The 141,634-nt window shown below is 43.4% G+C and overlaps 10 protein-coding genes and 1 pseudogene across 16 annotated transcripts in view; 4 read left to right on the top strand and 7 right to left on the bottom strand.

Annotated features, from left to right (window-relative positions):
* Window positions 1-13,063: 13,063 nt before the first annotated feature.
* pitx1 (paired-like homeodomain 1) lies at window positions 13,064-25,954 on the top strand. 2 transcript variants are annotated; one of them, XM_076750571.1, is made up of 5 exons: window positions 13,102-13,201; window positions 14,179-14,233; window positions 19,223-19,372; window positions 20,601-20,803; window positions 24,630-25,265. In XM_076750571.1, the coding sequence occupies exons 2-5, from the start codon at window positions 14,188-14,190 to the stop codon at window positions 25,176-25,178; spliced, it is 948 nt and encodes a 315-aa protein (XP_076606686.1). In that variant the 5' UTR covers window positions 13,102-13,201; window positions 14,179-14,187; the 3' UTR covers window positions 25,179-25,265. The 2 variants fall into 2 exon arrangements, with proteins under 2 accessions (XP_076606687.1, XP_076606686.1); XM_076750572.1 differs by lacking the exon at window positions 19,223-19,372 and having other exon boundaries at window positions 13,064-13,201; window positions 24,630-25,954.
* A 14,202-nt stretch (window positions 25,955-40,156) lies between these two features.
* LOC143333327 (pterin-4-alpha-carbinolamine dehydratase 2) lies at window positions 40,157-55,189 on the bottom strand. The gene is made up of 4 exons (XM_076751391.1): window positions 54,975-55,189; window positions 53,859-53,990; window positions 42,662-42,742; window positions 40,157-40,354 (listed from the first exon to the last, which is right to left on the bottom strand). Exons 1-4 carry the CDS (start codon window positions 55,086-55,088, stop codon window positions 40,259-40,261), a joined length of 423 nt encoding a protein of 140 aa, XP_076607506.1. The 5' UTR covers window positions 55,089-55,189; the 3' UTR covers window positions 40,157-40,258.
* Window positions 55,190-55,573: 384 nt separating this feature from the next.
* Window positions 55,574-58,268, bottom strand: txndc15 (thioredoxin domain containing 15). The gene is made up of 6 exons (XM_076750619.1): window positions 58,075-58,268; window positions 57,285-57,604; window positions 56,932-57,078; window positions 56,621-56,784; window positions 56,032-56,162; window positions 55,574-55,941 (listed from the first exon to the last, which is right to left on the bottom strand). The coding sequence occupies exons 1-6, from the start codon at window positions 58,166-58,168 to the stop codon at window positions 55,745-55,747; spliced, it is 1,053 nt and encodes a 350-aa protein (XP_076606734.1). The 5' UTR covers window positions 58,169-58,268; the 3' UTR covers window positions 55,574-55,744.
* A 373-nt stretch (window positions 58,269-58,641) lies between these two features.
* Window positions 58,642-60,004, top strand: LOC143332509 (E3 ubiquitin/ISG15 ligase TRIM25-like). Its single transcript, XM_076750053.1, has one exon. It carries the CDS (start codon window positions 58,657-58,659, stop codon window positions 60,001-60,003), a length of 1,347 nt encoding a protein of 448 aa, XP_076606168.1. The 5' UTR covers window positions 58,642-58,656; the 3' UTR covers window position 60,004.
* Window positions 60,005-60,109: 105 nt separating this feature from the next.
* Window positions 60,110-60,634, top strand: LOC143332511 (stonustoxin subunit alpha-like; annotated as a pseudogene).
* A 972-nt stretch (window positions 60,635-61,606) lies between these two features.
* Window positions 61,607-68,762, bottom strand: c15h5orf24 (chromosome 15 C5orf24 homolog). 3 transcript variants are annotated; one of them, XM_076750054.1, is made up of 2 exons: window positions 68,507-68,762; window positions 61,607-66,993 (listed from the first exon to the last, which is right to left on the bottom strand). In XM_076750054.1, exon 2 carries the CDS (start codon window positions 66,988-66,990, stop codon window positions 66,370-66,372), a length of 621 nt encoding a protein of 206 aa, XP_076606169.1. In that variant the 5' UTR covers window positions 66,991-66,993; window positions 68,507-68,762; the 3' UTR covers window positions 61,607-66,369. The 3 variants fall into 3 exon arrangements, with proteins under 3 accessions (XP_076606169.1, XP_076606170.1, XP_076606171.1); XM_076750055.1 differs by having other exon boundaries at window positions 61,607-66,996; window positions 68,507-68,759; XM_076750056.1 differs by lacking the exon at window positions 68,507-68,762 and adding an exon at window positions 68,111-68,468.
* Window positions 68,763-69,112: 350 nt separating this feature from the next.
* ddx46 (DEAD (Asp-Glu-Ala-Asp) box polypeptide 46) lies at window positions 69,113-78,944 on the bottom strand. Of its 2 annotated transcripts, none has more exons than XM_076750550.1 (23): window positions 78,828-78,944; window positions 78,389-78,559; window positions 77,907-78,029; window positions 77,519-77,606; window positions 77,255-77,423; window positions 76,791-77,032; window positions 76,587-76,697; window positions 76,208-76,373; window positions 75,799-75,919; window positions 75,317-75,492; window positions 74,881-75,002; window positions 73,942-74,020; window positions 72,749-72,831; window positions 72,454-72,618; window positions 72,107-72,269; window positions 71,684-71,877; window positions 71,417-71,554; window positions 71,099-71,248; window positions 70,684-70,911; window positions 70,365-70,583; window positions 69,927-70,071; window positions 69,740-69,813; window positions 69,113-69,567 (listed from the first exon to the last, which is right to left on the bottom strand). In XM_076750550.1, exons 1-23 carry the CDS (start codon window positions 78,842-78,844, stop codon window positions 69,520-69,522), a joined length of 3,192 nt encoding a protein of 1,063 aa, XP_076606665.1. In that variant the 5' UTR covers window positions 78,845-78,944; the 3' UTR covers window positions 69,113-69,519. The 2 variants fall into 2 exon arrangements, with proteins under 2 accessions (XP_076606665.1, XP_076606666.1); XM_076750551.1 differs by having other exon boundaries at window positions 78,810-78,932.
* Window positions 78,945-79,769: 825 nt separating this feature from the next.
* On the bottom strand, window positions 79,770-85,139 carry camlg (calcium modulating ligand). Its single transcript, XM_076751065.1, has 4 exons — window positions 84,840-85,139; window positions 83,826-84,289; window positions 83,618-83,683; window positions 79,770-82,844 (listed from the first exon to the last, which is right to left on the bottom strand). Exons 1-4 carry the CDS (start codon window positions 84,988-84,990, stop codon window positions 82,653-82,655), a joined length of 873 nt encoding a protein of 290 aa, XP_076607180.1. The 5' UTR covers window positions 84,991-85,139; the 3' UTR covers window positions 79,770-82,652.
* Window positions 85,140-88,467: 3,328 nt separating this feature from the next.
* On the bottom strand, window positions 88,468-106,540 carry sec24a (SEC24 homolog A, COPII coat complex component). 2 transcript variants are annotated; one of them, XM_076750584.1, is made up of 24 exons: window positions 106,104-106,540; window positions 102,905-103,510; window positions 100,053-100,217; window positions 99,171-99,248; window positions 98,494-98,556; window positions 97,823-97,989; window positions 97,492-97,679; window positions 96,895-96,997; window positions 96,227-96,353; window positions 95,553-95,662; window positions 95,268-95,380; window positions 94,953-95,071; window positions 94,622-94,677; window positions 94,112-94,318; window positions 93,723-93,846; window positions 93,067-93,225; window positions 92,709-92,882; window positions 92,512-92,622; window positions 91,217-91,392; window positions 90,908-91,045; window positions 90,589-90,693; window positions 89,538-89,630; window positions 89,225-89,328; window positions 88,468-88,921 (listed from the first exon to the last, which is right to left on the bottom strand). In XM_076750584.1, exons 1-24 carry the CDS (start codon window positions 106,162-106,164, stop codon window positions 88,807-88,809), a joined length of 3,462 nt encoding a protein of 1,153 aa, XP_076606699.1. In that variant the 5' UTR covers window positions 106,165-106,540; the 3' UTR covers window positions 88,468-88,806. The 2 variants fall into 2 exon arrangements, with proteins under 2 accessions (XP_076606699.1, XP_076606700.1); XM_076750585.1 differs by lacking the exon at window positions 99,171-99,248.
* A 434-nt stretch (window positions 106,541-106,974) lies between these two features.
* On the top strand, window positions 106,975-117,498 carry sar1b (secretion associated, Ras related GTPase 1B). Its single transcript, XM_076750894.1, has 7 exons — window positions 106,975-107,161; window positions 111,424-111,499; window positions 113,853-113,972; window positions 114,244-114,309; window positions 114,614-114,717; window positions 115,388-115,519; window positions 115,793-117,498. Exons 2-7 carry the CDS (start codon window positions 111,442-111,444, stop codon window positions 115,907-115,909), a joined length of 597 nt encoding a protein of 198 aa, XP_076607009.1. The 5' UTR covers window positions 106,975-107,161; window positions 111,424-111,441; the 3' UTR covers window positions 115,910-117,498.
* A 19,900-nt stretch (window positions 117,499-137,398) lies between these two features.
* The window catches only part of jade2 (jade family PHD finger 2), a 174,578-nt gene continuing 170,342 nt past the window's right edge, over window positions 137,399-141,634 (bottom strand). For both annotated transcript variants that reach the window (XM_076751124.1, XM_076751123.1), the window contains one exon: window positions 137,399-141,634. This exon is cut by the window's right edge and continues 7,355 nt beyond it. The gene's annotated coding sequence lies outside the window, so the exon portion shown is untranslated.

Genomic DNA, 141,634 nt, shown 5'->3' on the forward strand with positions numbered 1-141,634 from the left:
CAGCAGCTTCACTCTAAAAATAGCAGCATGACAGTTTCACACTGATCAAATCTGCATTATTTTTTATTAAGTTTTTAATAAAACTTGGTAAACATTGGCTGTTTGTCAGTTTTGGCGTAGAAAATAAACTGTATCATGATAACTAAGAAATTTTGGTGGAATGTGTGTGTAATTCTCCCTCACACACAGCTATCTTAAGTACACAAAGAGGCACACACATGCACACACACACACACACACACACACACACACACACACACACACACTGAAGCAGCAAATCCCAGCCAACTTCAGCCTTTCCAAACAATTCAAAACATTTGGGAATAAAGTCTTGCAGCGTAAGACAAGAGTCTAACAAAAGCTACCCACACCTGCTTTATCACTGGAGTGTGTTTCGAGTGTTTCCCTCCAACTAAACATTGAGAACATTCTGAACAGCAGATGTCAGATGTGACAGAGGAGGAGGAGGAGGAGGAGGAATGAAGAGGAAGGAACAAAAAACAGACAACAAAAAAACAAATGAGGAGTGCAAAGAAAGGAGAAGCTCGATGATCAGGGATGTAGTGGAGGGTAAACATAGGTTACCTTCGGTTTATGCACCTTTTTCTTGACAGTAAGACTGCTTACTTTACCCTTAGGTGTAATTATAGACCTTATCAAAACACCTTTTTATTTGGGCAAGAGCTATTTTACTTAAAGGTATACTATTAGAAATAAATAAGTTCTTCTTCCAATAAATTCAAATGTTTATTCGTGAGCAATAAACATTACAAACTCTTTTATTGAGACAACACTGCTTGGCCTCTCGTGGCTTCTTGGTGGCTAATGTCAGCAAACTTTAAGATAGATATTATCGTATAATTGTCATTATTGAGTCTGTCTGCTGACTTCAGGACGCTTCTCTTTTTACCATCACAAGACGTCCTGCAAATGAATCGACAAGGTGTGTTGTTTGCTCCCTGAAATATGGAACAGTTTTAGAGGGCAGAGACAAACAATGCCCTCCTGTCAGTAGGGGTGTTAGGGTCTGGACAAACTAATTTAAACTTAATTTGAAGGACCTCCCAATTACCTGAGAAGTCTGGTTGAACTGTAGTTAGCGGGCAGTTTAGAAAAAAACCAACTGAATTTTTAAGTTGATTCTGTATTGCACTGGAAGCCTTTTCATGACTTTTCTGAGACAAACTCACAATAGAGAAAACAACATAAGTGAATGCATTAAAGTAGACTTTCAGCTATGCAGTATTTGGACAGTGACTGTCAGTGTTTTAGTGCTATAGTTTCTGGAAAATAGTAATTAGTTCCATTTACTTCCTTGATTACAAAGTAACTGAATTATTTTACTGATTACTTCCAGCAAAAAGTAACGCATTACTGTGATAAGTTGCGTTTTAGTTGAAGGTTTCCTTGCGCCCGTTTTGCATTGCTGCATATTTGCTGTGCAGGTAGTCGGACACAGTTTTCCTTGCCATTTGCCCTGGTCTTCAGCAGCCAGCTTAGTGCAGGCTTAGAATGACTGATGTTCACAGTGAGTGGAAGCTCTGAGTCAGGTAAGCCAGTATCTCCACGTGAAGAAACTTGACATGTCCGCCATCATCACACATGTCCAAACATAATCAGGCAGTGTAGACCTCTTTAGATCTGTGCAGGTGGCCAAAATTAATTATTTACCTGGATTCAGAGAAAATAAGAAAGTAACAAGCCTTTCAGTAATTTAGTTATTTCAAGGATGATGTATTAAAGTAATGCTTAGTAATGCATTCGTCCCAACATCGGTGATCACCAACAAGACGTCACTTTTAACTGCAAACTACATCATGAGATCAGACTGACGGAGGAGGAGCAGTAAAGACAGAAGAGTTGAGGGCTGAACGCTGATACACGAGAAGCCATGTGAAGCTGTCTGCGTGAGCTGCTGTGGGAAAACACGCTTTCCTGACTGAGGATAACCAGAGTCCCCTCGGTTCATCCTCCTCCTCCTCCTCAACTCCTCTTTAACCAGGCCTGCTCAGTCAGGCTACTGTGTGTGTGTGTGTGTGTATACCTGTGTTAATCCATACCTGTGTCTGCGTGTCTGGCTCAGCATGGGAAAGAATGAAGAAGAGAAAATAGAAGCAGGAAACACGTAGCTCCCTCTAACATTAAGAGCTGAAATTTATAGAAGCTGCTCATAAACGACATTTGGGCTTAAGAGCAAGTCTTTTCTGATCTGATCTTATGGTGCGTCAAAACGGATTTTAACATTTAAAACCACGTCCAGTGTGTGAAAAGATGTTGCTCATCCATTTTTGGTGTTGGTTTCAGTGGAGTGTAACAGAAGAAAACCTTGTTTTCTGACTTCTTTTTGCTCTGGACTAAAATAAACATCTGGCAGAAATGCAGTCATAGATCAAACATTTTTGCTGCCTGTTTTGTAAATCATAGCTGTTATCAGGTTAGTGCTAAATCTTTATGCATAGTTTCATCCTTGAAGGTGCAGTGCTCACATTCAAAACACTTTACAAAGAGAGACGCCTTACTTTCACAGAGCAGAGGCTCAGTATTTAAGAGATTTTGATTGATGAACTTGAAAGAAAAGGTTTTATTTCTCCACAAATATGTTGCTGCTTTAAGAAGTCTTCAGAAGAAGCTCCAGGCCTCTGAGCTCTTTTATTGGCCTCGCTAATGACACAGAGTTTGTGCGACTTTTTTTTATTTTATTTTTTTTTTATCAGAAGCCAGAACGTGAGAAGGAGCTAAAGTGCTTCTTGCTAAAGACTCTGAGGTACAGCTTTAGAGCAGCAGATACCGTTTTATCTGACAATCAAGATAAAACTGCCAGGGTGAGTTCACCGCTCCGGCTTTTCCCACTCTCCATTCCCATACCTGGATCATGTGGAATTCCCAGAGAAGGGCAGTAAATTGTCCGGCCGGGCGACGCTGTCCTCTCCCTCCTGAATACCTTTCACTCTGAGAAAAAGAGACAAGCGAGGAGGCATGTTGAGTTTCACCTACGTGTCCTTTCTGAAAAACACATACATCACTTTTTTTTTTTTTTTTTAAGGGAGGATGTGAGCCTGAGTGTGTGTGCATGTAAATACTGTATGTGCTTGACAACAGTCAGTCCATGACTTTCTCAGGTCCAACAACTTCCCAGATGAAGTGAAAAGGGAGCACGGTGCTTTGTGAGAAACGAAATATGCGGTTGACCTTTTGTTGACGGACAAACACGGCTGAGGTTCCTGAACAAATATGTAGAGGAGGCTCGTTCAACCTCGGTGGTTTCTCTTGATCAATATGTGAAGCTTGCTTGACGCAGAGAAGTTCAAATCTCGCCAAGAACACGTCACCTCAATAGATGCTGCTTTGATGTATTAACCTCTCAGAAAGAAATGAGGTCCACACGTGGTTTTATAAAGTGACGCCGTGGTCAGTTCAGGGTGTGTTGTCAACTCTCGGAAAGCTGAGGTATAAGTCAATGCGTCATATGTGTTCGTTGCTGGATGTGAGACCCACATTTGAGCCCATAAAAGTCTGGAAGTTTAACCTGAGAGTGTCTCGGGTTTTTCCATCTTCATAACTCAAGTAACAATCCAGCAAACCTGTAAAAAGCGAGACATCTAACAAGACGCACATTGCACATTTAAGTACAAACATTTTGTCTATCAGTCAAAACCACAAAAGTCCTGAGGCCTCCATCAGTGTCCTTCCACTTAAAGGAATAGTTCAGTATTTTGGGAAACACGCTCATTCGCGATGATGACAAGACTCCAGGAAGTCACTGCATCCGGCCAAGAAATAGTCCAGCAGATAACCACTGAGGAAATCTGTTTTTGTACGGATTAAACACACATGATATAATGTGTTATTTAGAGGTGCTGGTAGGTGGACTTTTTCACCTTTAGGCAGAGCTGTTCATGCTAAGCTAACTGTCTCCTGACTGTAGTTTCATATTTATGGGAGTCTAATGTCGCTCTCTCCTTCCCTTCCACTGAATAAATGTGGCTAAATCTGGTCGGACGTGCTAATCTGTCTACACCGTTGGGAATGAGGCATCACTGGAAAAGGAGTTGTCAGTTAATTTCATTTGAACAAATTTGCTGTGACCAGAGGATTTGCTACTTTGAGGTTTCACATCAAGTTTAGGGTACTTTGACAAATTTGCACCGTCAAAGAACAGCAAACTGTCTTGACATTTGGAGAAGACCCCCGGGCGGACAGAGAACGCATTGGAGAGATTATATATCCCATCTGGCCTGGTAACACCTCAGGATCCCCCCAGGAGCTGGAGGACATGGCCGGGAGAAGAACACCTGGGTTACCTGGCTTACCCTCCTTTGACTACGACTAGACTCGAATAAAGAGCAGAAAATGAATGGATGGATGGATGGATGGACCTCTGAGGGGGTCTCACTCTAGAACCAGAAATGGTTGAAGCTACTCTCCTAGCTTACTACATTTTACACAGTTCTTCTCTTGCAAAGTCAAAATCATGATACCAAAGGCCTTTAAAATGGTTTGTCATCAGCTGTGACATAATGTTGAGCAGCCAGTATGAACCATGTGTCTCTTACATGTGCTTTGCTTTCCATTGTTGACTTGATTCATCAACTGTAATTAATTTTGCCAGACAGCCAGCTAGCTTTAGGTACCTCCTATTTTGCGACACGTGACAGAAATTCACTCGGTCGCTTTCCGGTGTGGCCATCAGAGGAAGTACAAGGGTAATATGAAGCCGTAGAAACGAGCCAATCGTAATTTCTCCGCGGTTTGCGTAGCTTGAACAACCTATTTTTACTCATCGTTCCTGCACAGCCACCACAGGCACCTGCAGAACAGGTACCACAATAACTCAGTTCAGAAAATCAACATAAAGCCCGTAGCCGGCATATAGCCAAGTGAGTGAATGAGCTGAAAACTGCAGTGATAGATACCGTGTGTGAGTGCATGTGCTTTGAGGACATACAGCTGTACGAGTGAGTCCGTGCACTTGTACACGGGAGTGTGTTTATAAGTGTTTACACTCTCCGGGTTCAAGCCTTTGCTCGGCCTGGTTCCACAGAGCAGGCAGGTACACTGACAGGCAGGGAGGCCGTGGCAGCTTCTTAATGATTGCTCCCTCCTTTTTGTTTCTCTTTTGACAGCCCTTCGCTCTTGTGTGACGGCCCACACCGCCGCCCCGGCCTGCTTACCTTTTCAGGGCTCCTGAAGCGAGACTACTAATGCGCTTGCTGCTCTCCTCGCTGGCTCGCCGCCTCGCCCCGAGCTCCAAACTCCCGTGACAGCGCAGGACGCTCACTTTGTCTGCCGTGTTTGTCCAAAAATTGTTTCAATATGTATTTTTGGGAATGGTAATGTTTGCTTAATAAATCTTTGTGTCAGGGGAGCACAAAGAGAGCTATAGGTCGAAACCTGGGCGGGTCGGATTGGACACTCTCTCTCTCTCTCTCTTTTCCTCGTTTACTCTCCACTCTACTTTCCATTCTCTGTCTCTGCCAGGTTGTTTTTCCAGCCTGCTGTCAGTAGGTTTATATACACATGTATCAGGCCCAGTGCAGCGCCTTCCCCCGAGTAACCTTTGGCAGTTCTCATGCCCTAAGTTCTGCTGCCTTCGCGTGCCCAGTTAGAGCAAGGTGCTGAGAATCTGCACAGATATGCATCGGCTACAGAGAGCATCCACACAACACGACCCCGACCTGTGGACCCAATATTAGTGGTGGCCATGCACCAAAAAATCCAATTATCAAGCTATGTGCTGAGTAGGCTGCACTCCTCAACACTACCTCAAGTACTGTACTTAAGAACAAATTTGAGGGATTTTACTTCAATATTTCCATTTTATGCAACTTTATACTTCTACTTCACTACATCTAAGAGGGAAATACTGCACCTTTTATTCCATTACTGCATTTGTCTAACTGCTTTAGTTACTTTTCCGATTACAATTTTTCATACACGTCCTGCCCGGTCGAAACCCATGCTTCTCCAAATTTGGTGATTTTGAAAGTTTCTGATAAACTGAAGATTGAAGTTTTCCTACATGGCTTGAGAAAATTCTTCTTCTTCAGCTTAATACATTATTGAAAAGCCTGTTGGATTAGCTGGAAAATGCATCGTCTACAGCAGTATAATGCAACATGCTCATTAGCGCTGCAGTAATATTAATGCAGAAACATGAGATATAATAGAGAAGACTGATAGGGACCTTAGATATTTAAGGTTTTGAATGCAGGACTTATATTGGAGTGTTGTCACAATGTGGTATTTGTACTATTACTTAAAAGTAAAGGATCTGAATTCTTCATCCACCACTGCTCCTCCGGTACAATGTCATTATATTTAAAATGATCTCTTATGGGAACACTTCATACAAAGGCCAAAAGGATTTTTACAGACACTCTGGGCAGCCCTGGTGAAGCTGGGGGGGGGGGGGGGGTAATGCACCTTAAATGATGGAAAATTGGATGTACTCTCTTCTCTCCGCTCAAAAACGAGGAAGTGTAGGAGCAACAACTGACACAGGCCAGAAAACAGAACAAGTACAAGATCCTCACTGGCAGTGATGTGCAGAAAGTCACCATGACCTCCAGCACCAATAAACATCATTCAGTTCTGCTGAAATAAGCTTTAACACATGTCACTGCGAGCGTTTTGTTCTAGCTGATGCTATGTGTTAGAAACTCCATTTAAATGAGAATCTGTGGACATGAGGTGAAAGTCTCACCAACCAACCAGTCCTCCAGCCTAAAGGACACAACAGGACGTTTGTAACCGCCTTCCAAGACTGATCTGCTGCCCCCTCTGGCAGGATGATGCAGTTCGTCATTAAATATAACGCCAGTAGCCAGTTAGCTTAGCTCAGACTGCAAACTGTGGCAAATAGCCAGCTTGCCTCTGCCCAAAGGTATCAAATGCACCTATTGCACATTTGAACTGATCACTAATTAAACACATTTGCTCTTTAACTGCACAAAAACATTAGCGTTAAAACATTCTGCTTTTCAATAGCCCTTCACATAACCACCTGCTAAACAGCCAGCTGTCCATCAACAAAATATATGTTAATCGGTGAGCTTTAGAGGCGCCGGTCGGCAGAATTTGCTGCCTTTGGACAGAGCCAGACTAGCTGTTCCCCTTCATTTCCAGTCTATATGCTAAGCTAAGCTGCTGGCTGCAGCCTTATGTTTAACACAGGGACGTGACAGTGGTGTTGATCTTCTCATCTAACTTCCTGCTAGAAAGTAAATAAGCATATTTCAGACAAAGTCAAACTATTTCTTCAAGGCTCAAGAAAAGAAGGTTGAGGTTTCTCTAAAGTTGTTTTTGTTGTGTACAAAATGGATTTAATCTGTCAAAAGATAATCAATAGTTGTGTCTGGTAAAGAAATCCGTCTAGTTTACTGTTTGCGCTGCTTAAAGATCACTTAAATCACCCAAATGTGAAGAACCGCACGGCCAGTCGATTCCCTTTGTTGCAAGCCGACATTCTGCTGTAATCAGAGCAGCCACATGACCTCGTGGTTTTCATTGTCCCTCGCTGGTGACAGAAGCAGACAGAGGGGAAGAAGGGGGCGGACAGTTTGCCTCGATGAGCCAGAGGCTGGATTGAAAGCGGGGAAGCAGGGGAGGAGAGAGTGTAGTGATCTTAGCGGGACGGAGAAGGCAACGCTATCCCAAACACAGCAGAGTGCTTTAAGCCTCCGCCATAAATCTCCGAGCTCGCCGAGCCACGGCCAAGCTTGTTCAGTGCTGTGTGCCGCTCCAGAGGCCAGAATCCAGATGTTGGAGAGGGACTGTAAATAAAACAATCTATCAAAACCGAAGAAAAGAAAAAGGGAAAAAATGGAAGCTTTTTCAGAGGACTTGTTTTCATGCAACTGATATTGGAAATCTGTTTTAAGCGATTATCAATGAGGTTGAGTGGGATATACAGAACCAACCAGACACACACACACACATCATGTCCAATACAAACTCCCTCAGTAAGTGAAATCAGTACTTTAATCCCATTTGGGACAACAGATATTATAGCAGCATCATGCGCTCCATGTAGCTCAAGGTGTTTCTGAATACAAAACAGGCCTGTTCCTCTGGATTAGTTTTTATCATTTATAGATGCAGGTGGATTGAAGGGATAAACAGATATGGAAACCTCATTGTGGAATAAATATCCGCGGCTTAAAATCTTAGTGCGCCGAGCATGGTGATGGTTTATTGTTTAAGACCTCTGCCTCTGGACATGAAGTCCTGCTGGCCTGAATCCTGGCGGACCTATTTGTCTCCTGTGTCCCTGCTGCTGTTGTGTCTTTCGCAGCTTTCTGTTGGCTTGATAAACAAAACAAGACGAAGGAAACGGGCGACTCAGATTCACACAAAACTGTTTGATATTCAAGAGCTTGAGTTTCCATGTTGTCCCACAGAGGAAGCGGAGTACTGGGGGATTCACAGATCAACTGAAGGACCTCAAGTCACACTCCGAAGCGCTCGTCCACACGATGTTAGACATTTTCCTCTTCGCACTGGTTTAAGCTGATCTCACCGGGTGTTTACAGTTTAAGGATTTCTGGGTATTGAGGTTCACGGTTTTCAAACAGTTACCTGTTGCTGCCATTTGGAGCCGCCACCGTGCACAAGACCCTGCTGCAGCTTTGGTTATCGATCCAACAATCAATACGTTATTATTCTCCCTTTAAGCTCAGGCATGTAGTTTTCTGAGAGTCGTTGTTGGAGTTTTTCCTCTACCTGATGTCCCTCAAACAAGGAAGAGGAAACTGCGTTTTAAATTACGTTTGGTCTTGGATTCCGTGTTTATTAGCCAAAGAACGTGGCTAAATTACAAAGCACATGACTGATCCCATTAAACTCCAACATTGTTTTTGTGAAGAAAACCACATCAGATGGAAATATTCTCCGTCTCATGGGCATCATTTTATACACATTTGTCCCCCAAATTGATCCTGAGGTATTTGGCATCTTCTGGAGCTTTTTGTGTCTCTGCTAGAGTTTTAAATAAAGTCTAAAACTCCATTTTGATAAATGGGTTTGCAGTGTTGAAGAAAAAATAATGTGAATATCTGAAATAATGAAATATTTCAGGATTTCAGTACATGCTGCGTTTTCACACCATCAGTAATGAGATGTGAAGTTTGTTAAGTGACGCTTGACTGTGCTGCATCATTTTAAAATAATTGAATCAAGCCTTGAGTTCAAAAGAGCTCAGCCTCCAAACATCAGCATCCGTGATCAACAGGAGACATTTTGTGCAGAGTTGTTACAATCTGGAACACCAGATGATGACTTTATATTTATCACTCGCCTGGTTTTTACTTATTAAGCCAAAAGGAGGTGATGGAGAGATGTTTTTGTAAGCACTGCCAGTTTTGGTGGTCGGCCATTTAAACGTTCTACCAAAAGGAAATATCACTTTAGCCAGCATTAGCTCGATGCTCAGATGAAAAACTGGAAGCTGGCCGTCCGCTTCTCATCAGCACTAAGCCAAAGAGGCCCGCCGAGTTTGGATAAAGTGGAAAAAAGGGCTGATGCCTCCTCTTGAAATGATGATCTATGCACCAGACCTGTTTATGCTGGTAATCTCCGAGCCCCGCGCAATCAAAACATCACTAATTTCACTGCCGATTGGAAACTGTGACATCTGCGTTTTCAACACACTTCAAGTGGGAATGCTTCAAAGAAAAAAAGCAACTGGGAAGCATCCATTCCTCATAATAACCCCAGTGATGAGAGGGTGACTTCATCCTCACATGTTTTGAAGCATAGATATCCATAGTGGAAAGTGCATGCAGTAAATATCATGGTAGCTCGCAGTCTAACGGTCTTGTGTATCTGCCTTTGGGTGTTTGGCTTGTTGACATGCAGGCGGACTCTCCAGCTCTGCTCCTAGTTATAGACCAATGGCTGCAACGTTACCAAAAGGCTTTCCATCCTGCCGGGCTGCCCAGCATCAAGCTCCCAAAACCCTCCTGATTGATTCTACAGTCTGGACGACTCCTCTGCTCCTCACTCACTCAGCGGAAACGGGCCTTACACACTAATGCCACCAGCTGGGAGCCGCTGGTTGAGGGGCTACAGTGCAGAGAAAGACCAGCAAGTCCTCTTTTCTTTAGACCAGATTAAAACAGCTGATTCTGCTGTGAGCCCGATTCAGAAAGAAACCACATGACCCTGCAAGTGTGTGCGTAAAATGTAACACACACAGACACACACGCTTAACACATCCACCCTCCTCCAAGTGTCAAACCCTTCTCCTGACAGGGTGTGAGCTTGTTTTCCACCTTTCCACCGTGTGCATCAGCCCTTCTCTTATTCAGGAATAACTATTTACGCTGCAGGGGTGACCATCAGACAGGCCCTGGCCACAGACACACACCTCCCCCCCCTTCACACACACTCCAAACGGGCTAAATAATCCCTCCACCTATTTGCACAGGAGAGATGAGGCCACGGCCTCACCTTCAGGGCACTACTTAACTCCTCGAGTCACTCGTTGAGTAATCACAGCATTCTCCTACCTGCCTGCCTACTGCCTAATTATAGAGAGTGTGTGTGAGTGTGTGTGAAAGACTCATCATTTAGCAATGCAGGCCTCACATAGACATGCTGATATTGCCTGTCATTACAGTTTCGTGGATACAGTTGCATGCTCAGGCGCTGGGGTCAGTGTTGCAGCCTAATTGGAGTCACAAGAAAACACTGCTATTGTGGCGCCAATCAAGCAAGAGGACACGTTTTAAGGCGTGAGGCGACTTTGTAACTAATTTTATATGTTCAACTTCTAGGTGCTACAAGCGAGTTTTAGCTCTTTATTATTGTCGTCTAGCAGCATTTAGGCAAACTGATCTCTATTTTGACATAAAAATCAAACAAGAGCCATTCCTGGATGAAGAAATCTAAACTTAGTCCAAACTGCTTGTCTGGATTTTCTGCACGATTCAGACCTGACTATTATCACCTCACTGCATCTAACCTGTGTGTGCAGCACAATACTAACCCGTCCATTCTGATGCAGGAGTAGCCTGCTGTGCTCCTGGGAAAAAAGAAAAAAAAATGAAAAAAGCTGACGTGAGGAGAGAGCCTCTGGTGTCTCCCAGAGGCACCATGGGAAGGAGGCCTGTCCGTGTCCTGGAGGGAGGCCCGCAGCTCCCCTTTAATCCCTCCAGGATCCCTCTCTCAGAGCCGGGCTTTGCTTCGTGCGCAGCTCTTGGCCGAGTTAAAAAGGAAAGTGTAAGGGTGGGACAAATTTCACACTTTCTCCCATGTTTCGGGCCAAAAGAAGGAGCTTGTAAAGCAAGTATGTGGAGCTGGAAATATTCTTTGCCACACAGACGCTGTGGTGGTTCAGCGGTGGGACCGGCTGTGCGTGGGCTGCACATTTTGGCCGTGGACGTTTGAAATCCAGCCCGAGTGTGTGTTTTTGTGTCAGTTCAAAGATCAATTCTGCAAAGAGGATGCTGATAAGGAAATGCATGAAAAAAAACAAGCACGCGTGATGACTTTTCAGATAATGTATATGTGAGATAAATTATTTTAAAGATGTTATTGTTGACGTTTTATTTTCACTTTCATGTTTTTATCTATGAAAAGTCTTAATCAGTGATCCAGTCCGCCCACGGTTTACGGTCTAAATCTAGTCTAATCTTAGTCTCGGCTACTTGTATCCCACTGTTACTTTGCCTTTTCAGACCTTTTGTGTGTTAATGCAGCCGTGCTGTAACGCTGAAGACTTGACCTGAATAATCTGTTTATTTGCTTTGGTTAAAGGGGAAATAAAAGTGTTTTGTCTCCGTCGTTTTCGTCGTGTTTTGCGTCTTTGTCTCCCGCTGCGCTGCAGCAGCTGAAGGACCCGCGAAGGCCTGAATGTTCCCACCTGAGCATCTTTAGATGTTCGGAAAATATCCATTATCTTCAAGCTCATTTTATTAAAAAAGGGGAGAAAAAATGCAAAGACTCGAATTAAGCCTTTTTGTCTCAGCATTTAAGCCACAGAACAAATAAAGTATTGGCACAATTAAAATATTCTGATTCGTGTAAAACCAACAGCAGAACAAAAACCGCTTAAACCTGCGAGTAAATATTAGGATATGAACAATAGATCGTTAAAATAATAATCCGTTAACAAAGGCTGAAATGTCCTGTTCAATCAGCTAATTATGGACAAGACAAACACTCATGGTGCCCGCACCCAAACACACTGAAGACGGCCTGCTGTAAATTAGGCCATTTATAGAAACGAGCCGCCGCAGATGAATCAGGGAAACACTGAGATGAAAGTAAAGCGTCCAGAAATAATTGAATTTTAAAAAAAACGCGACAGAACCTGGAAGCTCGTGCGGTCAACTGAGTTAAACCCGTTGGATGTTTTTGATCTTTGTTAAATAAATATCTCAAATTAAAATATCAGACGTAGGTGTTTCCTTCCTCTACGTGGCTGAGACGGCGGACCAAAACTCAGAGGGAATTATTATTTTTCTATCCGAAGTTTGGTTTCAGACAACATGCGTGAGTTTACAGAAAAGCGGATCTCTCACAAATGATGAGCTCATAAAAAATATTAAGCCTCGACTTTTCACACTGAAACTGTTTTTCTTCTCTGCGGCTGTCAGAGAGGGAAGTATGAGCAGGGACTCACACCGAGGGGAAAAACGAATAAAACGGTTTTATTATTATTATTTATCTGTAATATTACCATGAATTATTTTAAAGTATGATTGTACTTTAATTCCACGTTCACTGCTTGTTGCGCACACCTCGGGGTTGAGAAGGATGAGGATGAAAATACATTTCAAGGTGAAGGTCAGAAACAGAGTGAGGGTACGTTGTGGGATGAAGGTAATGAGGATGAAGATGAGGGTGACGTCAGGTGAGGGTGACAAAGTTGTGGAATTCGATCAGGATTAAAAACTGATGGAGACGAGGCTGAAGGTGCAGGAGGATAGAGAGGATGACAGCGGGGGAGGTGGGAGAGGGTGGCGGAGGAAGATGGGGGGGTGTTGCGGTGTAGTGACGTCACCGCGAGGCGTGCTGCAGATCGCTGGTGAAGAAAACCAAGGCAGCGCCGCGGAGACGCAACCAAAGCGCTGATTACCGCGGACGCAGCGTTTACGCGCAGCCGACGCACAAAGTGGATTTACTGAACACCTGCATGGGGAAACTCTGAGGGCTTTATTCCTTTTTTCTGTTTTCTGCCTCTGCTGGGAACCAACTGGTGAGTGAAAAACACACATCTTGTCTGTCAGGTCGCTGAATTTCAGCTCAGGGAATCGGTCAGAAGGTTGGCTGGCATCCGGCTCTTAGCCGTGGTCACACACGAGTCCGTGTTTAAAATGATTGAGATTAAATGGTGACTATCGCTGGCTACAGAGCGAGCTGTCGGCTTGTTGGGGTCAGAGAAGCTGGAGTGACCGCAGAGAGGCCAGAGATGGAACTTTACGCACAGCAATAATATCTGGAGTTTAACAGCAGCAGCGTCTATAGGAGAATATCATCAGCAAGAATAAAGTCAGCGCTATTCAGAGTGTGTTTGAGCATCATTGTCAGGTACAGCCTCCTGCCTGCTGTAACATTTCCAGCGAAATTCTGTCTTCATCTCTGACTGACGTCTTAAAATGAACCGAAAATAACGTGAAGGCACCGCTGAAGGACAGAGAGCTGAGGGAAGATTTACTGAGGGCAGAGAAGCAGCAAAGTGATTCCTGTAGATAAGAGGAGCCGTGTGTGTGTGTGTGTGTGTGTGTGTGTGTGTGTGTGTGTGTGTGTGTGTGTGTCTCAGGTCAAAGGTAAACTTAATGTTGGGTTAGGGATGTTACTGAGGGCCCAAAACCTGAACATTTGCGTGGAAAAGTTTGATTTTAAAATTAAGCGACGGTTTAAGTGTGAAGGTGTTGGTGAAAAGTTTTAGTTTGCTGCTGAGTAAATGTATTGTTTTGTTTGGGCTGCATATAAGAAATATTTATTTTTTAATTTTCTAAAAATAAAAGTGTTTAAGAATTCACGCAAAAATTATTTAACATGAAGTTTCCTGTGGTGTGGCAACGTTGTATTATTATTTATCAGTAAAAAAAAAAAAAAAAAAAAATAGACTGTAAATCTGAGACTGCTTAAAGAGGAAAATAAATGTATTTTTAAGTTTTTAATATGGAGGGAAAAATTCTTCTGATGCAGCTTTCTTCTTCTGTTTTTCAGGCAACTGGAATGGAACTGAACCTGTCGAAGAATGGGATTTCTTGTGGGGATCCAGGTATGACTCGGTCTCTGCTCGCTTAAATATCCTGACTTTTAAATGGTTTGGTACAAACTAGAAACTATCATGCAAAGCAAAATGATGCTGCAGTCCTAAATGCTGGTTGCACCTCTCTGTTTCAGAGCTCCTCGCAGCAGACAGGCTGTGCGTGTTCACAGCCATCTGCTTTTTCGTTTTAAGACGCAATATGTTTCCTATGTGGTGAATTAATGCGCATGGCATTTTAAATGCCGATATGCGGATCTATCAGATAATGAAATGCAAATGGCAGCGTGCGGGGGAAATGAAAGCAGGCAAACATTTTCAACAATGTAGCTGAGTTTTACTTCCACATAGTAATCCGTTTTATTTTGTGCGTCTGGTTTCTGATCATAATCATTTCCTGGTGAGCTGTTCTGCATTTGAAAAACAGAAAATATGTTGGGAAAACATCAAGCGGGATTGACAGCAGAGAAACTAAAAGTTTTATTCAGAGGAGAAAAATTTTTCCGAAAGCAGAAGTTTAGATTATTTCTTATAACACTGAATAAAAGTGGAAGTTTTCTGTAAATTGGGATTTAACCACAAACCAAAGAAAGAGCGCAAAATGGAGACGTGGAATTTGGGGAAATCTTGGTGGTAGTGAGACATTTAAATGACAGCCGCGCACGTGAGGCGGAGACCGGTTGTGTACTTAAATCTAATTTTCTCTCAGGAAATAATCTTTTATAATAGTAAAGCAGCTTCGACTTAAAGGTCAGACGCTGGACATCACGGCACAAATTGGAAACAGAATTATTCGAGAGGCAAACGGGCTGAAAGAGGTTCGGACCGCTGAGTGGATGTTTGCATTTGTCCTGTGGGAGGAAGCTCAGGCCAAATGAGACTTCATTAGAGCTGTGGTGGCATCTGTGAGGCTAATAGACACAACTGTCTTCTTGTTGCTTTTTTTATAAGAAGCTCGTGTGATTCATTACCGTCAAAAACTCCTTTGTGTATGTGTGTGTGTGATATATGTGTATTTTTAAGGAGTAATTCCACCTCGACTCAAGTTATCAGCCTTTTGATTTTTCTTTGAAGTAAACGGCTGCTGGGCTGAGTAAACACACAGGATGATGTCTGTGTGCGCGTCAGGAAAAATACATGTTGTAACGCATTGATAGATTTTTCTTGTGTTTCCGTCTGATGGTCATTAGAGGTTGTTTTGTTTACACCTGTGTCCCCTCTGTCAGGTTGTTTGTTGGTTGTCAGGCTCCAGGCCAAACAGGCCTTGGACCAAGCAGGGAGACCATCACCAAGGAAATAATCAGCTCTGTCCTTCTCCAGTTACCCACCGTGTCCAGTTACACCTCCACCGCTGGTCCTGTCTTTGAATCTGCTCGCCAGCTTTAATTTTCTATGTGCTTTGTTTTTGGCCCCGCTCGGCTTTGTTTGGTTATCTTACAGTTGAGAGAGAGAAAAAACACCAAGACTGTACTTTTATGTGTGTTTGGCGTGTGATTAACGGAGTTCGCGGAGTTTATTTTCACTTCTTGGAGGAAAAATATGAGTGTTTGCATTGCCACTGGCCTTTAACCTGTCCTGCCGGATGGAAAGGCTTTTTAACTCATCCATCACACGCAAGTGCCCTCCAGAGCAGAGGAGGAGCAGGGCGCGGGCAGAGATGCAGTCTGAGGAGGCTGGGTATTTAGATTACCCCCATCTATCAGCCTGTAATATCTGCTGGAGGACAGAATCACAGGAACTCCTCTGTGGAAAATCTCCATGTGCTGTAAATCCTTTAATATTCCACTGGGGATTTCAAGGGTCGGGGGGTTTATCGTGGTTTTTTATTTACAGTAGAGCTGCTGTAATAATCATACAATGCACTTTTTTAGGCTACACTGCCTTATTGCTCCTAAAATCCCCGCGCTCACCCACCGAGAGCCGTATACACTTCACGGATACACAATGTACCCACTAACCCTAAACATACCCCAGTTTCACGACCTGCATAGTGAAGACCACCTGCTGACACAATCGGGTGACCAGGTCCTCGAGGTCACTTCCGCACAGCGCTCCTCCGCTTTGGTCACGCACTGCAGCTGAATTTGTTCTGTTTTCTGCGCCAAATCTCTTCGAAACCATTTTTACGCACTTTGCTGTAGCTCAGGGCGCGAGTAATCAGATGGAGGTGGTAGTTCTCCTGCCCAAGGGCGCTCCAGTAGGCTATATGTGAGGGTCGAACTCGTTTCAGGCCTGTGAGTTCACACAACAGGCCACCGTGACGCATGTTGGAGGATTGTCTAATAGTGACATAATTCTGCTATAAAAATCAAAATCGCCGAATTGGTTTAATTATCCTGATTTCTTGCCCTCTTCGAGCCCCTCTCTCAGAAGGCGTTGTGTGCACAGAGGAACTAAACAAACAGAGATGGGGAAAAGCCAAGCGATGGGCGAGAACTTGCACAATTCTTTTGAAAAGGCCTTCAGGGGAGTTTTCCGGTCGGACGGGGATCTCATGTCAGAAGTTGCTGTCATACAATGGCCGAAAATGCTCGAGACTGGCGCCGGTGACAGTCCGAGTCTCAGACGGTGAGGCCTGAGCCCGGTGCGCATCTACCTGACACATGTGGGCTCCAGGCCGAGCCACAGCAAGCCGGCGGGTCACCTGGTCTCATATTGCAGGAGAGACGTGAAGCTAACAGTCTGCAGTCAAAGAAATGTTTAATTTGACGGTTGTTGTTTTGTTTGTTTGTTTTGCGTTTGGCACTTGGTTTTAATCTATGCGTAATTGCGCAGAAAAGAAAATATCTGTCCTTCTTGTCTCTTTAGTCACTCAGGGCTGATTTTCCACACGAGGTTAGTTTTGTCGTTGTGTTTGGACAGTTTGACTTTTCTGGCACAAAAAAAAAAAAAAAAAAAAAACAACAAAAAAAAACAAGTACAAGAAAAATGTTCTCACGAGTTTCTTACTCTGTCAAATGTTAGCCTTACTTTGACTAAAATCCGATTTTAATGCATATACTGGAGACGCAATACATTGATATGTCCGAATAAAGCCTATGCTCTGCGAGAAACTACACACAAATTAAATGACCGCTCTTATTGGTCTGAAATGAAAACAAAACCCAACCCCTGACTTCCCAAGATGCACCACGTCTACTTAAACCCAATAAGGCCTCACCTGACGCCCTCCAGACTTCAGGCTAATTGAAATTAACAAGTTTGGCCTCCGAGTTTTGTGACCACCAGGCGCCGCTGCGTTTTCTAACAGAAAGGTTTGTAAAATATTCTCATCTGCCTGCAGCTGCTGCATCACTGCACGTTTTACTGCATGTTTCACTCCACTGCAGCACACAAGCAAATTAACATCTGGACGGAGCTCCACACAGACATGCATGTTCAGATGGTTAGTTTACAGTTAACTTGAAGTGCGCCGTGAGTCAGTGCAAACCCTGTGCACGCGTGACAGGGATGACAGATTATAATCCGACCAGAAAACACCCTGAGATTATCTGATTCCAAATTCACTTCGAGCTCTTTCACACCTTTATCTAAATTACACCAAAGGAGTGTTTGAAGAGGGTTTGGATTCCAAACTGTCTGAATGCTTCCAGTCTCCACTGTTAAAACACATGAAGCGAAATGCCATAACCGCGCGCCTGCAAATGGTCACCACCGGCAGCCGTTGTGCGTCAGTGCCAACAGAACTAACTACAAGGCAGATGTGTCACCAGTAACCGTGTTCACGTTATCTGTAATCAGATCATTTAACAGTCAGACATGAGGGGATTTGTGCTGAAAGGTTGGGATCCGACTGTCTCGTCACACCACTGACTGCATGTTGTTGAAGTTTAGAAAAACTTTTTTTTGTTTGTTTTATTAGTTTTTACAGAAATTTGATTATAAACCGATGGTTGATTGGGAAACTTTGATATTATTAGTCGAACTCAGCCAGGTGTTGGCCCTGCAGTCCAGGTAGAGCGTGTGTGAAGTTATGAGCGCTCTGACCCGCCAGGCTTTTATGAGTCCTGATTGTTTATTTGTGTGAAACTGTGAGCTGATAGAGCGACCTGTCACTCATGCGCACAATAATCTTCATATCATCGTGCACTTTTCCTACTGAGGAAACAGTAACTGGGCAGGCCCGTGTTAGAAGGCAAATGTTTATCCAGCTCAGTACATATCCGAGATATACATTGTGTGGAGGGAGTGTGTGTATAAGCGCACCCAGGTGCGTTGCACTGGACACATTTCAAACATGCCTGCACGAATGAAAGACCCATTTTACTCCTAACGAGCAAAGCCTCGCGTTGCGCGCTCCCGACAAGTGAAAAAAAAGAGAATGAACGCTGCAAAAAATGTCCAGGTGAAGCATGCAGTCTGATAGCGAGCCTCTAAGTCTATCAACAAGTGAGCAAACATATATTCACTTGGGACTTTTGAATCGTCTGTTTTGTTCAGATTAGGTCGCTTTGTAAGTCTCCACTTTACAACTTGAATGAAGACATTTTGCTGATTTGAGCAAAGGTTTAATGAATTACTGGCACTTTTTTCCACTTGTTTTAACTCGGCTTCAGACCACTTAGGGTGGATGTTTTCTTGCAGCGGGCAGGCTTAGTGGGTGGGACTCGTTCATTTTGGGGAGGTTAAACGCAGCAAATGGGTGGGTCTCTTGTGTGGGTTGGAGAGTCGGAGCCTTGTCCGTGTCACAGCGGGCAGAAGCTTTTCCCTGCAGCGGAGAGAAGGAGAGCGCACTGGGCTGTCATTGGTGTAGTGGTGGGAAAGGGTGCTGTGTGTGCTGTGTGTGATTTTCTTTTTTTTTTTTTTTTTTCATCCAAGTAGTTTTTTTCCCCCTTTTCTCGTGGAAGAACAAAACAGTGGTGGGAATTCTCCCTGCACGGTCCATCCTCTCATGTCGTGGTGTGTGTCTGACAGCGGGTGGATTTTTTAGCTGTTGAGGAAAGCTCTGTGCACCCCCAGGATTCACCCCGTTTCCTCTTTGTGCGCATCCTTCTCTTCAAGGTGGGATGAATTTGGACAGAATCGCAGAGGCAGTGAGAGCACCGCCGCCCCGCGATGTGGCCCCCGCGTTTCATTTACCGAGAACTTCCAACAGCAGTCGAGACACTTTAGAGAACTCAAGCAGCGAGTCTTCAGACACAGAGTTGGCAGGTACACCGTCAGAGTGCTTTTAGCAACTCGATTCCTTCTTCTGAGTGCAATAACAGTTTATTTTACGTCTCCACAAGCACGTTTATGGTGGGCTGTCACAGAGGCATCCCGGCGGCTTAACGCTACGGGAAAAGGTTTAGGGTTATTTTACTTAAACTGCATGTCCGAGTGTTTGCTTACGCTCACTGCAACGATCATTTATTTCCGTGTATTACGGTGCAACACGCACATGGATAAAATGCATAAAAAACTATTTGCAGTAAAAGTTAGTTTCGTCTGTTTATGCTCTGCAGTCGAACTTGCAGAAATACAATCGTGCAGGGAAAATAGTTCAGTTTTGGTGCAGTTACACCCCTTTTTTGTTTATTGCGCTGCCTTAACCAAAAGCTTGGCAGGATCCCGAGGTCTGTCAGGGAAAAATGTGCAGAACAGCCTGGCCTGCTGTCAGTGAATGCATTAAAACAAACTATAAATATTGGGCCCGTCCTCCAATATAAACTGAAAGCCAGAAGGTCTGTATTAACAATTCTCGGAGAAGCTTTTTGTTCCTCATCTTTGCCACATATTTTATGTAATTTTTTTTTTAAGAAAATCCGAGGCTCCCTCCTCTCTCTGACACGGGAGAAATAGCAAATTTCTATGAATGTCATTTCCTTTGTTGAAACTGTTTATGGGATTTGAATTAAAAATGATGTTGTGGCTTTAAGTTTTAAGTTGATTTTTCTTTCTGGTAAACATCAAGAGACTATTGCCGTTTTTGTCATTAACCTTTGCACGTGTTGACCCTTCAGTTTAATGAGGCAATCTTGTTAGGACACGAACACAAGATAGCAGTTGGGAGATAAGGGTGGGCAGACCTCGTCGTAAAGAAAGTAACATTGATCTGTCAACGTAAAGCGAGGCACGTCTAAGTGTGTTTGAAAGAATCGATACTAAACTCAGACATGTTTGTAAATATTTGTCTTTAATCTGTCACTTCTCTGAGGCTTATTTTTCGTGGTCAACTTACAATTTATAGTTTTGGCTTTGCTTATTTCATGCTGACAGTCCTTTTCTGTAATATTTCACTTAAAGCTTTTTTGTTTTTGCACGTTGGTGCACTTAATTTCAGTCTGAAACGTTTGACCGTTTTGGTGCAAATGCTAACTAATGTTTCTAATTTACATGATATTCAAAGTACCCTACAATTGTAGCATACAGTAATTTCAGGCCGATTTATGATCCACAGAAAAGGAGAGGAGTACTGAACACAGGAGCGATGACGGGAACGCGGATGATCCCAAGAAGAAGAAGCAGCGGCGGCAGCGGACTCATTTCACCAGCCAGCAGCTGCAGGAGCTGGAAGCCACTTTCCAGAGGAACCGGTATCCGGACATGAGCACCAGGGAGGAAATCGCCGTGTGGACCAACCTGACTGAGGCCAGAGTCCGGGTAAGAAGCAGAGTGCAGACCGCCGGCTGTGCGTAAAGTGTGCGTAATGCGTGCGTAAAGACGATTTGACAAATAAAACACAGAACTCTTGGGTGGTTCTGTTGGGTGAGAGACTTCTTAACCAATTATTATTCAGTAAATTAAATAAATCCAGCACACGAGAACAAAATAATGACAATTTAAGCGAAATACCCTGAAATATATAATTAAGAAAATTAACAAGAAAAAGTTCAATATTAAAAATAGTAATTAAAAAAGTAAAATTTGCTATCCGAGTCACTGTGATGCTGTGATACGTTCGCTGGATCCACATGATTCATGTTCTCACTAACATTTTGATGTAAATCTGACCACTGATTTGCTTAAACTGAGACATTTTAATAAGACACTGCCGGTAAGTGGCCTCCTCTGAGGATGTCAACAGAGCTGACTCCCAGCATTTAAATTTCATATCAGCTCATTACAGCATCAACTGTAGTATTATATGTGGCGCTGAGGTCTATACGGTGTCGCTTTTCTCTGAACCACTATGTCCTGTGCTTGTACTGAATGGAAGAGTGAAAATCCAGCCTTTTGACGGAGGTCATGTAAATTACTTCAGTGACTTTAAACGACTCAGTCAATTAGAAACTAAATGTGAGATATAATTCTGAGACACCCGCTGACAAAAACTGGGACGTTTTCAAAGTGTAGCGTTAACAGATATTCAGTTGCAGTCATCCCTGACTGTCAGCTACGGTGTGTCCAAAAAGCAAGTCTTTCATTATTTAAACACGTGCGTAATTCTCACCACCGCGCGCATTTCTGACAGGCGCAGGACTCAAACCGCGCGTTTTAAAACACGTTCATGTCCACATATTTCACGTTGGAAGTTGGGCAGAAATGAGAGCTGTCTTTAACTATTCGGATCTGTTGGAAATGACATCCAATTTTAAGGGTGTATCCGCGCTGCTAATGGAGCCAATGGGGGATTTGTCTTTTGATGACATCATTACCAGTCTGGCCCCTTATTTGTCCCCGTGGAGGAGACTGTTGATGCAGCCAAATCTACCTGGAGCCCTGCAATGAATATGAACAGCATGTGGTTATTTTTATTCAGGGATGATGCTTCAGCATCAGGACGATACACTCAACAGCATGGGGAAAAATGATATTTTAACAATATTTAACGATATTTGAATTCTTATAACAGGGGCATTTAAAGTAGAAAATAATTGACTTAGTAAGTTGCGTTTTATTCTAGTTGAATAAAAAAATGGATTGATCGCTCCTCGCTGTATTTAAACAAGTATTCAAGCTTGCAGCTTTTTTCTCTGCACGAAAACTGTGGATGCAAGAAACGCGTTAAACACAAAACAATTGCAGTTGGTTTTCATTTTGAGCAACTGGCGCCTGGCGGCCCGTCCTTGCAAAATCCACCGTCTCAAATTGCATAAAAAATGCATGCAGCTATTTAAAGTGCGCGGGGGGAACGAAGCAAAAAAAAAAAAAAAAAAAAAAAAAAAAAAGTCTCAGAACAAGTTTGGAGTGCTGGGTTTTCATCTCTGGAGCCAAGGAGGGTGAATTTCAAACAGTGCAGCCTTTTATTTTGGCCAAATAAAAAGAAAACATTGTAAAGAGCGTGGCCCGACACAGCTCGGCCTGCGCGTTTCTGATCCCTATCGGAGCATTTAATTAAATGTTTTGACATTTTAAAGCGTTTGGACTTGACCTTTGAAGGCCATCCGTGTTTAATCAAGCTTGACAGATAATATAATGACACTGAATGATACTTCACCATACCACATATACCGCCATCGTTTAATTAGCTCTAATGAGATTTTGTTTTTGCTCGTTAACATGACATCAAAACCCAAAGTATATATATAGGCTGTGTTTTTTATTTCTCTATTTATTTTCGCTGGGCACAGGAAGCCGAAGCCTCTCGAGCCGAGGCGGCGCTGCGAAATGCAGCGTTTCCTCCGCGGCTCTCTGTCACATCGCTCATGTCTTTGTGGACAATTTGTCCGCAGCACCCTGTTCCCTGCTCGGCTTTAAATAGCCTCCGCGGGGCCCGTCTCTTGAGACCACTTGTAAACTGTTTCTACTAGGAATTAAAAATGACTCGCAGAGTGCCGACGAACGGATATTTTGTCAGGTTTCGATAAGGCTTGAGGATTTCCAGAGGCCCGTTTTCTGATTCATTTACAGTCACGCGCTGTGTGTTTGAGTCATGTCGTAAACTACTTGGTTTTATTTTGGAGAGCCTTGACTAAACACACACACACACACACACACACACACACACACACACACACACACACACACACACACACAGCAGAACTAAGTTTAATTTCATCGTCAGACATGAAGTAATAATTAAAATAAATACTACAATAGACTTCAACACATCCTTGGGCTCTGGGCTTCAGCTTAAGTCCAAATACATTTATGTTGGGCCGTTACAATTGTTTGGTTTGAATTGTGTTTGTGTCATTTATGTTTTTAATCTTAAGAAATGATATGATTCGTTCACATGTTCTTTAAATTATAACATAGGAATTAAAGTTCAGAATATTTCAGTATTCAATATACAAATATTTTAGGACGAAATTTCTCACACGGAATATTTAACAGTAAAAAAAAATAAATAAATAAAAAGTTGGTTATTCAATTGTGTTTCTATCCCCTCGCACAGCTCTTTTAACACTTGGCGCAAATAACTCAGCACAGGTCGGAATAAATGTGGCTTAAAGAGTAAGTCTTTAATAAAAAGCCAACATGCGCAAACACAAAGCAGCAGTTTGGATTTAAGAGGCTGTCGGCGGTTCACCCTCCAGATTTCAAATTTGAAGATTTTGAGTAAATTAAAGGGACTTATCATTGGATGAATATGAAGTTTAACTCTGCGCAGTGCTGGACTCTAATGCCGCTGCTCCTCTAATTTAAATTCGGGATCCGGAGCAGCAAACAGGTCTGATGGTGAGGATTTGAGTCGGGAGAGACAATTAGGAGCAAGTCCGCTTTGATGTGTTCACTGAGGAAAGAAGAAAAGCGCCATGACAGCTTTAATACAAACCCCCAGTCAAGAAGAGCTTGGGAACTGAAAAACTGGGGCTGAATTTCACTTGGAAAAAGTGTCATTTTCTATTTTCACAAAGGTACAAAGTGATTTTTGTGACCATGCATAAATAAATTTATAGAGCTCAACTGAAAGCTTTGACCACGAGGCAAACAAGCCTTTGTGTGCCTTTTCCTCAAATGATCATAACTGAAAATAGTGTGTAGTCCTTTTCGCTGTGTTTACGGACTGTTGTAAACAAATCTTTAGACATCTGAGAACATTAAACACATTCTGTATTAAAGATCTGTCGAAGTGAGACTGCAGCTTCAAATTTGGAATTTCGTTGTAGTGTCTTTATAAAGAGAAATTACACTGTGCAGATCATTCATTTGGATTTTTGTTTTTAGATTTTTTTTTTTTTTTCTTCAGTGTGATCTGTTGCCAAAATACCAACACGCCCTGAAGGCAGCAGTGCAAAGGTGCCCCCAAAAATGCACAGGAATATTATTGCACCATAACTCACTAAAACTAGTACAGTTAATGGAAAGTTGGATTTTACTGCAGTTTATCCTGCCAGTCTGTGATAGTGACACATACATGAGGCATTTGGAGATTCTGGAGTATTACGCATGCATGTGTTTGCTTAGTTTTATGGCTAAATAAAAAATAAAATAAAATCAGGAAGCTACAGAAAATCATTTTTAGTCACTGAGGGCCGCCGTGGTGACTCTGCTCGAACACTTGCTGTTACTGTCCGCAGCACTAACCGTGTGTCTCCTCCAGGTGTGGTTCAAAAACCGCCGGGCTAAGTGGAGGAAGCGGGAGCGGAATCAGCAGATGGACCTGTGTAAGAACAGCTACCTGCCGCAGTTCAGCGGCCTCATGCAGCCTTACGACGACATGTACCCGGCTTACACCTACAACAACTGGACCAACAAGGGCCTCACCCCGGCGCCGCTGTCTACCAAGAACTTCACCTTCTTTAACTCCATGAGCCCCCTCACCTCGCAGTCCATGTTCTCTGCGCCCAACTCCATCTCCTCCATGACCATGGCCTCCGGGATGGGCCACTCGGCCGTGCCGGGCATGCCCACCCCGGGCCTCAACAACATCAGCAACCTGAACGGGATCGGCACGTCCGGCATCAACTCGGCCATGTCGTCGTCCGCGTGTCCGTACGGGCCCCCCGGCTCTCCGTACAGCGTTTACCGGGACACATGCAACTCCAGCCTGGCCACCCTCAGACTGAAATCCAAACAGCATCCGACCTTTGGATACAGCGGCCTGCAGAGCCCCGGCTCCAGTCTGAACGCCTGTCAGTACAACAGCTGACGGGCCAAAAGCGCTAAATAAAAGTCTATGTGAGAGACGGACACGGTGTCAGAGCTTAGAGGCTACCTGCGGATGGGAAAAAAAAAATCAAAGACAACTAAACTGGATTAGTTGCAGTCATTTTTTAAAAAAAAGAAAAAATGGATTATGCGGGTTTTATGTGTTTACCAATGAACTTGCACAGCAATTGAAATGTCCAGGGTTTTTTTTTTTTTAATCATGAAGACGTGTTACATTGCTGCATTGTACATATATAAATGTAAATATATACAGGCCTAACATATAAAAACAGACGGTGGGATTTTTTTTTTTTTCCTTTTTGTGCTTGCTTGGCTTGCTTTTGAAGACTTTCTGGGGGGTTTTCTCGACCAAAACCAGGATCTGCAAGAAAATTAATCAAAGTGTCGAGCATATCACGAGTCCAGACTCCAAAAAAAAAAAAAAAAAAAAAAAAAACAAAGAGAAAAAAAAATCTAGCCTACATTGTACATATTTTATACTGCTTCTGTGTGCTTTCTATTTACCGTCTATGCAGGACACCACCGGCCCGGTTGACGCCTCCCGTTCAGTGACTCTCCTTTGAAATGTTTTTCATCTTGTTTGAAATAGAAAAAGCCCGCATGTTTAACCCGAGTGCAACGTGTTTTGTACGATAATGTAAGACTTTGCAGAAGTTCATTAGCCTAAACTGTATACAGCAGGTGATTTCAAAGTCACTCATGTGTTTATGGTAACATGTTTGTTTGAATAAACTCCAGGAAAAAGAGGTTTATTTCAAGCATGTTTCAGAGGAGTCTTTGTTTAACGAGACGAGCCGATTTTCTCTCCCAAAGAGGAGCAGAATAAATACGCTGGCAACATATCGACAGCCTATTGATCCGCTCACTTTAAAAGGATTATCTCAGGAGCATGAAGATTTTTAAGGATTAATGGGACTAGCCAGTAGTTATCTGGGCTTTAACCATGATATTTGTTTTGTTTTTTTTGTTTGTTTTTTTTTTTCTTTTAATTTTGAAGCTTATTCCCGCATTATTTTAAATTTCTTTATTGCACATCAAATTACACTCTGTCTGTGGAGGGAAATAAATTCAGAGTTTATACGCATCTTGCAAACTTCCAGAGCTTAATATCCAAATATCGAGGATCATTGTCTAAAGCCTTGCTTAATATTATGGGCCGTTAGTATTTGGTGAGTTTCATAATTACCGTATTTCACCGCTCGCTGCAGATAATAGTCCTACATGTGCTTCTGGTGTGTTTTATTTTCAATACACGTGTCCAAATAGATTTTTTGATTATTATCACTTCGCTCTCATGACACTATAATAAGACAGAAGATTAATGTGGAGTCAGTCAGGCTGAGGTTTGGCAGCCGCACCTCTCCGGGCCTACCTGACTGCTTTGAATGAGCACGCTGAGCGTCAGTTTCAGATTATTTTACCTGCAGCTTTCGCAACAATCACAGGATTTTAAAAGTCTTACATGCGAACTGAAGTCATTTTTTATAGGATGCAGAAATGTGCAACTCTGAAACTGACTCGAGTGCGTCCTAAATGCGCCTCCAACACCGTTTTTGTGCCCACGAATTCAGTCAATACCATATCTTGTTTTTTGACACCTGCAGAAATCTCCATATCTATATTACTCACCGTCGGGCTGATATTAGCGCGCAGCACAAATGGAGCAGCGATGATTGTGTGCTTTAACTGATAGTGCTGTGTGAAGGGATGATGTTGGGATTAGGAGGCAGCACTCAAAGCAGCGAATGAAAAGCTGGTAATGACTAATAAAAGAGCTTATGACGGCTGGAGAATTATTACGGGAGTTATTTAGAGCTACAGTGTCACAAGTCAACACATTCTAATGGAAACCAGTGTCTACAGCCCGGATGGTGTGTTCACTTTAATATGAACACAGTGTCTGCGCAGTTGGGTCCTTAATCATTGCCATTTTTATTTTCTACACTAATATTCCTCTATCCTGTTCCTCTATAAGTTTGTTAAAAGTGAGTTTCTTGACATTATGGTGCTATTTTGTATTAGACCTCCTTTAATAATTGTCCTGTAAAAAAATATTCCATAAGATTCTCTGACACTCAAAAGTCTCTTTGCCTTAAGCGTCTTCTTGGTAATTATAGAAGCTTTGTAATATTTCATCTTAACAATCAGAAGTGAGTTTACATTGAGTGTAAGGCGTCTTTTTTGGAAAAAGTAGAGAATAATTACTGTGACCTGGAGCATGTCTGACAAAAAGTGAGCTTATCTGGAAGTCATGGTGGCTTTTTGGGAATTATTCACCACCTCTACAATGTTCCAATAATATATTGTGTTTCTGTCTTTTTTGGAAAAATTCTCCTTGTACTGCTTCACTCTAACATTTAGTGTGCCTGACATTTTAAAGTGAATTTATCTTGGCCATCAGGTGCTTTTTTTTGCTGAATTTATTTCCCATAACGGCTGTAATGTTTTGCTTTAATGTGTAGTGAGGCTGACGCTTAAAAGCGAGTTTGTTGACTTTGTCGTCCCTTTTTGAAAAGTTAATAGTGGCTCTGTAATATTCCTGTGTGTCTGACACTGAAACCAGAGTTCTGTTGACCTTATGGTGGCTCTGTGGTAATTATCTGCCTACAGTATCTCAATAATATTCCTATAATATTTCATTTTGACATGTATGTGATACTAAAGAGAGTTTATGCTCAGCTTAGGGTGCCTTTTTGGAAAATTAATAGCTTTATAATATCCTTTTAATATTTTAACCTTTAATATTTAGACACAAAAATGAAGTTTCTTGACATTCGAGTGTGTTGTGTATTTATCAAAGTGCATCTGTAGTATTCCTGTGGTATTTTACCTGGACATGCAGTGAATATACTCACGTGGCCTTTAAGGCTCTGATGATAGTTTTATATATTTTCATGTAACCTCTGCAGACACACCGCTGTTTCCCCTCCTGTCTCTGTCACAGGCTCACTGAAGCTCTCGTGTCGTCGAGGTTCGCCATTCATAACAAGTCACAACAGCAGCGCGCGCGCCTTCAAATTCTTTCCTTGGGCGCGCCCGCGTGCGCGGAGGGGCAGAGCGTTTACTCAGGGCGGGCATGCGCACTGGCTGTAATTGCGACTATCCGCTTTGAATTGGCAATGTTTGACGAGAGGACAAAGCGCACTCGAGGCTCCTAGTGATTGGTAACAAAAACAAAGCGCGTTTTGCTGTCGTAAATGTCACCTATAATCCCGCTTTCCAGTTATAAACGAGACCGCGCGGCGCCGTGAACGCGCCTGAACCTGGAGGGCAAAGTTCAACATGCTGCTTTACAGCCGGTAAATATTTGAACGAGTGTTTGTCCCAACCTCTCCTGAATTATTAGACACACGACGAAGGAACAGAATAAGATGCTTAAACAGGAAGTGTTACATGTAACCACGTGTTTGTGGGTTCAAGAGTGCGTGTCAGGACTGCTGCTCTCACATAGAAATGACTTAATCTAACACACAATGATAGGTGAGTGAGAGAGAGAGATTGTGTGCGTGTGCGCGCGCATGAGAGAGAAAGAGTTTAACTTCACGTGTACAGAGTGTAAAAAAAAGAGAAAGGACGAGAACAAATTAGACAAATTAATGAAGAGCTGTTTGATTAAGAAAAAGAGGCCAAACACTCCTTTGCTCTGTGAAGATCTGCTGCTGTTTTCTGACATTTGATTGGGGGAAAAAATGAATGAAATAATGAACAGATTAATTATGAATGAAAATAACTGCTCACAGCTTCAGGTGACAACATCAAGAGGAGGGCTGCAGCCGAACTGGGCTCCTTCACCTCTGACCATCACAGCATGAAGAGGAAATTCACACATTTTCTAATTGTTGCATAAGAAGAACTCAATCAGCAAACTTTTAAATTCTAATAATTATTAACTAATAATAATTCATTTTGTATTTTTTTTTAATTGGCTTTCCATTTTAGTATTTGTCTGTGCTCCTCTTGGCCACATCGGTGCACTGAAGCGAGTCTGAAATCAACCAGAATAAATGCTGGCATTGCACGTTTCTGAACACCAGATACGCTGAAACTTCTTCACATTCAAACTTTGTTTCTTTACGTTTCAGTTTTCTGTTGTTTCTCCGCTGTAGTTAAGGTCTGCTTAGGTTTAGGCAGAAAACCACTCGGTTAGGAAAAGATCATATTTTTGGCTTCAAACACCCGGTTTTGTCACCACAAACACATCCTGAACACCAGTCCTAGCTGTCACACCACAACCATACACTCCCTCTCGCAGTGAAAAACTCAACTCATAGTACTGTAATCTGAACAACATCACTTTGATAGAAACGTGGATATGAAACGCACAATTTCGACATATTTTTACTTTGCAGAAATGTACAATGCCAACATTTTATTCAGGTGACTGGACTGCTGAATTACCAGCCAGGCAAAGCAGGAAACAGTGTGCATGTCAGTTCATTCCTGAGGGAAACTGTTGTACAGCAGTGTGGGAGAGTGCAATTATAAAATATTTATGATAAATATATACAAAATCCAAAATATACACAATGCCAAAAATATAAACAAGGTTAATAGTAAGGACCATAACTTGTGCCTTGTTATCAAAAAAATCTGGTCTCAAGAACTTTATTGTGCCAATTTTCCTCAATAAAGTTGTTTTCAATTAATTAAATTACAGCAAACAGACTCAGAAAAACACGCTCCACATGTAACCAATGAGGTGGTCTCGGGTCAAATAATGACGCTGCCAGGAGGGTTTTAGGTGTTGGGGGTCAACGGGGGCCCAAGAGGTTAACGCAGCCATGCCTGAGGTTATACTGTAGTGCTGAGCAGTAAAGAAACCAAGAGGCCAGAGGAAAATAGCATTTGCAGATATTCTTAATGATTGCATAAAGGTGGCAGCACCCGCCCTTCTTTTTTCAAAAATTAAAAGATGTCTTCACAATGGTGATACAGCAATTAGCCGCAATTATATATTTAATGCTGTCTGAATTGAGCAAATACCGTCATGACGTAACAAAAGGCAGACACGTCTGTTAGATCGCATACACCTCTGTGACGGATATCTGAATCGTCTCCACAACCCCGCCCATCTGGTGTACCCTCATTAACGAAACAAGCACCGCTAAAACCGAGACCTTCCCTCAGCTATGAACGCAATGCAGCTCAGCTTCTGGTAGTTTTCTGCTGCTGCCACCAGGTCCCTGCAGCACCTCATCCGATCCCTGAAACCTGCACTGCAGCTGCTGCATCCTATAAACACACCAAGTCCCTGTTTGGATCCAAACCTGTAGTTTATGCAGAAGCACTACCTTGACTCTATAATATAACAATGCTGACCCTGTAATCAAACAATAGCTGCAGGGGTCTATTAGGACATGGCAGCACCAGCCTTCATGTCTCTTAATGGGAGTGACCTTATCTTGTGAGGCAGCTGCTGCACCCCAAAAACAAGTCAGCAGCCCACACAAATCAGGTACACAGAGTGCGCTTTCCTATACGGGCGACTAGTTTTCTGCAGCACATCATAAGTAATGAGCATTATGAATGTGTTTCCAGTCTTCCAGGAAGTCATTAGTTTGCATTAGTCTTCATGTGGTATGAAAATACATTTACAAATGCCTGAAACATGCACAGGATCCATCACAATGAACATCTTGTCTGCCTTTATTAGCAGCAAGGCTATTGTGCTGTAACGCAGCGACCATCCAATGCATCGATAAATGCAGACATTGTCATGGATGACTCATTTATAAAGTTATTTTAAGTGAGATTCACGTCTCTGCAGGCTGATTCTGGTCACATACTAAAAATCGATCAAAAGCAATGGCTGCTTGAAGTGGAGGAAAAGCGCATTCAGTCCAAAAAACTTTGGCATGCTTTGAAAAATATGGCCGACAGTGATTTAAAATGTAAATCAAGTGCAGTAAATGTGCAGCGTACGTTACGGTCCGATACAGCTGCACAGTATTTTCCTCGAGGACAAAACCGCTTTTTCACAATTACTACATGGAGGATTTTCAACTGTTACAGAGAACAAAACGCCTTCGCAAGAAAGTGAACCAACAGGCTGAATCCTGAATTGCTGCTCACATTTGATTGCTTTTGGATTACTGTTGCCATGAAACTCACAACATCACAAACAGTAACTCAAGATGCTGCATGTTTTGCTTTTGTTTGTTTCGAACACTTTGGGTTATCGTATGTCCTCTTTTTTTTTTTTTTTTTTTTTTTCCAGGTTTCAGTGAACAGAGGCGCCTTCAAAGCACACGCCGTTAAGTCGCCGGTTGGCCTTCTGTCTCGTGTTGTAAGTTAACCACGGTTCAGCCAGACAGCCATGGGTTATAAACAGGTGAGTGTCACAAGACTGACCAATTCTGAATTAAATGTTGAAATGTAAGCTCCATCTACCACAAGTCATATACACATCCGAGGGAGAGGTGCACGTACTAAAGAAACTAAAGCCAGAATGTACATTTAGGCTGCAGCTTCCAAGATTATGACTTGATCGCTGTATGGCCAAAAGTCTGTGGACACTTCTGTCCATACATTTGTTTGCCTGTTTTACATATTTCGGGCTAGGCGAGTTAGTTCTGGACATCTTTCTGCAACACCACACAACAACAGTCTGGAGGATACTTTTTCAACATGACAATACCCCTCTGCACAAAGCCATGTCTAAAAAGAAACCATTTTTCCAGTTTGGTGTGGAGGAACTTCCAGCCAGGTTCCAGATTCTTGTGGAAAGACTTCCCAGAGGAGGGGAAATGATCCCAGCGGAACATTAATGACTGTGGTTTTGGAATGGGACGTTCATTAATCACATATGGCTGTAATGTTTGGATGTGCACGCACTTTCTTCAGTTTTGGCCATTTAGCATGTGTAATATTGATGATATTTTAGAGAAGCCCCCACCTGGATGGCTTATTTCTTAATAACCTGCATGTACATGAAGGATGCATTGCAATTAAGTGGTACCATTTTCTTTGCTGCACCATTTTGGCTGAGTGAAACGAACAATAAAAACCTTTGAGCATCATGTTGACGTTATAAACAACCATTTCTTAAATACTTTACACTCAGTAGCCAGTTTATTAGGTACACCTGGCTAAAACAAATGCAGTCTAATTCAACAGCGCTGTTATAAATCCTCATTATGAAGGTTCAGTTTTTGTTCAAACTGCATTACACAAAGAGGTACTACTCTTACTGACATAAATAGGCTGGACAAAATAATAGAAACACCTGTCAAACACTTTGTTTTTGATAGTATAAGTGATAATTTCATATGAATATGTCTATTGACGGTCTATCATTTTTGATAACCCTTTAAACAAAGTCACTGTGTGCAAGCTTTTACATAAGCTGTTGTAAAACAGCTGGTGTTGCTGCCACTGACATCTTTCCCAGGCAACACCCTATCAATGCTGCAAATGAGATTATTAATTTTACCTGTTCATCCACAGCAACAGAACTTCCCATGTCCGCTTTCATGAATTTCACTTGGCTGGGTCTCATGTCCCCGATCACTCTGGCATGTGTGTGATCCGTGTCTGCTGGACACCGTCAGACAATCTCAAACCTTAGAGTCTCGCCGTGGTTGTGTCCCAATCCTGTGAACACACATTAGTGGTTTTAGTAGTAGTCTTTGATTTCTGGATTTATAAACAGTAGGTGAGTGTGATCGAACACTGAACTGACTGTGGCTCTAAAACTATGGCTGTCCTGTCTTGCAGATGATTTCACACCAGGCTCCATTTAAAAATCAGGGAATTTATGGTCACCAATCTGACTGGGAGACACACTTCACTAACAGTTCAGTTAGAAAATTTGTTGTGTAACCTTCTCATTTACAGGATATTTCAGCATTACTATCATTTGATATCACATGATACGCACAGGCCGAGCCGGTTTTAACTTTGCTGAGGTTAGCATTTTGCTACAATAGCACACAACCGGAAATGGACCAGGCCATTATTGGGCCTTATGCTAATGGATAACCAGTGTTATTTTAGCATTAAGCCAGCATCTACTTTAGCAACTGTTACTATAACACATTTCGAGTTAGTGGGATGAGAAGACTTGTGACTGTTTTATTGTAGACAAGCAGTGATAGAGATTCATTTCATGATGTTACAGTACAAGCTTATGTTTGTTTGTGTGACATACAAAGTTGGTATGAAAGTATGAAAGTGTATGGCTAGTTTGCTAAATACTGTTTGATAGTAAGCTAAGCGCTGCTAACATACTTACAATATCAAACCACTGTCTTACCTTAGTTACTAATCTTCTTTGTGGTCCACAGGCAAAAGGATCTGCCCACCATCTCATTGCTATTTACACTTCCTGGTTCTACCATGTTTGAATAAAGGAAGGGGGACCTATGCTTGTTTTTGATTAAAGGTGTTTTTCTGAATGTGGTGGTTACATGAACGTCTGGCACTGTAATTCCTTGAAGGGTGGTGAAAAAAAACAGCATATAATATATTCATATTGTAAATATCTATGTTGCTAAATTGTCTGCTTCTATGTGTGTTTATGGTGAGCTCCCCTTCCAGTGGTGCAGTCCACTCCAATTAGGTTTTTGGAGGGAAAACAAGTGGTGGTTGTGTGAGGTGCTGGAGGATTGTGTCATACTCCAGCCCAGCAGGTGGCGGTATCTATAAAATGGTTTGCCAACTGCCAATATCAAGAAGAAGATGATGTTGTCACAGTTTTTGTCATCATTTACAATCATTATCATGGTTTATGAAGTCTTTGAAAACGTTTTTAATTGAATAAAGGCAGTTTCTATGTCTTATTGCTCTGTGCCATAGACAATTGCACTGGGTGACATTTTCTTTCATTATCAGAAATTGGTGTAGAACTCTAAATGCGTATTAATCCACAGCTTAAGACAGTTCCCAACAAATGTATTATTTATTCCACGTTGGGTGATGTTAGCATTAACATCTAGAGTCCAGCTGCTTCAAGAAATTACCTTCTTTAACTGAAAGTATATATGTGTGATTTTGTCTTTTATCAAGGAATTTGTTGACAATGAGTAAAATACAGAATATAAAAGTACGAAATATAAGAGCATTAAACAGGCGTGATGCTTTTCAGTGTTTCTACTGAACTCGACCTGCCACAGTGAGTCGAGTATTCCTTCACTGACGCACAGTCAAAGAAGGCGTATTTTTACATTAAAAAACAAAGTTAGTACGTGGACTCAATTCCTACAGCGTGACCGGAAAGTATTTAAAAGACAAACAGCAAGTTGGATGAGGAAGCTCACGGTAACCCTCAGTCTTTCCAACAAAAAGTCCTTGAACGAGACACCAACACTCAAAATGTTCCTGGATAGCAGCATCAGCCAAATCCCTCAAACAGCCCAATGGTTGCCCATTTTACTTCCATCCTCCTCCTAGATTTCGCTGCATTTTGTACTTCAACAGTATAACCTAAGTCTGATGAGCTTTGTTTATCTCCATCCAAAGAAATGTGCTGTCTTTATTAATATATTTGAATTTAATCAGCCTAAAGTCAAACTAATGATTCTAACATTAACTGCTAATAACAAGTCAGCATCTACGCTGCGCTGCAAAGAGAAACACTTTGATTCATGGAGCTGAAGATTTATTACAAAATATTGGATCACACAGTCTAAAGAGCATTTGACCAACAACTGCATGCTGTTGCAAGCCAAAGTACAACAGCATGAATTACCATAATTATATGTGTCCTGAGAAAATGATGTAATTACTGCCAAGGCTCTGTCTCAGTACCGCAGTAATTCTGACAAAGCTGACACATGACAGTCATTTAGGGATTAGTGACCGTGCTGAGTCGAACTGTAGTGACTTCACAGCCAAGTGTGTGTGTGTGCGTGTGTGTGTGTGTGTGTGTGTGTGTGTGTGTGCGTGTGCGTGTGTGTGCGTGTGACTGTGTGTGACTGTGCTTAAAACACGCCAAAGAGAGCTGTGGGTGGCAGAGTGAAGAATGAAGTCTACTGTACGGAGGATCTGCTTCAACACTTTATTTATTTTAAAGGAAGCCAATTATCTGACATTTTAATTCATCAACACTCCTCGGCACCAGTGGTGTGTACAGTTACTGTACTCTCATGGGCAAAGATAAAAAAAAAAAACACTAAAGTCCAGAGCTTTACTGTTGTTCTCTTTGAAACACTCACTTCTTGGGAGTTGACATAAGGAATTCTGGGAGATGTAGGAAATGGGTATGACAAAAGTGCGTATACTAAAAGAGTAATACAACCTTTTATGGTGGTGAAAAGTATGTTGACATGTATATTTTATTGTGTTTTGATGGCCCTGTTGCTCTGTTGGTTGGTGGCTCCACCTCTTCAGTCCAAACTGAATAATCTTATTGCCTTTCTATGGTTTGTCATGAAATCTTGCACATACGTTCATGGTGCTCAGAGGTTTTTTTGATCCTCTGACTTTTCCTTTAGTGCAACCATGAGGCTGACATTTTAATTTTGTCTGAAACTTTAGTTTTTAACCAAATATTTGTAAAACTGATGACATGACTAATGATCCCATCAGCAGCAGCAGCTGTACTTTTAGTGCAAATTAATGTTAGCATGTTAAGGCTAAGATGGTGACAGGGTTAGGTTTTTGTGAGGGTTAGGTTTAAACAACGTACCTGTGTATCATCAGCATGATGTTAGCATTTAGCTCATAGCACTGCTGGCCTATGAACAGCCTTACAAAGCTGCTAGCGTGGCTGTGGGCTCTTAACATCGTACAGTATATGCATTTCGATCTGTTCCTTAGTAGGCTAAAAATAAAAAAAATAAAAAAAATTGACTCAATTTTGCACCACAAAACAGCTATAACATGAAATCAGATATCACATATTGATCCTTCCCAGTGAAAATCATGTAACTCCAAATTTGGTGATGCAAACAGAATAATTAAACTTCCCTTTATGGGCTGGTGAAAGTCTCTTTGCCTACTTCTTATGTTATATAAACCATTTAAATTCCTACTGGCCTACTTTAAAAATGCATTGTCACAAAGCTAAAAACTGTTTTTCTTAGCTCATGAAAATCTGTCCATTATAATGGATGTCTGTATTAGGGAGCCTCTCTGTTGCTGATACTTTACTTCACTCTGGAATCAGCATGACAGCAATTACAGTGATCCCTCATATCCCAGAGAAAATGTGTTTTCCTTTTCACAAAAAAAAAAGACGACTGACAACTTGTCTTTTAAATGGAAGAAGACAGCGTGAAACTGCCATTTATCAGCAAAAACAGACAACAATATGTTTCTGTTCACACAGATGAGAACAGCCAGCAATTGTCCAGTAGTTACTGCAGCACCACATGGGAAATGTACATACGGGGCGCATTTGATCAAATAACAAATGCCATACAAATGTCTTTGCAAATGTTAAGCTCCTGGTTGCTTTTTGGCATCAAGCGCACACTGTGATTACTATCAGCACTGTGTCTGCACTGAATCCCACAACAGACAAGCCCACATGCTAAACACTGGCCTGTGCACTCCCCCTGGAGACTCCAAAAGCAGACTTAAGTCAAGATTGACTTTCTATGACCTTGTTATCTTTATTTGGCAGTATCAGATTGCAACTACTGGTCCGCCAACCCCATCCGCCACATGGCGGGGGAGTGAAACAGCGATTCACACACTAGAGGAGAAATATGGGCCGTTATCACGCACAGCAGCTACTTGGAAAAAGCCCAGAAAGCCTCTCTCCTGCTCGCCGCTTCTTCTCTCACTCCATCTCCTTCTTTCCCCTTCTGTCGTTCTCGGTCAGTCACCAGACATTTATGCAAGGGAGAATTATTATTTTTCCATCTCAAGGTCTGCACAAAAAAAGGCATCCCCCACCTGGCCCGTCCCACTCATCTATTCTCAACTCTACCCCTTTCCACTCTCTGTTTCTCCCCCTTAACTGCCCTCCCCACGTTTTCGGCCTCTTCTTTCTTCCTCATTCTTTCCCCTGTCTGTCTGCCTCCCTCTGGTTCTCATGGGTGTGTGTGTGTGTGTGTGTGTGTGTGTGTGTGTGTGCAGGCTGCACTGCTGGCGGTGCAGAATTAGTAGGTGAAGCTGAAAACGGATTAAGGAGCCAGAATCCAGGGAGTTCACTAATGGGAGGGCTGGCTTGGCTGCCTGCTGCTTCTGTCCATCAGCTGAGGCCAATTATCTGAAGGGGCCACATCTGGCCTGGTCTGGCCCGGCTCGGCCTTGTAGGAACGGCTGTCTGGTCACTTAAAAAGTTCCCTCCTCCTCCTCCTGCTCCTCCTCCTCCTCCTCCTCTGCAGAACGAAGATGATGGTGGCCGAGCAGTTAGAGAGGCTTGTAAGGCTGAAATGATTGGCCAGTTAATCAATTAGTTGACTTCCAGAAATTAATTAATCAACAACCATCTTCATTTATTTGTTTATTAAAGCTGCATTTGGTGAGATGTTCACAAATACACCTGAGCATTTACTGAATGTAGAGAGAATAGTGTGTCATTCTCTCTCATGATCCAGTAGATTCAATCTTTTTGAGACATGCACCAAAGAGCACAATGAGAGCAGATGGGTCCAAATGTCATGCAAAATGTGAGGTGTAGTATAAAGAGCGAGAAAGTGCACAGGAGGGGAAGGTTAGGGTTGATGGATGAAACCAAAAGTCAATGATGACTTGTTTTAACGTTAACAATCCAAAGTGAGATATATGCAGTATATACGCAGAACAAATACTTCGAACTTTGATACTTTAACTGCATGCAAATTTTATTTAATTCAATTTAAGTAGGATTTTGAATGCAAGACTTTGACTCTAGTAAAGGATCAGAGGACTTCCTCCACCGCAGCCGATGTGGTTCCCACACACATCCCACAAGCATCAAAGGAGGAGCTGCTGCAGATGAAGGTGTTGTCGTGCTGGTGTGTCCTCCAAGACAATACAAACAACATACAGAGTACAGTCCACAGAGGAAGGTGGTTTCTGTGAGTAACATTAAGAAGACTAGAAATGTCTCATTGTTTCCAGCCTTCCAGTTGTCTTCCTGAACAAAAAGCTGCGTGGGTCAGTGTTTTGTGCAATTTAATACACAACAGATGCAACAGATCTCTAATTTTGGTCACAACTTGACATACAGATGAATGAACAGAGGGTTAAGAGAGTCCAAATCATGTCTGCAATATGATATACGTCTAGCTTATAACTTATAGCATGTGCTTTAGCCTCACCAGCTTGTGTGTGGCCCTGGATGGCCTTCACGGTAAAAAGGGAAACAATGTGAGAATTTGACAAATTGTTTAATCTAATGTAATTGCAGCTGGTCGATAGCCCTTAAGATTCAAGTTACCATGTTAGTCAAGGCCTACATGTAACGGGAAGCCTGAGCTTCAGGAGCAGCATCCAGCTGTAGGTAAGGCATGTTTGTTTTATTATTATTATAAGTGCAGGTAATTTCAGTGTTTTCACAATGCTTTGGTGAATTGTAGTATTTTGATCTGTGAGGCCTCTTATCAGAATCATCAGAGTGAGGATGAGATGTCAGAGAGGCCTTTCTCTTTTGCAAGGACCAGGCAGCTTGTATTAACTGTAATGACCTTGCTTGCTCGGCATCTGATTGCTGTTTCTTATAAGCTTTCTCTTGCCAAAATTTTTATACTGTACTTTAGCTAAAAAAACAAAACAAAAAAAAAAGTAAACTAAAAGGTCGCTGCTAGGCCTCCTCATCTATGCCCTTCATTCCATCAGTTTTTGTCTGACTTTGATGTAACATCGGACTATTTCTTGGATTGGTGCAGTTACTTCCTGGAGTCTCTGCTGGTTGTCTCATGGTGAAAAGACGGCAAAGAAACAGTCCAACACGTAACATCAGTAAAACCAAAACGTCATTCTCACACTTATTGTGCAGATTAAACAGATGAAGATACGATGTGTTAATTAGAGGTGCTGGTAGGAGGATTTTGCGAGCTTCAGACAGAACCAAGCTAGCCGTTTTCCCCCGTTTCCTGTGTTTGTGCTAAGCTAAGCTAACTGGCTGCTGGTGCTAGCTTCATATGTATCTTACAAACCTGTGGGTGGCATCGATCTTCTCAAGTGAGAAAATATATTTTCCACAATGTCAAAATATTCTTTTAGGTATAAGACTCTGAACGTATGCTAAGTTTAACAACAAAACGCGATTTGGAGAACTTTTACACCTTAGCCTGAACAGGAAAGACTGACCACATAATTTCTCATGATTTAAAAACAAGCAACCAATTTAGATTTTCCCTGAGTTACCACAACCATCCAACAGAAGACTGAGGAGTTTAGCACCTTGCTTCAGAGTACACACTATTAAATAAATCTTGAGGGAAAGAGCAGCATCGTACAGTCCATTAACTTCTCCAGGCTCAGAGCACAGAGCACAAGAGAGGACAGAGAAAGAGGCTTTTTGCAACAGGTTGGCAGCAGCACAGTCCTACTGATTTGGCTTTTATTGCTCTCTTTTCTCTCTGCTGATCTTCTCCTGATGGCAATCCAGTAAGGAAAACACAGCAGTCCTATCTGACTCATCCCCTACCAAAGCATAAATCAAATAAATCCCCTTCCTACTGACTTCGACCCTTTTCCTCATTGTGCTCCACTTTCCAGGGCCAACAGGAGAACATGTGGTCTGGTGGAGGACCGACGGGGAAAAGTATCTTCTGGATCGTTGGCAGGTACCGGCCGAACTGCTGCAGAGCAATTACACTCCGTTCTAATTCCATGTGTGAAAATAAACACGGCTGAAAACTAGAAAACCACACAGTGTCACACACAATGAAATTAAATCTGCCAGAGTGAGTTAGTGGTGGAATCCTGAATCTGAACCGCAGAGCAGCGTTTTCTACAAAGCCCTACAAAAGAGTCAGCGCAGGGCGACATCGTCATAAATCAACGACAGAGACGAGGCCGCTACCCCAAATCAGTTTATTCTTACAGAAAGTTTGTACAAAATACAACAACCAAACAGAATATTTTTCACGTTTTTTTATTTCAGATACAATAAGAGTGTAATTCATTTGTGTGACTGAAAGGCAGAAAACAAGGGAAACTTTCTGATTAAAGACGAAAACATTACATTGAGAGTGCAATTTTGTCGATGAACTTGGCCATTTTGATGTCTCGTTTGGACAGTCCTCCACAGTCATGTGTCGTCAGCGTGATCTGAACCTGTGAGGACACAGACACACACACACACACACACACACACACACACTGTCTGCAATCACAAAGCAGTAACAGGTCAAGGATAGTTTGTGCTGTAATCACCGTTTCACTAAAGAGAAATCTTACAGAGTAATATGTTTGGTTGTATGTTATCCAATTGTCAGATTTGCTCACTCAGTCTCTCAAGAACTTCTCTTAGAAAGTGAACGTCATGTCAATCACTCGCTGTGTTTCCATCAACATATTTTTATTTGCATTTTGAAGTGTCGCGTTGATGGAATGATGGAAACGTCTTCTCCCGTTCCTTTGAGGTTTATTGGCAGCTGGTGAACAAGTTTACAGTTTGCAACCTCTAATTCTTCTACTGTTTATTGCAGCCGGTTTTTATGCTCATTTTGAAATATCGCATTTGAAAAGCTCGATGGAAACGGCAAAATGAAAAAAAAAAAAAAAATCAATTTCGCCAAAAAGCTGTACGCTCGCTTGAGGTGGTTTTGGCCTTTTTGGAAAAAAAATATTGCAATAAATGAGAGATGGAAACACTTTTGCTGAACAAGCTCTGACATAGTGAACATAACTCACATGACTGATCAGCTGGTTCCACTACAAAACCCAAAGAAGAAGAAGCTGTTTCGGTTATCGTCGTCTTCCCGGATACTCCCTTAACGTGTGAAAACATGGCTGTAGTACCAACAACAGGTACATGGACAGGTGATGGTTTCTGTGTACATTTTTATATTATTGGTCTGGTCAGTTGTTTCTGCCATGCCTCCACGCTCTGATGCCATGTAACTGCAGACTACAGCTGCTGTTCTACCGACAAGATCCAAACTTTGTAGAACCAGTTTTTGATGCATTTTATCATCACAACAGTTTTTCAGTGGAACATCCTCTAAGTGTCACACCTCCTGTTGATTTGCATCCATGAAATAATAAGAGGCTTTCGTGCGATTGTGCGGGCGGACGCTGATGTGACTGTATGTTGGCGAAGCTGAAAAGTTAACCTCTCCAGCCCTTCTGTGCAGCTTCTCCAGTTACAGTTGGTTGCCAGATTCAGCCGACGAGCACAGGTTTTGGTTTGGTCTCTGTGTGAAATTACTGTGATGACAAGGCTTCAGGAAGCTGAGCGCAGGCACTGCAGCTGGCTGCACACGACTCCAGCAAAAACCACAAATTGTTGTTTTTACGTTTGTGTTTAGTGAGCTTTAGAGGTGTTAGTTGGTATTATGTTTTGGACAGAACTTTGGACAGAACCAAGTTAGCTTCCAGTCTTTATGCTAAGCTAGGTTAGCCACATCCTGATCCCAGCTCTGTAATTAATGCACAGACATGAGACTGATATCAATTTTCTTACCTCAGTTTTGGAAAGTAAGCGACTAGTCATGTTTAACCTTGATCCACGTAGTGACGGATATTGTTTTGTTGTTTGGCAGGAACTGTGATAAATTCAGTGGGCACATCCTTAAATTGATGTTTTTGGCTCCACCCATTGAGGTTTGACTAAATCAGTGAGGTTACTCTGAGCAAATTGTTTGTAAACTCTCATCTTAAAATCCAAGCAAACAGAGCAGAGAGATGAATATTAATGGAATATTAGCAGTAGCTCAGTATACATCATCTATTTTGTTGAGGCTGAACCTCAGACAGAGTGGGATTTATGTGTAAGTGTCTGGTGGAAAGTGCTGTGGGGGCCCAGAGACCTGTAGCACCATTCGACAGCCACTTTAATAAAGAGTGGATTAGGAGCAGCATTCCTGTCAGAGCGGCCCAGTCCACCACACAGTAACTCAGTGGCTACAGCCTAATGCTGAGAGATTTTCAGGGACTGGGTTTGTCATATCAACCACTACTTTATTTCTGAGGAGGAGAAAGTGAGAGCGTGCACGAGTGTTGGGGTTGTGGGGGCTTCGTGGAGGGGAGGTGGGGATATTTGCAGAGCTTTTCACAAGAAAAACGACGGGATTACAGCGTGGAGCTACTGCGTTTCTTTTTTTTTTTTTTGTCTTTCTGACTAACAGAGCGTGTTTCAGGCTGTGAGTGGAGCGCTCTCCAGAACCAGCGAGTTGTTTGACATGAAAAAAATCTGACTTTATCCAGGGTTGATTGATCTCGGTGCGTCTGTAATTTGTTACAAACCAACCGTGGCCTTGTAAATATGGCAGGATCTCAAACACGGAGCCGTGATAACACTGTGAGATTGCACAAGCCGTGATTTCTGTAATGGATACTGAATAAATTCAGCACTGCAAGCGACTCCTCAATCACTATTACAAATTGAGATGTGGGCCACAACGTAGAGAAAGTTATTACCTTATTATAAACATTGAACCATTCTGGGTGATGGTTCATCTTCTCTGCCTGCAGAGCCACTCGTGACATGAAGCCAAAAGCCTGGTTAGGACGAAACAATCAACTGTCAATCAAACACAAAGTCAGGAAGGGGATTTCTTCTCTTAAAAAAAAAAAAAAAAAACTGCATCACTATTACCATAAAAATCCTTCTTAATGCAAAGTTGAATCAGCACTTCTGTAAAAGAAGGTAGGATTTATTGCAGACTGTTTCAGGCTGCAGCAGATTGAGTTAGTGGACCTAATAAACTGGCAATGTGAGAGTTGGACCACAAATTATTTTCTAAAAAGCTTGAAATAGCAAACTGCCCAAAAACATGTCAACATACAGACCAACAGCCTGCACAAAAACATCAAACTCTCAACCTCACAGAGAGGCAACACTTTACTTTAAGGCTCTTCTGTTTAGCCTTTGTGAGCAATATTCAAACACTTCATAAACTAAACAAACTGAATGCAGCTATAAGGACATTTTAACTGTTCATTAATGTACAGTATCTGTCTGTAATTATACTTTGTCCTATGAAGATACTGTATATGTTGTATTATGGCAACTTTTACTATGCTGTCATTCATTATCTTGACTTAAAGGCTCCACAGGAGGAGTTTCAGTTGTTGACACATACATTAATAAATATTATCTGCTAAAAACAACATTATATGTGTTATTAACCGTTTATTAAATTATCATATACTGCATATAAAAGCTAAGTAGACCAGATTTAGAGTGCCACCAAAGACAGGTCGACCTGGAGCACAGACAGCTCCAGAAGCGGTTGACAGCTGATTATATTTCCAGTTTAATGTGATTTCTTCAAAGCTCAGCAGCAGGAAGAAAGCTGCAGTTCTCCAGGAACAGAAGTGAAAACACCATCAACACACAGAGCGGCGTGCTAGACGGGAAAAAATGAACACTGGAGAAGAACCTGGGCAGGGGCTTCAAGGTCATTGATCATGAAAATGCAATTCATAGAAATCCTTCTGAAAGAGATGTTACAGCAATCTTATGCTTCATCCCAACAAATACAACTCAACCCAAACATGTCACCTTTTGTTAATAAGGTCAAAATCAATAAACCATGACTTGATTAATCATTCAGTCTATAAAATGGTGAAAATCAGAATTTCCCGAAGCCCACGGTGGCGTCTTCAGATGTCTTGTTTTGTCTGAGAAAAAGTCAAAAAATCAAAGAATTTAAGTTTCCGATCATTAAACACTAAATAACCTACACGAGAAAATAGTCTAAAAAATAGCTGATTCATTTTCTGCCAATTGACTCATCGATTAATCGGCCAATGGTCGCAGGTAAAACGTGCACGGCAGACACGAACATGTACAAAGATCTCACGTATGTGCATACTTCCACAGCCACGTCAGGAGCACACACACTCAGAAACACACACGCTCTTCACATATCGAGTTCGCCATGCGGCTCTCTCCAATCACAGGCCATCCAGGGAGTGATTATGGTTATTCTAATTATCTACAAAGAGCAGAGTGAAATCCCTCGTCATGCCCACTGTGAGGAGAGAGGAGGAAAAAAAAAATCAGGTAGACCTATTTCAGAGCAATTTCCCACTGCAATCTCAATTAAGCCCCTAAATACTTCCTCCCTGCCTAATTAAATCAACTGAAACGCCATTGTTTACAGGCCGAGGCGGCGGCCCCGTCCACCACCTGACATGACGAAACGGAATTACTCTCGCGGAAGAAACTGCGTTTGGCCTTTTGAGCGCGTTGTGACCAATTTCTGAGACGTCCTGTTCGGCGCTCGTGCAGCGCGACGCGTGTAACACGATCGGCAGCTTGATCAAATTGGTTATCAAGGAAACCGTCTCCTGATCAATTTAAGTAATTGGCATATTCCTGCAACTTGACCCCACTGGCACCAATTTGGAGACTGAGGCGGTCTGCTTTTTCTCAGCTCTCATTGGCTCTAATGGAGATGGTTAAGCAGCCCGTCATGTCAGGTGTTGTCCAAACATGTCCTCTCTCTGCCTCTCAGAGCCGAGCTCCGGCTAATCTGCCACTGAGCAGCGTTGAGTGACAGGTAAAAGGATTCTGTGTGAACACTTAAGGGTTCCTGCACATCGTCCCGTTTCAAAACACCGCGTTCTTTGAAAAACTCATTTTCCAGCCTGGACTCTGTCACGGTGCAAAAAGTCGTCCCTGGACGTCTCAAACTCGGGATGAGGACATGCGCGAAGACGTTTTTTGACTCCAAAATTGAAATCCATAACTTTGGCCTTTGTTTGTGGGAGGCTCGTTGCTGTGGTGGATCTGCGCTCTCTGGGCCTTCCAGCCTCAGACGCTAATGATGCTTGTTCAAAGAAAACATGTACAGCATCGTGGCCACGTTCCCCTCCTCCGTCTCCATGTGAAATGTGACTTTAGCGTTTGGGTCCATAACAGCCTAATACAACAGGAATGATGGAAATAAATACCAAACAGTCTCAGCAACTCTAAAATATCCCGTTCAGTGCGGGTCTTAGCTGCAATTTAATACCCACATTTGAGGGATCCTTATCAAAATGTTTGGTAGCGCTGTTATGTGTTTATGTTAAAAGATGAATATCAGATGAGACGTCGGAGTTATTTTTATCGGAAAAACATGAGCATCAGCCTCGAAACTCCAGGATCAGTCGAGCTCTGCTTAATGCCGCTTTCATTTCTCAGCTGAATTTGAGGCTTGTGGTCAGCAGTCCAAACGATGTGTGCTGATTATGGCTGCTCGACATGACTGTAAGAAAATAGTTTTTTTTTTTTTGTTTTTTTTTTTTAATGGAACAGTTTCATATTGATCCCCGCCGGAGACAAGCTGCGTTCAGGCTCTTGGCCTTGATCAGCGTGCGGGAATAATGGGTGTACTTGCCCCTTTAATACAGGGAGGATCCCTTTTAACACTACACGTCTGCCAAATGGGTCACAACACTTAAAAGCAACACTATCACAATAACACAACTGTAGATTCAGTGACATTACGGCGAGTCTCCAACTGCAAACATCTGCAGTCACATCTGTACGATAGCTTTCCACAGATTTCCAAACTTGGCAGGAGGAGGAACTTCCAGTCTGGACCAATAATTGGTCACTTTTCAATTCAGTTTTAATTCAAGAAGTATATTTTTCTTCCAAAGCGAGGCTCATGGTTGTTCGCCAATGATTAAGAACAAATGCTGTATTAGTATCACATAAGGGTGTTTTTTATTTGCATTTTCAATCGGTTGAATTGATAGCGAACCAACCCCAACCAGAGCTTATCCTCATTATCCAAACTTCAAAGTGCTGGACAATACGCGGCCTGCGCTGCTTTTATCAAGAGAAGTGTCACACTTCCTCAAGAATTACATGTCAGCGTTTGGACCTCACTGATGTACAAACGAACCACAGCGCAAAACGCAATTTGGAGGACGGCGGAACGCGAAACAGAAGATGACAAGTTCATCCTGTTTGCAACATGAACCCTCAGAAAAGGCTCTTCGTGTCCCAGGAAAAGAGAAACAGCGCAGTCGTCTCCCACCAGCGAACCAATTGGAGTTGAATGTCCAAAAAGCCTGAAATCCTGAAAAGGCCTGAAAAATCATGGCCTCCTCTCACAGGTGGTGGTCCCTCGGGGGCAGTAAGGGGAGTCGGGAGACACAATGCGGGCGAAGTGGTGCTGCTACGCCTGTCTGTCACCTGCAGGTCAACCCCGCTCCCTCCACTTTGGGCCAAACAAGAAAATAAAACCAACCTTCAGCTCCCGGCTGAGGTCTTATGTCAACAGAGGTCAAGGACTCTCCCTCTCAAAGTGCTTTGTTTTGCCCATTTGTATTGTAACGGGGCCACACTTCTCGAGCCAGCAGGTCAGCCCGCCGCCGCCTATCCATCCATCCATTCAGCCAGCCAGCCGTCCTCTCCAACTGGCCCAACAAGCTGTAGCTGTCAGACTCAGATAATTTGACATGACATTACGCAGGCCCCCGTCTCAAATAATCAGAAACACCCGACGGCAGACCCCCGCTATGCCCCTTTCCCCACGTTCCTGCTTTTGAGGAGCCGATTGGGCGCTATTACGGCATGATTGTCATACAACACTGGATGAGACAATTTGACGTCGGAGCAGAGTGGTGTTCTCTCTCTCATTGCGGCCGTGGGCTGGAATACAGGACTCAGTTTCAAACACATGTGTCTGTTATTTACAGATCGGTTTTCCACCGCCGCGCGGTCCAGGGGCTTAGAAACGCCTGCTCTGTCTTGCCAGGACTAAGTGCATGCAGATTGCGCCTACTCTTCACTCGCCTCTGACAGACACACGCATGCACACTGATGCATGTACGAATGCACACATGCAAACCTCCTCGGCGTACACACAAGCAGGCGTCAACACACACACACACAAAGACGGGCCGCTCTCCTCCGTTACACACCGCCACGACTACCCGATGATTACCCTGCGAGCCCCATCATCACCCGCGTCAGCCCCCTGGAAAACCTCCGCTCCTCCGCGGTGAAAGGCAAGAACGCTGTGAACTGCACGACGGTGGCGGCGGCGGCGGTGATGATGATGATGATGATGATGATGATGATGACCACACCTCTTGTGTCTCACTTCTCTTCTTTCCCAAACGGCTCTTCACTAGCTTCCAGCTGGCCGGACAAGGCTGCCCGCTCGGCTGACGTGTAACTCAAAGTAAAATATTGAGTAGTTATGAAGCAAAGTGCTGAAGCTCTTTCGCGCAGTGGCGCTCTGCTGGTGCAACATCATCATCTGCTCAGCGCTCTTAAAGTTCAGAGGCACGGTGAGGAGCTTCAATCTGACACTCTGACAAAGGTGATGCACACACTCACTAAGTGACTAATATCCTGCGTTCCAAACGTCCACACAAGTCAGCCCCTATTTATGTAAAGAGTGTCATGTAATGCTCAAGCACAGCGTTCAGGCCAACTTATGCAAACCCCGTCATTAACTGCAGGGTTACCAGCGAGGGCTTAAAAAGACATTGGGCTCGTCAAAAGACAGCCGACGTCAGGGCCATCTTAGCTTACCCACGGACTGATAGCCAGATTATCTAACCACCTCCGCCTGGGCGCCACACCTCGCTGCTTCCCTGCAGCCATTTTCACAAGACGAGGTGAATGCGGGACGCCTCCGGTTCCCAGGGAAAGTTCCATTTTGGAGACGGAGGTGGGAACTGAACACCGCGGAGACGATTAACCGGCCTCTCAGTCTGAGTAAGAGATATGGTGCGAGCGCCTGTGCGGGGCGACTGTGTACGCATGTGTGTGGACATACTGGGGTTCAGATATGGAGTCTCAAAGGCTGAGTATTAAACGTCTTTAATTCAAACGTCTTCTTCTACTAGAAGTTTTGTCAGTGGGACAAAAACATTTATTCAAAACAGCAAAACTGTCCACTGGCTGAATTCTTTTGATGGTTCACTCACCACACCCGTGGGCTACCCTGGAAACAACATACAACAACATACAAATAAAGCCTTTCATCGAATCAGGGCTGATTACTGACGATACGGAGAAACCAAGCCATTAGCTCTCCAATTAACTGCATCCATACTCAAAAGTATTCATTTTATAATAATATGACATGAAGAAACCAGGCTTGTTTTGGTATTTTTGCAGCTGTAACTTGATAACTGTTTATCAGAATTAGCAGTTTGTCCATTTGTTCAGTTATGCAAAGAAAAAACACGATTGGTCAACTGAGTGAAAACTCAGAGATCTGACTTCACAGGTAAGCAGCACAACGAGCTGATTTATGCATGCATGCCGTGTGTGTGTGTGTGTGTGTGTGTGTGTGTGTGTGTGTGTGTGTGTGTGCAGAACGGGGGGGGCTCTGAGAGTCTGGTTTACCCAGGGGCTCAGTTTTAGTTGTAGGACAACTTACTCAACACAAGCAGAGCGGGGCCTGTAACGAGAGGCAGAGGCTTGCAGGAGATTTGGAGGAGAGGGAGCCCCTGACTGAATATAAAAAGGGGGATCAGCCCGTGAGAGCGCAGCGGAGGGAGCGCTCGGCGCACGGCAGCAGCTCTCCTCCTTCCTCGAAATTGGAACTTAAGTCCAGAGGCGGTGCGGACGCCGCGGCTGTCTCCGGTGCTTGTAATGCAGTTATTGTCTGCGGCGAACCACAACCCTGACGTGTTGTTTGTCTCAAGCTTGTCTCATATTCTTTTTTTGTTTTTGCCGCATTAATTTTTTGCACGAATATGACTTTAATGCTGTACATTTATAAATATCCATTGCCATTTCTTTCTTTTCTCAGCAAACATACGACCTCTAAACGGTTCCTGAAGCAGCCTTGTGGAGTTTTACTGCATCACGGCATCAGTTTGTTGCATTCATGCGCTCATTCTGAGGCTGAATGTGGCCAAATAACACGCCTCCCTGCCCATTAAATATCTGGATCCTGCTGCTGCTCCTTTCAGCTGATCTTCAGTCTTTTACAGGACATGTGCAGAAGTCACTGAAGGTTCAGAGAACATGAATACAGCCATACAGCCCCAACTAAGAAGATACCTCGAGTGAACACCGCAAATATTTACTGAGAATGTCACAATACATCATATTGGTTAATGCAGTAATGTATCCTGTCAAAACACGACTTCTGTGACACCTCCTTCACTCAAAACACCTTTCAAGAGTGTAAATTTGACTCTGACATTTAAGGAAATACTGTTTAACACCTGATTTTAATGTGCGCATTGAAAGCAGCTCTGCACATGAGGCCAGTTGAGGGGTTTCATCTGAACAGGAAGCAGGAAGACGGTGTCAGTGTGACGCTGGTTTTGGTAAAGAGTTGGTCAGCTTTGCTCATTTCTATCTCTTTGGTAGCTGCACTAATGGAGACGAGGTTCCCTTCCTGCACATTTGATCAATTAGCGTTGAAAACGTAAGGAAAGAGTGAAAAAAGCATCACGATTTGCCAAATACTCCCCAACATCTAATATTCACTATACAGAGAAAAGCAGCAAATCCTAATTTTTGCCATTTTTTCCCCCCAAGACTATGAGAATTGTCGTCCATCCCGCTGACTAACATGCTAATAAAGGAACACTTAATGAACTCTTCATCACCGGGCATCATCATCTGCCTGCTCAGCCTGTAAATAAAAACAGTTCAGTGCATCCTGGACCCTCCTTCGGCGAGGGAGGGGCTTGTTCACTTCACAGGAGAGACTCGAGATAATAAGCAGCCATTTTTCCATCTCGAACGCAGCTCCTGGGTGATTCTTCTCCCCCCGTCGCTGCACGACTGTATATTTGCGGGCAAAGATGGAATGCCATCGTTGTCAACCTCGGCTAACGTGGCACAACGGTTGAGCATGCACAGCTCACCTCTCCTACACAAACTGCATCTTCGGGCTGCCCGTTTCACTTGTGTCGCATGAATGTTTCCACTTTATCCACTGAAATGTAAAGCAGATGGTCATCCGTAAACATACGGTACATAACATAAGGCTCGACGCGTAAACAAGCTCGGCGACTGCAGCTTTAAAACGAGCACAGTCCCGGCCGAAAGTTGCAGTATTAAAGACACACACGCACAGATGTTTCCACATATGATTGCAGGGATTCTCACTGACCAAAGAGAGAGGATTTCACCTCTCAAACCTAATTAAATGTTACCGGCCTTGATGAGGAAGCAGCCACTAACAATGCAGAGTTTACCCACATGCTGCAGATAAATTATGGTCACAACAGCGTCATAACACTTTCCATTTGCTGCAATCATAGAAAAATAAAGTAAAAAAACAAAGCCAGCTGTCATCTCGCTGCTATGAGCGGCTCAGTGCCTCATGTGTTCAGATTCACAGTCATAGACACAGCTCCGCCGCCCCCTACAGGCCGCAGCAGGAAGCGCTCCCACTCACAGAGAGGGGATTTGTTATTCTCATTATAAACTCTCAGGGATCTGATTTCCTCGAGCCCATCACTCGCAGATAAGTGGCGAATGGAAATCAGCCAGCATGTCGCTCCTCATCTCCATTCCCCTCCGGTAAAAGCCCTTTAAGAACAGCCATGAAAAACGAGCTGGAGAGTTTGTGCAAATGCATCGGAGGATTGGGGTGGGTGGCTGGAGGGAGAATAAAAGAGGGTGAAAAAGAAGGACAGACAGACAGACAGACGGAGAGGGTTGCCAACATGTGCAATTGGAACAACATGAGCTCATTCCCCAATAACATGGGGCACAGAATGGGAATGAGAGACAGACAAAGAGGGAGAGATGGGGAAAGGAGGGTGGCAACGAGGAGCAAGAAAAAAAAAAAAACACAGAGCAACGCACATCCACCAGCAGGAATGACAGGGTTGTTAGTGGTTTGTGAACCAGATGAAACATTTTAACCAATTTGATTGTTTGTGAAAGAAATCATTCTGATCGAAACCCCAATTGCTGCCAACTGGCCGCCTGGCGAGTCTCAGAGTAATGCAGCCTGACGTGTCGGGGTAAGAGGAGAGGCTTTAGAGCCAGGAGGAGCAGATGGGGGAGGTCAGCGCTCGCCCCCCGACTTCAAACGCGGGGAAGTGTAAAAACAGACTATTTTAGGGGCTAAAACAACTAACGACAGGATTAGAGGAAGTCCGCTAAGTGGCCTTGAGATGCTGCAGTTTACTTCGTCCGGGCAAAGCAGCGAGCGGCCTGCCAACGCCGCGCCAAAAGGCATTTCTATGTAACTTTAAGCATTTCTCTCAGCCATCCAGACACAGGGTAGGTCACAATCAGCGCGATCGCGTACAGACTTTATCTGACTGTAATCAGACTTATGGTGATGTGATAAACCGCACCTGTCTGGCACAACAAGCACCGTGAGTTTGAGGTTGTTTGAAGTACTTGTGTTGCACAGAGGAGGCAGATCCTGGAGAATTCGCTCAGGGAAATCCTTCTCACAACAAAAACACGCTGCAAATACACGTCTGTGATAAAACACGCTAATCTCAAGGCAACGGCGGTTTTCTGGAGCTTTCAATCGCATCCCGCGGCTTTAACCGCAGGCCGTGCACGAGGGGACGACGGCAGCACCTGTTTCTGTGTGAGCACTTGTTATCAGGTGACCGAACCCGAGCAAGTTCCATTCGCTGACGAGGGGCTACGGTCGAACCTTGATCTTAGGATGTTCCACAGAAACACGAGGCACAGTGTGTTTTCTTCATCTCACGAGCTGCTCACGCAAGAACAGAATGTGGCATAAAGACGTCTTGATGTTTTTGCAGGAGCTTTCATGTCTGATCTGAAGAATTCACGTCCTGTTTTCTGTCTTCAGCGGCTTGAAAAGCACTTACAAATAAAACATTGTTTTTATTAATATGCAGAGGATGCACACAGATCTTATGGCACAAATTCCAACCTCAGCAGCTCAAAGCGCCAAAGTGACATTACCTAAACTGTCCTGATGTGATTGGGGCTGCTGAGGACTGAGCGAAATCTGTCTGTAGAATAAAGTAACGAAAGACATCACGTTTCAAAGATTCTCATTTAGATTCAGTCTGGTTTAGTGATTCTGCGATCAAATATGTCCTGATATAAATCAGAGCTTTGTTGGTTTGGACGGTCTTTTGCTGGAGCAGATTTGTTTTTGCTCAGCAGCTTGTGGTGAGACCACGTTAAACACTGAGGCACATGTTTTGGCACGGAGAGGAAGGCAGGACGTCACCTGAGAAAAAGGGCTGGGATTACGCTTTGTTGCAATCATTACAAGGCTAATAAACACATTATTTCTGGTCGATGCACAGACACAAAGGATACATGTGCTGTGGAGGTATCTTTCAGATTGCGTGCCTCTGTGTTGTTTATGGTGTGAATTACGTGTTCTGTTCTTATATTTTGTTTAGGAACATGCTCAGTATGTGGTATGCAGCGGTGACTTTGGTCTCTTTGAAAATGAATGTCAACTACAAGAACATTGGTGGAGTTGTGGTATTTTTGCATGTCATGTAATCTCATGTGGGACGGGCTGAAAATAAAACACTCACTCATTCACATGTTCATATTCCTGAGGTATGTGTTCTGTCATGCATTGGCACAAGTAGTGGAAGGGACAGCCCGAGACGCGATAAACCTGCGCATTTGGTTTTTCAACTGCTTTAAATAAGCACGACTTTAAATAAACAACTCAGCTGTCGCTTCTCAGAGCAGCACAAAGCTTCACGGCGAGCCGCTCGGCACAGAGTGAGAGCCGCTGATCTGTGATTAACACGGACAATGAGCGGGAATCATCGCTTCTCTCGTAACAGCCTTTCAGTGGTCATCAGTGCTTTTCTTTGCAGGTAAGAAGAAAGAAAAAACCACAAACCAAACGAAAGCAGTGAAAGCGGAGAGGAACCTGCCCCCCGCCACACCTGCAACCAATCAGCGCATAAACACAGATGAATTTGTGTGTTTCCGACGGTTAGCGAGATGACCGTGCGTCTGGCGGTCTGCGTCCTGATCTGCATCAAACAAACCTGCAGCCAGCTTACAGCAGCCCCCTGGAGACCGCAGCAGAACACACAGGCCGACAGATTTCCACAAAAACGGCAAAAAAGCGAGTTTCACCGCAGACTCTACGGACCGTCTGGAGCAAAAAACTACAAGGACTGAAGGGGATGTCAGCTGCCTGTGTGTGTGTGTGTGTGTGTGTGTGTGTGTGTGTGTGTGTGTGTGCTCCTTCTTTCATGATAAACTGAATAAAAACCATATACACACTCTAACCAGCAGATTTGGTCCAGTACTGTGCTCATATTGATTTAGTTATTAGTTAATCTTAATCATTTGAAAGAATAAAGTTATTTTAGCTTCTTGTATCCAATTATTGGCTGACATTATTTACTGACAGCAGTGAAGTCAGATGTTTTATTGCTGCCAAAAAGGCAAAATTCTAATATTAATCAACATGGAAACAAAAAGCAGCCCTTCTGTGTGTTCATGTCAGCTTGAAATCATCACTGTATGAATCAACGCAGCTTCTTTTTGACCTGCTACACACTGTGTTCTTGTGTGTAGCGTGTGCATACAGAGTACTCATGCATGACTTTATTGACTGAACTCTCAGCCTCGCCTAAATGTAATCTTGGTCTTTAAGCCAAGTCTGAACCACAAACTAAAAGGGAAGTGATAAAGTAACCTCACACACACAAAAAAATGTTCTTAACCCCAATGTGTCACCACATAAATACGCACACACACCTGATTAAAGGTTTTAAAGTGAAGCTCTTTGAAGATGGCGTCGCGGTCCTCCACCTCCACCCAGCCTGCAGCCCTGAGCTCCATCACCAGCTGTTCCCGGTCTGCAGGGGAGAGCCAGTGGGACTCTGACGACTGGAGACAAACACACACAGAACTCAGAGAGCGCACAGCATCATTGTGTCACTCGTGTTGGAGTTACTACATTTGAATAAGCAATAATAAGCTGTTCTCAATCTGCTGTGCTCTATAAGCAGTGTTACATGTGAACACCAGGTTTTGAATAAAGTTTGAGATGTGCTTCACAAATTCAGACGTCACACTGATTGTAGCTGTTACCTGAGTGCTATTCGTGCTGCGGCCGCAAGGTGGCAGCCTTGCACCAATAATGAGAGCTAACGCTGACCTATTGACGAACCAAACAAGCAATGGCAACACAGAAACTCGAATGATACTCACATTGCTCTAATATCTGTATCAAGTGTACAATTCTCAACACATTTTTAAGCCACACCAAACTTCATTATTAATTCTGAATTAATAATGAAGCTTCCTTGTTTGCAAACTCGCACTCACAATAAAACGAATATGATCCTCGTCATACTTTTTACAACCCACCCTTCATTTCGGCACTTTTACAATCATCACATCTAAACTTAATGTCGAAGTAATCAACTTTTTATTCAAGTCTCAAAAGACGAAATGCACAGTAATTACAAATAAACGCTCGGGAGGAAAGAGCACGATTGAGCTCTTGAAGTTGAATTTTTTAAGTTATTATTGTTTGGTGATTTATATTCAACCATTGACGCCGAATTGAAGAAAAGTTCTGAAACAATTAAAAAAATACCACAAATTCATCTTAATACGTGTGTCAGCTTCCAGGTTTCCATGGAAACATAAAATAAGGAGTATTACGAATGGAGTTTGGCCACACAGCGCGTGCTCCATGGGGCTATCGCCACCTGCTAGTTCAGAGCCTACGTTTCTCTGCAGTTCTTGCGCGTGTTATTGGATTACACTCACGCGTACATAACTCCAGCAACTGCATATGCAACACGCAGATAAGGTGCTTAGAAATGCTAATGCTAAAAGAGTGAGAGTCAGTGCAGCGCTCACCATTTTAGACGAGCTGTTTCTGGAGAGCGGCGGCAGCAGCGGACCGCTCAGCCTCAGCAGACGGTTGCAGGGCCATGAGCTGCTCGTCCTCAGGCTAAACATTAACCCAGACATAGCCAGCGCTTTGTCAGCTGTCCCCTTTCTCCACTACCACCTCTTCTGATCTCTGTACGTTCTCATCTGTCCTCACTCTCTTAATCATAGCTGTTCGCTTTACTGCCTGTTTAAAATCCCGTATTTTCAATGGGAGTCTGGTCATGCCAAACTGACGAAGTGCCAGTAATCATGACAGAATTAATACAAGATCAACTGTTTTCCAGCAGCATATTAATGCATATATTCTTACTGAAAACAAACTTCAATTGTATGTTTGTGTGACGTGATTCATTTGAAGTAAGGCCTTTATGGCAGTTTAAAAAGGTGGATATGAAATTAGTGGACTACACTCCACTGAAGTTTTGCTTCATGTGATCCTGTTCCTACTTCCCCTTAATAAAGTTTTTTATTTTATATATATATGTATATTTTGTAATTCAGGATTGTGGCTGAAAGGGAATATCTAATAAAAAAAAAGTACAGAAGAGAAACTACAGCTCTGATTTCACAGCTACAAATCATTATATTCTTTATTATAAATCACAACATCTCCCATAAATTAATTCAGTTCATCAAACACTTGAAGAAAAAGCACATTAGCAACATTTTAATAACAAACTAAACAGTTCAATCACACGATCGTTTACATCCAGTGACTTGCAGTCAGCGTGTTTTCAGTCCTGATGCTCGTGCTCCTGTCCCGGGATGAGCCAGCGGATGCTGTCTGTCCTCAGGATGGCGTACAGAGTGAAGCCCGTGATGAAGAGGACAGAGAAGACCAGCAGCCAGTCGATGCTCTTCACCGGGACGCTGGGGAGGGGGCCGAGGCGGTCCGCATCCGACACGTTTCTGTCGGAGCTGGCATCAAATCCTGGAACACGTCAACGGGAGAGCAGAGAATACAGCAGGATGGAGGAAGAGTGCAGGAATAAAAACAACATGATTTGTCTTCTGTTCGTACCTGTCTGGTTAGTGATGAAGGAGGTGAGCGTCTCCAGCGTTCTGTCGGTGTGGTTGAACCGAGCCATTGGTTTGGCCCCCTGGAACAGCAGGATGTTGGGCACTGCCACGGTCCCAAACCTCGTGGAGAGGCTGGTGGAAGACACAAGAATTACAAAGACTCTTTCAAAGGGGTGTTGACTGAACTCTGAGGGGCTCTCTGAGGCTGTAGTGAGCAGTGACTCTGCGTTGATCTGCATTATATTCAAGGGTGTTGCTAATGTTTTTCACACACAGTAGTAGAAACTGCTTTATTTTAGAGGATCAAAAGCACAAATGGTTGGGAACCACTAGCCCTAGCTTACAGAGAGTTTTTGGTGAACATGAAGTTGTGTTAAATAAGATTATTAACAACCAAAACCACCAAGAAAACATCATTTTACAGTTAATAGTTTTGTTCACATGTACACACATATAAGTACTTAGTTATATTCCTATGATGTGACCTGAGCCACAGACCACAAAAGGTAATAAAAACCAGAAGTCACTTAATGCCCCTTAAGAGTGGACTTTCACAGAGGGGGGGATGATGCACATCAGACCCCATTCACCTGCTGTGCTGCGAGGCATCCAGTGCCAGGAAGTGCATGCTGGGAAAGACTCGGGGCAGGGCGTTGAAGTGAGGAGCCAGGCTGGCCGAGAACTGGCACCAGGCGGTGAAGAACAGCACGACGGAGCACTCTGTGCTGTTTGCATTCAGGAACTCCATCAGGTCCTGAGGGAAACGAGGAAGAAGGGCACAGACTGAGGGACTGAATCTTCTCCTCTGGCGTTTTATTGGAGGAATAAAAACAGACTGACTGAATTATCAGCGTAGCCAGATCATGGCTATGCAACCCAGCTCTCTCACATGAATGAATACCTGCGACGCGTTGAGGACCTGCACAGTGAAACTGTCCATTCCTGTGATGTTCCTCTTATCACAGTTCACCTTGTACGTCTTGGCGGCCTCTGTGGCGTTCTGCTCCTCAGTTGGGGTGATGTCTGCATGCACGATGTCAAGAGTGACCTAGAAGTAAACATCCACGTCAAGTCAGTTTTATTTATATCGCCCAATATTACAGGCACTTGCTTTTCGTGATTCTTCCTGTTTGTTGGCTGTTAATCAAGTTACCAACCAAACTTTCCCAGGAGGCAGGCGTTCATCCCTCACCCTGCTCTTTAAGTTGTCATTCACAACAACAAATTCATGCAATAGTGCTTCTAGTTAGTCACCTGGAGTGATGATTCAGAGCTCGTCTCCTCCACTGATGCTTCTCCATCAGCCAGAGCTGGTGAGCCACACTGGGCACTGTTCTCATCACAAGGCGGGGAGAAGCCCGACTGGAAGTCTTTGACATTTTTGGGGAAGAGGGACTCGATGTCAGATGGATCGATGGGGGCTTCGGTTCCCATCACAGCATCTGCAATCTCAGCTGTCTTGAACTGCCTCTTGGGCAGAGAGTCCAGGTCCTCTGACTCCACGAACTTCGGGCTGTTCTCCAAGTCGGACACTGCATCCTCTGACAGCATGAGCTCCAGCGACTCATCGTTCTCTGAAACAAAAAAATTAATTATAGATCGAGGCTCAGTGCATATGGTCAGTCTCTCATGGCCAGATTTAGTTGAAACTGTTGTGTTAAGGTGCTGTTAGCAGCTTTACCTAGCTAGCTAGGCCCAGTCCAATGAAATTAATTGTTTCATTTACTTTTTACGTTATATACCGTGAGTGCAGCAATAACGTTAGCTTTTCCGCTAACAACCTATATCACATTACAATGTGTTTGTAAACGTTTCACTATATCTCTATTCATTTAAACAACTGGAATTATTTTGGAGAAACAGACAAGGTTTGGTCAAATTAACTGCGACAACTAGCATGGTTCTTGGTACTAAATGTAATTAGTGCTGTGAGTTAACGTCTGTACGACCACCAGACAGCTGTGAAGTAAACATGAACGTTCGCTGTCAGTTTGCGGTGTTTTGCTAGCGCTGTTTAGCTAACATGCTGCTGTCAGTCTCTTACCTTGTGCGGCAACAGAAAACCGGAAAACATAAGAATGATACAAGATAAATAATAAAACACACGGGATGTTAAGCTTGGCGAAAATCCCCGTCATATTTTTAAAATGTTGCGGTATACAAGTATGAATCACGACATGTTGTTGAGATGGGAGACTGTTCAGCACACAGGAAGGAATGTTTCGAGCTGTGGCGGAAGAAAATAAATGCGACACCTCCACATTCTGCTTCCGGTCAATGAGCCGGCTTCCGGCAAATTGTTACAAAAAATAAACGGTGTAATGATAATTTGGGTCCTAAGTAAAATCTATTAGCGGTAGGCACACTGCAACTATCACACAGCTCCTATTTCTGGAATCAAACACAATTTTATGACCTCCACCACCCTTTAATTCTAAAGAGTCGTTTCCCCCACTTTAACAGATCTGCCAGTGTAGGGATGGGTGTAAACACCATGTGATGAAACGTAAGAGCGGAAAAGTCTATACACTGTAGATCAGTGAATGAACAGCAAGGAAATGAGCACAGCTTTTATCTGGTAACAGAAAGTGAAACTTACTGACATTCACTTTCGTCTAGAGGAGAAATGGCGCAGCAGATGATTCACCTGGATCGAGAAAAACTGAGCTGTTCAATCTGTCTGGACCTTCTAAAAGAACCGGTGACCATTCCCTGTGGGCACAGCTACTGTATGAGCTGCATTAACGACTGCTGGGAGGAAAAGAATGAGAGGAAAACTCATAGCTGCCCTCAGTGCAGACAGAGCTTCACGCAGAAGCCTGTCCTGGTGAAAAGTACCGTGATAGCAGAGTTGGTGGAGGAACTGAAGAAAGCAGGACTTCAAGCTGCTCCGGCTGATCATTCCTATGCAGGACCTGGAGACGTGGCCTGTGATTTCTGCACTGGGATGAAGGTGAAAGCCCTCAAGTCCTGTCTGGTGTGTATGGCCTCTTACTGTGAGCAACACCTTCAGGCTCACTACGACATAGCTCCACTAAAGAAGCACAAGCTGGTTGAAGCCACTTCAAGGCTTCATGAGAACATCTGCTCTCTGCACGACGAGGTGATGAAGATTTTCTGCCGCACGGATCGGCAGTGCATCTGTTACCTCTGCTCCATGGACGATCATAAAGGCCATGACACAGTCTCTGCTGCAGCAGAAAGGGCCGAGAGGCAGACAGAGCTCGGGCTGACTCTGCAAAAAGTCCAACAGAGAATCCAGGACAGAGAGAAAGAAGTCAAGGCGCTGCAGAGGAGGGTGGAGGCTATCAATCTTTCTGCTGATGAAGCTGTGAGGGACAGTGAGAAGATCTTCACCGAGATGATCCGTCTCATTGAGGAAAGAGGCGCTGAAGTGAAGCAGCAGATCAGATTCCAGCAGAAAACTGAAGTGAGGCGAGCTGAAGTGGTCGAGGAGAAGCTGCAGCTGGAGATCACTGAGCTGCAGAGGAGAGACGCTGAGCTGCAGAAGCTCTCACACACAGAGGATCACCTCCATTTCCTGAACAACTACCCCTCGCTGTCACATCTGAGGGAACCTGAAGGCTCAATCATCACTGATACCCCCCCTCTGAACTCTTTTGAGGGTGTGACAGCGGCTGTGTCAGAGGCCAAAGATAAACTGCAGGCTGTTCTCAGAGATGAGTGGCCAAAGATCAATCTGGCAGTGGCTGAAGTGGATGTTTTGCTCCCTCAAGCAGATTCCACAAGCAGAGCAGAAGATCTGCTCGGAACTACTCTGGTTCAGAGAAGAAAAAAAAGAAGAAGGAAGATTCCACCTTTAACCCATCCTGGTCGTCCTTCCTCCGCGGCAGACCAGGAGCGGTGGGCAGCCAGACCGGCGCCCGGGGACCCATCTTCGGCGTCACCATTGGTCAGTGATTGGTCACCATTGGTCACTGATTGGTCACCATTGGACACTGATTGGTGGTGATCTTCTTGCATGTTTTTAGTGGGGGTATATTTTTACGGAGGATACCCCAGGTGAACATGCAAACTCCACACAGAAAGGCCCTCCTCGAGCAGCAGGCACCGAAGGCATGGTGCCCGCAGCGAGATTCGAACCCGGGACCTTCTTGCTGTGAGAGGCGACAGTGTTGCCACCGTGCCACCGTGCCACTATACAGATACAGCAATCACACATTTGGTAGGTAGGGTCAGCTTATCCAGACCGATTTCTTACATGTTTTCAGATTCTGAGTAGAGAGGGTCTGACTGGATGCTGTTACTGGGAGGTGAAATGGACCGAGAGAGTTATTATACCTGTTGCACACAAGGACATTAACAGAAAAGGGTGTGGATTTGGATTTAATGACAAATCTTGGTCATTAGATTGGAAAAGTGGAAGTTATATATTCAGACATAACTGTGTTGAAACTTCCATCTCAGGCCCTCAGGCCTCCACAGTAGGAGTTTACCTGGACCATCAGGCAGGTACTCTGTCTCTCCACAGCGTCTCTGAAACCATGACCGTCCTCCACAGAGTCCAGACCACGTCCACTCAGCCTCTCCATCCTGGATTTTGGTTTCCAAGTTTTGCTGGAGCCACTCCTGAGCTGTGTTAGCTCAAGTAGATGAAAGTGGTTCATGCGTGTTGCTGAACAGTGTCGGATGAGGTGTGTCTGCGCTGCAGCGATCAAAGGGATCCATTACTTGGATTTGATGCTGTTTTGTTTGTGTCAAAAGAAATAGTTTCTTTTCTTCATAAGGATTCATCCTTTTTTTGTTAGTCTTGCTTTTTGAAATTTGATCCTTACGATATATTTACTGAACGTCTTCATCATATGAATTATTGCATGTGATGAACGGCTAATGAAAAGTCTCTCCTGCTTAAAACTGATTATTGTACATATGGGCTTAAATAATAATCTTTTTTCTAATAATAAATAAAAATAGTCATGCATGTTAAAAATTATAAACCAGTTTAGATTTTTGAGCATCTGCCAAATGAATCGAATTTAAAGTAAATAAGAGTTATTTGAGTTGCGTCATATCTTCATGAACATGCTGAGTGTAACTGAACGTTTTCTTTTCGATGCTCTACATTCTGCTGTCTGTGCTGCTGTTGGAATGATATTGCAAATCACATTTTTTTTTTTTTAAATGTACCCAAAAAGTGCTTAAAACATGAGTAAAATTAGCTTCTCTGTTGCAGCTTGTATGAATTTAAATTGAACCTTCTGAAAAATAGTTTGTTAACCATCTTTTTAAGAGTGTCTTTACATGTTAACCCTTTTAGCAACATTTGTGAAAAGTAAATGTTCAAAACATTACAAATAAATAAATAAATAAATACATGAATAGTTGACTTATCATTTTGACACCAAACCACCAAAACAAACCAGAAAACAGTCTATATTCTTCCTTTCACCATCAGTTTCACAGTTTTCAACATATTCTGGTAACAGGAACAATTACACAGGGATATTGATAAAGGCAATTAAATAACCTTCACTTTATGGTCATGAAATGATTTTTAGTGCGTGAAACTTTGGCTCTTTGGAAAAGAGAAAACATTTGAAGACAGTATTTCAGCAGAATGTGTTACTTTCAGATTTATTACACAACTTTTGAACATTCCACAACAATCATGCAGGAATAAAATGGGAATAATACAAAGCTTCACGGGCTTCGCCAATCACACTTTAGGAATAACTGGGCTCCACGTCTTCTCATAAACACTCAAAATGTGAGGTAATATTTTTGGAAATCGTTGTCTACAGACCGTGTGTTGGTTTAATGCTGAAGATGGTGAGAAAGAAAAAAGAATCACTCATAAAGCAGTGATGAAAAAGGCAAATATAAGATGGACCATCCATTCCTGTTTGTGGCATCAGCACTGATTTAAATTGAAATACCACAGCTGTAGTTGACAGGAATGACAATAAATTAACTGTTACTGAGTCTATTTTAATCCATATTCCATTATCACCCCTTAACCCCTCCTGCCACGTCCTCAAAATCCAAAACATCAGTGCTTTCTGTCAAGGAAACAAAATTCAGGGAATAAATTGTTGCTTGTAACATCTACGTTCTTACATCTTGTCCATTCATTTAGAGTATTTCAGAGACGAGCTGTGAAACAGATGTACACGGACCTCCACGCTGCTCTGAGGTTACATCTGACGTGCTGACATCAGTCATCACACCATCATGTCAATGTGTTTGATTTTTACCTTTTAGAACGAGTCTGTTCACAGAGCAGAAAGCCAAATGTCTCAGATAGTAGGACACAAAATTGTTGTCACAGAGAAGGAAGTCCTGCTTAAATTCTTACCCAAATCTGAACCCAAGCCATCTCTAATCCCAGTCTAAACATTCAGGAGTCCCACCCCGCCCACCTGTCCCACCCAGCCTCTGTTCCATTTCCACTGTTAACTCAATGGGTTTCAAACAGTCTTTCTACAGAGCTGAAACATGTTCTCATGGCTTTCTGTCCATGTTCTCACCTAAATATCTAAATATCTGGGGACTAAAGTTTGCACAACTCCTAATATTAACTGAGGCAATTTGACCCCCGTAAACCTCCAAAAAACTAGCTGTGACGGACGCTGATTTGACACCTGTGCACATCCTGTGCACTCTGGGTGGCTAAACCACACATTTACAAAAAGATTGACTGTGTCATGAGATGCGTTTGTGAAAAAAAAAAAAAAAAAAAAAAAAATCAAAAATCAAATACAGGTCTTGCTTCTTGTTGGTGAACGCCATTGTCCTGCTGCAACAACAACAGATCCCATCAAACCACAGAGAGCCAAAGTGGAACTGAAACATCTGTGGTTTTTGTTCTGGAGGTGAGAAAATAAATCAAAGTCAGCCCTTAAAACACGACCGCGCTCAACAGGATGCAGGTCACTCCATCTGTCTCCATAACTATGATCATTTTAAAAAGAAAAACGAATAAAACAATTCTGATTCTGAGGGATTGTATGGATTTATAGGTGTTAGCGGTGGAGGGGCTAGCCGCTTTAGCACACAGTGTGTATGGGAGTTGATGGTTGCCAAAATAATCACAAGATGCCTTTTAGTACAAGAGGAGAGCCACAGTTAGCTGAGAATATGGACAAAAAACATGTTTCAGCTCCTCACATAGAAGGAGAAACACGGGTAATTAACAGTCTGTTCAAGTGTCCCAGGAAGCCATGATGGTGTGACAGCGAGGGCGAGGAACCTGAAACTGAAGCAGCTAAATGGAACCAAGCCATCCTTCATTTTATCATTTCCCCCTGTGCTTTGCCTACTGTGACATGTCAAAATGTCTTCTGTGAAAAGGAGCCGTCCAGCTAACAGTCCACCTCATCACCTGCAGCCTTGAAAAACACAAACTTCAGGACGTGAGACAGCCAGGCATCATCAGCCGTAACCCAACCAAACATCATCAAATATCCAACGTGGCTACATAAGGATTATATATAAAAAAGAGAACTGCTTTCAAAGTAGAGTAACAGATGGATATAAATACAATGAAATGCAAAGGAACTAAGTTAACATTGTCAGTGTATAGCAATTTACAATGCATTCAAAAAACTGCCATTTTAATCACTTCATATGCAACAATTTAAAGGTTCGTCACTAATCCAAACAATCATACTACCTTTTACGGGATAGTGGTCTCTGAGGGCTGTTCCACTTCTATTTTACGCAGTAGCGTTCATGCTAAGGTCATCCTGTGAGCGGCTGGAATATCTTTCAAATCAAATAGCGCAAAAGTCTGCAGGTCGATAACATCGTATTCTTTGGTAGAGGAGGGCGAAAAGGATGTTCGTGTGTGACGTTTCAGCAACCTCTGTTAACACCAACGAAACCAGTGACAGAAGGCCTTGTACACGAGTATAAAAATACAACGATAATAAAAAGTGATAGTATCAAAGTTTTCACAGTACAATACATACAACAGATTATTGCACCGAATTGAACGACTTTAAATTTGGTCATGTTTATGAATAGTACCAAAAACTGAATGATCATAAGGGCAAGTTTTAAGATTCAACCTTCAAATAATATAAAACATGAGTACAACACAGCAACGTGTAGCCAAACAGCCAATCAGTTATGTTGGATTAAAATCATATTCTCCTGTATTGACGGTGCATCGAGCGTCATGTGAAAAGACAAACATTAAACCAGCGAAGCTGCTGCGTCTTTCATGTCTGTCTGTTTGCACTCAATTATTCTCCATCAGCGTTTCACCAAAGCACCAGCTTCCCCCCACAGTCAGATTCAAGTGTTCTACAGGGCGATGGTAATGTACCTAAAACAACATCATAAACAGCATCGTAACAAACAGACTGGATCGGACCTTCCCATTGGTAAAATCACAATATCGATAAGCCGTACCATTACTGGAGAAATTAAACACATAATTCTGAAACCTCGGTGTGATCACCGGAAACAAACGAGACCATGATTGAGGTGATTTGCTGTCTTGTGGCCATTAGCTTTTCTCTTCAGGTTTATTTAATGCATGAATGCAATGGGAGGGATTTTGAGGAACAGCGCCACCTGTCTGCAGGTTTCCTACCAAATACAACCTGCAGTGTAGTAACACAGAACCGAGGCGGGGGGGCGCTGTCAGTGATGGTCTCATTTGTTTATGATCCAGCGTTAAAATCCATGTGCCTAACATGGATTTTAAGTATTGAAAACAAAAGAGATATTTGAGGTAAATGTCACACAAATATCACATCAAATAAATGTTTAAGATAATTTGTAAGTGCTGCTCATTTTCTTCTGATTCGTATTTTGCTTGTTGCATCCTTGTTTACGCCAAATGATGCAACCAGTGGTTTTCCTGGATAACACCAAAGAATCGCAGTGAGAGTTTGGGCGACAGAGTTCGTCTACAATGTGAAAAGACATCATTACAATGTGTCCCCTCTAAAGCAAACCCACACTTTCTCTATAGACATAGATACATATACACTGTATATATGTGACCTGATCAGGCCAGATTTTGTTCTCGGAGGTGGGACATTGAAACAACAATTACAAATGTCTGTCAGGGGGGTTTGTTAAAAAAAACAAAAACAAAGTGAGTTAGAAAATGTATGATTTTGGTATCTAATGACATCCAGACTTTGGCAAGCTGACAAAGATCAGAGTAGAGAAATCGTTTCTACCAGGAGGAAGCTAACGAACTTACTGCCTCTGCAAAGACGCCACCGGCAAAACGGGGTTTTGACTGTCGAGTGACGAGCAGGCGGCTGATCCGACCGGGCGACGAGGCCACCGCGGTCCACATTAACCGATCCGCAGCAGGTCGGACGAAAAGCAGGAGGCGAACAGAGTGGCTGGCAATGTTGCAATGCTTTTTCTTTTTTTTAGTTTTATAGTTATATTTAAAAAAGAAACATTAGTTTGGGCTTGGATAACTGTAACAGTCTGTGAGCTGACTCAGTTGCTTTGATGACATTTGCATGCAGATAATATGTGGACGCTTTGCAGGGTGACATGTAGAGAGTGAAGACGGTGTTAGCAGGAGGGTTTTTGTGTGTGTGTGTGTGTGTGTTTGTGTTCATTTGGAAAAGCTGGATCAACTGGATTTCAGTTTGGAGCTGCTGCTAGCCTGGACGATGATCTATACGTGTCTCTGAAGTGCCACTGAGCAAGGCACTTGACCCACAACTGTTCCTCTGAATGTCCTCAATCCAGAGTGACACGCCTCCCGTTATGACACATTAAAAGGTGCTACATATAGCATTTTGTTTTTTAAATGAAAGACCACATTTCCAACTGACCTTCCCCCTGCAGAGACAACGCCCTGTGGCTGCTTGTCCCTCTCTTTCCCCCCTGAACAAGAGCGAATATTAGCGACATTAGCTAATATGAAACTCATGTGATGAGCACGAAAGGAAAATTTGCCTTTGCTTTGAGCCGTAAAGCAGCCCAGCAGATCTTCTCACGGTGGCCTCCTTGGCTTACAGCAATCGATCATTCAGCGGTGTTAAAATGCTACATAAAGCACGCTAAAAGTTAAACCTGTCATGAACTACCACCACAGTTGTTAGTCAGATAAAAGCCCCTTGCTCAATGAACATCCGGTATTATTTTTTCTCCAAGAAAACAGACACAGCAATGTGTAGTGAAAGCTTCCACACACCATAGATCTCCAGCAGTAGCACTGAAAAACTAACAGTATTATATCAGGTGGCAGGCACACAGATGACACCGACACGAACAATAGAAAATCTCCTCCTCTCCGCCTCACAGCGAAAGATTACAATCGCCCACAGTATCTGGCAGGAAACCTGTACCCATGCGTCTCTTATTCAGCTGATGGAGGGCGAGTAGAAACAGAGCGTTACTCGTTAGCTGGCTTCTCTTTGCAGGAAGGTTCACAGAGGATTTCCTTGTGTGGTAGAGGATAGGGGAAAGCCGCTCCGCTGCAGGTGCTACCATAACCCAGTTTGTTGAGGCGAGACAGGCCCTTAATGCTGCCGGGAGGCCGCCCGGGGCTGACCTTGTACCCCGCCGCTCTGGTCGTACCCAGCGGCCTTCCCGGGCTTGTCTTGAACCCGGCAGCCCTGGTGGTGCCGAGGGGTCGCCCTGTGCTGGTTCTGTATCCGGCTAGCTTGGTGGTTCCCAAAGGCCTCCCGCGTCTGCCCGTCTTCCCCACAGCCTTGTTCTTCTTCTTGCCTTCATCCGGCGCTTGATCGGCGCTTTTAATGCCGGGTAGTTTTCCCGACGCGCGGGGGTCACCCACAAGCACTTCCTGTCTCTGGCACACCATTGGCTTGTGGCTCTGGGCGGGTAAGGCCATGGGAGCCAGCGTCATCTGGAGGGACGGAGGGGGAGGAGGGTAGAACTTGTTGGACTGGGAGGTGCACAGTTCAAAGTGGGAGGTGGGGTGGTGGCCGTCCTCTGCTAGGCACGACGGCCTGCTATTCATGCAGAAGTCACTGCTTGACACCTGGCGCATCATCTTCTGCTGGGGGTCAGAAATAAGTTGCAACTGTTATTATCACACTTAGACAAAAGATTCACGAAGAGGCAGTGTGCTGCTCTTCATCAGAGGTGAGGAAGCTGAGCAGATGTACAAACGTTAGTCTTCAACCATAACAAGCAAAACAAAGGTGAGATTTACACTTTGGCTGCAGTGTTCTCAGGCAGTACACTCCCAGCCCCTGTTAACATGTGACCGAACTGGTTTAGCTCCATGCTGAGGGAGTACTAATGATCTTAGCTTCGTGCTAAAGTACAGTGTGAAAGTCCACCAGTTAGACAGATCTCAGCTTCCCAGCAGCCTTTTCCACTCAGACAGTCAGACAAGCTTTTGGAAATAAGAGGAACCACTTTCAAAATAAAGCAGTACAGAAAGTAAATCCATCTGACACGTAAAAACTTGAACGCTAAAGGTGTGACTGCAGGTTATTTTCTTTGAGCTGAACATTTTTCTTCTGATTCACATTTATCTTACGACGAATGAGCTGGTGCTCGTCAATACAAGGTTATTTTCTGAATGGGCTTTTGTAACTGTAGATGTTTGGTGTGAGGGACGGGTGGATGGGTCCAAACCATCCTGAATCTAACTCTGCTTTGCTCTGGATGTGCGCCTGTACAGTCAACATGCTTTCATCTCCTCTTGATATGAGCTCACACTCTGCTTTCTCTGAGCCCGGGTACCTAAAACCAGAAATCCTGGCTGATGTTTGTTGGTTTGTTCTACATTCTTACTCCTCACAAGCTAAAAAATAAAAAGAGGTCAGAGGTCAACGAGTTCAAAGGGCCTCCTTCACCTGGGCCAACCCCGACTGTGAGTGTAAATGTACAGATGTGATGCAGGTCAGGGTCATGGCTTTGGACAATCCCTCCAAACCTTACCATAAACCTTATTAAAGTACTGCTGAAGTGCCTTTGAACAAGATGCTGAACCCCTACCTGCAGGTGGTCTGCAGGTGACCCTGACCTCTGACCTCCTTGTGCAGGAAGCGGTCAGAATACTCTTATCTCTCATTACGGGTATCATTATAACACCCAGTGATTAGTTTGCGCTCACGCTGCTCTTTAACTCCAGCTCATGAGTGCCATGAGGCTATAAATACCTGCAGAGAGGGAGCACAGACTGCTGCTGATGAGATCTCTGTTTAAGGAGGACACAGGATGCAAGGAGGTGTGGACTTTACTATCGCATACACTACACCGTCTGGAGTAATATCCATTCACAAAAAATATGCACACACATTCGGCATCTTTGCGTCCAGACGACAAAAACCTCCCACTCTCGGTGTCACTTTGCCCCCGTGTAACATTACAACACAGACGGCTGAATGTGGCTCGTTTTGGCCCGGGTAGCGGTTTTGCGTAAAGGGGGTTTTAAAATGTTGGCGCAGGAGCGGAAACGTGCGCCGATATTGGGTTTGACGGCTTCCATCCAGGCCAGATCCTGAATGTAAAACACACCCTCCAGCCGCCAGCGTTAGCACCAAAGGTTACTGTACCTCGATTGTTCGCAGATCTCGGAGCGGAAAGGGTTAAGGAGAAAAATGATCTTTCATCCCTCAAAGCGCCAGTCGATCCATTTCCCCAAATTTTTTCGCACCGCAGGACATCCGCTCGTTAGCAGCTCACCACCGCATCGGCTCGTCTCGGCGTGGACGCGAACCGGACGATCGACGGTCCCGACGGGCGCGTTTTTATCTCCCAGCTCCAGAGGTTTGGATAAGAAACGCAGCCATTTTCCATTAAAAATTAATAAGACGGGAGCGCAGTCTGAGCATGCGCAGAGCGGCGGGCAGGGGGACGCGAGGAGGCTGCTGCTCCTTCCCCTCCTGAACCGCATCCAAAACGCTGCTTTCACTTCTAAACCCACACAACTGTTTGCAACCAGCAAGCGGCGAGAAAGCCGCAAAAGCATGCTTTATTTAGTGTAATACGTCCCAAATTTGAGCCATGATCCAGTTTCAGCGCTTAGCAAACAGCACCACCCTCTACTGATGAATAATATACAAACGAAAGCCTGTTGAATAATTCAGAGTCGGTGAGAGTACACAGTTATCTTGCAGATTTGTTAATGCACAAAGCTTCACAAATCAAGTTGATTTCCTTCTCAACACTTTGCTTTATTGTGAGGAAAAGTAAAAAACATCTTTCATCAAAGGATCTCTCTGTAAAGACTGTGGTTGGTGTGTTGCTTCTGCACACATCAGGGGGAAATCTGACCAGAAAAGATGACATCAAGGAAACTGTCTTTTCTTTAAAGACACATCACGGAGAGCTCCTTGTAGAATTATGATGGTTCAATGACACTGGAGGCCAAAAATAGGTATAAAAATCAATGGGAACTGAATCACAGAGGAAACCAAGAGCAAAACAACAGACCCAAAACTTAGATAACTGAAGGAAACATTAAAAATATAGACTAAAATATTCTTCAACAGCTTTGATGAAATTGTAGAGTTGACCGGAGACTGCTGACACACAGACACTCCTCCAGCCAGCCTCGCTTCCTCCTCTACAACACTTTGTACCGGCCTTTGCTCGTCGGCTGGTAGGAATTTTGCTAGAAGGGGAAAAAAAAAAAGACAGTAAGTGACATATTTCATAGATATTTGCTGAGCAGTCATGTCTTTTATTTCCTGCTGAGATACGATCTGAAACAGGCTCTTCTTTATCCTGAAATCTGCAGGATATCCAGTTGCGGTTATTGATTTTAAGAGGAAGAAGATGCTTACTAATCTGATGAGCTCTTCCTTGATTAGCCGCGTAATCTCCGTCTTGGCTTTCTGCACAGCCAGTTCGTTTGCGCCTGGAAGACAAACACAACGTTGGTACACAGCGTATAAAGTTCTGTCAAACACAAGAAAACAGGAAACTCCATTCAAAGTAAATTCAGAGCTCAGAGGTGGGGGTGGCACATACTTTCAATAGCCAGGTAGATCTTGCGTTCTCCCTCCTTGGGCTCTTTGCCTGGAGGGAAATAGGTTCCTCTGATGGTGATGGCGGCCTCCGAGTATTCACCGATCCTCTGCAGAGCTTCTTTAGAGGTCACCTTCCACCTGGCCGTCTGAGGAAGGACAAAACGAGCAACATTTTACAAGCAGGGAAAAACACTCGAACAGCAGTTTCTTAAATAGTAATAGTAAAAAGTCTTTCAAAATAAAAGCCCTGAAATCTAAATTCATCTGAATAACGGTAATGGAGTAAATGTAATGGACATTTCCTGTTAGACAGAAATAACTCAGATTTGAAATCATGTTTAAGAGACCTAAAAAAACTGGCACAGAAAATATTTTAAAAAGCTGAAAGCAGGAATCTGCTGAAGATCGTTGGTGCAGCCGTGCACTGTGTGCTGCTGACCTGAGGGAAGTCGTTGATCTCCAGCTCCTCTTCGTATCTCTTGACGGTCTCGGCCTGTTCAGCCGCCTGCCGCTCCTCCTCCAGCTTCTCCACGGGGGTGTAGTTCAGCTTGGCATTGATCTTCTCCGCCAGCTGCTCCGCGATGGTCTTGGCTGACACAGAGGGTGTCATGATGGTGCCGCCCCGCAGGATGGCGTTGGTGGCCTGCTGCATCACGTCCTGTGAATGACGAGGAAACCAGTCTGGTATTTAGTCCGTGTGGTCTCACAGTGAACTCAGACACACCCGCACAGACAAATTTCATCTCAGTTTAACGTACCTGAGCCTCGGCGCCCAGGTTCTTCTGCGCGTTGATTTTGAGCGCCAGCCTCTTGGCCATCTCCAGCTTCTGGATGTTTCCAGCAGACGTGGGTCCGAGGCCGGGCAGCCCTCCGGGGACGGCTGCCGTGGTGGTGGCTGCTCCTGCGGCGCCGGCGGCCGCCCCGGGAGCTGACAGATCCTTCACCCTCTTCTTGGAGTTGAACATGCTCTCGATTTGCTCTTCGATCTGAGGAGGGGGATCATTCAGATGGTTTGCAGCGGGTCACATGATTAATAAGTATGAATTTGTAATGGTCACTGGGAGGACGCCACCGTTAAGATACCGAAAAGTAAATAAATCTTTAACAAGATGCTTAAAAACAAGTGAGTGCTGCACATCATGAAACAAGCAATGAAATCTGAACGTTACTCACATCCAGAGCTCCGTCCTCATCATCAGAGTCCTGCAGTCCAAGAGCAGCTTTCTGCAGCTTCTTCCTCTCATTGGCCAAAGCATGCTCCGTCTCGTCGAACTTGAAGCCTTTTCCTGAGAAGCCGCTGCTGCTCTTAATGGTCTTACCCTCCTGCACAGATAAAGGAGGGGAGCAACAAAGAGGACGAGGGGGAAAAAAAAGTCCATTCAATTCTCAAAGACCATTTTCGGAGCAGCTGAAATGATTTCTTTTTTCACAAGTTTGTTGGGTCGACACCACAGACTGAACATATTCATTACTTCAATTAATTCTTCTTACCGCTTTCTGTTGGTCTCTGAAGGAGGCCCAAAGCTGCTCCAGTTCAGGCGGGACAGGAGAGCCGGACAGCTCCAAGGCTTTGATGATGTCACCAGCATAGCGCACCTGATCCTCTGTGATGAAGGTGTAGGCGTAGCCCTGGAAGAAGGAACAAGACGTAGAGATGTGTTAAAATTTAAACTTCCATCGTAAAGAACCGTTCACAGAGAGCTAAACTTTAAAAAAAACACCGTTAGCAAAACACAAACTCAGTTTTAAGTTGCTGACCTTGTTGCCTGCTCGGCCTGTGCGCCCGGCCCTGTGGACGTAGTCCTCGTAGTGGTTGGGACAGCTGTAGTTGACCACCAGGATCAGCTGCTTGACATCCAGGCCTCTGGCAGCCACAGAGGTGGCCACCATCAGACGACACGCTCCATTCTTGAAGTCGTTGATGATGCTGTCTCTGTCGTACTGGTCAATTCCTAAGCGGACGACAGGAGAGGAATATATGAAATACCAAATGATGGAAAATCATCAGGTCATTCATAATTCCTTACATCGAAATACATTCGTTAACACATTTAAGATGATATTTCGGTAGAGTTCATGGCCAGAAATTCTGAATTCGGATTACTACAGGAAACTGCTCATAAAATTGTAAAAACCATGCCACTAAGATGTAATCAGTGCATCCCCGATGTGACCCCTCACCTCCGTGCAGTGACATGCAGGGGTACGAGGCTTTCATCAGGTCTTTGAGCAGCCCGTCTGCGTGCTCCTGCTTGTCCACAAAGATGATGACCGAGCCCTTCTCCTGGTAGTGACCCAGCAGCTCCAGCAGCTTCAGGAACTTCTTGTCCTCATCGATCACCAGCTAAACAAAAGGAGTGAGACGGAGAGAGAGGAGGGCTCTGATTTGGACGGAGTTACCAATATGAATTTGAAGAATATATACGTATATAAACTAAAGTAGAATACTGTTAAACTGCACTGGAGTCTGCCTCGATGCCGGACAAAGAAAGCAAATGTGCCCTTAGAGATGAACATAGATGATTTACCACGTGCTGTTCCACGTCGGAGCAGACGACACTGCGGCCTCCCACCTGGACCTCAATGGGCTTGGACAGGATCCTACGAGCCAGCGCCTCCATGGCTCTGGGGAAGGTGGCCGAAAACATGACCGTCTGCCGGTCTGGACGTACGTTGTCCACAACTCGCATCACCTGGTAGAGGAAGCAGACGTTAGTTAGTGAACCTTTAGTGAATCCTTTATGGGGCTGCCAAGTGTGCAAAGTTGACCAATGCATGATTAGACACAGAACAAGTAGGACAAACCGTGAACGCGACACCCACCTGTGGTTCAAAGCCCATGTCAAACATCCTGTCTGCCTCGTCCAACACCACATATGTAACTCGCCGCAGGTTGGTGACTCGACCTACATGCCAAGAGAGAGGAGCATGAGGAAAACAGCTGACTGCAACAAAAGCCAGTCCTGTCTTCTTCTTCAAAAAACACTAAACTACAAACAGACATTTTTCAGGAAAAGACTACTCGACATTTCATGACAACAAACAAGACGTCCTAACTTCAGCACATGCTTCTGTTCTGAGTGTGAAGTGGCCAGGGTTTCATCATTTATATTTTAAAAATCATTCATTTTTTTGGTTTGTTTTTGGTTGACTCTGGTCTTGCGTACCATCTCAGGGGCATGAGGGACCTGTAAAAGTCAGAAAACAGCCTCAAGATACAATACAAGAGATGGAGCCCCATCAAGCAATATCTGACCAAGCGCCTTTTCACCTACAAGGGAAACATATTACAGATTACCTCGCATGTGTGGAAACAACAAAAACCCCTTGTGTTACAGTATGACTGCTCATTAAAGACTCACATAATGTACAATGAAAAAAGGGTCAGCAAACATAGCAACATTTCCAAACACTTTGCCAAGCATTCCTTCACATTTTAATGCAAATCTTCAGGGATCTACAATGATTTTTATTCTCAGCAGCTGCATGAGCTCCAAATCAAAAATAATTAGGGAGACTGACGAAGTATTACAGATGTGAGATCTGTGAAAATAACACGGAAAATCTCCTGTGTTTTGAACATCAAGACGCAATTTTATCTCTTCTGGGCAGCTTGAATTTATTGAAATGAACAGATGCACTAAAACAATAACACTGTAGAGCCCTGGTCGAGCATCAAGCTACTCTCACCTCACCCATGTTACAACACACTTAAACATTTTGGTCGTCTCTGGTTGGGAGTTTGAGGAACCACGGAGGCAGCACCAGGTCCACCTACCTCTACTTGCCCTGATCTTCAGGAAAGACATCACTGTGTTGTGGATATGACTGATCCCAAAGGCGGTCAAATAATGTCAACAGTTTAGTAAGTGGTACTGACTCGGTTCATTGTGTACTTCATCATATTGTTACATTTATTCCATGCAAGGTAATTAACACAAGGCTCACAAAGCACTAAAAATGTGTTGCATCCTATCAGAATGAGGAAGTGAGAGGGTCGAGGCGTGTGAACTCACCGCTGTTGGCCCCCAACATGTCAATCATTCTTCCCGGTGTGCATACGATGATCTCAGCTCCTCTCTTCAGCTCAGCAATCTGGAAGCCGACAACAACCGACGGTATTAATGTCCCAACGTAACAGCTGACCAAAAGTAGCAGCTCTAACTTATCTTACAGACCAGGTCACAGTACCGTACTTAATAATTGGTTGCAACCAATCACTAATTTCATCAGATTAAAACTGTTGGTGATTTTGTCCTTAATGGATAAACTGATCTATTTAAAAGAGAACTCCACCAATTCTGCAATGCACCGCCATTACATTGTCAGACATTGATGGACATGATCAGACAGACTGTAGTTTTTATTCCATGTACTCGTCTTCCTTGTCAAAAGGGGCTAGATTACCCACGATGCATCTTAAAGTTGTCAAAAGTATTGAGACTTTGGCACTTTTTTGACAGCACGTGTTTACGGCAAGTCGATATTATCGGACGCACTGAAACTGAAGATCAGATTTTCAACCCAAGCCTGCACAGATGAAACAACAGAGAAGAAAAATCAACTGGTCCTCAACCTGTTGCTGTTACAGCATTTTCTCCAGCAACGAGCCCACCATGTGACTGAAGGCAGAGGCACAGGCAGGCAGCACCACGTGAGTCAGAGAACAACCTGTTACTGTTATTCAAGAAGCAAGCTGGAGTGAGCTGACGTTAGTCTGCGCCAGCACTGTGTGCAGGTTAATATAAAGAAAAGAAAAAGGACAAAAAATATTGTCTTTTTGCTGTGGTATTGAAAGAGGTACGGAGTATCATTTTCTATTATTGGCTATGCATCAAAGTTTAAAATTTTGGTGTCGTGACAACGTTAAAGCATCTCGGATGTCAAATCACTGTCGGCGAATTAAAGCGCTCGGGGAAATAAACTGAGCAGACAACGTCAGTGTGTGCGTTTACCTGTTCGCTGATACCCGTGCCTCCATAAACACACACCACCCTGAGTCCCAGCGGCTTAGAGAACTTCTTACACTCCTTGGTGATCTGCAGAGCCAGCTCTCTGGTCGGAGTCATGATTACAGCTGTGGCAGAGGGAGGAAAACAGGATGATGAAGTGCCTTTCATGCCTCTTAGGATGGATGATGAACAAGATTAGAAATGCTGCGGAAGCATGACAGCCAGAGCGTATTATTAAATGGGTCCTATTTTGGTCCTCCTTTGACCTACTTTTGGGCCCAGAACCAAACCTCTGTAAAGCACAGGAGGACATCACAGCTTCTGCAATCCAAGTTCTTACTTTCTGTCTCAAACCACTTCAGTTATGTTTCTTTGTAAATATAACAGAAATAGGAGTGGAGTCATGGCTAAAGGAAGTATAAAATCATCTATTCCTTACAGATTGGACCCTCAGACTCCTCCAGGGGCCTCTGGTCCATGATGTGTCGGAACATGGGCAGCAGGAAGGCTATGGTTTTCCCACTGCCGGTCTTGGCGATGCCAATGAGGTCTCGACCCGACATGACAGCAGGGATTGCCTGGGCCTGGATGGGGGTGGGCTTCTCGTATCCGTGCCTGGGTACATTCAGGAAAAAGAGATTAACATCAGTGTGGTGTGCTGCTTTCATGCACATGTCATGTACATTCGGATTATGATTTTCAGCTAACCTGAAAGAATAATTCACTTCACGTTTGAAAAAAAGAGCTGCTCTCTGCACATGAACTTAAATCAGTGCTCGAGCAATTTACACAAACGCTTTTTGGGAAACTGATCATCTTCTTTTTTCATGTTCTATTGGAAAGATCATTGCTAAATTACTATATTTCCCTCAAAATGTTGCCTCGTCCATCACAGCAGCAGTCACCATCAGTCACACTCACTTCTTCAGAGCGCTGAGGATCTTCATAGACACCCCGCACTGCACCCAGGTCTTGATGGGTTTGGGACAACCCTTCCCTTTAACGGTGATCCCTTCCAGTTCCAACCTGTATGCAGCCACATCTGTATTGATTAAAACCAGCCAAACAGACAGATGTCAGACAGATGGTGAAGGTTTACAAAGGCAGATATTTTGAATATTGCAAGGCAGCAACAGAAATTTCTCCAGAAAACACATGTGCTACAAAAACCTAAATCCTGACAGCAGAAGTTTGCACTTGTACTCATCAATTCCAATCATGACTGTACAGTCGTAAGGGTTATTTGGCAGTCTCTGCATTAAAAATCTCAATGGTGGGATCAGAGCTAATCATAACTGAAATCTTCATCTCGTGTGTTCAGTTCACTGACCCTCCTGAGTCATCCTGGCGAGCTCAGGGACCTCCACATAGAAGTTTCTGCGGTACGACTCGTACTGGATCTTCCCGTGGTCAACAGGCTCCAGGATCTTCCTCTGTTTGGTCTGGAAGCCCGTCAGAGCCGTCTGCAGATCCACCTCCTCCTCCTCTGATGAGTACTGCCAAACACATCGGTTACATTTTGGACAGTTAGCAGTGTCTTCTATTCGGAGAAGGGTTAAATAAGGGTTTGTATTTCATTTATGAAACACCAATAAAACTGCAATACTGTTAGATGGGTACACACTTTAAACCTGAGAGAAGAGTAATGTCTTTGGGAAAAATCTCTCTGTGTTGAAGAAACACTGATGAGGATTAAAAAAGCAACTCACTTCCATCGCATCCTGGTCATTCTCCATCAGCTCACCCTTCTTCTTGTGAGTGTGAGGACCTTTCTTGGTTTTAACGACTGTCACCACTTTGGTGACTGTCATTGCTCCTTTCTGTTGAAGATAAAAAGAAAAAATGACATTTCAAAATAATGCTTCATAACCACGACAAAACTAAACATCAGAGGATTTTCCCCTCGCACTCACCTTATCATTTCCCTTCATGGCTCCCATGTTGAACTTCTTCACCTCCTGTTTCACCTCCTCCATGTAGGCGTCCAGAGGATCCACGTCGTCGTCCTCGGCCTGCTGCTCCATGGGAGTCTCCTTCTCCTTCTCACCCTCCTCTTTCTTCTCCTCCTTTATCTCCCTCTCTTTCCTCTCTCCCTTCCCATCCCCATCTTCATCGTCATCAGCCTCCATTGGAGCTGAAATGTCCTCATCGTCATCTGAAATGAGGAGTTTATTATAAGGATAAGGCATTACATTGTTGGGACTTTGCCTTCTCATGTAGACACCAAGATTCCTCTACAATGAAACGTCACATGAGATAACCTGTCAGCTAAAACTTCAGCTGAGTTTCTGTGGCTCTCTGATTGACTTTGTGATGACAATCCAGATGGATTTAAATGTAAGTGTTGTTGGTTATTTTTTGCAGTTTGCTTCCTCACCATCGTCATCCTCCAGGCTCCACTTCTTGCCCTGCTTCATCTCCTCCAGTTCTTTCTTGATCTCGCCGATGTTTTCGATGGCCTTCTTCCTCTGCTCCTCCCTCCACTTCTCCACACGCTCCTTCCTCTTCCTCATCTCCTCCTCCAGCTTATTCTGGTCAAAGTCTTGCTACATGGACACAGAGTGAAGATGAGAAATATTTCCCCATATACTATGTGGTGACCTTTTAGAAGTGAGCACAAACTTAATAATGTGGAACTTACATCCTCAACTTTTTCATCCTCTTTTTCCTCTTTAATCTTTTTCTTGTCAGATATCGGATCAATGTTGTCTGTCTCAGTGCTTCTTGACCTGCGAGGAAGATAACAATAAAGAGAATACGAGAAATAGTTTGAAACTGAGAGCACTGAAGATGTTTACACTTCTAACAAAGTGCACAACAAAGGTCTTTGACAGAATATCCACCCACCATAACCATTTGCCAGTAAGTTATCTAGAAAAGAGACGCACTAATACTGATACCTGTCCAATAAGAAATCAAATATCTGGATTGGGTGTCGTGACAATGGACTGATCTGGTATTGGATATAGTGTTGGATGAATTAGACGTCAGTTGTGCCTTGAGATATGTGATTTTTTTTAAAGGCTCACTTTTCATCTGGTCTTCTGCTCTTGCTGGGGCTACCAGATCGGGACCTCCGGGCTCGGGTTCTGCTGCCCGACCTCCTCCTCTCTCGGCTTCTGGACCTCCTTCTGTCTCTGCTCCTGGAGCGCCTGGACAGCAAAACAAAAAAAGTCAAGAGGGAGACAACGCTGACTTCTTTCACTTCTCTCACACTTATGTCCTTATCTCAAGTGATCCTCAACAACAACTGAAATCAGGGATTTTAGGGCATATTCAAACACATTCAGACCCTCCTAAAATAAACTGCAATTGTTTTCTTGAAACTTGTTTCTTTAAACTGATATGGTATCATGCTCATATTCCCAATCCACCAATCCACAATTTCTACTGAAATGAACACAGAAAGTAAAATCTAAAGATGGTTTTTGGTTCCGTTACGTGTAAACAGTCGCAGTCTCTCTCTTTTACACTCACGCGTTGTCAACACAGAGTAGCGTAGAGGACCCACCTGGCTCGTTTTCTGTCTCTGGACCGGGACCTACGACGGTCGCGGCTCCGTGACCGCTCTCTCCTGCTTCGGTCTCGGTCCCGGTCGTCTTTCTTGGAGCGTTTGTCCGGGGAACGACTCTTTGACCGGCTACCTGACCGTCCCCGAGACGCGGAGCGTTTCCTGTAGTGTCTGAAGACCAAAAAGCATATTAATCATGTTTGCTGACAGTAAGCTATCAGACTGTTGATATAAAACGCCACTTACAAACACTTTTTCATTCATATTAAAAGGTTATATGAGATTAGCTGCTGGCTAATACAGTGATGTCGTAGCTAGCATGCTAATCGAAATTAGCAACTGAAATTAAAACAGCTAAAGTTTAGCAGCTATAGTAGTTAGCCACAATCGATTCAATAGACGATAAAAGGACGAAACTGACCCAGTAGTTCCGACATACCTCGACTCGCGTCCCATTGCTATTCCACGCAGTTTGTCTTGTAAAAAAAAAACCTCAAAGTAGTTACGGACACAAACGACACTAATGCGGTGGACGGTTGTTTGCGTCTTCCAACCTGCACGTAAGAAAACTGCGACAGTTCAAGTTACAAACTCGTAGAGTGAACGGCGTAGTGCGCCACCCCGCGGTGGGAGGTCAGAGGGGCGACTACAAAAATACACTGGCACCTGAGTGACAGAGACAATAAAAACACATTAGAACCACTCGGAATACTTAAATAAAGTATAAATATATTATTATTTTTACATTTATATATTTTGACTATTGAATATCAGAGGGAAACATACATTTTACTCCACTACATTTAATAGAAAATAGTGATGACAAAGGCACTTGGAATATGTGTATCTGAAACGTGATGTGTATTTATTTTTTTCTTAGAAGAACTTTTATATCTATTGCTTTTAAAAACTATTGTTTTTTCTGCCTTATGTTTCTATGCTGTTTGCTTTTATCACTATTCCAACAATTAAAAAAAAATCAAAGAATATCTTGACACATAAAATGTATCTAAAGTTACACACTGCATATTCATATTAATCAAACGTGTCACCGTCATGCATTTCATGAGACAAAATGCTTCAACATGTGCTCTAAATACCATTGAATTATTGCCCAGACCCACCTCTAAGTCCTCTTCAAACTAGGACAATTTTGGATAATGAATTGGAATATAATTAAACTAATCATTTTGCTGGTGGCCCTCATGAACCCCCACTTTAGTTAAAACTATAGAGTAGTTACAATCTCAACTCAAGGCTTTTCTAAACGATGGTCTACAAATAAACTATGATGGGAAAGTAGGTTTTCAGCAACATTTATTTATATGCACTGTCCTACTTAGATACCCCCATAAAAAACAAACTGAGAGTCAATGCAGAGTATGTCACACAAGTAGTATTTATTTGGTATGAACTGCCTGGTTATTTATTCCTGTATAGGTTTTAAGCAGAGACTGTTTACATCAACATTAAATTTGTTACTGAAATCCAAATATGCAAGAGCCATTAAAAACAGTTATTCTGTAAACATTATCAAAAACAATCAAGTAGGTCAGACAAGTCATAGGATAAATCACACTAATTCATTTACATGAAAAAAAAAATATTCACACCAATAAATTAATTTGGATGAAATGAAAAAGCATGGAGAGAGGACACAACAGCACAGGAGAAGAGAGCATATATAAAGTATGCACTGTATGTATGAGGCTTGAACAAAGCGGACGCACATCACCAGAATTACTCAACACAAAGCGTACGAGCTCCCGCTGCCTCGTGTGCAGCGACAAAACCCACAACATTCCTGTCATTCATGCTTTTCATCACGTACCTACGTTTACTGTATGAAGTCTACTGCGCTTCCAAGCTCACAGCCGTGCAAAAGGACACACCGAGGGGTTAAATGCTTCTTGACTTTCAACACTTGGATTCACCAAAGGAAGAAAAACTTGTTGGTAACACTGGCGGACCTTTCTAAACACTGGGTGACAGGTCGTAGCGGGAAACGTCACCTAAAGCGCGGTCGATGGGGAAAGAGGCCGATTCGAGCCATCGGGAGCTGACTGCTGCCGCTCCGTCAATCTCCTTAAGCTCCAATGAACCAAAGGCTGGAGGGCAACAAGTGAATGTTCCTCATGATTCCGGCCTCCAAATAACAAGCTCTGAGTCATTTACTTCCTGTATCCAGAGTGTGTTTGCCATCTGTAACCTTCACTGTCTCAAGATATGAAGCCTGGGATCAAAGCTCTTGATCTGGACGTCCACGTGAGATTAATCACAGAATGAATCAAGAAAAGTCTTCTTAGGCTGAGCTCAGAGCACGTTTGTCAAAGGGTCCTAAACCTCTGTGCAATGACACTTTTGTTTCAGGAAATGCTTTGTTGGACTGCAAAGCCTCAAGGTCGTCTGTGGCTTGAGGCACATCAGCAGAGGACGATTTTATGCATGAGGGAAAATGAACCCACTGCGTCCGTCAGTGCTAATGATACTCTGTCTTAAACTTTCTGCTCGTCGGCCGACTGCCAGTCATAATGGATAATGACCGTGTGGTCAATTCACTGAGAATTCAGGAAGTGGATTTTATTTTTATCCTAAAAGGTTTCCTCTATGCAGCGGGCTGTCAGAGCTTAGATTCAGGTTTTAAATGGCATGAATGGAAAATGCACTGACCTCAACCCCCGACTAGTAGGACAGACAGATAATCATTATGGTGTTTACTAGTTGGGAGCTCAGCTATCTGCAAATGTTAGCATCAAATCTGGTTTTACAGTCATCAGACACCTGCTGAAGAGTCTGCGTCACTGAGAATCCGACAGCGTGTGCAGCGCCTGCAGTCTTTGGAGGTGGTTGGGATTGAGAAGCTCTCAGTTCTCCATCAGCTTTCAGTAAATCGTGTCATGACAACATCAACATGTTGTGATATTTTTACAGAATCACGTTATTTAAAGAAAGACTGTCATTTTCAAAGAAGAGATGACACATTATTTTCTTACATGAAAAGCTGACAAAGCGATTTGATGCACCCAGGAGGTTTTGCAGCTACAGAGCTTATGGTGGCGAATGTTACAACAGACATTAAAGCACCGGGACCGAACACAACTTCCAAGACCGGCAGAGGCCAGTTAGACGACAGGGAACACAGGAAGTTTACTGGTGGATTAGAGTTTCCTGATGACAGATAGCTTTGCTTGTTGTAGCTGCCGTTAGCTTGTTAGCTCGCATGAAAACCACCTCGGCGCTGTATTCCCTGTCATCTGTCTGTCTTGGAGGCTGTGTTTGGTCCCTGTACATTCAGAGCTACTGGCTACTATGAACACCTATTGGCTATCGTAAATGCCAATCAATATCCACAAGTCCCTGCCTAGCTGCCCGGTTTTACAGGAAACATGAATATGCAGAAGCAAATAGCACTTTAAAAACTTCGGTCAGGTCTCTGTCTTCATGACTCTTCTCTTTCCTGTGCTGCTGTTTTTAGGCTCTACATTTTAGCATTTACCATTATCCTGTAATTGCTGCTCATGGCCACTGAGGCGCTGTTGAGCAGAAGTCACATCATAATAATAATCCTAATAATTAGTCCAAGCAAATAATTCGAGCCTTTAAAAAGCAGCAGCAGCAGCTGAGAACCATGTTTTCTCTCACCTCGCTGCAGTGATGTGGACGCGGACTCCATCAGTTTGTCTGATGTAATGCACAGCACTGAAGGACAGCTCATTGCACTAAACACCAGATTCATTATTTTCTGTGATTTAGCGTACGTTTGCTGTATTGTGTTGTGCATCAAATATCTGAATTTTTAAATTACGGACCCCAGTGCTTCCCACTCATTCAAGTTAAATGGAACCTGTGGCTGCACACTGATGACAAGCTGTACTGTTCTCCACTCCTCAATACGACAATTAGCATCTTCTCCACTAGACCCGACAAATAAACATCACTCAGCACAACTACTGCCACTGTACATTCATACAAACAAACAAACAACGTCTGTCTGTTTCTCAGCTTCAGTCCGGAGCAAAAACGACTTGAAGATGTGAACCAAACACTGAATCCGGTCACATGTAGCTTAGTGGAATCCTGAACTAATGAGCAGTCGTCCAGCTGACGCGCGACCCTGATCACAAGGCAGCGAGGATTCGTTTCCAGACCGTCGACGACAAACCCACGCCAGCCAACGGAAATGACCATGCCTTGCTGCTATGGGAGACACGGGAAGGGGAAAGGCAGAAGGAGGGGGCGGGGCTGCTGAGATCCTCCGGGTCCATCAGGGAGTCTCTGAACCAATGAGCTGCAGGATCTCGTGTGAGAAGATGAAGGTGAAGAAGTAAACGCAGAGGTCGGCGAAGACGTCGCCCATCCTCCTGTAGGTGTCCATGGAGCGGTTGATGACCTCAGCGGGGATGCCGGACAGCAGCAGGGCAGCGGTCAGCACAGTGGTCTGGGCCTTCTTCTCCACCTGGAGGAGCAGGAGCGTAGCGATGATGCAGGCCGCAAATACTGATTACTTCCTCATTAGTGATTTATGAGTTTTTTGTAGTTAATCAATCAACTGTTGAGTGAATAAAATGGCAGGAAATTGTGAGAGAACTGGCTTTATAAATGACTTCCTGTAACAGTTTTATCTTTTGGCTTAGTTTAACATACAGACTGGGAACAGGGGGAAAGGGCATCTGTTGAGGGGGCTCTGGTCTTTGAGTGCAGGGGGCCTGTGTGGAGCGGCCTGCTGGGTCTGGACAGCTGACAGGAAGTGACTTTGCAGACTGGTGAAGGAGGCCAGCTCTGTCCTGGGATGCCCCCTCGACCAGGTGGAGGCGGTGGGAGAAAGGAGGATGATGGCTAAGCTTTCATCCCTGATGGAGAACATGTCTCGCCCCATGCAGCACACTGCTATTACAGTTTTCCATTTGCTGCTGTAACTCTGCAAATTTCCTCACTGTGGGATTAATAAAGGATTATCTTATCTTCAAAGACAAGAAGGCATGAGGAAGTCATATTTTTGAAGAGTGGGCAGAGCCATGCTAGCTGTTTCCACATGCTTCTCGTCTTTATGTTAAATTAAGCTCTTGACCTGCTGATTTCAGCTTCACACTCAGCTTACAGACATCAAAGCGTCTCTTCACATCCATAATTACAACATCACTCTTACCGAAATGACACCGTATGCACACATGTTAAATTTGAGCCTCTAACGATGGGAAAGAGGTCAGAAAATGTCAAATGTAAACTCACCTTTGGAAAGTATTTGGACAACCCCATGTAGGCCAGTTCGAGGGTCAGGAATGGAGCAAATATTGACTAGAACGAAAAAACGTGAGAATCACATTACAGCAACAAAAGTCTCTGATGGTCAGATGCACACGATTAAACCTTTTGAATGATCTATCGGCCCGTGGATGATGTCAGTGTCCACACTCAGTGTCACAGAGAGCCGACTCACCAGGTACTTGCAGACAAAAACCCTGACAAAAACAGCGAGCAGGACGCTGCCGATGAGCCTGAAGATTCTGAAGGCATCAAACTCCTCAGAGTCAGAGCCTCCGTCCTGGACCGGCTTCTCATTGGCCAGCTGACCCCGCAGCTTCATGGCATCGTCAAAGCGGGACAGGTACTTCTGGAGGCCTCGACGCGGCGAGCCGCTGAGGTCGTCCGATACCCGCTCCCCCCTCGGCCTCTGTCGGATCCCCGCGATGTCGTCCTCCAGGGAGCCCCCGTGTGGCTCGCTGAAGCCCAGCAGGGGCGAGCCCCTCCTCTCTGGGGTGCCGCTGTGGGAGCGGCTGCTGAGCCCCGAAACCTCTGGCAGGAAGGGAGACGGCCTCGGCGAAGACGAGGACGAAGACCACGGCTCTGTCCTGTCGAGATCGAGGTGGAAGTGGGGTTCTGTGGGACGCCGGGACGCTGCAGCTGCAGATATGAGACAACATCAGCGACATTAGACTGAAGAACAGCTGAAACAATAATAATTAATTACTACTATCCTTCACAGCCAGTCGGTCTTTGTCACAGTGAATCGATTAAGCCGAGTACATTCACTCCACCGTAAACTTTGGAAAACCACAGCACCTCCCTAACCCTCTGTCTGTCTGTCTGTGTCTCTGTCTCCCTACTTCCTCCTCCTCACTCAGGTGTCTCTGTGCTGAACCAGCAGCCTTCTGGGCCTCATTCCAGATGTTCTGGGCCTGGATCTTCAGCCTCTCCTCTTGTTTCTCTCTCTCTGCCTCGTGTGCATGTTGTCATAGTCTCTCCCTCTGTGTGTCTGCCTCCTTTCTCCTGCCTGTGTGAGTGATGGGACCGAGCTTTTGTGTGTTTGTGTCATCGGTCTTCTGTCCAGGTCTCCACGCTTCAGAGGGGGTCGTGTTGCTCAGGTCTGCGTTTTTCTACAGCAACACGTTTAAACAGAAAAGACTCGCCCGGCCGTCCCGCGGACGTGTAACCTGGCTCACTTCAAGCATACCGTTGTTCTCAGCCTCGTTTTTGGCGTAGCCCACGATTCTGTTCATCCTGTCCTCTGAATTCATGAGCAGTTTTCTCCGCCGGATCTCGGCTCTCCTCTGCGCCGCCGACAGAGCGCCTCCCTTCTCCTCGTTGGCCTCTGCGGACTCCATGTCGAAATAAATTAACCTTAACTACAAACTGAATCTACAACACGTACAAAAATAAAGATTCGACGGCTCCCTGGCGACAACACAAAAGCCTGAACACTGAATCAAACGGTAAACATGACCGAGCGTTGTCTGCACACTGGACGCACGGTGATGACGTCATCAAAGGGCATGACGCAGTAGGTTGAGCCGTTTGTGAGCCCTGAACGATGACTAGCAGGAAAAAAGGTCTTACTCTGTTTGGCGGGGTGTGGTCATGTGCTCCTGATGCACCTGAAATCTCGAGAAAATAAACAAAACTGGAAGATATGAATGAGCAGGGGCGGGCACAGTGATCTAGAGGGGCCCTGGGCTTCCACATCCGGGGACAAACATAAGACAAGAAGGCGCATTCATATATAGAGCTGCAACTAATGTTTATTTTCATTTTCAGTTAATGTACTGATTATTTATTATCAGTAATCAATAAATCATTCCGTTCATCATGTTGACCTCAATTTTTCTGTGGAGCTTCTGCACACACATCCATTTTCACAATAACTGAGATTTATGAAACAGGAAAATGTGTATGCACATCTTATAAATCTGCATACCTATTACAACATTTGTATTCTTGTCTCGCATAGACAGAGTATTATTCTGGGATGCAAACAGAGGTTCATGCATCTGCCACCCCCCTATTCATTGTTTCAGGGGTTGAAAGAGTGCATCCTGATGCTATCCCTTGACTATTTTCAGCTGTCCTTCAAGGCAGCAGTTCCCAACCTCTCTTAATATCAAGATGTCCCATCATCAAGGTTTACTTGAGGAGAGTGACATTCCCTTATTAGAGAGCTTCACTTGAATACTTTTTTGAGGCCTCAAGAGATTGAACTATATAGTATTTTTCAAGAAAAAAGCCTGAAAAAAAACCTAAAAAACATTTTGTGTAATGAGGTTTGATATTTCACGACCTCTTAAATTAATCTCATGACCCATGTGATGATTGCTTTAAAAAACTCTATTTCCATAAGTACTTTGGCTCTGAAATACAAGTATTGCACAATCATAATGCACAAGAGCCACAGTTGCGAAATTGTGCAGCAGCAAGCACAGTGCCAGCTTTCATCTGTTAAACTGCATCAAGCTCTTAAAACCTAACGCACAAAGAAAGCAGATCTGCTGTCGCTTGGCGGGTCCAGCCATGAAAAATAAATAAATAAACAATTAATATGAAAATCAAGTTTTTAATTACAGATCATTGCTACTGATGCTGGTGTACACGGAGGCCTGATCCGGATCTGTCAAAGCCTAACTGCAGAAAAAAGAACGACAAAGACATGAAATCAAAGTTGAAAGATCAAAGAACTTTAAATCAAACAGCGCATCGATAAGGCTGGTAAACATGCTGTTACTGCGCAGTGAAAACCCTGCATTTAAGGGTCGTATGAAAGCTTCATGTGACAATTTTCCTCCTTATAGGACATAACTTTATTTAATCCTGCCTTTTTCAATTAAAAGCAGAATTCATAATTAACCTGTTACCGGTTTTTAGTTGTTCCAAACAGCAGCAGCTTTGATACTGGTTGATGTCAGCTTTGAACAGTTAGAACATGTTGTTCAAATGTGATTTTTATTGCTCAAATTTGGCTCGTTAACATTTCTTTTCCAGGAAATGTGTCACTTAATAAAACTGTAAAATTATATAAAATCAAGCAGAAGTAATGATCCTCAACATTTTACCTCATCTGTTTTGGATGTTTTAAGATTTCAGAACGTGTGCATGGTGTTGGTCGATGGGGTGGAAAATACTGATTATTGTTTACATCAAAAACTATTGTTGCAATTTACCAGAGGTGGGACAAAGTCCTTGTTTTGCACATTAAATAAGTCTCAAGTCAAGTCCTGAACAAGTTATTACGTGCACCTTCACTCAACTTAAGGTCATTCAACAGAGCACGTGCCTGGGTGTGAAACCCCCGAGCCACAGCTGAGTCTCTGTGGTTCATCTGTGCTGATTTGAGGTATATCATCTGTCATTTGTCTTCACTGCAAAAACACGCCTTTTCACCCAGTTCACGGCACGTGATTGGCTGTGACTGAACTGATTTAAAGCAGGGAAAATGAGGAAGAAGAAGAAGAGTTGTTTCCCTGCACACTTCTAAAAACACCATTGTTGATGCAGAGCTATCGAGTCATCCCAAGTCAAAGTCGGGTCACCAAATCTAATTCTTAGACAATCCAAACGTTCCCTCTCTTGTGGACACGTGAGGACACGTCCAACTCGAGTTACAAGTCCATTTGATCCACGACTGGAGTCCAAGTCACGCTGACTCGAGCCGACACCGCCGCCTTTCCTCTGTACAAACACAGGCTAGTTTATTTTCATCAGATTTTTTTTTATGAAAGACAGTTTTGTGCATGAAGACCAAAACATATTTTTCTGTTCCTAAATACATTTTTGCTTATATAATACATAGATTACAAAGTGTATGAAATCAGACCAAATCAAAAAAGTTCACGCCGAGTGAAAAGAAAAACTGACTGCGCTGGTCCTGACTCTGTTTCGCAGTCGTCATTTTCACTGAATAAACACTGTTCACTCACCAAAACACAGAACTACATTTAAAAAGTCCCAAACATTTTATTCTCTTAGCGTCATTTCACCTTAATGTTTATACTAAAATCATCAGCATTTCTTCACCTTTATATAATGCAGTCTTTTCAATATACAAGTATCAATAAGCATGATTAAAAGATCACAATGGCTTTGTTATGTCTGTGTTAAAGAATTTCCCATATCCTATTATATTAAAATATTTCATATATAGAGTCTGTATTTGAACAGAAGTTTAATAATAAAAAGTGAGTTCCCATACAAGGCAATTATAGAATTTAATCAGATTGGGAGTCTCATAAATTATTAGATTATCAGAAAAAAAAAAAAAAAGAAGAAATAAACAAACAGAACAGTAATGTCGTCATAAGTGTTCTGAACGTCCAGAGACAGAAAAGGTGACACAGCGTTTCTGAAGGACAGACCACACCGACGACGACGACGACTCCCCGCTGCCGAGGTCGCACATTCAAGGCAGCGGCGACGGCGAGGCCGATCCGCCGTCGAACACCTTCAACATCTTTAACGACAGACTCTACGGGTTTGTTCGACACACAAATATAATGACTGAGAACTAAAAAGCACGCGTCCTGTCCTTCGGGTACGACGTTAGAGTGTTAGAGCTCAGGTGTAGGCAAACACTCCTGCGACACCCAATAACAGTCTTTGAGCGCTCACATACTAAACACGGTCAGAAACCTAGTCTTAAGCATACATACATACATACTTGTTTTAGTAAAGACGACTGTGCTTTTGGAACAAAAACACTTCACACATCAGTTTGCCTGGACTGTGTCTGAGTGATACCTCAGTAAGATAGCATTGTTCTATGAGAATAAACACTGATTCATTCAATCACTGACATACGTAGTCATCATCGTGGATTTCTTGCCTTTTTTTTTTTTTTTTTCTCTTTCTTTCCCCTCCAACGCGTGGCCTCAGCTGGGTAAAAAGTGCCAAATGAGCATCAGAAAAGATTTTTATGTCACTGTCCGTCTGTCACACAGTTTGATGTGAGTGACGCTTCGCATCAGTTCAGCTCTGGAGCTTTTCTTCGGAGAAATGGTGCACCACAGCTGGAGATTCCTTCAGTCCGCCTCCCACTGCTTTCACACACACACACACACAGACTCCATATACACACATAAAGAGAGACATACACACACACACACACACCAATGCACGCCCTCACTTCAGTGTCGTCTCCGCAGTCCCACTGAAGATTATTTGGAGATTTGCTGTTGGAGGTGAAGCAGGAACTCGTAGTACGACAGGGCCGACTCTGTTCGGTCCTCGATCATGTTCTGCATAAAGCTGGCTTTCCGCTGGCTCTCCTCCCTGACGGTCACATGATCAAGAGTGGGGAGAAAAAAAAAAAAAAAGTCAAGAGACGTCAGTTATAATTGCTGAGCTGCTTTTTCATTTCAAAGTGCTGCCGAAGAGAATTTCATTATGAAGACTTTGGATTGCACACTTTGGACTTTTATTGCAGCTGTTTTCTAAGTTACTGATTTATGACTTCTGAATTCTGCTTCAAACCAAACCTCATGAGTAACCAACAATGCTTTTCTCAGCCGTCACAGCTGTTGGCTGGTTTGAACGTCCCCACACTCTCGCCCTCTAATGCAGGATGTTGCCCACCTGATGACATGCAGGGAGGGGAAGAACGGCCTCTGATCCCTCAGCCAGCCAATGAAAGCTCTGGTTCTCTGTGACTCGGCAGTGTCCAGCTCTGGGAGCATGTACTGTGACAGGGGAGAGCGATTATGAGACAGGCTTCATCATCAGGGAGAAGGAAGCGAACAGATGTGGCCGTCGTGCCGTCTCAAAACAATTTGTTGGAAAATGCTTGAGCACATCTACAGATTTGAGGCGAAGCGGAGGAGAGAAAAATGACCGCAGCGGGCGGAAAGAGTGCTTTATAAGTGTGACCGCAGCAACATCAGTTTCCTACCAGGTTATCAGGCACGGCAGCGTAGTTGGGAACTCCCAGGACTTGTGTGAGGAAGTTGGGGTGGCAGTTCCGTCCGATCCACAGATACATCACCTTTTGGAACAGAATGAAGCCCATTTTAAACACAATCATGATCACAATCAGCACACTATCCTCATTCTTGGGTGCTTGAGATGAAAACTGAAGCTTCTATGGATGTTTTAAATCCAAGCCACGCTGGGTAACCGCGCTATTTCATGATGTAAAAGGCTCAGTCTCAGGTTAACGTCACTGTCGATGCCACAGTCCATCAGCATCAGTGAGGTCTGATCACTGAGGTTCCACTCTGCACCAATATTTCACTGTCATACAGGCAGAGTCTGACTTTTAGATGTTTAGCACGTAAACAAAAAGTGTTAAAATCCAACTCTTATCGTGTATGTTACAGTCTGACTATGTAAGTTATTATGGGGCCAAATAATTGCCACAACATTGCTGCTAGTTACTGCAGCTCATAGAATCAAATAAAAAGCAAAGCATGGAGACAATGATGAAAACAGCCATGAATTTACAGAAAAGACATCACTGCATGACGAGTAACTGCTCAGACAAGCTTAATATTTGGTTATTTGTAATGCCGTACAATTTTTTACATTTTCTTTCAGACTAAATTGGTCGCGGATGTCTGGATTTGGTAGTTATGAAACCCAGAGCTGTGACGTAGAGGCAGCTCTGTGTACGAGCTCGCATCCAGTCACGCCATATTTCTCGCCTTCTCACACAGTTTGGCTGCACTGCCTGCCTGCTCCATGAAAAACACTCAGCTTGTATGAGCAATTTATTTTGAGAAATTTTCTATTTCAGAAAACAGAATGGGGGCAACAGCCTGGAGATTTCTCCATATTCTCTTCACCACTCTATTCACAAAGTATGGCCCACAGCTATGTCCACAGCATCTTTGGGGTTGATAAAAGTAATTAGGGAAAATATAGCAAATCCTTGAATGAGAACGACATTGTTCGTCCCGGTTTCACATGTCAGCTTTATGTTTCTGTTGGCTTGTTATGAGTACCGTTCCAGCATCCATGAGGAAAGCTCCTTCCCTGCAGAGCTTCTCCACAGACAGCTGCAGCAGTCTGGGCTGAGGGATGGTCCGCTCATTGATGTTCAGAGCTCCCTGAGGAAGCAGGAAACAGAAGAAAAGAGGAGATCAGTCAGGAACAGGGAGACACTCAGGAAAACACTACTGTTCTGGTTCAGCGCTGATGTCCCTTTTGCCTCTTTTGAAACTTATGACTTCAATGAAGCCAAATCCAGGGTTACTACTTTCAGAGATCTCTCTCCGCTGGCTGAGACGTGAAGGCGCTGAGGGGAAAGTTCATCGTCCTCACCTCATCGGTCAGATCGTCCACACGGTACAGGGCAGGGTGGATCATCAGCATGGCGTAGATCAGCGGCTGGTACTTCAGCTGACACATGGCGAACACCCGGTCATCCAGCCTGGTGCTGGTGCCCGTCCTGAAGGATTTCTACAGGGCGCACACACAAACACACACCACCAGATCAATAAAGGCCAGACAGTGTGGCTCACAATGCAAGATCCTGAGAGTGAAAGCAGTTTCTCAAGAGCCAGAAAAATGCTGAACAGGTTTATTTTAGTGTTTTTTGAAATAGAAGATTAGCTAAGCTGAGTCGTTAACCTGTTTGAGCAGGGCGAGGATGAAGAGGGGGAAGAGTCTGAGGCAGGCCGGGGCCAGCAGGCCAGGCTGCTGGATGGTCAACACGGACTGCCGGTACGACGTCAGCGAATCAATGGCAGCGTTGGTCATCGCATCTCTGGCGTCACTCAGACTGGCCGTCACTGAGCGGTCCACAGCTGGAGAGAGACAGAGACAGAGACAGAGAGGGGGACACGTTAGCAGCTGTGAGGAGGACGAGTCTTTGAGGACACAAAGTTCAGGAATTCAAATTTCCAGTGGTCGAAACAAAACTGATGCTGAAAAACAAACTTTTAAAAAAGTTCATCTGCCCTTGAAGTTTGACAAAATGTGATTTATGTCTTCATGACACATGTTGTTAACAGCTTTACATTCTAGCTTTTTTTCATTTCAGCTGCACTGACAGACTTAAAGTGTTACGCGTGCACATTAATGAGCCGCTCAGGGCAGTCGTGGGCTGTCAGGTGAAGTGTACGGCACAAACAACAGCGATGCGGCCATTCTGTGCCATGTTTGGAGGAACAAAATATCAGCGTCTGTTCTGTAAGATGTGAGATGAGCCGGACAGATCCGACTGCTCAGTGTGCGACGGTTGCTAGGTAACCACAGCTGTCGCCACTCATGTCCATCTGTCAGCGCTAATAACAGCGAAGTGGACGAAAAGCCTGCAGTGATTTAGTATCCAGCCAGTCAAAAGACTGTTTAATGCAACAATTAAGAATCCCTTCAGAGCGACGCTTTATAGAAATCCAAGTTTATCCTTATTATACACACACACACGAGCATGTACGCACTGATGCTTGTCTTTTGGAGGAAAATGATGCTGAAAACATTCTGCATGTGATGTAATCAAGCACCCAGAAAACTGCATTCAAACAAAACTCATGGAGTACTGCATGCTTTTACTTCATTTATACACAGAGATGAAAACAGCTGTAAACTTAAACACAGAGTGATAACAAACATCAGCTAAGAACTGGTGCTGCATCCACTGCCAAAATTGTTGTTTTCCAGTTCAACATAATTTGCGGGTCAGAAAATTAGATGCTACTGCAGGTATGCCCAATCTGAATAAAACCGAATGAACCGACGTGGTATTATTCAGCTATCGTTACTTCACTTGGATGTTTGCACCTACATCATTCTGCACAGGGAAGGTCCGAGTCTGATACTTCACCTTAAATCTAAGGTGAAACTGATCTTTTTGGAGGAAATAACATCAGACACGAATCAGGTATTATTAACACATGTCTGGTGTGAGACAGTGAGGTACGTACCCATGCAAGCCAGCAGTCCAGAGATGGCTTGAACATCAGCCCCTGCAAAGATGTCTGACAGCGAATTGACCACAGGGAGACACAAAGTGTGGACACGGATCCTCCTCTCTCCTGTTAGACAAAACACGTTATTTAGTTAAAGAGACAAAGTCTAAGTATTTGTAATTGTGCGTTTGTGTGTGTGTGTGTGTGTGTACCTTTGCTGGACGTGTAAAGCAGCGCGGCCTGGAAAGAGACGACCTGCATGTCGTCCAGGTTTTCCTCGATGGACATCTGAACCGCAAAGCCGGCGTCTGGGTTCACGTTGGGAAGGGACAACAGATCCGTGGAGCGCACGAAGAAGTTTCCATGGAACGTGTGGATGGACATCCCTGCACGCAGAGAGAGAGACGATGTCAATGAAACTGGATCAATAACACTCAACTGCAAAAACAAAAGCCCCAACAATGAGGAAAATGGGTCTGCCTGGACTCCAGAAGCATTACAGCTTCTTCAAAAATCAAATGAAGTTCAAACTTTAAAGTCAAATATACAGCAGGGATATCTTAAACGGACCTTTGGTGCAGCGTATTCTCATGACGGCCTCGAAGCCGATCTTCCTGGTTAGGTATCTCTTCAGATCCTTCTGGAAGCACTCCACCTGAGAGGGGTTGTGCTGGTGGTGGTAGGAGGGGTAGTAGTAAATGCTCCCTGCTGAGTATCTGGATATGCAGCCTGGGAGAGAGGAGGCACAGCGAGATGCAGATCGTCTTATTTTTGACACAGTGGAAAAAGATTCACAGCCAGATCCCCCCTCTCTGCTCCTGCTCCAGCATCTGGCATTATGAGATTACCGATGATACAGAAATGTGTTGTGTTTTTCAGTTACTGCACCAGCTGACTGCCCATGATTTTAACACTTTGTGTTTGTGTGGTGTTTTTGAGCGACAGGTTCCACAAAGAGGCTGTCAAACCTTTTCTTTCCCCAGAGGGTATTTATTGTGAAAATAAGTCCCCAGGTTGCCACAATCTTAAAGTAAGTATAAAATATAATAATAAAATCATGATATTGTCCCATAAGTAAAATGATTTTACCCATTATTTAATATGACCAAAACAACCAGAGGCTAAATCAGTAAGGTTGACTCTCCTTGCAAAATCTGGATTAGCAATATCAGATCAGTGTTCTTCTACCCACCGTCTCCTATTCCGTCCAGGACTTACGGACTTACCGAGCGATGCCAGGTCGCAGTACTGAGCGCTGAGCAGGAACAGGTCGACCGCCACCTGCTGGCCGGAGCAGTCCAGAGCCAGCTTCTTGTAGAAGTCTGTCGCTGGGGATAAGTGCTGGATGTCCTGAAGGAAAACACACCAGGTGAGGCCATGAGGCTGAAATCGGAAATCGTCATTCTGCCTGTTCATCAAGGCCGTTTTTACAGTAAAATTGGTATGACAGTACTATAATGAGCATTGTCAATATTTGTAGGATCAATAATGCAACATCTGGTGTTTATAAGTACCATAATGCTGCTGCGGGTATACAGCTGTTTAACCCTTCTGTACGATGTCCAACAGACTTCTCATTCATGTCCCAGGCAAACCTCACCATCACAGCTCTTACCTTGGCGTTTGCCCGTTGGTTAGGGTCTTCTCTGGACTGCAGTGCCCCCACACCGAGGTTAGGCAGCTGGGTCTGAAACACAGACATGCGCCCTCCTGTGGGCGACAGCAGCTTGAAGGCCGCTTGCAGAGCTGAACCCAGGGCAGACTGGGTCTCCATGGTCTTTTCAAATAAAGTTGGCAGGCTCTTGAGCAGATCCTGCACAAGCTGAAAAATAAATATAGGGAGTGAGTCTTATTTTTGTGACCCACTATTGTTCCCTGAGGGAAAGGTTTCTTTCTCATTTTATCTTTCTTCCACGAAGATCAGAGTCAGCAAGATTTATTGTTTTCTCTAATTCTGCCACAAGGACTGAATATAAAGTAGTTATTAATGTTCATTCCTGCACAGAATACAGAAATAAAAAAAACATGAGTAAAAAAAAAAGGCTTAAAATTCACAAGATTTGATTTGTTATTCGCGTAATATTCAGGTTCACAACATGGCTTGAAGCAAAGTAAATTTTCCTACCTCTTTGCATTCATTGAGGTTTACTAGAAGGCTGTCTGGTGTGGGTAAAAAGATATCTGTGAAGCACAAAAGTTATTATTTAAACATATAATACAGTCATATACACACTGATATTATTAATAGTGATGAGACTCACTGAATGTTTGAGAAATTTCAATCAGAGGGCAGAATCCACTAACATCACACTCATGTTTACGGACCCAGACAGTCAGTGATGCCATAAAATCTTACATATTTCTATGTTCTCGATTTGTGCAGTACGTTGGCACACAGCTGCTGTCGAGTTGCTTTAGTAAAGAGCCTGAGGCCTTCGCTGTCAGCTGCACCTCACCTTCGATGTCAGACACGATGAGCATCTGAGGCTGGGAAAGTCCCTCCTGGAGGTTGTAGAAGTGGATGGTGCTGTCAAAGGTGATGAAGCCTACCTTTGTCCGAGAGTCTCCAGGAAGCCTAGGACGCACACACACACACACACGTACCTTAAATAAAGCTGTTGATGACTCGTATTCCTTGAAATTATTACCAAATATCCAAACTGAATTGTGTGATGACCCTCTGTACAGTTTAAAAGCACGACAGATTATAAAAAGAGACCCTGCTGCCGGCTCAACATCTCTACTAAATGGCAACGTAATGATGTACGTACGAATTGATGTTGTCCAGCAGTGACTGGCAGAACACATTCAGGTAGCCCGTCTCCACTGCATTGTGGGATACGTCAAGAACGAAGAGGTAAACAGCAGGCTGTGGTGGCCTCAGCTGGGTAAACCAGAAAAAAAAAAAAACACTATTACAATTACATACATGTAATTTAGTAATTGTCTAATTTAGCTTGTTCAGAAAAGAAATGCCTTGACATTAATGCTTGGTTTGGAAATTATCTAAATAAAGCGAGCATGCACTTTGCTGTTCAGACCCTGCTGAAGCCTACCATGTATTCTGAAGGAGCAATGAACTCGATGGTGGCGTTCTGGACCTCGGGCCTTTTGTGTGGCTCTCCATACGACCGGCTGACTGGGTTGTACATGAACTCCTCTGGAACTGCACACAGACACACACAACATCTGGTGAGCTTGTAGTATTAAATAGTGCACCATGTGCTTTTTGTGTGCAATTCATCTTTCAATCGCGTGTGAAGGAGAACTGAGGGAGAGGATCGTTACTACAGCGCAGAAAGTCCACAAATGTGAAAAGGACTTGAATTCACCAAAAGTAAACAGCTTCATTTCCTTCCAGCCCCAACAAGTTATTGACAAACGTCTCCTGCTCCACTGAACCTGTCCACCCTGAAACTCGAGTGTCAGCTTCAGGGCACCTTCTCTGGAGCTCATTGAGTTAAAAGCAAACAGAAAAATACCAAGTTTGTCCAAGTGACTGCTGGCTATCAGATGTTAATATCATCACCAAAATGTTTTATGTCAGTGTTGCTGAACAGGTGTAACAGCTTCTTGGTCGTTTCTCCATTTGTTACTTCATGTAAAAACTCTACGTTTTGTTGCTGAGCTCTATTTGTTTTGAACGCTTGTTAATCGCCTCCGGTGTTCTCGCGGTTGATCATAACTCTTTGATCACACCCGCCCCCCTCCCCCTCCCCCGCCTTCTTACCATCATTGACCCGATAGCACAGGTTGCACTTCCACCTCCTCTGGTCCAGGAAAGAGACAAAGGGGTTGATGTAGGTTCTGCAGGACCGACACCTGACGATGGTGCTGGAAGTCACCACAGGAAGTTGCTGCAGGGAACGCCACAGAACAAAAAACCAACCCTTGTGTGAGAAGACCCTCCGGGCTAATTGTAAAAACTCTCTTGTCACTGTCCAACATCCCTGTTGTCTGTGTCCTCAATTAACACAGGAACAAACATGAATTCACTCTGACAGACTCTGCCCAGGGGCATGTTTAGTCCAACTCCATTCTGGAAAAAAGCGTTTAGAGGATTTTCAATAGTAATTTACCTGAATCTAAGAAACATTAAGGATGAGGCTGCACATGATTTTTTAATTTCTGCACAGCAATGCTCTGTGATGTTTCCTTCACATTGCTGGAGATCCCCGTCTGCAGCCTGGTTCAGCAATACACGGCCACAGAATTTGGCTTCCTCAGAAGTGTAATTGTGTTTACATTGTTCCTCTTAATCCCAAAACTTAGTAAACCAGGTTTTATGCTTACATGACATGTCAGAAATAAGACTATTATAGAGAGCTGGTAATAACAAGGTGATGCAAATGTTCTGCCTGGAGTGTGTGCACGTCAAATATTGAACTGAGTTGTTACCGAGAGGTCTTTGAAAGGGTGGAGCAGCAGGCCCAGTGGCATCTTCGCTTTATTGAGCAGAGACTGGGTCTGAGGGATGCTGGTTAGCGTACTACGAAAAACCCTGGAGAGACACACAAGCACAGAAGTTCAGAGTACTTGAACTGCGTGGAGACATTACGTTGTTCCCAGTGTTTCACATATACCAGCACAGCATGTGGACATGTGGGCTGGACTGTAACAGTCTGTCTGATGAAGACTCCCTTTTATCATGCTTTAAAACTTTTGTCTAGGAACACTGCAGCCAGGCGACTCACTGAGCAACATATGCAGGGACAAAGAACTGCTTATGCCGATCTACTGTAAAATGTGTACCGCTGCACAAACGGCAACCAAACCACAGCTAACATTTGGCTCTTCAGTGAAAGCAGTCATTTAGAAGGCAAAAAGTCCCACTTCATGTTATGTAATTTTGGGTGAAGAAAACTATTAAGTAGTCTGAAGAACTCAAAGTGTGAACACATCCCAGTAAGATCAGTTTTCAGCGATAATAACATAATTAAATGGAGGAGAGTAAATATAGACACATGCTGTCAATAGCACTCCACCATGGCTTACTCTGGGTTGCAGTTGATCTTTTGCAAGTCCTGTGGGAGGCAGGGTGTCGGAGCAGGTATCGGGCTTGGTGGCAGCAGGTTCCTGTCCTGCAGCAGGTTGACCACTCTCAGGGCCTCCGGGGTGCTGGACTGGAGGCTCATGGCCGCCAGGGACGGGCTCAGCTGGGCTGGCCCTGGGCCAACAGGTGGCTGACAGACGTGAAAACAAGTTGAAAACCGTAGATCTATTTACCAAAAAGCTATAAGAATCAAACTTTTCTTATCATTTCCGTAGAGCTTGGACAGGCAGAAGGATTTTTGCATTCAGCGCATGGCTGTGACTTTCCTCTCACCTGCTGGTATGGCTGAGGTGCTTGAGTATAAGGCTGCGTGGCGGCCTGCATCGCAGGGTGCATGGGGGAGGTGGCATTGTGTGGGGTCGAAGTGTTCTGGTACCCTGGGGGTAGGGAGGGGTAGTGGCCCAAGTGCCGACCCGGTGGTCCAGGCTGGGGCAGGCCAGCTGTGGAAGAAAGGGGAACAGAAATGAGTTGATTTTGAATATAAATTACTGGAAAAGCAAACCTCTTCCAACGATGAGGCTGGCCTGATTCAAACAAAGCATCACTCGTTTCTCCACACCGCTCTGTCTGTGGCACTGCGCCCCAAGTTTCTACTGAAGACGTAATTCTTCAAAAAGAAAATCACAAATAGAAAGCTTCACTTTTTATAAAATGACTCTCTAATCTCCAAAGTCAGCTGGGTACCAGCGGCAGATTAATACACAGCACAAAACACACACGACAGTCACTGACAGGCTTTGTGGGAGCCTCACTCCTCTGCATTCAACAGTAAGAGGTCATACTTTCTCAGGGTCAAAAATGAACTGAAGAAGGCATGCAATCCTTAAGATAAAAATAAACACTTTCTTAAAAATGCTTTGCCTCTTGCGACGTGAATTGAAAGAGGACCCTTAGCCCATTTACTGCCTCTGTGAACCCCTGCTTATGGCAGAAATTGGCCTTACCCATTTTGTTGTCAACATGATTATAGCTGTTTGGTGCTTGTGGGCCATTGCCAGCCACAGTTCCTGTTTCAAAGCAAACAAAGAGGAGATGTGAATAATTTTAGTGACACTTCTTGTTATCTCTATCCCAGTGTGCTCACCCCAGGCGGCGGATGGGGAATGATCTGACCTACAGTGAAAGATACATTTAAGACAGAGACAAAGGAGAACCGAAGCAAAACAACAACACTACTGGTGATAGAAAGTGGTGCACGGTGTTTTAAAGAAATATCGGAGGTCTTATAGGTGATGTGGTGGGAATGGATGACAAAGAGAGGCAAACAAACTGCCGACAGGAGATATGTTACCAGGGATGCACTGATGCTAAAATGAAATATTAGGCTGATCTGAAGCAGCACTAACAATCAGCTACATAAGCCCAAGATAGATAGATCCAAGCAAAGCACCTTGACTAACATCTCTTCACTAACTTTCTTATTTTTTCTGCATTGTTCTCTACAACACACTGGAGCTCGGTATCAGAGGATTGTGCGGAGCCTCATATTTGGCATCAACTTAAGGGATGAAAAAGAGAACGAGTGCATCCGTAGGTATAATGTACAGCAGCACAGAGAGGACAGGATGGGCACTACAGCACTGACACAACATCTAACAGCTACTGACAGATTTGGCCACACCTGGACATTCAATATCCCCCTCCTGGCAGTCGGGCTCAGTGGGGGACAGAGTGCTGTTAACAATCCCCCCACACTGAGCTGGCATGTGGAGGAAGGAGGGGAGGGGGGGAAACAACGGAAGGTGATCAGAACAAAAATGGCTGGCTTGTAAAAGGACGCACAGTTACATAAACAATGTGATCGAATGTCATGATGTTTGTACTTTTGCTTGTCTAATTTGTGGAGAAAATGCTGCATTTCCACAAGCTTGCTGGCCTATTTAAACCACGCACCTATGCAACCATCTGCAATCGGTCTGAAATACTAAATCTACTTATGCTTATACATGACTTTTAATGTCGTCAGATCACTGAACCGTTCACACAACACAACTTTCGGTCTTGTAATCTTGAATCTTCAAGTGGCGGTTTGCACACTACATGACTGATAACCAAGGTCAGGAATTCCTGATGAGGCTGTCTGGTCTCCAAACTATGTTTTGTCACGAAAACGTGCTAGACACACCACAGAAAATGACATGATAGCAGCGCACATCAGGATGGAGGACACAAATTTTTGTCTTTCAAAACAGATGCTCCACAAGAAACACGTAGTCTTAGTTATTTGCATGACATGACCAGATTTTTAGCCTGCTTGAAAAAATCTTTCATCTCCGAAAGCTGTCAGCTACAATCCTGTGAATCCGACCTCAGTTGACTGGTCATGTTGTCTCATGGAAAACTGGCTCCTTTTCCTTTTTTTGTTCTGCACAGTTGATTCAAATGATTCAAAAATAAATTAGTTTCAGCCACTTTAAGTCCACTCAAAGTAAATCAGACAATGTAAAATGTAAATAAATACATGCAGCGAGTACAAGCCGCATTACTTTATATATAAACTTACCATCTGCCTTAGGGGGCGGAGGTGTGGCATTAGCCATTGGGGGTCCAGTGGGAGGCGGTGTGGGTTTCATGGTTGGTGGTGGGCCTGTAGGTGGGGGGCCATAGGGAGCTCTGTTTGGCTGGTATGTGTGGGGGGCTATGGGATTCATTGGTGGAGGTGCAGCGCCTGGTGAAAAACAACAACAGTGATTCTTCTTCAGGCTGCAACTTCTCATTTTCTAATCTGATTTTTCTTTCTGACTCATCAGTTACTCATTTAGTACATTAAATGTGAGAAAACAGCTAGCGACTTTCCGAAAGAGATAAAGCAGAAAATTCTCAAATTTCCAAAGCTGGAGCTATTTTGCATTTGAACTTGTCGCACAAGGGATTTTTGTGAGATGATGACACACTTTAACCGACATCCTCCATCATCTGGGGTGAATCTGCACTGTCAGTGAGGTCATTCAGGCAGAGTTATGACTTAAATAATCTCACACATTACTGTGTCGTGAAAAACAAGAGAAGGCCGTGGTGCTGCCACATATCATGTAGGAGAGATATGAGGCTTTGTCCATGTTTAACATTATAAGCTCTGACTCGAGGCAACAACATCTGCTGGCATTACTGACCCACAGCCAGCTTATGTCAGAACGGTGACACGTCTATCTTCACTTCACACAAACCAGCCGCATCAGATGTGTCTGAATTCAAATAACCTCTGTGATAAATACATCGATCAATAAACATGGTAAGTATATTCAATTTCTGTGTGTGCGGTACACAGAACAACACTTGTTTTTAATAAAGGATACTTACATGGTTCAATAAAACCCTGGTGTATTACCATGCACAGCTGGCTGGATTGATTATTCTTCCAGCAGTGGCAGAACATGGTAAGAGCCATTTAGAACGACAAATGATTATCTATCTACAGGGAACAATCTATATTTTCAGGGTGGTAAAAAGTGTTAATACTTTATTAGATTAGAGATTAGACTGAGATGAGCTGCATGAAAATGACTAAAATGATAATCCTCTTTACCACTCATTGTAAACGGTACGTTTCTGCATTTTCGATCGGCACTGTGACGCCTTACATTCATCTGAAACATTTCACTGACAGAATTCTGTTAATACTGGAGACTAAACCATATTCAACTGCACTCTGAAATTTCTAACAACTCAACAGAGCCAGAACTGTCCAACGGATTATTACGGCTCCTGGTGAAATGTGCGACATTTTAGAATTCCCTTAAAATGTGACATTTCAAAGCAAGAAAGCAGCCGACACTGTACACATCTCCACAAAGACCTAATAATTTCTCCAGTTAGCAGCGACTTTCACTGTCAGCATTGTACTGGGAAGATATGCCCTGATGGTGCTGCCGGGGGAAAGGTCACTAAAATCAAGCTGACTCTCCTCGTTGGTGTGAATGTCAAAGCAATTTTCAAGCCAATCTGACCATAAGATTGAGAAATAACAGATCGACCAAGGTGACCACTAACATCAGCTTTGATGCAGAAGCACTAAAGTTTGCTTTAAAGAAATCACGGTTAGTGTAAAAAATGATTTGCCAGCTCATTCAGACGCTCTGGCTGCAGATTGCACAACCAACCTCTATCATGCTCATATCACTTCCTCCAGGCAAAATGTCAATGACTAGTTGGCATAGAACGTTACTGATACCCTCTATGAGTGATCCTTTGTTTTTCACATTGTAAGCTAAATACTTTTCTGTGGGGAAAACCCTTAAAATCTCACATCAACAACTTAAACTACTACCTGAAGCTTTCAAAATGTTAGAAACGCCCTGAAGACACAGCTGTGCGCATTCTGCTAATATCACCAGTACGGAGCAATCAGTTCAGCAATACAACTTGAACCACAGACTGGAATTAAAATTTGGATTTGCCCGAAAAGCCACGGCATGCTGCTACTTAAGAATCACTTCGTACACAATAAAATTCTTATTTGAACTTTGTACCAATTCAGAGCAAATGAGTCTCTGTGCCTGAGACTGAGACAGAGGCAGCAGCCAGCCAACATGTTCGATGTACGAGCAGAGGGCAATGTCCAGCTCCAGCATGTCAGTATTCTAGATATGCATATCTGCAGCACATGTCAGTGAAAGAAGACAATGGCGAGGGAGAAGGGGAGAAGAGACAAGACACAGTAATTGTGCTATAGAAAAGTAAAAGTTCGGTTTGTTTGTCTGATTGTCAGCAGGATTACGGAAAAACTGCTGGTCCAATTTTCATGAAACTAGGTGGAAGGGTGTAGCATGGGCGAAGGAAGAACTCATTAAATTTCTGAGTGGGTTTGACTTAAATGGCATACACGCAAATTATTCATCACTTTGGTTAACTTTATAAGATAGGCTGTGTGGCTTTGGTAGAATAAATGATATATATTTTAAAATCCAGTGGATAGTAATGAAGTTCAGTAGCTGCAAAACATAACCAACTGTAGAAATATGAAGACTCTATAGCACAATCCACTTTGGTGGGTACCAGTAATCCTCTGGGGTGGCTAACACATGTAGCTGCTGAAACTCCATACAGAAAGCAGTCGTTATGGAGCACTCCATGACAGTGGTTTCATGGTACAATCGTAACATTGCTACAACTGTAACAACGCTTTTTTTTCCTCAAACTAAGGTGTGGCTATGAAAGCATTATTTCTGGTTTTCACCTATGTGCATTAAACAACTTATACAGTGGTTGGTTGCAGATTTGCATATCATTGAAGAGTGGAGTTTTGGCTTTGGCGGAGGTCTGCGCTCTCCGAATGCCTTTCTCATTTGAAAACAGAACTATATTGTGCATCTGAATGGTTGACTTTGGACTTCAGTGGTGCATTTGTGGTCGTACCTGGCTGGGTGTATCCGTGCACAGAGGTCGGTGGCATCCTTGGGCCCAGGGGCTGGGTTGCACTATGGGACACATGGGCTTGTGGTGCAGAGCTGTAAGCCGCCGATGACGGTGGCGGCGCAGTTGAGCTTGCGGCTGGGTTCACATGATTAGCCACAGGGCCGCGGGGAGGTGTGTTCATTGAAGTGGGTGGCCCCGATGGTGGGGGAGCTGTGTTGTATTGCCAAGCTGGGGCCATGGGCTGAGGCTGCTGTGGGCTTGAGTAGTAGCTACTAGAAGATACAGGAGGAGGGGGTGTGGCTTGTGCAGGGGGCAGCCTCGGACCAGGGCTGGGGCTGGCAGACTGAGGAGGGGTATGGGATGGAGGACCTCCCAGTGGGGGTCTGGTCAACAGCGGCTGGCCTGGAGGAGTTGGGTAGGAACTAAGTGGTGGGCCAGGCTGGTAGGAGCTGACTGGAGGAACAGGCTGGTATGGCCCAGAGGGATATAGTCCAGGGCCGGGTGGCGAGGGAGCTTTGGCCTGCATTGGATTGTAGGGCGGTTGATGAGTCATGCTGTAGCTGACCCCTGGCAGCTGCTGCAGAGCAACTGGATTTTGTGATGGACCTGGAGGAAAGAGGAAGACAAATACAGACATGTTAAAAAATCTAGGTCAAACACAACATGTCAATGTTTATTTAGTTGTTGCATATCACTTGTACCTAAAACAACACAGACCCAGTGTTGCCATGCTTGACCGGAGCCATAACACAACAATTCAATAAGGTAGCCTCACATTCAAAAGTAAAATCATTAGCTTCCCAAACAAAAGAAGAAAGCAATGTCATACATTTCATGTTTTGTTTGTGTTTCAATTGTCTTTTAATTCAAGCAAATCCTGGGGTTTAAAGCTGTTCCGTTCAAAACGTTGTATGGAAAACAGATGGCACAGTACTGGCAGTGACGACACCAAGTGAAAACCACTCAGATCCACCAAATGACCAATGAACTGACAAGCCCAGGGTCTAATCTCTTTAACTGGATTTAATTTACCATGATCTTCCCTCAGCGACAGTGAGTGTGGGGCTCTGAGCCAGGTCTGACCTTACTCGAGTGAACACAGTAGCAGAAAGACACTTTGACTGTTTGTCTCTCAATTTCCCGAATGCCAGATACGGTGACGGTGTCACACCAAATATCAAAGCAGAATTCATTCTTTTTGAAACAGCAGGTGATGCAAGACCTTGCAAACAGCTAAAAAGAAAGAGTTACATACTAGTTAGTACAAAAAAAGAGAAACAGGTAGCAATTCATATCAAAAAACTGACAACAGTTCTTAAATTGCAGCACCAGTGTATTGTTGTTTTCATCCTAAATGGTTATATAATGCAAACAGATCCACTCCTATCCACTTAGCCCTGCACTACATAACTGGACGCAGAGCTAAGTCAGCAGAGTGAGAAGGGATTAGAAAACAACTCTTCTCAATGAGCAAAGATAGATGAAGACACATAATCCACCTCAAATCTTTGTCCGTCCTGAGAGCAGGGAAATTTTAAGAACTAAAGCTCCAAGTCAGTTACAGCTCTCGTCCAGTCAGAAAGAGTCTGATACAGAAGCGGATCCTGCTCAATCACAAATGAACCCACTGAAAGGGAAAACATACAGGAAGTGGGTTTAAAAACTAATTATCTTTAAACACCATTTTATTACTGCAATCATTTATAATGGCACAATGTCAACATTAAAACTGATCATTCCTAAACAAACAGGATAGTTTGGGATAATGCAACAATTACAAGGGACTTCTTGGTAATAAGTTTGTACTGCCAGTAAAGTTGCTCATCTACTAAGCGTTGAGTGCCTTTCAAAAATTACCTCAGGTTATTGTAGGTTAATGCTGATTAACATATTTAACCTTAAGGGTGAGTACTTGCAAGTAAGCCTTTACTACCATCCATCCATCCATTGATTAGAGTAATACTTAATCCCATTTGAACTGATCATTCATATTATAGATATCCCATGAAAAGAATTCATTTACAAGCGTTGTTATAAAAACTCATCCCATCTACCTTCAGTGATATGCTCTCATGGGTTGTTTCGGTTGTCAGTAACACACTGTCTTCAAAATGATCAGAGCTCAAAGAACAGAGCTGGATTAACATCCTTTAGTGACCCATCTGATTCAAGGGAGATAAGAGTAAGATTAAAGGGGAATGTAATGAACAATTAGAGCTTCAGAAACATTTATCTCCAACTTTAGAGTCACACCGGCATTATAAACTCGAGCTGCAGTTGCTTCATCTGCACAGTACGTATAAGCTTGCTTTCACGTGCATCGATAAGAAAAGCTACTGAAGGCTACACACAATCTCACTCTTGTCAGCTGCCGCTGAGTGCATTTAGATTTATTTGCTCAGCGCTTATGAGAACCCTGTTGAAATGTGCCAGTAATCTTAAACTGAAGTGGGTAATTGGTTGAGTCTGGAGAAAAGCTCCGCAGTAACATATCTGGATCACCACCAATGTGCCACATGTACAGTAAAACGTAAAACGCAAACATGCCAGAGCTATTTCACCTACTAAAAATATGTCTTGCACAAAAGTAATGTCACTAATAAACGTGCAGATTGCATTAGTCACTGTCTACATGAGAAAAGCTTACTGAGACAGATGCGAACAAACAAGTTGAGGCTCGTTAGATGTTTTAATATGACAGGAAAAAGTTATGGCTAACCGAGCAGCTTGACAGGAGATCAAGAGCTAAGTTGAGGGTATGATCACATCATCACCGTTAGGTTTCCTGGGAGAAGATGGGATATCTTGACACCTGTTTTAAAAGTTATGATGCCTGTTGACCCTTTTCATCGTATTGGTTTGCCACCTGGATAAATCAAAAGTAGCAATCACTAGCTAAATTTAGTTAGCAAGACGTGTAGTTAGCCGACTTCACCGATAGTAACTATTTTTGCCATCTTAAGTCAGTAAAGTAACACAGGTCAAGATTAACCACAGTTATCCCGGTGAAACTGTACCTGACAGCTCACTCTTGCTTGGCTTCCTTAAGTCACAGCGTTACTAAGAAAGCCAGTTAGCTAACAGTTAGCAAAGACAGGAGCCAAGACCTGCTGCTAGTGTTAGCTTGGTACTTACGTTAAGCGAGTTTGCTAATTTAAGACACTTTAACTTACTTTACTTACATGTGAATGTTACTCACCATTCGCATATGTCTGCCCTGTCCCTGTGCCATTCTGAGAGTTGAACCCCGCAGTTGACATCTTGAAATAGAAACCAAGATCTAATTTAGAGGTGCTTGGTTGGCGACTAGCTAGCTGCGTCTTTGGCTAGCTAACTAGCTGGCAGTCGCGGAGTAACGTTTAAACCTGTGGCTTTGACGGTGTGTCCTTTAATCAGAGCGGCGTCTACGGCGACGTCTCCTAATTTCTTAAAAAGTAAATTAGTTGACTTGTTAATGATCACAGGGCCATGGCTATTACCGAAAGCCCGTTCAACTACCTACGGGTGAGTAACGACAGGCCTTGTAATCGTGTGAGACACTTCTCCTCTTTCACCGGAAGTTGGGATCACCCAGGATCGACGTAAAAATCGTCGGGCATGCGCAGTGTGTACACGTGGCATTTCCTCCGGTGCTCTGGATTTTCCAGTGTACTGGAAACAAGACAGACCGTTTATTATCCGATTTTCTGTACAATAATTGTCTTTTTTAAAGCGTTTGCTCATTTAGCTGTATATGAGCGGATCGGTAGCATATCTGCTAATCCGTCCATACAAATTTCAAATGACCAATTGAAATTGTAATCGTCACCCACAGAAAAAAAATGACATTTAAGTGCCCAGCAGGATGGTTTTTCATGACTTCACAGGCTACATAAGAAAATCTTATAATGTAACAAACTTTGAGACATCGTGTTGTGGTTGATCGTATATAAACCAGTCACAGTCGACTTAATATATATTGACTGAAAAAAACAATTAAAATATTTATGTGGAAATTGTAAAATAAAATAAAAAAAACTTGACCATCCGTTTATTCCACTTGTCCTGACGGAAAGATGATTGCGAAACATAAACAGGAAGCGGCTGGGCGCAATTTGGGGAGTTCTTGAACAGCCATTGCAGTGTCGTGGCTCAGTAACAAAACACGAAAAGGAGAGAGACCTGGCGTTTCGCAGGCTCGTTTTTCGACCAGGGGACCAATTTACATGACCACAAGAGCGAACACATTCGGTAAATAACTCTACACCTAAATAACGGGTAAGATTTTTGATACATTTCCTCAACAATGTTCAGAAAAGAGTCGTATGTGAACGTTCGGCATCTCGGCTAGCAAATTAACCCGGCTCTAAACGATGCTACGTTAGCATTGCTAACACCAAGTTGGCTAATTCGCTTATTATCTAAGATCCTCGAACTGAATAGAAACTTAAGTTGACCCGCTGTTCTATTTATTTTGACACTCATATGTATCATTGTAAGGGAAATAGTCGCACTATTACTTGTACTCGGTGTTGTTAATACATCGGTGAAGTATTTGTTAAGCTGCCGATGAGCTAGCGTAGCCAGTAACCTCTCGATGCAACGTCGCTTCCAAGAGAAAATGACACGTAGCTAGTGGCTTCCTACTAGCCAGCCTACGAGCCGGCCTCACCCAACTTTTATAAAATTTGTCTTCGCGTATATGTGTAACTTTGATATGACATGTTTTTATTCTGATATTTGGGTATTTTGTCTTTTTCTATGTCAGCGCTGAACCTGTCTGAGACCAATCATCCATGTAACGTTAGCCGCTGTGGTATAGGTTAGCTAGCTTTGCTGCTACGCTGACAGTGATGGTGAAAGCTTGACTTGACAGCCTAGTCAGTTGTATCCAATGTATTTCACTGATATGTGTTGATTCATAACTCCTGCCTGAAATCTTACAATAGATGGGAATTGTTAGAAACTATATTCACAAGGAAAACATATCTTAATTTGAGAACATATTTCTAAAATATTACTGACTTGTTTCAATAAGTAATCTATTTTCAAGCCGTACTTGTTATCTGGATATTGGGAACCATTTCCAGTTGTTTTTCAGACACTGGAGAATTAGTTTAGAGGGTGGATAGTATTGAGGGAAAAGTGTCAAAACGTGTAGCTTGGTAGTTTTTGAGTAAGTACACTCCTATTCAGGCTTAAACAGTAATCCTGTGCTGAAAGTGTTAACTTGAAATAATGGTTATTAAAGGTGCAGTTAGTGATGCTAATCCAACACACGTTTTTTGTCAAATTCATCAACATCTCTTCATAGCTGTGTGTGCATAGGCGTTTTTTTCCCCCCGGTCGCCAGGAGTTGAGAAACATTCAACTTTGGGGCTCATCACTGGCACTTTTTTACTCAGCCATCCAATCACAGTGGTAGAGGGGCCGGGAAGACCGACCATCACATCCTACATGTACAAGTTCTGAACAATGATTACAGAGGAGAATTAACTGGTGGTCTCTGAGTGTACATGTTTGTACCACATATCCGGTCTTCCACAGTAAGAATGAGAAAAATAATGCTTGGAGGAGCGTTTCGTTAGCCAAGATGTTTCCTCACCCACAAAATCTCATGAACTCACATAGACCAGCAGGTCCTTTTCCCCCCTCTCTCCCTGAATGTGTCAGCCTTCCCTTTATACAGAGCAAGTGCTCTACCCTGTTGTGCCGACACCTTTACGTTCTGTATTTGTTGATAACACAACTATCTGCAAAATTAGGTACTTGTAACACATTGCTGCGACGGATATTCCTTGTCATAGCAACCAAAGCACCTCAGCTGAAAAAACACTACCTCTCAAGTACTCTCTGTTGAGCGTTTTCAGCTTTGGTCGACACAGACACTTACTCAGACTTGAACACATCTGATAGATTTAATTCATAACTGATGTCTCATTGATGGTGAATTCAGCTGTGGGGGCATTTCTAGCCAAATTCCTCTGTGCACCTTCAGTGATCTTCACTTGTCAATGAGCAGTTTTTCTCACACTTATGTATTACTGGCACTTAAATGTGATTGGTCATGCTTGTTGATTAGTTTACACAGTTGAATCCTGTAAATAACAACCCCAGATCCCTTGGAACAAGTTAAGGCTGCTGCGTTCAGTCAGACCTGTTCATTGCCATGGGGTTTTTGTGTTTGAGGAATTTTTTTAAACTTCTGTTTGTATGTTGGTCTTAGTTGAGTCTGTGTTTGCCTGTGGTTGTTGTCTGTTTCACATTCACAGCTGCATCATGTCACACCTGGGAGCATCAGTCTGTGTTATGCCAGCCCACAGTGTCTTAGCAGCCAATGGGGCCAGGCGTGGGACCATATGGGACTAGAGTGTAGCACCAGATGACGTGTAGTTCAGCTGAATTTGCGTGGTCTTGAACTTTGGCTGTGTTATACTTTAGCCCTGGAGTTATTTGCATGTTACGTAACTAGGGCTAGAGGTCGGCACCAGCTTACCTTATTCAGATGTCTCTAACTGTCATGGTGTGTCTGCATGTGTGTGCATGCATGTGTGTCTAATATAGCAAACATCGTGGTTTCACGTGGGACAAACTTCCATGTAACTGAAAGCCCTGCCTTTGGTTACAGACAGAGGAAGTTTGCTTTTGACAGCCGTCTTTTCACAGACTTTCATGACACTTGCTGAAACATTTGATCACATGTCACTTGTAAGAGGGAAAAAGCAGTTTGTGTGTACTCAAATGACCAATGGTGGAGTTTATGTACGCAGAAGCAACAAGCTGTTGCATGTAGTTAGTCAGAGCTGTTGGTTTCACACAGTTACAGCAGATCCTATCTCAGAACCATTTTGATTTAATTGAAATACAATCTGGCTATCTTATGACGAAAGGTTAAGACTAGGCTTCATTTCCAAGGTGCTTGCAGATGGGTTGTGCTGAACAAAACACTCATGATGCCCTTTGAGGAGTTGTCAGCTGGTGTATGATCAGTGCTTTGACTCTGTCCTGCTGTCCAAAGACTCCTACTGGAACAAGCTTATCATTGGCTGTAGAAAGCCAGTCATTGTTCTTATCACCAGTTGCCAATATCTGTGTGACAGGTTGAGGCCAGCTGCATATTCACAGAACCTCAGGTTTGTGGTGAGGGGTGCTGATAGGTACCTATTGATCTTACTGTCTGTCTCTGGTTGTCGAGTGCTTTAAAATGTGTCTGTTTATCTTTCTGTGTTTTCATGTCTTTTCACCCGTTGGCTCTTGGAATGTAATAAATATGAGTATTAAGCCGTAATTTAGTTCAACAATGAGCCACTGAAAAAATTACTGTCATCTTTAGATATGGTATTATTGTAGGGCCCCGTGAAATCCATTTTAATTTTTTCCAGATTCCATCTTGTTTTCCCAAAGAGTTTGCTGGGGGGGGGGGGGGGGGGGGGGGGTTGACATCAGAAATATTGTCCGACTACTGACTGACAGGGTTTCCATTCTCTGGTAATTAGCGTTTTTTACCAGGAAAATCAGAAAATCTGTTCTATCATATTTAAATCCCTCCAATTATAATTTGTGATAATTAAAAAAAAAAGTCAGATGTGAAAATATTCCGGCTCCACACGCTGATTCTCTGATGTCCGCCCTCTCTTGCTCCTCTCACTCACGATTCAGTGAAATAAGAGTTTATTTCAACCAAACCAGAGTTGGCATTGATTGTTGGAACAGTGACGGGATGAACCATGATGGTTTTGATTTGTGAGGTTTGCTAAATGTTACTGTACAGCCGTCAAAAAGTATTATGTGGAACTCCTTCAAAAAAGGACACAAAAAAGAGGTACATATGTAGTGGTCACCTGTCATTGCGTACTCAGCTGGGAAATACAGAGTGCTGCTCTGCAGACCGAAGCAATTCTAGAGAAGAATTCTATTTAAAACTTGCCGAACGCGCTTTCCGTTGCTTCTTAACACTCCGGATGAAACGGACGAGTTACAGCATGCATACATGACAGTGCGAGCAACGTGTCACTAGCCAACACTGAATGACTGGGATGGCACCTTCAGCCCTGTTTTGCACATTCACTGCAACTCGCTATAAACAGCGGATTCAAGCTTCAGCACATAAACCACGTGGCCACATCTGAGAGGCACCTGGTTTCTCATTTCCATCACAGCACAACTGAAACAAAAGCAACAACTCCAGTTTAATGCCAACACTCGTCTCTTGATGTTCACTGTGCAGTGCAGGTCAAACCTCTGTTCAGAAATAGGAACAGAGACTCTGTGGATAATGTCAGTGACAACCTAATACAAAAAAATAACTAAAACCAAAGTTATTCCTAAATATTCAGTTGGAAAGTAATGGAGAAACAGCACAAACATTTGATGACTTATATCAAGACGCTTTGTCACTTGGGCCTACTCCAGTTTTGCTCACTCACTGATTGATAATGATGGATGTTATGGCCAAAATAACACGTTCCAGCTCTTTTGCTTCTCTGTCTGTGTGTGTTCATGTTTTCTGACCTCTGCTTTTTGTCGTGTTTGTTTTTCAGAATTCAACAGCTCCGGATATGGCATTCGTCTTTGATTGGATCTATGCCAGTTTCAGTAATGTACTACAGTTCTTAGGTGAGTACTGGTTAACAGACCCACTAACTCATAGTTGTTCAGAGTTGGGCACTTCAACAGATTTAACAGATACTTGACTGGGTTGGTGTTTTAACTTTTTCAAAATATCATGGAACATGATGAACAGAGTTGGTAGCTTGAGAGGGGAGCTAGTGTGAGTATAGTTTAATTTCTGCCTTCAGTGATAACTTCAGTGACAAATACTGGCCTGTCTTGCACCTCACTCCTGAAAGACTAAGTGGGCCTAAGAGTGTGGTGCACAATGGTGGGCTTTGTTCCTCGAAATCCACCCCTGTTGTCCTAGAAGTTGATAGGAAGAAGCGGAAAGTGCCGGTTTACGTTGTGCCCCACAGGCACCACTCCTTAACTGCTAATCCACCCTACAGGATTTCATGCAATAAAACATTTTCAGCAAAGTTGCCTCCTTAGCTAAAACCCTTGTCAGGCAACGCATTTGTTTGTTTCACAATCAAACACATGGCAAGGCCCTTTCGCTCCAACACGTTTTTAATGTGTTCCATGTAATAAGAAATTAATGACTCTCAGGATCACTAGCCACCATTCCTTTAAATGCATCTGTGTAGCTTGAAATGTGCCTTTATAGCTTTTTGAGCAGAGCACTAACACATGCTGCCTTATTGGTTTGATTCCCAATGGGGCCACAAATACTACTTTCATTTCTGCAAGTGGCTCAGCTAAAAGCATCCACCAAATAGCATACAGTATGATATGTAGGCTTCTGCTGGTTGGTGATCAGGTAAACTGTGGACAATTGAAGGGAGAAATGGTGATAGTTTTTCTTTTACCTGCCGATATTAAGAATCTAAACAGTTATAGCTAATAAGACCTAAATTCTGCTCCCTACTGTGCGTTCAGAGAAGATGTTCCTGGTGGAGTGTCATGTCTACATGCAGTGATGATAATCACTGTTAATCAGCACAAATGACTCTGCTCCTTAGTTTAAAGCAATCCTTTTCCATCTGCCAGTCCTGACAAGTGCGTTGTGCAATCTGACCAAACCCCACATCTCCATTCTTCGTACGCCTGCTCACCAAAGCGCTGCTCTGCGCTCAAGTGTCCAAAGCATCCGGCTGAGTGTCTTTCCGGCCCCACTGCTGTGGGATACAGTTCACTGCCATTGTAGCTGATGTGCATGTGTGTGTATACTGGGTCTGTGAATCAAGCATCACACCAGATCTTTTCCCCACTCTCTGGGCCTGTTTTTTGCCAGACCAACTCACATCCCTGAAGCATGAAATTCTCTTGTGAATGCAGTGCAACTGCATGTAAATATTGACAGTTGACTTAAAATGAAGTTGCCAGTTATTCAGCAAAACTAGTTTTTAATGTTTGTAAGAGAGATCACGGAACGTTTTTCTCATTTACATTTTTCTGTTTCTGTCCTGTCAGATGTTGACAGTGTAAAATTTGATCAAGGCTCATATAATGTAACGAGAGTCGAATTGATCATCTACAGGTGATTGCCCAACCCTAATGTTACGTGAGCATGAAAGGCACAAAAAAGAAATGTCTCTTACATGATTTTTCACCCCAGCCTTTCAAATGTGTTTATGATCGACATGACCATCTGAAATCTTGTGGAAAATCTTGTCATGTGTACCAGCTGTTCTTGTCCCAAACATGTGCTGTGCTAGTTTCTGTCAGAGATGCCCCTGTTAAGCAGTCATTCAGGTTCTCCCTGTCAGACAGGTACCATAGAGCTGTTTTGAGTCATGGTGACGTCAGCTAGAGCTGAGTGTCAGAAATTCCTCCAGTGGACTGCTTATCATTACGCTGAGTCAGATGGTGGTAAACACAAAGCCTTATAATTTCCTCAGGAAAGTTTGGGAAGGAGTAACCTTAGTTACACCCTTTCACCTGTATTTAGCGAGTTGGTGCTCCCATGTGACTGAGGAAGAGGTTTTCCTTTGAAGTAGAGGGCATTTTAAGTTTAAAGCAGTTTTATTGTGAGGATTTGTGTTTTTTAACCCTATAACAGAATATCATTCCTCTGTAGAATAACAAATGGGCTACTATTTATTTCTTCCTGAGTAAGGGTGGCCTCGGCTGTTTCTCATGTAACGTTCATTTTGTCAAGTAGAGAATAGAAAAATGAGTAGGTGGAGCACAGCCACCTGTGCATGTTTTCATCGTGCGTCAAAGAAACTATTATATGTGTGAATTAAATATCCAGTGCATGCCTGAATACCACCGGACTGATCACCAGAGTTCATGTGTTTAATCATGAGTGAAATTTCACTGAAAAACTAGACGTTGTGTAATATGATGCAGCCTGTCTGAAAAAGGACTTCTAGCATCCAGGCGGTCTGAAATGCTTCTGGCTTTGTTTCAGGACTGTACAAGAAATCCGGCAAGTTAGTATTTCTTGGCCTGGACAATGCTGGCAAAACGACGCTACTGCACATGCTCAAAGATGACAGATTGGGACAGCATGTGCCAACTTTACATCCAAGTGAGTTGGTGCTACTCTCACACACACGCACATCCACACAAGCTCACTCAGTTATGTGTTGAAACCCAAGAAATTCAAGCACATTATACAGACATTTGTTTGCCACTTGCTGTTCTTTGGGTTTTGGTAATACAAACATTTCTTCATGTATTATTGGCTCAATTATTGTGTGTCAGTGTTTGTTGTTGTTGTTGTTGTTTTGTGTTTTTGTTTATTTGGAGCTGCCTGACTTCTCAGATTTGTTGACAGTCATTTTCTTGTCTCTCTCCAGCCTCGGAAGAGCTGACAATTGCTGGCATGACTTTCACCACCTTTGACCTTGGAGGCCACGCACAAGGTGTGTTTGTGTATACTAATGTTTTTGGTTTTCATTGGACACGTGTGTATTCTGAAGCTCTGATACCACTCTTTTCATGCCAGTACGACCTGGAAATAAAGTGATTCAGATATGAGCTGTTTTCCTTCAGGAGACATACTTTGTGCAGCTCTTAAAGGGAATTCTCTCCTGCCAGTACTTTTGCTAACATAAGGCTAATCTGATGTATCATGATGGTGTCAGTGAATGCTAAATGTGTCTAACATAAGCTGGCAGACCTGACTGACTCTGATGTTTGTTTCTGTGTTTGCGTTGGTTCACACAGCCCGCAGAGTGTGGAAAAACTACCTCCCTGCCATCAATGGCATCGTCTTCCTTGTGGATTGTGCAGACCTACAGAGATTGGCTGAATCAAAAGCAGAACTTGATGTAAGTACCTGCTCCTGCTGGGCCACCGCCACATTGTCGAGCAGTGTTTTTGACTCCAATCAGAACTCTGCTACACTTAAAAAATGTATATTTTTGCTCAGATACTCATTTTTCTGGTGTTTGTAACCCCAGCAGAGATTGAAAATTGCAATGATAGCTCACGTATAGTTCATTAGCTGTTTAATGTAAACATGGAAAACAAAAGAAGACCACTAACTGCTTTTTGAGAGGGGTGGGGGTTGTATCTGTACGCACAATGCAGGTGGTGCAGGAAATTTCTTAATAAAGCAAGTCATCTAAACCAGACCTACTGCAGCTATCAGCCCTCGCAGATGGAGGAAGTTTGTTTGTTTTTTACCTTTCACCTCCATTGTAAAGTGCATGTGCAAAAGGAGGCAAAGGTGCAATTGATGCCTGTTTAATGGCATGAGCTCATCGCAGCACACGTCACTGTTTGACTTTGTCCATACTAAAAAAAATATCTACCATTTACATGTATAACTCTGGAAAATATGGGCAATTACTAGTTATAGTGGAAGTAAATTACAGTACTCACAAACAGACTGAGAAATCTCTCAGTTTGATGTGTAACAGAGTGGTGTCAGAGTATTGTTTTGTTTTGTTTTTGTGATACCTACCACACACAGTGATATCTGGTCTGCTCTCCCAGGCATTAATGACAGATGAAACCATCGGAAACGTGCCTATCCTGATCCTGGGCAACAAGATCGACAGACCAGAGGCCATCAGCGAGGAGAAGCTGAGAGAAATGTTTGGATTGTACGGGCAGACGACAGGCAAGGTGAGGAGACGCAGCACTGATCTGTCAGGACGACGCATTCTTGGTCTTGCAGGAGTTCCCTTTTTTTTACCTGTTTGCAAAGTAAAAGAGCAACTTCACAACCTGTTTAACATAACACTCCGTGCAAATTACAACTTCAAACTCGCCAAGCAACGGGAGGTGATTTCTGTTGTTATACGTCTTGATAACGAGGGCCCAGACTCGGGTGGATGTGATGTTGCCCAGGACTTAAAGTGGATTTATCGTGACTGTTTGTTCCTGCTTTTCTCTCAGGGCACCATTCCCATGAAGGAGCTGAACACGAGACCACTGGAGGTGTTCATGTGTAGTGTGTTGAAGAGGCAGGGCTACGGCGAGGGTTTCCGCTGGCTCTCTCAGTACATGGACTAAAGCAGCCAAGCCCCGACACCACCACCGCCACCACCACCACCACCACCACCATCATCAGGGGGGCGCTAAAACCAACCACTCAAGAAGTTTCCACCAGTACCATCATACTCAGCCCCATGTTTGGTTAAACAAGTCCGCCTCCACCTTCAGAGAAACCAGTACAACTTGATCCCAATAGACTTTTATTGGTCGAACATTTGGTTCTGCACTAACAGAATTCATACCTGTATGCGCACACACACACATGCACACACACCCGTTTCCATCTGTCTTTTTGTAAGAGTAACATAGCATTGGTTCCACAGCAAAAGGGTGTTCAAATTCAAACGGATGAATCTTTTCTATATCGTGTCGTTCGCTGCCCTCTCCCCCTCCATTCCTGCCATCTGTTGAGTGTGATGATAGGTGCATTAGAACTGTAAATCTGTACATGATTCCATTGGTATATCAACAATCCCTGATGCCTCTTTCCCGTCTTCAATTCATATTGAGCAATGAGAGAGAGCAACATAGTTGTATACATTGCAGTACACTTTTTTAACAGTAAAGACATTCATTCCACATGTATTTAATCAACGCATTTTGGTTTGTCCTGTTTTTTTTTTTTCCTTTTAAATTTTCAATAAATACAATGTGTGGCCACGTATACAGCCCTCACTATAGACGCATGGCTGTTTCACCCATTTATTAAATGGACCAGTGCATTTATCTTAGCGTATCAGAAATAAAATCCATTTCTTTAGGTTACTTGGAAGTTTAAATACTTTTGTACCAGACTTCTGTCTCATGGGCACAGTAGCATCGAATGGATCCAAGTAGTCTGTGGGCTCCCCTTTTTAAAGAGAAGCTTGGGGTGGTAGTATAGCAGATGGGAGAGGATTTTTAATAGAACATAATTCTGGCTATAACCCAGGCGAGGTTTGATGGAATCGTGTAGATAGCACAATGATCAGTTGCTGCAAAGAAAACTATTTAAGTAAATGAAACTGGGGTAAGTGGCCTGATGCTAACATGCAGTAAGAGATGAAGGGAGGAATAAACAGATGGTTGTAACATCTAGTGATCGTCAATATTGGAAGTCCATCATACCGAAGTATTTTCTAGCGCACACCTTTTTTGCAGGGTGAATCTAGTGACCAAGCGTAGACAACAGGGCTCAGTCCCACAGTGGGAACAGGTAGATAGGCCCAAAGCGCCTCTAAGAAAGGGACCATATATATATGAAATGTACATGAACATCGTACATGGATTTTGTATTTATAAGTGGTATCCTTTGATCTATGTGCATTACCAGAAACTATTATGCATGCCTTGTTCTTTTGATTTTTAATGACCATTATTCCAGAGAGTTCAACAGGAGGGAAAAAGATGCCAAAATTTACAATGAGAGCTGATTGTCATGTTTTTTTAAACGGAAACAATGGAATTGCGCTTAATACACATTTTTCTCTGTCCCTGTCCCTTGGTGTGTCCCTCATGACTACGTGATGAGCTGTTCCAACATGGGTGGGACTCGCTGTTGTTTGCATCATTAAAAAAAATGTAATAAATGTTTTCAATGAATAACAGGCTTTAACATCGATCCACAACGCAGACTGATTTTTTTTTTTTTGTCATTTTTCTTCGGATAGATTAAGTAGAAAGTAATCAGTTCCTTTACTTAAGTAAAAACCCTTATACTACAGTACGGAAATACTCCCCTACAGCTGTTTGTCTCAGATTTTTCAGCCCACCCTCCCTTCAACCGTTCATCTTCTTACCCCATTCCTTCACCCTCTCTTCCCGCCTCCCCTCATCCCTTCCTTTTCCATCCAGTTACCTCTCCCACGTGATTCTAAGTAGTGCCTGGGGTCCTATAATCAGTGCAGGTGGAAACACACCTGAGCCCCCCTTCAGCGTAGAAGACAACATCCTTCATCCACCTTCACTCCTCCCCTTTACATCCATCATCTACCCTCAACCTCAAATACCTGCTGAATTTCCTTCAAGCCTTTAAATTAGTCTTTATTTATCGATGTGGCGTGGTCCTTGCTATAGTGAATTATCCCTTTAGGCCTCAAACTGTTATTTAAATTAAACAATTTGAGGAGCTTAGAGGGCAAATCACTTCTGATGGAACTGACAGCAACTCATGGTCATCTGAAATGTGTCCAGAGGCTCCGACTACACTGCTTTTTGTAAGGGGTCACAAGCCAAAAAGGTTGGGAACTGCTGGTTTGATCTTCAATAATCCATCATATATAATATAATGTAAAATCTTTATCTACAGTCAGTAACAACATCTGTCAAATACAAGTAAACAGGAAAGAGTACAGTATTTCCTTACAACATGTAGTAGAGTAGAAGTAAAAAGTAGAATTAAATGGAAATACTCAAGTAAAGCACAAATACCTCAAAACTGTACACAGGTAAAGTACTTTACTACTTTCCACCACTGGGTGATAGTTCTGTTGATCTGACAGTTCTTACTGAAACATCTGCATCAGGTCGTCTGCATGTGGAGCAGGATTATGGCACCGCATAGACATTGAACTGTGGAGGTTATGTAAAAAGAAGAATGGCACCATGTAATTTAGCCTCAGTGTAATCACTGTTCTATCAGGCCACTGGGTGGTGCACATGACACGGAAACGTGTGTTTTTAGGTGGCTGAATAATATATCTTTATTCTTCAAGTGGATGGCAGGAAACCAGAGTTAGAATGAATGACAGCAAAGGAGCTTTTATAGAACAGACGAGCAACGCTTCACATTCAGCACAGGCCTGACAGGAGCTTACCATTAGCTTTATCCTAATAATTAACTGATGATGTCAACCATTGTTCAAAGCATCTCATGCATGTTGTGAGCTTAAGCTCCAGGCAGCCACTGGTTTCACTGTAGTATTCTGCAGAAATCACTCACAGACTACAGTAAATGCAGTAAAGCACAGTAATGCAGTTGATTGGTCAACTGGTGTCACTGTTTGTCTCCAAGATTTCTTTTCCCAGTAATAGAATTTGTGAATGCCATAATATTATACAGCCAGGACCAGTGCTTGAGTGTTGGAGGTTTCTTGAAAGCATCGCACGGAGTGTTTGAATGTCGACTCTGCTCACAGCTGCAGTCCCAGCTGAGGTTTATATAACTCCAACTTAACATGAAGTCTGTAAGATTTTCACTGCAATGGATCGCCTCTGAAGTCACTGCAGGTTGGTTTTAATACAGAAGGCTACTGAAGTGAACAGAAATCTATGAAGGGAGAAAATCAGTCTAGAAACGACTGGAACTCAGAAATACTTGGGAAAATAGGAAAAAAAAAAACTTCTGGTATCTTAAAAAATTAAGGTCACTTGCAATAATGTACTTATGGCTCTTCTGTTTGACATCAAGTGACTTTATTTACATACACTGTATTTACAGACAATCTATGGCTCATCCACAGAGTCCATGTCTGTCCCAGCTCTCTTCAGTCAGGATATCAGCCATGAAGACCCCCCACAGCTACCAGCAGGGAGAAGACAGCCAGGACAACAGCCAGCAGCAGATGCCCACACACCCCACAGCGATGCTTTTTTTCTCATCTGCTCCTGCATCTTTTCCCCCCGTCTCCTAAGGCTCCGGGTTCGGGCAGAAGTCCAAGACATTGGCGGTGGGTGTCGGATCTGGTTTGTGACCCCTGTAGCCATCCTGGCTGAAGCGCAGTCTGGACAGACTTTCAATTGTCTGTGTGACCGAGGAAAATGTGGTTGTTCAGCAGGCTCGATGGGTCTGAGGGGGTTGTGGAACTTTGAGCACCCACACATGCAGCTCCTTGGCCTGGATGAGGGTCTGGGGGTGTCCCTGGGCTGACTAGGTGGGCGCAGGCCAAGTTTTCTGTTCCCAGCACAAGTGGAGACTGACTGGGCATGATGCAGGAGTACGTGACGAGGACTGTCAGCTAGTTGGATTGTTGTGATAGGGAAAACTGCTATTTATGGAAATGGTGACAGTTATCATCCACAATAAGATTATAGTAATGAGAAGAGAGAGCAAGATGCATATGGATTAATCGCAGTATTACTCATATTAGTTCTTCATTAGTGTGTTAGCTGTCAGCTGCCTTACCTCAGTGTGTGTGTGTTTGTGTGTGAGACGTCTTGTGTTCGCTCTGCACAGGTAACCGATGCTGCTCCTTAACGGGGATTTAGGGATGTGAGACACCAGAGGAGGTGACTTCCCATTACCGGTAACTTTGCCTCCTGCGTCTCTTCTCACTTCCAATCAACATTCAAGACACACGTCAACCAAGACACAACAACACACAAGAAGGTTACAAGAGGGGACATCTAGTGCACCTGTTCATCCATTCACAGAGACAGCTTAGAAATTCATCTGAACCGTTCGCTCATTCTTATGGTTATTAAAACACCTCACAACAGTCAGAACAGTAAAGAGGGCATTACTGATTTATCAAAAAAGTGCAGAGTTTCATCCTGAGATGCCAAGCAGTCACACTAAAACACAGCGTGATGGATGGTAAGATTTGCACAGTGTACTTCATATTCAGACATTTCTGTGTTTTCCAGTACAAAACACAACATTCGGTTGGTACTACTGGTGAAATCCAGGTCACAAACACTCCTCTGATTATGTGTAGACACCAAGGAAAATAGTTTCTTTAATAGGCACGAGGAAGTTGATGAGGAAGTTGTCATGGGAAATTGGATATCATCTTTATGGACCTCACATCAATACATTCAAAAACCTGCCTTATATACACCGAGTTCATGTGAAGCTTCCTTTGACTGAATGTATTTGCTTGCTCCTTACATTTCTTACTTACTTTCGTCACGCCATTTTTACCTTAACCTACTCTGAAACCCACCTTGTTATCAAGATCTAACCTCTTCATGAAGGGCTGAGGCAAAAACGACATCACTGCTCACGTCTCACTTGTAACAATGTGACACTTCTGTTTGACTACTGTGGCCTCACAACATTTTCAGCAGCTTCTGTTTGATTGGTTTCCACTGTTTGATTTCTGATCCTTCGTTAAACAACAGAGAGAAACAAAAGAGATATTTGTTCATATGAAAATGTCACAGGTTCTTAGCTTGAAGGTCAGCGAACATTTGTGACTTTAAGGAGATGAAATCAGCCTACTGAAACATAATTTAACAGTGCAGGGGAATAATTAACCACAGTGTTCACCTGAAGCACCTTCAGTCTTATTTGCTCTGGGTGTAAATATGCTGTAGCCATGGCAGCTAAGCCACATGTAGAAAAGGCTGAGAGGCTGCAGCCATGTTGGCAGCTCTTAGGCAGAGCAGTGCTTAGAGCTAAATGCTAACGTTAGTGCTGGCTAATTAGCAGTGAACCCAAAGTAGGCCTACAGCTGAGACTGACGGGACTATCATGAGTATTGTCAAGTCAAAGACTGAGTTTTATTTATGTAGCTCAGTATCCATCCATCCATCCATCCATCCATCCATCCATCCATCCCAAGGGGCTTTACAATCTGTACAGCATACAACACCCTCCATCCTTAGACCGTCAGTTCAGATAAGGAAAACCCTTTAACAGGAAAAAAAATGGAAGAAACCTCAGGAAGAACAACAAGGCAGGGATCCCTCTCCTCGGACGGAGAGGCATGTCGAGTGCAGAGTGCATCAGCATAACAGAATTACAGCATGGACACTCAGGATAACAAAATCATAGATAGACTGTAGACATATGGAATATTGGACAAAATCTAATTTTCACCTAACAGCACTAGATGAAAAGTCAGAGGATCAAGGAGCTGGAGCTGGCACTGACGGATAGGATCCCACTTCAAGCAATTGTTTCAGATGAAACACGAGTCAAACATCTCTTGGACAGAGCAAATCTACTTATTAACATGACCCTGAAGATTAGGAAGGACACTGAAACATGTTATAATATACAGAGAAAATCAAAGGTATTAAGGTTCTTTTGATACGGATATCTGAGGGGGCACCAGAGTTTTCTGACTCAAAGGGAAGAATATAATCTTGAACTGCAAGACACACAGATATTAATTTGGTGAACCTAGAGGATGAAATGATCAATAATCCTGCCTTGTCCTGTCCCTTACTGGAAGAATATCAATCAGTCTGTGGAGGAGGTATTCAGACCCACTGTCCCTTTCAGATTTGATGTTCTATACCTTCACAACATCCCACAAGAGACCAACTCCAAAGATAAACCCTGGTAATAATAACAATAATAATAATAATACATTTTATTTGTAGAGCACCTTTCATACAGGAATTGCAGCTCAAAGTGTTTTACAAGATAGAAATCACATGCACCAAGTGAGCACTTCACAAAGAGAAGACAGCAGGGACATAAAACCAGATAAAAATGAATATAAAATAAGATGGAGAATAAGACCCACTTGATGGTGGTAAAAGTAAGATAAAATAAGGATGAAAATAAAAATAGGGCCGATGCATAAAAGCACAGAATGAAATTTATAAAAAAGATTACACAGAATGCATAAAATCAAGTAAAATAAATCATTTTAAAAGAAGTGTAGTGATGCATTAGCACGAGGCAAAGTGCGAAAGTTTCAGGCCTGGATCAGGAAGTCATGGCGAGCTAAAGGCTAAAGGTAAGTGGCTAAAGCCTCAAGCTCCCTCCACTGAGGACTGGATCAACATAGTTCATCAAATGCATACACTGAAGAAACTGACATATTCCCTTAGAGTACACCAAGATAAATGAATCAACATATAATCAAAGATTGACTTTATCTAACTTGAATGGATGTTTTATGTTGTGCATAGTTCTGTTTGGTTCCTGCAACACATGGCTGCAAAATACGGCTTATGGGGACGAAACCTCATTGTTACGTTGGCAAACTGGATCCAAATGCTGGACTCAGAGCACAGAGGCATGAGCAAGAAAAAAAAAGGCAACGGTTTGATGAATTTTCAACACCGTTCAACAGGCGAGTCTCGTGGATTCACACACAAAGGGATGACGAGACGATTGAAAGTGAACAGGTGGGAAAGGAGTCCAAATCCAGAGAAATCACAAAGGACAGACTGACAAGGTGTGGACTGAAGGAGGCAGAGGCAAGGCACAAAAAACAGGAACAAGCAGACAGGGAAAACCACAAAGAAGAATACTTTGGTTGATGCAGGAGTTTCCATCATTACCATAAGGATGAACGGGCTTATATACTGTGGCAGCAGGTGAGTAGTGATTGAATGATTGAGAGCAGGCGTGCTCAGCGGAGGAGGAGGCCGGCCCAGGTCTCCCAGCCACGCCCACACTAACACACACACAAGGGGGGACAGGGGAGAGACAGACAGGACACCAAGGGGAAGGAAAACACAAGGGGGGAAACTACACCTAGACCCCCCCCCCCCCCGGGACCTGAAGCCCTCACACTCCTGAAGCTCTTTCAATTTACAGCCTGAATGTTGAGTGCAGCTGCGCTCAGTTGAAGCCGGTCTTATAAATCAGACGACTGTACGATTTGAAAAAAATGATCTTGAGATGAAGCAGAAAATTAAATCGCGGGACGTTTGAGCGTACGAGGCCCACAGGCCCTCTGCTCGCAGTCATTAGGTTTACGTTATCAAGACTCTCAGAGCAGGAATACTGATTTAGGAATATTAAACACTGGCAACTAACCGCTCTCACTCATTAGAGATGGACGTGTTTAAGATTTCAGCTCGCTGATAAAATGTGCAAGAACTGGGGGCAAAATCTTTAAATCCTGCAGCAGAGATCAGTGCCCCCCTTTTTTAGTCAAGACACTGCCGACTAGAATCACCTTATTTTGACAGTATAAACAGTATGTTGGTATCAGAAACATTAGCTGGGAATCTTCTGGATATTTGTGAACATGTGTCACCAATCTGAAGAGGATGGAAACGGTCCATCGCAGTACTTTAAGTAACAGTAACTGAAATGCAGCTAGTAGTAGTAGTAGTAGTGGCAATAGAAGTACTAGTAGCAGTACTTGTTTTGTCAGTATTAACAGCAGTACTGTGGTTCAAAGACCCCTCTTCTCTGCACTGCTTCTCCCCTTTTGAGTTCCTTCCTCTTTTAAATTCATGTATGGCCTCTCTGCCTTTGTTCAGCCTTGACTGTAGTCAGAGAATAAGAGGGATCTCATTGATTAAGACCCAAGCAGAAAGAAAACAAAACAAGCACAAACACACACAGATGATACGATAAACACGTCTATTGTTTGGGACCATCTAAAAATAAACACTTGGATCAGATAAACTGGGCAAGGAATTACGTCAGAGGCGAAGCGGGAACGTTCTCCTCTGAATGTGGCGTCCTTGTGACTGAGGAGAGTCTGAAACTGTGAGCGAGGCTGTTTACATGCATCATGGGTCATCGTGGAAACACTACCGTACATGACAAGTGAGGCAATTAAATGATGACAACAGCAGCGACACCAGCAAACCATGTTCTGATGAACGCAACCAGTAGCATGACAACCAGCGTTTAAGTTTAAGGCCAACACAAAGCAACGAACAGACTGTTCCGCCCACTGATCCCATGTGGCCCTCTGAAAACGCCGCTACGTATTTTTAAACCCAGCCATCATTATCACAAATTCACCAATTATAACAGTGTAAGCTGTCCTGCCCTGACAGGTGCAGCAGATTCAACAGAAGGATGAGGGAGATGCCAATCAAGCACAGTCTGTACATGCACACAGAGTCCTGAGAAGAGGCCTAATCAGGCAGCATGAGTGAAAACACCTGTGTGGGTGGATTATGGGTATTTAGGGGCATTAAATCTACAAAATAACTGCTGTCAGGTAAATGTAGTGGAGTAAAAGTACCACATTTGCCTCTGAAATGTAGTGTATAAAGGATAAAGTGGCTTAAAATGGAAATCTCCAATAAGTACATCAGATTACATCTTTCACATTACTCGTTTAGCAGAAGTGCAGCGGCTTATGACATTAATGGTGGATCCTTTCCATTTGAGTGTACTAGTAGGCTGAGTTATGACAAAGGCCCAAGGACTGGCATGCCCATTCAGAGGTGGTGGAAGTATTCAGACTCTTATTTTGTAATACCACAATGTGAATATACTCCATTACAAGTTAAAACATTAAGAGGGCGTAATGGAAACAGTGGGAAAGTCAGTGACTTCGCCACCGTGAAGGAGAGAAAAATGGCTATCGTGTCCACAGAAGATAGGTCAAAACTAACTGCACTGGTGATATACTAAAGGGATCATGGAAATTAACCGAGTGAAACGATCAATGAGTGAGTGAATCATTCAAAGGAAACAGGCTGACGACATGTGCCTAAATAATACTTAACAGGCTCTAGAGGTACAGTGCTCCCATTAACCTCATGAACAGGAAACTAATAACAAAGAAAACATAGTCCGTTTTCCCTCTGAGCAGTCATCAAGGACAGGTGCGGCTGACACCTGAAGGGGGCGTGGCCAGGCTTCCTAACAAGAGGTGTGTGATTGGGTGTAGTCTGTGTTGGTCTGCTAGTCAGAATTCATTGATTCCTGTGTGCAATAAGCTTCGATGTGTAGTTTGATACTTGCATAAAGCATGTGTTTGATATGTGCTTTAACTGTAGGGCTGCAGCTCATGATTATTTTTCTACCAATCAAACGTTTGGCATTTTAGCTTGACTGTCGCAGCTCGAATCCCATTGCAAAGTTTTCAGGTGACAGTATTAAGTCTTTTTAACGTGATCGTTTCTATGTGGCCAAGCGATTCAGCCATTTATTTCGTCCTCCATGTTTTCATCACATGTTCTCTCCTATACTTTCCAATCTTTTTTTGTAATTGTCTTTCACCTTCCTGTAATCACCTGTCTGGTAAATATCTCTGAAAGCTTGGGTAACACACACACACACACACACACACACACACTGCAAAAACATTGGAAGCTATTTATAGTAGCAGGCTGAGGGGAAAGGTACACAGGCCATGGAGATGTGTCCTTCACAACTGCTGTGAACGATGCTGCCTGCCAGAATCACAAACACACACACGAACACACACTACTGCAATTACTGTCGTATAATATACAGGCAACATACAAAGCACTACGGATACAGGAAACGTACGCATGTAGGCTGTTACACATGCGCAAAAACACACATCTACCGCACACAGAAAGGCAAGACAACCTGTATGCATGTGACTTACAGCTTCTTCTAGTTATTATCACTCATGGTGATGATTTAGTCTAATTTGGCTTTGCTGTTTTAATTCATATAAGGACAAACTTCAATCTCTCACATACAGACTTTTAAGTAAGTTGGAAAGATAAACTCTTCCAGTGTGTTTGACTGTGCAGAGACATATTCATGTCAGTTGTGTTTACTTTATATCTTTAACAGTGTCATAAAAAAAATCCTTCTGTTGTAGTTACAACATGGAAAATACATCCTCCTGTAAGGGCTCACATGTATACAGCACTGCTCGTCGTATATCTGCGCTGTGTGTGATGCTCTGTTGTCCTTTTGCACTTTGAGTATAAGTATTATAAATGTCTGTAAGCTTTTAGTCTCTGCACCAGTGTTATACTGACATAAGCTAAATGGTTTTGCGTTTATTGCATTTGGGAGTTCATGTGTTTGCTGATGGCTCTGTGGTGAAAGAACTGGGCAGTCATATCATGTTACGCCACCAGAGGGCAATATAGGAAGGCAGCTGAGTGTCATTCAGTCCATTTTTGAAGTCCTTCTGAGTCTGTTCCTTTTGCTGTGAGGGACAAAAACCTGCTTGTCATTGTTTCCAAAAGTCAATCAGGATGGGAAAATTAGGAATTAGGAGCAGTAATAATGCGCATTAATCGAGGATGTCTTACAGGAGTCACTCCGATCATAAGCGTCATTTTCCTCAGGCTTTCTCTCGGACTACAGTCATGACCTCTGTGAACTTTAACTACACATTTTAATCTATCTAACCACAACCTGCTTCTCTCCTGTAGGACAAGTCCAGCTGGTAATTATTAACTTTAGACTAACCTAAAGTAAATCCTTATTGTGTAACTTATGTTCAACTGGTGATCAAGATAAGTGTTTCACCCGCAGTCCAGCTGAGAGTCCTTCTCACACATCAGCACCAGACTGACTGATTGAGCCGTTTCTTCGTCTATATTTTTCCCCTCTTATAAAAATGCAAAGTGAACGTACAGTTTGATTGATCAATCACCTGCCACACCCCCTCATTATCAATGAAGTCACATCGTTTACGTCGTCAGTGGAGATGACGGTGTATACAACTGTCTGATCTGTAGTTCCACTGCCAATTAAATGTCATAAAAGTGTAATAATGTCTTCTCATATTTGCAGAAGCACTCGTTTACTGCTGCAATGATTAGTTGATGAATCACTTGGTTGACTGAATTGGTCATTTTTAACTTCTGACGTTTTATGAACTTAACCAGAAATCGAAACTCAGATTAAATGCTGATGAAAGTAATTATAAGCTGCAGCCTTAGACTCATTTTGGAGTGCATCCACTTGAAAATGCTGCAGGAAACCCTGAGTTGAGGTGGTAAACCCGTCGTATCCCGTCTCGTGACAGTCACACTTGTTTAACGTGTGGCATTTTCTCTGTGAAGTATTAAGTACTGCCTCTGGCCTTTTCCTAGTGTAATAATTTTTTTTATTTCAGGTGAGGTGGACCAAGAAACATTATGGTGATTCATGCACATTGACGTCTTCATGTCTTGTTTTGCTTGACCAATAGTCCGAAACCCAAAGATACTCAGTTTATTATCGTATATGACAAAGAAAAGCATCACATCCTCACGTTTGAGAAGCTGGACAACACTTTGCATTTAAAACATTCCTAAAACAATTGTTCGATTAGCATAATAGTGTCTGATGTATTTTCTAGTCATTGTGTTCCACTTCGCTGTCATGTTACCTGTGCTAAAATGAGGCCTGAACCAGTCTAGACCTGCTACCTAAAACCTCTCCTGCTCCACACAGAGACATAACCTGGATTAGATTAGATTTGCTCATGCTCTTTATAGACAAATTCAGCGAGATGATTCACAATCCGTATCAACAATTTAGATTTGTTTCAGTTTCATATTGTCTTCTTCTGTACACTGCTCTGTACATTATGTTGACTGAATGAGCTATCAAAGCCCACAGAGCAGAGATAATATGATCATCCACCAGTAAGCAAAGATTATTCAGCTTTGTTTGTGACAGTTGTGGCCTTGAGGCAAACTCTGCCTACATGCATATCAGATTTAAGCGTGTGGTCTGTCCTGCTGCGCCGTATCATATAATCATTAATGTTACATTCGGCCTGTTGTATCAGCAATAAACAACCCCTGATATTTCTTTATTCAGTGTTTGTATGTGCAGAGAAAGAGCTATTTTATATACATACACATATGAACACAAGCAGTCGACCAAACCACCAAGTTTTCATTGGTTGGTTGGTCGCACTTCGTGTGTGTGTGTTCACTTCTGCTAACTGTCACTGCTGCTAGCTAGTTAGCTCGGTGGTTAGTGGTCCTCTCAGCTGACGGAGCGCTGGGGGAATGGTGGCGTTTACATAATCTTAATAATATCCTTTAATGTGTGAAGAGCCATTGTTTTCAAATCTTGTAGCGTGTGCATGTTTGAGACTAGAGAGAAGAACATCTGTGAAGTTTCTCTTTATGTGCATGATGCAGCCCCATTTCAGAATGGGTTGCCATCTTGAGTTGTGAGCCTGGTGTTTGTTTTTGTGCAGTTGGACGATGTTTATTGCCGTGCTTTGAACAGTGAGACGTGTGTGGTTATTCTGTGTTGAAATAAACTGACTTTGCACATACACTTGTAAAAATGTATAAAAAATGTATATTATAAAGGCTTATTATCATGGTTTTATAATTTCTGGTAATGTACATTGTTAATATATCAATTATGATGTATTAACTTAAATCATAAACGTGACAACTAGCTGACTAATGGCTTCTTTGGTCGGGGGCATGCCTGCACGCATGTCTTTAAAACTAGATTTCAGCTGAATTGTTTACCAGAGGGAAACAAACAGTCATCTGCTGGAGAACAAATGAGGTTCAGGTGCAAATTCTCCTGTCCTTCTCTTCCTCACTTAACAATGCAGTGTTGGCAGCACTTGAAGTCTGGCTCCAGACTTTCTTACTATCTGAGCAGAACATCCTGTCGTCCTTATTCTTGAAAGGTGATTACTTGTCTGAGAGGAAGGAACATGGCAAGGAAATAACTATTATGGCAAGAGGACCTGAGAGGGCATTTTGTACTGTGATTACGTCCACAGTGGCGAGGCAAAAACCTGCAATATGAAACTGAGTACCCATAATCGCAGTGGAGAATATTCTTAAGGGCATGATTGCTTTTATACAATAATAACCAACACATTGTGTTGGAAATCTCTTTTTCAGTGCTGCTGTGCACTTACAGAGGACAAGAACATAGAGAATAAGCTGCTAGGGTCCAGGCATGCAATGCTAATTTGAATCAGTGGCTCATATATTAATGAGATGAAAGTACTACAAACATTTAGAACTTAGCTGCTTAACTTCTGCGTAGATCTCACATTCACGTCAATCTTCAGTACCTTTTCATTCTTCTTCATGGCTACTGGGGAGGTGGAGCCTATCCCAGCATGCACCAGGTGAAAGTAAAAGACTAATCTTTCATGCAGCTAAAGTTTCCAGTTTACCTTAACTTGCATGTCACACGACTCTTTGAGGAAACTACAGCGATTTTTGCTATTAAGTGTACAGATGCAGGAAAAGCTGTTTTTCTTTTTATGTCCATGTCCTGCATTGCATGTATGTAAATGGTGTAAACAATTTTCCAGACAGCGCGCGTGCATCAGTAAGTGCTGTGTAAACTCCTTTGAGGATATTCTTTCCTGGGATTGAAGGCATGTCTGTGTGCTGATGATAATTGGCTGTCAGAACTACATTTACTTTGAAAAATGCTCTGCAGGATATTTTTCTTTAGCGAAGCAACTCGCTGAGGAGAAAATACAGTTAATGCTGTCGGGAAAGTTCATAGGGGAGCAACATATGCAGCATATTTAAAAAGTTCACAGACACACAATGTGTATCCTGCCACTGTATAATTAGTTGCAGCAAGTTTTCCCTCTACTTTCTTTTTGCTTTACAGCTCACATATGCATATGACCCATAACCTCGAAACGTAAGTGTTATTCCCTTAACATTCCCATTTTTTGGCATAGTTTTTGCACATTTTACAGCAAATCTAAGACGCATATTTTAGACTTGGCCTAGACTTCTGTATGACAAGACTTACTTGAGACTTTAACCTGTAGATACTTGAGAATTGAACGCTTTTGACCTGCAAAAACCTCAAGCAAAAAAAAATGTACAGAACGGTGGACAGACCTTGCATGTCCACACAGTTTGAGTATTTTGTTAATGGGCCTGTGCCCTGAAAGGATTGAGTGTCAGCTTATGTATGAAACATTATTTTTACAGCTTTAAAAAGAATACGTTCATGTCATGTCATTTTATCATCGGCATTCGGAGACCTGAAACACTGGCGACTGACGTGTGATTTGCTTGAGATGGACCCAAATCAGCTTTGCCTAAACGTACATTTTACATCTCAGCGAACTCTTCTGCAAACCATGCCGCTGTGTATTAGAAATTTGAATTGGTGTCCATTAAATATGCAAATCTATAAGCTGACTCTCAAAACTTGCTTGAGCGAGCATCAAGTCTTCAAATCAGCACATGGGATGGACTGCATGTGTGAGAGGTGCTTCGGTCAAGCTCCAATGTATAGTTAAAGAGCTAAAACATGCCAACACACTGATCTTCGCTCTCTTTCCATCTGGTATTATTTCTTCAAAGCCCCCCCCCCTTCCCACCTCACCTCCACCCTCCTTTGACTCTCCTAAGTATTTACAAAGGGTCTCATACGGGAAGCGCTTCGTCACTTACTGCAGAACATCCTGGACCTGGACCAAGAGCAACAAAAACAAACTCTTTCATGTCCACAGGGTCTGATGTCTTTCTTTCTTCTTTTTAAGCCGAGCCCTCTGCTGAGTCCATTGTTTGTTGCTTTAAGAGGAACTAGATGACTTGTAATTCATCGGGAACACACTAAACCCCAGTGGCCTCTTTGACATTTCAGCCTGCTGTTGTACTGGATGGTTTCAACACCTAACATATGAAAATACTGGTCTGGGCTGGATGTGTCGGTGCAGTTGATAAGGATCTCCTGGGAGCAGGGAATGAAAAAGACAGTTCAAGTGCTTGTGTCAGGACATGATGATCTGCTGGTGTGTATATGTTGTCAGTGTGTGTGTGCAGGACACTATATCAGATTGTAACAGATAGAATTGTTCAAACCCCCCGAGCAGAGCCGCCCACCTCCTTCCTCTGTCGGTTGCTGGATGTCCTGAAACTAATGTGGATTTCACGGTTTCACAGTGGTGGATGTCAGCTGCCAACAGTTTATCCTAACAGTTTTCTGCTCTCTATTGATTTTTCAACAATGTGTCAGATTAACTAGCTGCCAGCACAAAAGGCTGTTAAATGGATGCCTTGACATTTTGAATTTTCGTCTGTCATTTTTCTTTGCCAGCCGCTTGTCACATCCTGGAGGGAACTACTTTCTGCCTCGTGCCTTTTGGACGAGGGCAAAGCTTATCAGCATTCCTCATTGAGCATGTGTGTTTGCTAGAATCTAATGAGCTAGCGATGACCCACAATATTTTGCATGGCCCACTGACACTCGGTAGGATGCTGTAAAAATAATAGAATTGCCGGAGTTGAATTCCCTTCTTTAGGGTGAAACCAGAGTATCACACATGATATGACAAATTTCAGGAAAAGAAAAAAAATCTTACTGAACTAAAATAGCCATTAGAAATTAGTGGCTATGAAGGATTTTTCAAATGAAATCTAAGCATCCATCATTTTAAAAGCTTCTTTAACTCGGATAGTCTTCAGCTATCAGCCGGTGATCCCAGCAGATTCCTCTCATGTGTTTCCACCGTTTCAGTCAGTCAGGCTTAAATTTCTGCTCCGTGGGGGTAATGGATCAGTTGACAGACAGTGTGAGAGCTGCCCTCGAGGACATGAATGAAGCTGCAACAGTGCCTCTTAGCAGTGCCACATCTCGCCGCTTCGTTTAAGAGGATCCCATGAAGTCTTCAACAAGAATAACTAAACTACAACAACTTCAGCTAAATAAAGATTCCTCCACAGGATGAGGCTTTTCCTGAAGGTGATCCATGTCAGATTGAAAGCTTAATGTGTCAAAAAAAACAAACATATTTTCTCACTTCATCATGCATCATTTGTGACATCAATCCATCCTGATTTCAGTGCTCATAGCACAAAAAATACATTTGAAAAAAACAACAAAAGATGTTTCTGTTAAACGCATGAAACAAAAATTCCATTAGAGATAAGTGATAAAATATAATCTAATAATTTGCATGAACGGACCCTCTCAGATAATTAGGCACCAGAGAGTGTGTAGTATCACAATAAGAGCGGGAGATGTGATATCATTCTGCACTGAAGCCTTACTTCAGGATTTCGGCAGATAATGACGGGCGTTTCTAATCTCCACATCTTAAATAAGTGCTGCTCAGAAAACACCAGCCACTGTGGCAGGAGCAAGAAAAAGTTAGTGAGAATCCCCTGACAGACTCAGCTCTGAAACTTCACCCTGCTGTTTCCCAAACACCATCTGAGGATGTGAACCTGGATGGCAAACACAGGAAATACAACTCTGAATTTATACAAGAGAAAATAATATCCAAAGCTCCTTTTTGAGGGTCCCTGAAGTTTAGGTGGAATAGTAGCTTAGTAGTATGACTATACAGCAAATTGAGCCGGTTAAGCCTTCACAATAGGATGGAAAAGTAACATTTAGATTGCAAAACAAAATGATTTCCAAAAAGGGCCCCATGGGAAAAGAATGAAAATGAGAGCTTTGTCAGGAAAGCCAGGTGCACCAAGTCTCTCCAGGTGCTTTTGCTTTGTGCTGCTAAATTGATTTCCATTATTATGAATATGCTTATTTGTTTGGCTTGTTTCCATGGTGTGTTTGTGCGAATCGGATAGATGAGAGAGTTGAGGGCCATGTGAATCTAAGGGAAGTTTTTAGAATATGAGGCAAGCGGATGTGAGAAAACAGCTGGAGGATACAGTCAGATTAAGACGGAGAAGAAACAGAGATGAGAAATGCTAAAACAGGGAATGAAGAGCAGTTCATTCATCAAACCTCGATTCTTGAAGCCCTAAAATAAACCCACAAGAGCAGAGTCTGTATTTCCTGGCCTGGAGTATTTAAAGTCTTTCCCCTGCATTTCATGGTGCTATAGCCTGAACGTTTCTGGTGACCATACCAATGCTCAAGTCCAGTGTTCACTCCATGCAGCTCTGTTTTTGGTGTGTAGCATCATCTGAGGGAACTCCTGAGGGAAATATGTGGCCCTTTAAAACCTGTTAAATGCGCCACCAGCTAGTCACTTACTCTCTTTCCCATTTGATGCTGGGCAGGTGTAGCGTGCAGTCGTTTCAGCACAGATCTTTCAACGGAAACATCTGCCCACTACAGCTGGAAACAAGGCTGATTAGAGGAGTGAGAGTGGATCTAAAAAAAAACAAAAACAAAATAATGATCTGAAAGATGCTCAAACACTCCACAGAGCAGAGCTGGGTGATAATTCTCTGCGGGTTTGTACCTCTGAGAGACCCGTCTCACAATGCACATGGTTACTTCATCCATTGTTTGGAAAAAATAACGATTCATGCAGCTTCAGGGTCACTCGAGTGTGAGACGACACTTTGTTGCAGCAGCTCTTCTTCAGCTCTTCTTGGAAACATCTGCGTCAGCGCGGCACGTTTGGATTTTGCCGATATGGCTCGGTCTTCAAGTCATTCCCCAGATTTTCTCTGGCATTCAAATCCGGGCTTTGAAACTGCCGAAGGACTTTCGCATTCTTGTTGTGAAGCCACTCCAACGCTGACTTGGCAGCATGTTTGAGTCCTGTTGGAGGAGAAATTTGTTGGCCCCGCTCTCAGGCCTTTGGCACTCAGAAACCTGCTCTCCTTGAGATTTGCCTGCGTTTGGATCCCTGCATTATTCCTCTGGACCTCTGGCAAAGTCTCGCCGTTCTCCCTGGCCAATCCGACGCTGCACCATCGCGCTCCGAGGTATGGACGGTGTTGGAGGGTTGCTGAGCTCTGTTGAAGCATTTCGAGTGTTGTTTCATCAGACCACAGAATCTTTTGCGTCATGCTCTCAGTCTCTCACGCGTCTTTTGACAAACTCTGCTGCCTTGTGCTGTTTTTCAGGCGAGGCTGACTTCTGAATCTATTTGAAGGCGTCTGCTGACAGTGTCTGTCCTGGCAAGTTATTCTATCATGATTGAAGAACACTGGGGTTTTGTCAGAGTGGTCTTGAGGTTCTGGGCTGCCTTCCTGACCATCTTTCTTGGCAGGTTGCTTTGTTTGGTCAAAAACCAGCTCTGGGAGGAGTCCTGCTAATTTAATTGTTGTTCCTTCATCTCTTAACGGTGGGATCTGCTGTTGACTCCAAAACCTTCTTATTTCAATCTCTTCCCTCATCTTGAATCATGGTGAAGTTTCTTTAGAGTGGTTTCAGTGAAGAGCTGAACCACCAGCGGATCTCCAGAGAACTGTTCGACATTTCTTTTCTTTGACATTGAATCAAATGTCTTTGGGGTTTTAACTGTTGGTCCAGCAAAAAGAAGCGATTGTTTGTCATCTTGGACTCTTGGAAGTCATCTTGGGAGGTTTTCCTCTATTTTCTGATGTTAGAGACCAACATGACAATTACCATAATTGAGAAATAATCTACTGATTGATAATGAATGTAATTGTTAGTTGCAGCTCACACTGCTTCCTTTGAAATCTGTCCAGAGGCCAACATCATTTCATTTGTGGTGCACACACCATTGACAAACAGACGCTCCACAGACGTCAATGTCTACAGTTTTCATTGGACCTACTTCACTGACAGTGAAATGTGTGGACAGAGATTTGCCGCTGAGCTTTTTAAATCGAACTTTTAGCCACGCTAGTGTCTCTCGGGACGGCGGCATCGGCATTCATTAGTTTGGTCCAGACTGAAATACCTTAGTGAAGATTAGATAAACACTCATTATCCTCAGAGGATTTATCATCATTAAGATAATTCAGATGTATTTAAGAAGGTGAAGAAGACTTTAATCCTGGGCTAAAAGGCCTATTTTGTCGATTTAAGTGAGAGAAATCAATAAGTAAAGACCGGTGAGATCTCAGTTTGTGTGATGAACAGAGAGGCAAAGAGTTTTATGTACACAGAAAGCACTGCTTTATTGACTGCACTGGACTGGACTGGATTGGTCTGGACCGGATCAGGTGGGACTGGGACTCCATCAGATGAGGGTGGGAGTTGAGGGGGGGGTGGGGTTGGGGGAGGGAAGGGCCTGACAGGTCGGGGTGGGGTGGGAGGGATCGAAGTGGGATGCAGCCATCATTAAGGCAACACAAACAGCATGCAGATACAGTCACAGGAAACATCGTCATCATCATCATATTGCTTTTCAAAGTCTCGCTTAAAACATCGAAATTGTACAAAAAGGAAGAAAATAGGTTTTTCGCACTAATGAAAAATACATTTTTTGATTTTTCCCTCCTACAAAGAAGATTCTAATACAAGAAAATAAATATAGCAAAAAAAGCCAAAAAATAATTTAAAATAGCTCTTCTTTTTCATATATGTTCAATAGTTCTCTTTGCTATTAACAAATGGCACAACATTCTTTGAAACAAAGAATACAGAAGGATAAACTCCTGCAACATTCATATTATTGTATTGAAGAACCGATGCAGAGTGGAGGAGAAACTGGACTCGACAGCAGAGATGTTAACACCTTTATAAGGACAAATAAGACAGGAGGAGGAGGAGAAAAGCCTGTGTCCAGCTCTGCTTTGATTGGATGATGCTGATTGGTATTCAAATAGTGCCTAAATACGACCAATATGATATGAAACCTCATGTTGCAGAATGATCCCCAGACAGGTTTAAAAATGTCATGAGAGAGCAGAGAGCAGGGAGAGAAACCGTTCAAACAAGAAGCAGCTTAATCAATTAACCTTATTTCAACAGAGTAAGTGCTTAAAATAACGCATTAACATAAAAATTGGATGTTCAAAGGAGGAGTTTTTAAAACTCCACAGATTTCTGTGTGTGAGGAAGTGTTTCAAACCTGAGGGAGGAAACTTTGGCTTTGTTCAGACTGCAGGCGAATCAGATTTGTTTCTCAAATCAGATCTTTAGGTCAGGCTGTTGCTGCCAGCGGTCAGATCGGATTTGTGTGTCCAGACATCACCAACCACCAATCTGCTGTGGCGGTGACGTCGGTGCGCCGGTGACGCCGCTTTCCAACACAGAAGCATAAAGAAATTCCAGCTCCCAAAGTGCCGGCAGACGCTTTCTTTTCAGCGTCTGTCCGCGGGCTTTTCTTCTGTGTGGTCCTCAGCGCCGCTCAGCTGCTCCGATGCACTTCAGTCGCTCTGGATTGGACGTTCACATGTGTCACATTATGAGTGACACAAAAGACGCTTTGAAATCCAATCTGAGTGGCTGCAGCATCCAAGACTGAGGCGCATCTACAGAAATCTGATCTGAATCTCGTTTCAGACCACCTCCAAATGTGGCCTGGATCCAATTTACACAAATCGCACTTCATATGATTTTTTTTTTTTTCTCACCAAATCAATCTGGATGTGCCAGAAAAACACATCTGGGCCGTCAGTCTGAACAAGGCCTCTGTGAACTGCAGGTCAAGAGAGGGGAGCGAGATTTTATTGTTATTAATGAGAGTCAGAAACTGCCTGGTCTGCGCTGAGGAGATATACAGAGGAGGAGGGGGTGGGGGGGGAGGGGGGGAGTAAAAGTAGAGACATGAAGTGGAGCTGAGAAGAGTGAGACAGAAAATGCCAAAGCAGCACAAAGTTAAAGAGGGCACGTAAGAGAAAGACGGACTGGCTGAGCTGGGAGGAGGGAAATGCTTACAAGCACATCCACAGGAATCTGCTCTGGCTCTCGGGCCACACTGAGCCGGTGTTCCTCTACATCAAAAACAAAGCCTTTCTTTCTTTTTGAAAGTGGTCAACAGAGTGGCTGAACGCCAGCCTTGAGTTAATACTGAGCTTTAGGAAAACAATGAAGTGAGCTCGGTCTAAAGTTTCAAACTGTCTGCGGCCTCGAACCGTCTGTGATCCCTCACTGCTTTAAGGAGCCGCTGATTCAACTGATGGTCATTCTGAAGGTCTGCTGAAGTGGACCGAGAGGCGACTCTCGAAGGATTTGGTCTCTCGCTGATATAAATGGGGGTCAGCACTCAGGAGCCCGGGTTAATCGAACATAATTTCAGTTATGATTTTAGCTTCCAACAATTATCAAGACAAGATAAACAAGATAAAATTGTTATTGTGCCGCATTCATTTCACATTGATGCTCTCACTCTAAAATGTATGACTATTATAAGACTTTTTTTGGGGGGGGGGGGGTTCAGTTGAATTATAGTTAGAGGAAATCCACTGTTTTTAAGGTTCAGTAAATATGTGATGATTTCAGCGTCAAAGAATTTAATCAGAATCTCAATATTTAGCCGTGATACACAGTGTTGTGTGTACGCATTTCACCTTATTTTGGAAGCATGTTTTGCATACTTTAACGTTAAAGGAGCTTTTTTTTTTTGGCGTGGGTGTGTGTGTGTCTCTTAGCAGACTTACGTTGAAGTGAGCGGACTGGCAAAATGAACGCGAACGTGACTGAATTTTACAACTGTTCAGCTTTGGAAACCGACTTGTTCAGACTGCTGGAGGCAACTTTGAGAGTTTCTTGTTTAGTCTGACTTCAGATGGAATCATTCTGAACACAAGGATGCGTCGCTATGTGAAATCTCTCCTTTCATCCACCCGCTTTGCTGTCAGAGCAATACCATCTTTGTCTGAAGTTGCTGCCATGCACGAGTTAAAAGCTGATTAGAAAAGCGCGTATGCATCCGCGTGGCCTACAAACTGTCTGCGTGCAGGAGAAATGGAACTGGGAAAACCAAATTCCTCCATCTGATCAGTTTTCAAGAGGATGTGAGCCACTTACTTAAATGCATGTAAGCAAACTGAATTTTAATTATATGGCCGAGTATCAGTATCGCAGACTCTCTCACGTTCAATGAGGACAAATAAGATGAGAATTTGGCCGTATTAAACAAAAGGCGGTCACAGAGAGCAGATTTAACCAGCAGAGACTCGGCAGAGTAAACAGGACAAAGTAGAGATTTAGCTGTTTTCTTGCTGTTCAGGTATTTTAGTGTGAACAGAGATCTTTACGTATATGTCCCAGTGTGGACTTCCTAATGGAAACGGTCTTTTTAAAGTTAGCCAGCTTAGCGTGGATGTAGCCTAAGAGAACAAATGGAGCAAGAGAAAAGCCACCTCACAGGGAGAACAGCTGACCTGCTGGACTAAACCGTCCAGTTTTAACTCAGGGACTCTTTCTCACCGTGTTCACACACAAATCCTATTCCTATGCCTCCTGCCACCACACACACACACACACACACAGAGGGACTGCGCTTTTCCAATCTACGTAATCAAGAACGTTTTCCTTCCCTGCATGCATCAAAGATCGGACAGCGGAGGCAGATAAATACATATTTGCCTCAGAGGAAGAAGATAGGCATTTGTTCTGTGTGTGTGCGAAGTCCGATCACGAAAGCAGTGAAGAAGAACGAGACGAAACCAGGAGAAGGAAATAAAGCCGCGACAGAAAGTGAGTGGCAGACAGAAACACAGTACGGAGGGCCTCTTAACAAACGGCTGTAACCTGCCTCTTACATTCAGATTGTGATTTATCCAAATTACATTTACACCTGGAGCTAAAGTGTCTCCAGTGCCTGTGCTGAAATCTCTTCTCTTCGTACAACACATTCCCACCAGCGTCCTCTGTTAGACTAACACTTTGTGTACAGTTCCCAGTCGGATTTAATTTTAATGTCACCAAATGTAGCTTTGGCCAAATGGATGACCGGTGTGTCTGTGGGTGCTGTTACGCCTCCATTTGTTTGCAGTGATATACAGACCCTGAACCTCCCAGGAGCCTAATGGTAAGACCAGATGTAAAGAGAGGGTGATTAAATTGCTCAGATTGTAAGGGAGGAACCAGAAAAGGGACTTGAGCCATGGTTCCACCCAGGTTTCAAGTTAAATTGCCAAAAAAAATTATCTAAAATTGATTCAATTTCAAGAAAACAGCTTCCAAAGTCTTTTTCAAAACACAGAAAATGAAGATGTTTCTAGTAGAAGTATTTGAACAGTGTAATACATTATGGGCGGGTGGGTTTGTATGACTGCGTAGGACAGCAAAACAAGGAAACAGGAAGTACTAAGCACTCATTGGATTGTTATTGGTCGGAAGTCTTAGCTAATATATGCATGTTTAATTTAATATTCCATATTTTTGTCACTCTCAACTTCCCTTCCCTGTCTGAGGTCCGGAGTAGGGCTGGGCGAGGTGGCCAAAAATAACATTTTAAATGGCAATTTGTCTAAAACTTGGAGACGATTCATGATTTGAATCATTCAGAAAAAATTTAGCAAGACCAAAACATGACTGAAGCATCATATTATTTTTTAGGACATATTGTTCCAGATAGTTGAGAAACAATAATAAAAAACCTGCACTACTTGCAAGGCCGCATTATTATTTTATTATTACATTTAAAAAAAAAAGCTTATCCCACATGGCTCGCTAGACTACCAGATGCTTCAACTAAGTCTAACATGGAAATCCACTTTAATAATCAGTTTCAGCACAGATAGAGCTGAAAGGTCCGCTCACTAATTCATCGACTCCTCGCTGTTTGTGTCTCTTGACATCGGCCTGATATCCACAGACAGCCGCTAGCTGGCATTAGCTTCTCAGCAAGCAGAGACGGAGTGAACGAAGTACAATCTGCACACTGCCCAGTCGACTCAAACGCAAACCGAGCTCATTTCAGTCTGTTCCTCTCGGAGATGCGACTGTTAGATTCACTGTTTCGCATTAGCCAGAGCCAGCGAGCCGCCTGAAGTCACGACCCGTAACCAGTCCTGTGAACTGCGGCATACAGCATCACTATTCACACCGCAGTTCAGGGGTCAGTCGTGACTCCAGCCGGCTGTTGCTTGCATTACTTTTTGACTGAAAATCCACATTTTGTGCATCCTGCAAAAACAAAAATTGAAATGAATTCACTGTACCACCCAATCCGAGTTCCTACTGAACATGTACATGTTTAAAAACGCCTCGCAAATATATGGTTTCATTTAAAAAATACTTTGATTTCCTCAAACACAGGGACTGAAGTTTGGAGCAAATGATACTCAACATACTCCCCATTTGCTGGGGACTATTAGCTGCGGATTATTTGGTGCACTAGTATTTACAGCAGCAGGATGGTGAATGTTGGATTGAATGGAGGTTCAGGCCACAGTATGTCAGGCTTTGGATACCACTTGGTCCTACTTGTCGGTAGGATCAATTAATCATTGGTTTTGGTCTTTTCACAGGCTTCTGACGACGGTAAAGAAAATACAGATGCAGATAATCATATATAACCAGTGAGAGTGATTTATATTAAGAGGTTGATGATAAAATGTCCTGCCACAGACCTGCATTGTTTTCCAGGCTGGTCAAACCATTTAATGTAAATTTTACCAGTTTCCGTTCTGCTTTCCTGATTCAATTGTTACAGTTTGTAAAGGAAATACTTTGATGGAGACCCGGCTGCATGAAGAGAGAGAGAGAGAGAGAGAGAGAGAGAGAGAGAGAGAGAGAGAGAGAGAGAGAGAGAGAGAGTACAGAGAGGAAGGAGAGAGAGTACAGAGAGGAAGGAGAGAGAGACTGAGATGAGGAGGCGAGAGGGCAGAGAAGGGAAGGGCCTGGTGCTGTTTATATTAGCTGCTTGTTAACTTGACTGTGCGGACAGGCTGCAAACAGAACGCAGGGGAAAGAACAAGTTGTACTCGTTCTCTGTCTGCTTCTCTGGCTCCGGTTCAGTAAACGTCTCCCTCCTCTCCTCCCCTTCTTTCTATCCATCTCTCCTCTTCCCTCGCTCTCTCTCTCTCTCTCTCTCTCTCCAGGCCAGAGCGAAGCAGAGTGCAACGTTTTCCCCTCCTCACACGTACTTCCACAACACGTGCCTGTCATTATTTGTCCTTAAAGCTACAGACATCCTTTTTTCTTTTACCTTTTTTTTTTTTTTCTTTTTTCTTTTTTCCTGATCGTCCTATGATTCAAAAGCGATTGGAATCGAGCCACGTGCCGGCCAAGGAGGCTGATCACCGGACAGGAGAGGAGAGAGGAGGAGAGGAGAGAGGAGGGACATGACAGGAGGGGTGGTTTTTTTTTTTTTTTTTTTAGGGATTCAGGATGGAGAAGAGAAGAGGGGACTTTGCTGGTGGTGGGAGGGGGGAAACGTGAGCAGGGAGGAGGAAGATGTTGGATGGCAGAGGCAGAGTAAGGTGCGCAGTTTGTGCAGATGGGAGCTTTAGTAATAAAAACATTGTGGGAGCTGCTCTGGAGGCAGATGTAATTTCGACATTTGTGTTGTGCCACAGTGGGTGGAAGCAGAGTGTTTCTGTCTAAGTGACGTTGGACTGAAGCCCACCGAGAAGGCAAAGAGTGGAAAAAAAAGGGGGGGGGGGGGGGGGGGTTCAGCTTCTCAAATGTGACGATTCGCTGCTTTTCAG

The sequence above is a fragment of the Chaetodon auriga genome, chromosome 15, assembly GCF_051107435.1.
Source record: "Chaetodon auriga isolate fChaAug3 chromosome 15, fChaAug3.hap1, whole genome shotgun sequence".
Taxonomy (NCBI): domain Eukaryota; kingdom Metazoa; phylum Chordata; class Actinopteri; order Chaetodontiformes; family Chaetodontidae; genus Chaetodon; species Chaetodon auriga.

Coding starts and splice junctions, on each gene's coding strand:
- pitx1 (XM_076750571.1), top strand. CDS start 14,188: ATGGAACTGAACCTGTCGAAGAATGGGATTTCTTGTGGGGATCCAG. Junction 14,234..19,222: donor GATTTCTTGTGGGGATCCAG/GTATGACTCGGT, acceptor CTTCTCTTCAAG/GTGGGATGAATTTGGACAGA. Junction 19,373..20,600: donor TTCAGACACAGAGTTGGCAG/GTACACCGTCAG, acceptor TATGATCCACAG/AAAAGGAGAGGAGTACTGAA.
- LOC143333327 (XM_076751391.1), bottom strand. CDS start 55,088: ATGTCTGGGTTAATGTTTAGCCTGAGGACGAGCAGCTCATGGCCCTGC. Junction 42,743..53,858: donor ACTTTAAAACCTTTAATCAG/GTGTGTGTGCGT, acceptor CGTCCTAACCAG/GCTTTTGGCTTCATGTCACG. Junction 40,355..42,661: donor GGTTCAATGTTTATAATAAG/GTAATAACTTTC, acceptor GTGTCCTCACAG/GTTCAGATCACGCTGACGAC.
- txndc15 (XM_076750619.1), bottom strand. CDS start 58,168: ATGACGGGGATTTTCGCCAAGCTTAACATCCCGTGTGTTTTATTATTT. Junction 56,163..56,620: donor GATGCCTCGCAGCACAGCAG/GTGAATGGGGTC, acceptor GTCTTCCACCAG/CCTCTCCACGAGGTTTGGGA. Junction 55,942..56,031: donor CTTCATCACTAACCAGACAG/GTACGAACAGAA, acceptor GACGTGTTCCAG/GATTTGATGCCAGCTCCGAC.
- LOC143332509 (XM_076750053.1), top strand. CDS start 58,657: ATGGCGCAGCAGATGATTCACCTGGATCGAGAAAAACTGAGCTGTTCA.
- c15h5orf24 (XM_076750054.1), bottom strand. CDS start 66,990: ATGATGCGCCAGGTGTCAAGCAGTGACTTCTGCATGAATAGCAGGCCG.
- ddx46 (XM_076750551.1), bottom strand. CDS start 78,844: ATGGGACGCGAGTCGAGGTATGTCGGAACTACTGG. Junction 71,555..71,683: donor CAGGCCGAGCAGGCAACAAG/GTCAGCAACTTA, acceptor TCCTTCTTCCAG/GGCTACGCCTACACCTTCAT. Junction 71,249..71,416: donor TCAGAGACCAACAGAAAGCG/GTAAGAAGAATT, acceptor TTATCTGTGCAG/GAGGGTAAGACCATTAAGAG.
- camlg (XM_076751065.1), bottom strand. CDS start 84,990: ATGGAGTCCGCAGAGGCCAACGAGGAGAAGGGAGGCGCTCTGTCGGCG. Junction 84,290..84,839: donor AAACGAGGCTGAGAACAACG/GTATGCTTGAAG, acceptor TCATATCTGCAG/CTGCAGCGTCCCGGCGTCCC. Junction 83,684..83,825: donor TTTTTGTCTGCAAGTACCTG/GTGAGTCGGCTC, acceptor TTTTCGTTCTAG/TCAATATTTGCTCCATTCCT.
- sec24a (XM_076750584.1), bottom strand. CDS start 106,164: ATGTCAACTGCGGGGTTCAACTCTCAGAATGGCACAGGGACAGGGCAG. Junction 99,249..100,052: donor TCCGCCCCCTAAGGCAGATG/GTAAGTTTATAT, acceptor TCCACATGCCAG/CTCAGTGTGGGGGGATTGTT. Junction 91,046..91,216: donor TCCTCGCCCTGCTCAAACAG/GTTAACGACTCA, acceptor TGCGCCCTGTAG/AAATCCTTCAGGACGGGCAC.
- sar1b (XM_076750894.1), top strand. CDS start 111,442: ATGGCATTCGTCTTTGATTGGATCTATGCCAGTTTCAGTAATGTACTA. Junction 113,973..114,243: donor TGTGCCAACTTTACATCCAA/GTGAGTTGGTGC, acceptor GTCTCTCTCCAG/CCTCGGAAGAGCTGACAATT. Junction 114,718..115,387: donor AATCAAAAGCAGAACTTGAT/GTAAGTACCTGC, acceptor CTGCTCTCCCAG/GCATTAATGACAGATGAAAC.